Source organism: Barbus barbus, assembly GCF_936440315.1.
Source record: "Barbus barbus genome assembly, chromosome: 24".
NCBI lineage: Eukaryota > Metazoa > Chordata > Actinopteri > Cypriniformes > Cyprinidae > Barbus > Barbus barbus.
In genome coordinates this window covers 17,142,655-17,270,102 of record NC_136752.1, presented here as the reverse complement: position 1 = coordinate 17,270,102, position 127,448 = coordinate 17,142,655, and the positions used below count along the sequence as shown (strand labels likewise).

Below are 127,448 nucleotides of genomic sequence, written 5' to 3'. Positions count from 1 at the left end.
TACAGTGAATTCAACAAACCTGATTTTAACCAAGTAACAAGCCCGAGCCAGCTGTGAAATTTTCCATCGTCTGATCAAGTGGTCCTGAACATTTCACAATTTTTAAAGGAACTGTTGAACTGTTGAGAACCACTCGGCCAAAGAGGAAGCCACAGGTTACCGAAGAAAAGCAGTGTAGAGTGAACGCCATAGATCCGGGAGCCTCTTTCGACACCTGCTTGGAAAAAGAAACATTTAAAGCGAGATGATTCGCTTTTTAAAGGACATCTTTCCACACAGAAGAACTGCATATCTCTTTCTAAAAGCACGGTGCTTTTATAGAGAGTAAACGGATGGGGTCTCACTCAGGGCGGCGTGGAATGATGATCCTGCCGGTTGGACTCGTCAGAGAGGTTCTTACCAACGCGTGGGTTAGTTCACCCTAAACCTGCCTGCTAGACCGGTTATGAGTGAGCGAGCGAGCACACCTTTCCTTATGAGAAAACCCCACTTTTTGCTCACTTTTCGAGTTTACTCAAACGATTGAAATGACCAGTTTGACGATCTGTGTGTCTCCTTTTTACCTATTTACTTACAAATATTCTATAGGCCTATTATGAATTTAATGTATAGGTTAATGAGTAGTTAGTGATGAGTAGTTAGTAGTAGTAAATCATATATGCATTTCAGATTAGTTTAGGCTGTTTTCAACCAGGGTTTTTAACCAGAAGTCATTGGAGAAGAGATATAAACTCTAACTTACTAACTTGTCTTTCTTTCCATCTGTCCGTCTGCTTATCTATCTATCTATCTATCTATCTATCTATCTATCTATCTATCTATCTATCTATCTATCTATCTATCTATCTATCTATCTATCTATCTATCGTGTAGACGTAATGGTTTTTATACTGTTTTTTCTATCCCCTTACCCTAACCCTTCACTTAAATCTATCCCTCACACAAAACTTTCTGCTGTTTTAGATTGTCAAAAAAGATCATTCTGTATGATTTATAAGCTTATTTCCTCATGGGGACCAAATTTATTTCAATACTTTGTTTATATTTAAGATGCCGTTGTAAATTTGTGCTTAACTTCAGAGAACAGACTTCAGATTGTGAATCAGAAAATGATAAATTGCATATGACTCATTTATGCTTATTTATTTTGTTGAAACATTTTTATACAAGTCTAACAAGAATGGTTTTGAGCTAATTCTTCAAAATTCCCTCATATGCCACGGCCCTCCATCATATCTATTTTTTCTGAACGCGGAGGAATGCTAGCAGTTAGTTTAATTTAACTGTGGCCTCAAAGAACAGGTCTGCCGTGTAGACAACAGCCTCTGATTAGACTTTGCATGTTACAGGATGGCATCCTTACAAGTATATCCTGTAGAATGGCATTCATATCTTTTTTCATATCTCATATAGTCTTTTTGAATACAGAGTGAATCCTTTTCTAAAAAACAGTGACATCTTTAAACTCTTAAAGCTGAACATTAAGGCCATTGTTATTTTAAGCCTATTCGTGTGTCTCATAGGTAGAGTATTTTTATGCTCTCGTTGAATTTTTTTCTCTCTTATTCATAATATGATGAACTGCATTTGTCAAGCAAATTGCAATGTGGGCTTTCAAGTAAGGAATTAATGTTATGTTTTAAATGTAGTGTTTTATGTAAATTTATTTACAATATTATTTTTGTCTCTACCATGTAACATTCTTAAAATGAACAGTGTAGTCTAGGTGTACTCTTATTATAATATGCATATAAACTGACTTATTATGGCTTATTTTTTAACAGTGTACTTACTGTGTGTGTGTGTGTGTGTGTGTGTGTCTGTATATTATTTATTTATTTTTATTTCTATTTTTGTTCTTTAGGAAACAAAAATGTCTGTTTAAAAATAGAAATAAACCTTTTTGGAAACTTTATTTTTAAGACATTAATTGTGTTGTTATGAATTGAGTTATTTAACCCCTTAAACTGTGCTGTATATATATACAGTCATGGCCAAAAATATCGGCACCCTTGGTAAACATGATCATGAGGGATAAAAAGTACCCCATGTGTACAATGAAATATACTGCTGTATTTTTTATGTTGTGGGCCTATTTCTGCTGGAGGTCCTGGACATCTTGTTTAGCACATGGCATCATGGATTCTATCAAATACTAACAGATAAAAAATCAATAAGTGACTGGCTCTGTTAGAAATCTTATAATGGGCCATGTTTGGATCTTCCAACCGTATAATAATCCAAACACAAACCTCAAAAACAACACAAAAATGGGTCACTGAGCACAAAACCAAGCTTCTGCTGGCCATTCCAGTCCTCTGACCTGAACCCTGTAGAAAACGAGTGAGGTGAACTGAAGAGAAGAAGCACCGTCATGGAGCTGTGAATCTAAAGGATCTGAAGTGATTCTGGATAAAGGAATGGTCTCTGATCTCTTGTCAGGTGTTCTCTAACCTCATCAGGCATTATAGGAGAAAATTTAGAGCTGTTAAAATGGAGGTTTCAAAAAGTATTGAATAAAAGGGTCCCGTTAATTGTGGCCAATGTGTATTAGAGAAAAACATTTATTTCATAATGATATTTCCTCCCATTTTAAATTCTTATTATCCACTGAAAGGTTAGATTTTTGTGATTTTTTAAAATAAAAGATCAAAAGGATTAACAATGCAGTTTAATTTTCATAGCCTTCTTTGATCATATTTACCAAGGGTGCCAATATTTTTGGCCATGACTGTATATAATGCACATTGTAATTTGTAATATATATATATATAAAATGATGTGTGGGGATAGATAGATAGATAGATAGATAGATAGATAGATAGATAGATAGATAGATAGATAGATAGATAGATAGATAGATAGATAGATAGATAGATAGATAGATAGATAGATAGATAGATAGATAGATAGATAGATCATTACTCCAGTCACATGATCCTTCAGAAATCATTCTAATATTCTGATTTGCTGCTCAAAAAACATTTATTATTATTATTATAATTATTATTATATATAAAAAACAATTATACTGACTCCAAACTTTTGAATGGTTGAATGATTTCTGAAGGATCATGTGACACTGAAGACTGGAGTAATTATGCTGAAAATTTAGCTTTGATCACAGGAGTAAATTACATTTTAAATTTTACATTTTAAATATTCAAATAGAAAACAGTTATTTTAAATAGCAAAAATATTTCACAATATTACTGCGTTTGCTGTATTTTGGATTACACAAATGCAGGCTTGGTGAGCAGAAGAGAATTCTTAAAAAAAAGCATAAAAAATCTTACTGTTCAAAACTTTTAACTGGTAGTGTGTGTAATGTCCCCATGAAACATTGGAAACCCATTGTGTGGGAGGGGGGGGGGGCGTTTTTGTGACAAATGAGGACATAAATTTGTATAATGACACAGGTATGACACAGGTATTACAAGGTGAAGGTGACCTTTCAGGACATTGACCCATGTCGCCAGTTTTCAAAACGCTTATAAATCATACAGAGTGAGTTTTTTGGGGGGAAAGTTGAAATGCACAGTCTCCTGTGAGGGCTAAGTTTAGGTGTAGGGCAATAGCACATACAGTTTGTACAGTATAAAAACCATTACACATATGGGATGTCCCCACTTTTCACAAAAACAAACATGGGTGTGTGTGTGTGTGTGTGTGTGCATGTTTATGTGGTTTATGAGGACACACATTTGTATAATGACATGGGTATGACAGAGGTATTACAATATGAAGGTGGTTTATGAGGACACTGCCTATGTCCCCGTAATTCAAAAGGCTTAAAAAACATACTAAATGGTGTTTTTTTTTAAATATAAAAATGCACAAAGTCTCCTGTGAGGGCTAAGTTTAGGTGTAGGGTTGGTGTAGGGCAATAGCACACTCAGTTTGTTCAGTATAAAAACCATTACGCCTATGGAGAGTCCCCATAAACCACAAAAACCAACATATATGTGTGTGTGTGTGTGTGTGTGTGTGTGTGTGTGTGTGTGTGTGTGTGTGTATGTGTACACTTGCATGTGACTGAAGCTCACAGTGATGTCCATGTTTTGGCTAAACTTGCTTGTGCAGTAGAGCTAGTTCCGGTGGTAGCATCAGATCACATTTCTTTGTTTGTTTGTTTTTTGAGATGCACACAGAGAAACAGAAGTGTTTGCAGGTCAAGTATTTACCTACAATGTAGTGCGTAATGTGTGCTGCTTCAGTCTTCTATGAGATCAACCCATAATACATAATACAAATAATTCAATGAAGCATACAAAAGCATACAAGACAAACCCAGGTTGACCTGCTAATAGAATAGAAACTGGAATAACAGTCTACATTGTTTATTTCTAAAAATATGTAGTTATCTTGTGCTGCTAGCAACTTTAAAATATCAGAAAACTGGTAAAAACTGGTAAAAACTAATCGCAAATGACACAAATGCTGTATCTATGAAATCATCTTTAGGCCAGTAGAGAAATGGGAGGGAGATGAATGGAATGTTGTCTGTACTGAACTCAACAATAGCTCCTCTACATTCTTCTTCTGTAAGAGGCTCTGTGACATTTTTAGCCTCTGTGACATATCTGTAACAAAACAGCTCTTTTATGTGTAAGTAAAGGTCTGGATTGATACTGACATTGATACTGTTCTAACCCATATTTGTAGTTAGAAATTGCTGCGAATTAGAGCTTGTAGACGGAGGATGTGCAAAGAAAAATATATGCATTTGTAAGTGAATATGTAAGTGTCCCTTTCTTTGTTAATAAAGTTTTATTGTAATTTGACTGATTTTGAGGCGGAAAAAATACTGTATACTGTATATAAGAATATTTAACACCTTTTTCAATATACCACATTAATTTTTAATGTAACAATCAGTTCATAGTCATAATCATGAGTAAGGGTTCATGATTGTAAGCAGTGATAGTGTGTGTATTCACTGACTTCATGTGAACCTGTACAACGATCAGTGAGAAACAACTTACTGACTAACCCATAACTCATTGTGACAAGCTTATCACAGATCACAAACCCATGTTAGAGAGCCATTATTGACCTTTAGGACCTAAACACAGACTATAAACATCACACAGTATTGCTTATAATCACATTTATCTGGTTTAGTTATTTCTCTGTCTTTATGCTTACAGATCTTATAAAATCCCTCCTGTGACTGATGTCCGGTTCAAGAAGTAAAATGTTGGACATTATTTTGCCCTTTTGATCAGTGTGAACATAAGTTCATATCAAGATAGTCACTTAAAAGACTATATTTCCATGCTGTGCAGTGAGAATCTCACATCCCAAAACCTTTTAAGTATATATTATATTTCTCCATTGAAAATACATCTTTTATCAACTTGTAACAAACAAGTTTAGGGTTGCACTAACTGTCTGTGGGCCGAACTGGTCTGTTATTCTAGATCTTGAAGAAAGCTGCTATCAGGGGGCAGTGATGTAACTGTGAATGTGCCTTGAGTATAATTAGTCATCTTTTTGTTTTTGCATGCACTTTACCACTTGTGTGCCCTGATATGATCTGACAACAGCAAAATCAACATACACCTCTAAAGAGCATTTAAACAAATTATTTTCCCAGTGGTACTTGACTAATTTGTTTGGATGAGTGGTTGTTGATGAGGTTCAGAATGGAGAGTCTGGTGTATTCAGCTACCTTAGAGAATGATCTGGACTCATTCAACCTCTTTAGTTTACAACAGAACTAGACAACTGCACATGTACACAATGTATTACCATTCTGTATAATTTTGCTGAGTCATCGGCATGTTTTAACTCCATATAAGGAAATGGTTAAAATAGTCTGTCAGGTTTTTAAAATTTTATGGAAGAAAGAAAAAGTCATTGTTATGCTCAGAAAGCAGTTTCATTGTGAAATTTTAATGTGACATCAAATGTTATAACCAATGCATGGCAAATATTAAAATTAAAATTCAATTTTGTCTGAATAACACCACACTAAAAACTAAATTGACGTTATAAATGCTAAACATTTACACAATATTTTGATGTCTGCTAAAGGTTGTATTTAAATTGTTGTTTTTGAATATTAACTTTAAGTGGGTGTTAGATGAGGGGAAGGTTGTCAGGGTTGGGGATGAAGGGATGAGGCGAGGACTCAGTACTGTAGAGTAATGGGCTTTATTAATCAAAAATAAAACAAGCAACAAAAACTACCCGTGGGGGAAAAATATTGCTGGCAATGTGGCAGGCTTGGCAGGACAAGGAACAGGCAAGGTGTAGGACAGGAACAGGCAACATCCAACGACGAACTGGCACAAGACTGCAAACACAAGCAGAATAATGCTGCATTCCAGGCAGGTTTTTGAGCCCGTAAGTCACGACTTCAAACCACGACTCACGACTCACGACTTTGTAGCGTTCCAGGCGAGTCATGCCAAACTGTCTGAGCGCAAGGAATTGTAAACAAACCAGCATGGCGGACCGTACGGGGCTTATGCTCATTTACAATAATTTCTATCGCCAAAGGTGCTTCCTTGCTTATTTGAGGGAAACGGAGGAGGAAAAACGGCGCATAAGGCAAGAGAAGCGGTTATACCTTTTATTTGACGTTATTTGTATATTTGGAAATGCATCCGTAGGGGCTGCCATTGTTGTTTTACGGGCTATGTGAAGTCAGAGTGCGGAACTGGGAGTACATCGATCTAGTACGAGTTCACGGGTGGGAAGTCATGGGTTTGACTACCGTTCCAGTGCATTTCCACGGGTAGAAGGTTGGAAAAACACGGGTTACGCAGCATAAATAGGGAGCAGAGGAAGGTAACGAGATGAACACAGGTGGGGCAAATAAACCAATAATCAGGTAACAAGATGGGTGGGGTCAAGATAATTGACATGAGAGCACATGGCACACAGAAAAATAAGACAAAAGCCATAGGCTCACACAAAACAAAAACACAAGCACATGGCCAGCAAAACAAATCACCAGCCATGTGCAAAACAGGACACGAACAAACAGCTAATGAGAATACTCATAAGCCGTGTTCACACAAGACATGACAACATGTAAGCACGCAGCCAATGAAAAACACAAGCTGCGTACCACACAGCACAAGACAACATGAATATACGCAGCTGATAAAAACACGAACTGCATGCAACAACACAAAGCACAACACACGTGGACAGAAGAGCACGCGGCCAGGCGAAAGTATAAATCCCGCTTCACACAACGAGACAGAACATGGAGCGCGAGTGTTCAAACCCCGACACGAAACCGAAACTCAAGACATGAGTGCCGGGATCTGAACACCACGGTCCAACACGAAGCAAGGCACGCAGAGGAGAGAGTGCACGGCTCGAGCACACTCGAAGCCGCGTGCTCACATGAAAACAGGATATGACGGGAGTATCAGGGCCCTGTCACAAAACCATGAATAACACTAGACCGAAGTGACAGAACCCTGACAAAGGTAATCTAATAATCTAAAGTAATCTAAATGTAAAAATTCTCCCAACACAATATTCAAAGGTAAGATATTTCCTTCAGACATTTCCTTCTGCTGTAATTATGACAACGCTGCTGTTTTGTGTTATTAAAAGAAACTGGAAATGTTGATATATGAACTAAAAGAAAATCTTTTGTATGCCTTTCAGCATTTAAATTAGATTCAATACATTATTAACATATATATTTTTATATATAGTAATATATTAATCTAAATTATTTAAGTCATCCTCAGGCCCCCATAAAGTTTGTTGAGGCCCCCTAGTGGGTTGAAAACCATTGTAGGCCTACCATAACCATTTTGTATCACTAGTTTTTATGACAACTTCAACATACTTTTAATAAACAAAGCGCCATCTGGAAAATAGAGATATTTTAATGCCGCTCCAAATTATTGTTTGAAAGAGTGGCCCAATTTTATTGAATTTACCCAAAATGTAATTCTATAAATAAACCATAACTACGATTTTTATATTCAGATGGATATGGTCATATGTGCATTAGGCTAAGTAACCTGGTGCATTTGTCCACCCCACACACCAAACCTCAACATAATTTTTATCTTAGCATAGGCCTGGACAGGCTATCACTGCCATCAGTGTAAAAGGCTGTTTTAAAATAACAAACAGACCATTAAAAAAGCCCAAGGTGTTTGACATCAGTTCGGATCAGTAAACAAATAGCAGCCGAGATTTGTCCTTAGACAAGGCCGCACATGACCTGTCACACATGGCTCTCTTGGAGCTCTGACATGAATTATCTCGCCTTTAAAAATGGCTTTCCATATAAATTAGATTTGAGTTGTTGACTTCGCATGAACGCGAAGACTCTCCGCAAACGCCACCTTTTCTCGCATCCAACTCTCTGTAATGGACACTACTTCCTATATGCTTACCACATCATATTCGCCACAAGTGCAGTTCTGCTCTCAGGATCTGTAGTCATGGGAATCCTAAAAACGAAGCATCTCCGATTATTTCTCGGGTCTTTTTGACGTTCAAGAGGGATTCCCATCCAGAAACGGAACATACAATATTTTACAGTCTTCCCTCGGTGTAAACGTTCGTGTTTGCTCTGAGATACTGCGCCGTGTGTTATCCTTTCTACTACGAGCGATTCGTCTCGCGCTCTCTAGTCATTGCTGTGTTCGTACTGCTGGTTCCACGCTAGCGTTCAGTTCCAGCCTGTTTTTTACAGTCTATGGTTCCAGTTCGTGGCGAATTTCATCCCAGCCACACTAGCTAACAAGCTATTTGCCTTCAGCATCGCCACGTTACAAATGGTCCTGTTGACCAATGTGGTGATGACCACAGTTGCCACGTCCGCGTATTATACGCGACTTTGTGCTTCTTCTTTTTTTGTAAAGTTGCGGGAAAAAATCCCTGGTCGCGGTTTTTTGTGCTTATTTTAAAAAATATGGTTGCTTGTTAGGGAAATCTGCCAAGCAATTTCGTTAATCGCAGTTAATAGCCAACCAGTGCAATAATATAAGTGCCGTAGCGTAATTTGCCATATGTTCCGCCCCCTCATTGGAGAAAAATCACATTCAAAAACAGAACATGTACAGGGACGGATTATGACTCACCGGTGCCCTGGGCACGGACTGATTAAAGGCCCCCCTCAGTTGAAATAGCGCTCATTTTTTCTTAAATTCAAATAGTAATGGATTCTATTTATACCAAGTGAAAATAGCAGTATTTTAAGCGATATGCTATTTACACTAAGTGCAAATAGCTATAGATTATATTTACACTATGTTAAAATAGCAGGATTTTCTGCTATTTATACTACTTGTCGCAAAATATTGGCACTTCTGCACTTTCAGCGATGACTCATCTGGACGCCTCTTATTGGCCATTGTAGCTACTCATAAGCTCTACAGAATCATGTGTGATTGGTTATAATGCTGTAGAAAAACGCGGCTGTCTCTGGCTCCGTGCCAGCCAGCGAAATTGAGCGAATAATTTAGCAGCTGATGATGTGCCGCACTGAATGATGTAATCACACCGGTGTGGTCGTTTATTAAATATAAAAAAATATTATTCGGCTATTTTTTGTCTTTTGGAAGCTGCATTCAAAATCTGAGGGGGAAATCGCGGTCCGGGAGTAGCTGGGCCCCCCTCTGGTATTGGTGCGTTAATCCGTCCCTGAACATGGAGTGGAGTGGGATGACTTACTTTTAGCCTATTTTTTACAATGTTTTTGTAATGTATTAATTATCACGGGCTGTAATAAAAAACAAGTAGTCATATCCTAATACTAAGAGTAAATAGGCTACATTTGGTTCGAATAGCCTGGTATGGCAAGATGTCTTAAAATGTATTTCTTTTTTAACATTTAAATTTAGACCACATTATTAGATTACATTTTGAATACACATAAATGACAGCTTGATTTTTTTTTAATCTTTTTAATAATATTATATATTTTATTTTTTAATATATTTTTCACTAATATGTATGTGGCATTTTGTGTTTTTATGTAATTTATTTGATAGTTATGTATACATTGTTTTATTTTAAATGGAATAAAAACCTGTTTTTGACCTCAAAATAAAGCACTTTCCCTCTACATGGCTGTGGGGACGACGGACGAGCAGTTTTGTGGTGCTTGGAATTCTTTATAATTAATTAAAAACAAATATTGCCACATTGATGGCTCAAGAAGGTGTAATTGTTCAAATAACACATTGTTTCATTTTAAAATATATTTATATATTAAAAAAAATAGTAACCAAGTGTTTTTCAAGTGTAATATTTCTGTAAAGGCTAGGGACAGAAAAATTGACATTTCCATAGAATGTCCCCTATATATTTTAGGCTATAAATATGTTACAGCTCCCCTTTGAAGCTCTTGTGCTTTTCTCCTTTTCCATTTCTCCAATCCTATTAATAAATCATCAACAAAAAACAAAAACAAAAAAAATATTGGGCTTGTTTTTGAAGCTGTGGTTGCTTATTTGTCTCGCGAGAGTTGGCAACTGTGGTGAAGACGATTCAACTGTTCTTCGTTGTCAAACATCAAGTTGCACGAGACCCGCTAAGTGCCGAGAGGGACAGCAAGGTAGAGTCATTCTCTTTCCTTTTTTTCTCCTTTCATCCACACAGAATTAATGTTCAAAACGGAGAAATTAAGACATCAGAGAAGCCATAAGTCCAGAGACAAAAGGATAAACAATTTAAAAACCTGTTAAATATCTGCTTCAAATCATAGTGAAAAGTTTTTAACCACTGTGAATTGAGTAGGCTACCAAGTAGAACAGAGCTGAAACTGTGAAAATAGTCAAATTGAGTAGAAATTGCCAAAAAAGTACTTTTTGAAGTTTGAATAGCCTATATGCCTATGTGTATGCAATTTTATGTGGGATTATCACCAAAGGATCAATATGGTATCAACAGTCACAATCACAGGTCACACACAAATTGATCAAAAAACAAGAAAATGACAACAGCTGTATATGTAGCAATTTCTTTTTTCAGCCACTTGGTGGTGATCGAGACAATGAAACTGCAAATCCATTTAGCTGGTGAGACGAACTGTGGGTTGCACCAGCATATGTCTAAAAGCCAGTACTGCTTTACATAATAATAAACATGAAAACAAAGGGAAATGGAAGTGCTCATTATTATTTAGGATGTATGAGGTGCTATAATATCACCAAAAAATAAAATTCCAGTTGCATTTCCAAAAAAGTACCACAACAAAACTAAAGAATTTTAACCACTTTTTTTTTTTTTTTTTTTTGGCAGTAATAAGAAAAAAGTAATCAAATATTTTGTCAATCCAGTGTGTGTTAGCTAAAAGCAAACGATTGTACATACATTGGCTAAACTCTGCACCTATAGGTAACAGAATAAAGACTGCATAAGAGCAATTATTCAGTTTTATTTCTGGTTCTATTTTGCTCCCATGTACAATAAAGGCGGTATTAGTTTCTAAGTGAAGCAGACTTTGCATTTCATGTCTGAGTGAACTGTGAAGCTGTGACATCTGCTCAAAGAGAGTGTCATTTACACTTTACTGACTCCTAATGCACAGCTGCCTTCTCAAGAGAATGAGGTACAACGTAATATCTCACAGGCAGTGTCTTTATATGTAAAAATAAGAGTGAATAGATAATTCCACGTACAGTTTGATGAGAGTTCTGTAAGGATGCTGTCTCTAAACAACAATGGAAACTAACTCTGCCATCTGTTTTCAATATGAAGTTTTCATGATCATTTATTTAAACATGAACATAGCTTATAATGAATACCAACTAAGACTTAGATCTAAAGATATGTTTTATAAAAATATGTTTATTCTGAGGGTTTAATTCTGCTCTCAGAAACTGGATCATGCATTGTAAATGGACTACATGAGAGATGTTTGTTTAAATCATGGCGTTCCTGTTGTAAGAACTCCTCTGTAAAGGATGACCTAACAGGAGCTCCTTCTCTTGAACAAGACTGTCTAGCAGCTCCTGCTGCCGGTGGTTATGGTAAACCTTTAGGAAGGCGAGTACTGTTAGACCCAACCAGCATAACCAGGCTGACCACAGGCCAAACTGTGAAACAAATAACATATTTACATATTAATACCACACAGAGATTATGTTCTAGATGAAATATATACTGGAAAATCTCTGCTTGTGAATGTAGGTTTGTGGAGTGTAGGAATGTAGGAGTGTTTACCTGTGCAATGGCAAACTGGTCATAAAAGGAGTTGTTGTCAACACCAAGCTCTAAATCTGTGTCTTGTAGATCCTCACAGCTGCCAAATGAAATAAAGCCAATTTAAAGCAACCATTTTACCTTGAAATATCAAAATCATTGTGATGGAATGCAGACTTCTAATAAGATGAATGGCTTCTGTTATTTTTCCCACACTCTAAAAAAAATATGTAAAAATAGGGCACAATATACTGTATAATTTGAAGGAATTTTGAGTATTTTGAATTTCACACTTCATTGCATTGTGTTTTCGAGTTAACAGAAATGTCCGTAAAATTAATGGATAATATTGTGTGTAATGAGCTGTCAGTACTTTTTCTGTGATTTTACAGATTTCTTTTTTTACAGTGCAAATATCTGTTCTGGGAGTATATCGCTGCATTTGCAACGGGATAAATGGTAAGGGTCATTTTTTAGTTTTACAACTGGCCACTTAAAAAGGGCCTTTGAGGATTTTGAAGGGCACAACTGATAGACACTTTGCTAGGGGGCTCCAAATTTGCAGTACAAAAACCTACATACAGTTGCCTTAAAGCAAAAGTAAATTAAAAGTGACTAAATTTTGAAAAATTTACAATGGCGGAGAATAAATTTTAGAGCCAATTTGATTTGATTTTAATTTTTTTGTCAAATACATTAACGAATTGCATCATTACTATTATTAATGTCTTGATTATATTACTATAAGCATAAAAAATGTAACAAAAGCAATATGATATCATGCATGAGTGTTATTCAGTGCATGCGATGCAGTGCAGCACTCTTGTGTGATATTGCTTGATTCTAACTGATTTAAAATGGTTTAAAACAGTTTACCTGCTGGGCATGGCCCCATTTTCAGTGACAGCATCACACCATGCACTGAAGCCAACACTGGAGATGGTACCAGCCACAAACACCACAAATACAGCCAACAGGCACAGGAGCAGATTCAAGAAGGCATGGAAAAGAGAGCTGCAAGAGATGTAAAGACATAAAACAAACGTGTATGATAACATCATTTACTGATTGTGGTGCTTTAATATGCAATGAGGGGTTGCCTACTCGTCGTGGCCTTTGCAGAGGAAGAAAAAGGTCCGCCACGCTTGTACAGCGGACAGGATGAGAGACACGATGCCCACGAAAGTGATGAAGCGGCAGGATGACTCTGGTCCCCATTCCTCAACTATAAAGCGCTGTTTCCCCATCGTCATGTTCTCATTCTGCCACATTCCCTCAGTAAACAGCAGGCATTTCCCCTGGAAGTCATCGCTGTTTTCAGAGAGCGGCACAACGGCGATGAAACCGAAAAGAAATGCTAAAAAATAAAGGATGCACTGGCCAAAGAGAAAATTATCGACGGCCATCGTTCCGGCGACTGCATTTGGCTACTGCGCATGACGGGGAATGTTCAACTATGTCTGCATCATGTTATTGGACGACTACTAAAATGTCACCACTGCATGCACAGCATCTTTAAACATTTTGTACGTTTTGACTGCAATGATAGCATCGTTACGTAAATTGCTGAAAATATTTAAATAGCCTATTAACAAAATAAATTATATTTAGATATGAAAGAGTAAATATTGTACAAAAAAATCTCATTCTGTAAAAGAGAACTATAAAATATTCAGTTCAGTATAGTGGATGTCTTATTGAACATGTTTTTACATGAATGTAAAAAAAAAAAAAAATTCATAGACATTCAGGTAAAAAAATTAAACTAAAAATTACCTGTCGTCAGAGAGATTACATCATTCTCACGTTCTGCGATTTCATTTGATCGTTTTGCAAATCGTCCAAGTTTTCTACATAACTATTGCTGTATATGCCAAAAAAAAAATCTAAACAAAATTGTCCAGTACTGTCAAATTACAGAGTGAAAATAAATCTGTTTGAGGATTCTTGGTTCCTCTAAAGGTTTCTCCCTCACATCGAAACATCTTAGGGAGTTGTGCTTGAACCCATGTAGGCTATATGATTTGTCCAAGTACATGTTTTGGGTCGGTGGGGTTTATTTTACACATAATAAATACATATTTTATTACTTGTTATTGAAAGCATGGGGGGGGTGTTATTTGCTTGGGATTGGCCCAGATGGCTTGGAAGTGTTCTGTTAAATCCTTAGGATAAATGGATTAGGTGGAGGTCACAGTGAGTCTGGACACAATTCACTCTAAACCGGCTCCTCACCTCCTCTGTGGTCCCTTACCTGAAATATATATATTTTTAAAAAGGGTACATGACAGCATCTACAATCAAAGTCCATGGATTACCAGTCCATATGCGACTATTTGAGATCTGGGCAGGTAAGTTGTTTTGAGGGGGTGGGGGTTGTGGGAATACAACTGAGAATGGCATTAAAGTATAATAGTGCCTAGATTAACATCTAATGTACTTTTGTAACATCTAATGTTAAAAAAAAATGCTATTTATAATGTTTTTTTGTGTGTTTACATGGAATACACTTCACATTTGACAAGCTGACAATGCCTTGGTTAATTACACCCTAAATTCATACTCATACTCAATATGTATTAAAACAATAAATAACTTAAAAAAAATATGAGCCACAGTAAGGTATAAATATTTTAACAAAGTAGGCCTAACTGACTAAATAATTGACATTTCTATAATTACTGAACTAAAATAAGCTTGCACATTCAACTCAGAAATAATCCTTCAGTAAATATCATTATGAATGAATGAATGAATGATGCATTTATATAGCGCATTTATTGTGTATTGCCGTACACCCAAAGCGCTTTACAATCATGTCGGGGTCTCTTATATTAATAGCCTATCATTATAGGCTATTAATATAGTATAGTATAGCAACACAAATATACAAATATATACAGTATATATTAAATTGTCGTTTTCATACATTGTAAACTATCCATGCATTTATTTTGTTATATTTTCATCTTGATTTCAGTACCTGTGCTATTATGAAGCTAAGGCCGTCATCCAGGAGTGTAAAAATACCTAACCTAAGCTGCTTATGTGGCGCTCTTGGCGTTCTCTCCTAGTTCCCTTCCCTCCTCCCTGTGGAACATGTTCCCTGTCTTCTCTCATTTACCCCGTACGTTATATCACCCTAAAATAAAATGAGCTTTACATCTGGACATAAAAAAATGTACCGCTGAGGCGGTAAAAGCAACATTTCTCATCGACAATGGCAGTCTTAAAAGTGACATTTACGAAGACAAACAGAGACAAACTGGCCCAGGTTTTATGGGTCCTGAACTGGGTGTCTGTGATAACTGGAGTCACACTCTTCAGCCTGGGCCTGTTCTTAAAAGTGGAGATTGTGAAGAGACGGGAGCTGATGTCAAAAGAGATCGTGTCAGTGCCAAACATGCTTATCTGTGTTGGCTTGACTGCCTGTGCGATCAACTTCCTGGGGGGAAAGATCTGCTATGACTGTGTGGACACAACTAAGTTCCTGCGATGGAAGCTGCTGATGCTGCCTTACATCATATGTACCTTTTTCTTTACATTTTGTATCCTCTTGGGAGCCCTGATGTGCTATAGCATGCGTAACGATCTGGAGGAGTCACTGTTTTGGGGCTTGCGTGATGCCATGCGCTACTATAAGGATACGGACATGCCAGGCCGCTGTTACATCAAGCGCACAATGGACATGCTGCAGATGCAGTTTCAGTGCTGTGGCAACGGAGGCTATCGAGACTGGTTTCACATTCAGTGGATTAGCAACCGCTACCTGGATATGACCGATAGCGAAGTTGTGGAGTAAGTCAATTTCTACCCACAATGCACTTTAATATTACGTGGTTAAAGGCATTGTTCACCCAACAATGAAAACTGCGCCATCATTTACTCACATCATGTCATTCCAAACCTGTATGATGTTCTGTCTTCTGTGGAACACAAAAGAGGATATTCTGAAGAATGTTTCAGTTGTCCATACAGTGAAAGTCAGCCGAGTTCAACATTTGAGATATTTTTTACCGTGTTCCACTAGAAAGAAAGCCATACAAGTTTGGAACTGAATAAATGATGACATAGTATTTATTTTGGGTACACCGTAAATAATTTTGACACACTGCAACAAAAGATGGAAATTACTGCCTTAAAACCATTTTTTATTTGGTGAAAATACTGCTGTTCTAATAATTTTGGCCACCACTGTAGGTTTATTATTAATACTGCAGTAAGTTCTTTAACGCATTCTACTCTTCTTCAGGCGAATGTGGAGTAATGTGGAGGGAAAGTATCTGATCGACGGAGTGCCGTTTAGCTGCTGTGGCCTCCATTCTCCTCGGCCCTGCATCCAGCATCAAATCACTAACAACTCAGCACACTATAATTATGACTACCAGAAGGAGGAGCTGAACCTGAACCGAAGGGGCTGCAGACAGGCCCTGCTGGATCACTACACACAGATAATGCAGTCCATTGGCTTAATCGTTCTCATCATTTGGCTCTTTGAGGTATGATATTGAGCCTGTTTTCTATTTTAATATATTTTTAAATGTAATTTATTCCTGTGATGGCAAGGCCAATTTTTCAGCAGCCATTACTCCAGTCTTCAATGTCACATGATCCTTCAGAAATTTAATATGCAGATTTATTATTATTATCAATGATGAAAACAGTTTTGCTACTTAATATTTTTGTGGAAACTGTGATGCACTGCCATTCAAAAGTTTAGGGTTGTTTTTTATTCATATTTTTAATCAGCAAGGATGTATAAAATCTATTTATCAATCTATCTATTATAATATTTTTTTTTCGGTATGGATTGGTCTCACAGTTCCAGTCAAATTCAAGGGTTTGCAGATATCTGCTGACAAACAGATGCAATTTTAACTGGTTTAATTAAAATAATGTCAGTTGAAAGAGATTTGAACCTGCAACCTCAGTCTTAAAGCAAGAAACACCCATAGCCTCTTGTTCCTCTAGGTATCAGTGTTGACAGGAGTGCGTTATCTTCAGACAGCCATGGAGAATGTGCTGAGGTTAGGAGACCCTGACTCGGAGTCTGACGGCTGGCTTCTGGAGAACAGCTTTGCGGACACTGCACGTTATAACTTCAACATCATCAAGAACCTGGGAAAGTGCTACCAGGTAGATGACGATCCCAACATAGATGTACCAAGCACCAGCCAGCAAGCACAAGAGAACGTGCCTGTAAAGCAAATCCCTGTGGCCAGGTAGTACAAGAGACATTGGATATTGAGACTTACCCCGCCATTCAACAATGGCAGCCTTGGAGAGGCAGCTCAAGCTCTGCATTGCAGCCTTTGACTTTACTTGATGCACACAAAGAGGAATGGAAGTATGGACTGAAACAGTAAACATAATGTGAAGGAGCTCTTAGCTAAAAGGCACTCCATTGAAATGTAATCCTTGTGCCATACAAAAGAAAAAGATAATGAAATGTGAAATGCATTTTAAGATGCTGGGGAACAGGACTGATTTGTAACACCGGTTAACACTGCTGTAAAGAAAGATGGTAATGGAAGACAAGCTTCCCTGTGCCTCTACCCTGTAATGAAGATTATTTTGTCCATCCTAAAAATATCTTAATGATAAACACATTTCAAGTTAATCTGAAAAGGGTTCAATTATAGGCCTTTGTTTTATTACTAAGGAGCTATTACCATCCATAAAATGCCTTTTTCTCTTTCACTCACTTGTTTCATTGTAGGTCCATATTCAGTTTTCATACTAGTAAACCATATTGCTTTGGAGACTTGCAGTATCTGACAAGAATGAATTTGTACTTCATGGCTAATTTTTTTTTTCCAAATTTATTAATACTAACAGTGGCTTCTGAATGCATTATTGCATCACTACTGTTTTATATAAGCCTAAATTGTTTTACAATTTGTTAAACCTATTGTGTGTATTCTTTTAATTGTGACTTTATTTCTCACAATTGCTACTTTTTTCTTATATTTGGTGACTATTCAAGGCAAAATGTTTTGTCAGTTTTTATCAGGCATTTCTCATATGCAAAAATAAAGTCAGACATCTGAGAAATTAATTAAAATGCAGAGATTTTATTTGTTTTATGATTCAACTCTGATTTTTTACCACTTGATAAAAATGTTTTTGGCGACAAGAGGGGTCCTCCAAAAAGGCTGGTCACACGGGGCTGGGGCCTTATTGTGTTTTTGCCATTAGATTATATTTTTCTGCTGTATTTATCAGCATGTATTAAAACAACTAGGCTTATTTTTTATTATATTTCAGAAGTGAATAGCCTACATTTGAGAGGGAAAAAAAGATGTGACATTGATTCAAATCTACAGCGTTTAAAGTTTGTTCTTGTTATGTTTTGTAAGCCCTTCAAGGCAAGCCAAAGCATGCTTAACTTTTGTGCACAAGAAGTGCTCCAAACCAAATCCCCTGAACTAAAGAGATTGTTCTGCACTTATCTTGGAGTCCGTCACCGAGACACCCATCCGATTAACAGCGTCGTCTCCACCTTGGATTAAAAACGTCTTAGGTTACTTGTGTAACCCTAGTTCCTCGAGGGAACGAGACGCTGCGTCAACGACGCTTTGGGGAACGCCAATAGCGTAACCGGCTCTGAATACCAATCAAATCTGTCCAGAAATGGGAAGGGATGTCACGGGCGAGGTGACGTAATGACCAGCTGGTACAAAAGCACGTGCGGTGAAACCGGCATCAGCTTATAGAATGAAGCAAGCGCTGGCAGGGATGCCGGAAGTGTGGCTCCGTGACGCAGCGTCTCGTTCCCTCGAGGAACTAGGGTTACACAAGTAACCTAAGACGTTCCTCTTCAGGAACTCGAGCTGCGTCAACGACGCTTTGGGGAACGAGATACCAACGGCTCCAGACTTCCGCACCCCTGCCCTGTGTGTCCAAAAGAGGCGCACAGCTAGGGCAAGAGAACGGAAGAGACTGGAGTGGCTCACATGTCCAGGCCAAGGATCTGACTAAGGTCAGAGGCGTGGACCAACCCGCAGCGTTGCAGATGTCCTGAATAGGAACAACTGCGAGAAAGGCCTTGGAGGCCGCCACACTCCTAGTGGAATGAGCCCTGACTCCCATCGGCGAGGGGAGGTCAGAAGACTCATAAGCCATGTGAATGGCATCCACAATCCACCGACTGAGGGTCTGCTTGGAAGCAGGCAGACCCCTCTTAGAAGGACCGTAGCACACTAGCAACTGGTCCGTCCTTCTCCACATGGCAGCTCTGTGGACGTGCTCGCACCTGGTCAGGCTCCCGAAAGGGAGGAGGACTAAGCCTCAGTGCACCACGGAGGAAACATGTAACTAGGGGTTGTGCGCCCACTGTCAATCCAGCAAGAGGGGTGTGGTAAGCAGAAATTGCCGCCACATAGACCTTCAAGGTGGAGTGGGCTAACCCTGCGGAGAGTCGAGCCTGCAGGAACTCCAGCACTGTACCTACTGGGCAGTTAACTGGGTCGAGCTGGCGATCTCCGCACCATGAAGTGAAGAGTCTCCACTTCAGGGCATACAGTTTCCTCGTAGAGGGAGCTCTGGATTGGAGAATGGTCTCAACAACCTCGGTTGAGAGACCAGAGGCTATCAGCTGTGCCCCCTCAGGGGCCACACCCACAGCTTCTATAACTCCAGGCAGGGGTGCACAAGGGTGCCTCCTGCCTGTGAGAGGAGATCCCTCCTGACTGGAATCTCCCAGGGAGAGCCGTCAAGGAGGAAAATCAGGTCCGAGAACCATACTCGGCCCGGCCAGAACGGGGCTACCAATAGCTGCCGGTGTCCGTCCCGGCGCACTCTCTCCAGAACTCCGGGGAGCAGAGCAATCGGGGGAAAGGCATAAAGACGAAGCCTCGGCCACGTCTGTACCACAGCATCCAGCCCCTCGGAGCTGGATGACGTAGAGAGTACCAGAGGGGACATTGCGCTGCCCGAGTAGCGAAGAGGTCCACCTGGGCCTGGCCAAACACTCTCTAGATCTGCTTCCCCACCTCGGTGTGAAGCATTCCCGGATAACAGCCCCTGCCTCGACAGGGTGTCGGCTCCCCATGAGGTACTAACTCAGATGCTCAGAAGGGAGCGGCATGCTCAAGGTGACCCTCTAAGTTGAGGGGAGCAATGCTAGCTCTACCAAGGCAGATCTCTGGAGAGCGGAGCACTTAACTCTCTGCATGAGAGGGAGCTCAAGACACTCAGAAGGGAGCGGCATGCTCAAAGGTGACCCTCAAAGTTGAGGGGAGCAATGCCAGCTCGACCAACCAGGAGAGCTAGGCCTCATAGCCCACACAAGGATCTGGTGTGCCGCCTGTACAGGGGGCGCGAACCGCAGACCTCCTTGGTGGTTGCTATAAGAGACCACCGATGTGTTGTCGCTTGCGAACTAACACATGGCAACCTCTTAGGTCTAGGAGAAGTACTGAAATACGGCCAGCATCTCGAGCCTGTTGATGTGCCAGGCGAGATGATGACCCCTCCACCGACCGTGGGCAGGGTGGCCACTCATGACCGCTCCCCAACCGGTGAGGGATGCGTCCGTCGCTAGCATACGCGGCGACAAGGAGCTTCCAACACCAGGCCCTGGGACAAGAACCAAGGTTGTCTCCACATGTCCAAGGCACGTAGGCACCGCCGCGTGACCTTGATCATGCGAAGCGGGTTTCCCCTCGGGGAGAACCCCTTGGTCTTGAGTCACCACTGTAGGGGTCTCATGTACAGCAGGCCAAAAGGTATCCCGTTGGACGCAGCTGCCACCAGACCCAGCAGTATCTAAACCGCTTGACAGTGAGTGACTGGCCTTCTTTCACCCTCCTGACTTTCGTGAGGATTGACTCGATCCGAGCAGGAGACATACGTGCCTGCACCGTGGTCAAATCCCCACCACCCCCAGATAAGTGGTTCTCTGTAATGGAGAACGCACACTTTCCTTGGGGTTCAGTCTTAACCCCAACACTTTTAAGTGAGCGAGAACAACACCTCAATGTTGAGCCGCCCTCCGCTCTGATAGAGCAAGAATCAACCAAAGGCCGATGTAATTGAGTATGCGGGCGCCCCGTAGCTAACGTGGCGCCCACACACTCGTAAAAGTGTGGGGTGAGAGTGCTAGGCCGAAGGGAAGTACCCGATATTGGTAAGCTTTTGCCCCCAAAAGCAAACCTCAGGAACTTCCTGTGAGTGGGAAGGACGGAGACATGGAAGTATGCGTCTTTTAGATCTACGTGTCAAACCAGTCCTCGGACTTGATCTGAGATACTTACCTGCTATCAGACCAGTCCTCGGACTTGATCTGAGTACTTACCTGAGCATCTTGAACTTCAGTCTTGCAGACTGAGCGGTTCAATTGATGCAGATCTAAAAAAGGGACGCAAACCTCCATCCTCCTTGGAACTATGAAGTACCGGCTGTAGTACCCGGACTCTCTTCGGAAGGAAGACCCACCTCGATGGTATCTTTCCTTAAGAGAGTATCTACCTCTTGTTCCATTACCAGAGCCTGCTCGGGGCCCACAACGTGGAATTCACCCCATTGAATTGAGGCGGACGAGAATCAAACTGGATTCTGTAGCCTCTCTCTACAGTGCGCAGGACCCATCGAGACACATTTGGCAGTAGTATCCACGCTGCAAAATAGTCTACTAAGGGAACCAGTCTCTCGAGACTGGCCTCTGGTGTAACCCGGAGCGGCTAGTTCGGTGCCCTGAAGCGGAACCCCGGCAGGGAACGGCCGAACTAGCTGCTCCAGAGACCCCCGAAGGGGTGGCGAGCATCTCAGCTCCGCTACGATACCGGGCGGAAGAGACTGAGATATGCGCTCGCTGGAGACCGCTGCGCCCTGAAGCACCATAGGTGGCAGGGTTGGCAGAACGATCTCCTGAGGGCGCTGGGGGGAGTGACGATCGCCGTGCGATCGTCGCTCTACCGCAGCGGGGGCTACCCTCATAAGCCCTGATCCCACTCACATCAGGGCTTCTTGGCCGAAGACGTCTTCGCCTGCTTGGCTGGGAGGTCTTTGACCGCGCACCCTTCTTACCGCCCCAATCCGCTCCTGCGGGGGCACGCTTGCCTATACGAGGAGCCAGCACGCGGCAGGGGCTGCTCTCGCCCAGCAGCCCCATGAGCTAGAGAGCGGCGAGGGAGAAACCGCTGGAACTCCGCCACCTGCCTCCTGAACCAAAAAAGGCCAGGCGGCAAAGTGGGGCGTCCAGAAGGAAGGCCCTGTCACGATTGCTTACCATAAATCCGACAGGGTCCACCAAAGATGCCTCTCCGCCGCCACCAGGGCTGCCATAGATCGCCTTGACGGTCTCCCTGGCGGCGCGGAGAGACAAATCAACGGTTTTGCGGAGCACACCGATGTGCTCCGCATTAATCCCCCGCCCTCATCCAACTCCTTGAGCAGGTCAGCCTGGCATGCCACCATGATGTGCAAACATAAGCCAGACCGACCTGCTGACGCGTACCCTTTGCCTTCAGAGACGACGCAGCGTCAGGGGACAGATAGCTCGCAAGCGTCTGTTCCACCCGCGGCATCGCTCTGTAACCGCGCTCACTCGTCCCCATGACACTACCGAAATAACAGAATGAGGGGACGAAGAGGCGGGCCGAAATATTTTCCCTACAACCTCGACACCTCAGTGTGGAGGTCGGGGAAAAAAAAAAGGGCAGGCTCAGATGTGGAGGTGAGTCTGAAACCGCAGAGAACGCAGTATAACCCTCTCTGCGGTTCGACAAAACACTCCACAGGCTCCTCATATGGGACGACAGAGTGGGTGCAACATGCTCGACGCCTCCCATGTCAACCTCCTCGGAGGAAGACGCGAGAAGCGCCGATGCTGCTGCCCGAGGGGAAGAAACCGCCACGCGTGCTTCCGGACTCGGGGAGCGGTCGCGGGATCCGGCAGGTGCGGATGGAGAAAGAGCTCGCTCGTCTCCGATCCCTCTGCCAGATCCCGTTGCGAACCCCACGAACGCCGTCTCCGCTCCGCCTTAGCGGAAGCGGGTCAGTGCCGCGGGGAACGCTAGTGAAAGAGCCCTCTCCGGAGAAAAGAGCCTTTCGGGAGCGAAGCACACGCAGAGGAAAACCCTCGCAGTGCGGACAATCAGCCCCCTCGAGGGCTGCCTCCGCATGCCTCGCTCCCAAGCAAAGCACACACAGACTGTGTGTATCCTCCGTACACAAACAGCGTTTTGCACGGAGGAACACACAGCCCGTATTGCGCCTCACTCCTCTCCCCACTTCGCTTTGACATGTTTTACAAACAGACAGACAACGGTAAATAGGACTCACCAGTCACAGAGCGCTTCGCTGAATGACAAAAAGCTGATGCCGGTTTCACCGCACGTGCTTTTGTACCAGCTGGTCATTACGTCACCTCGCCCGTGACATCCCTTCCCATTTCTGGACAGATTTGATTGGTATTCAGAGCCGGTTACGCTATTGGCGTTCCCCAAAGCGTCGTTGACGCAGCTCGAGTTCCTGAAGAGGAACAAATAGACTCTACCAACTGCTAGAGTAGTAGTACGTATTGGCGACGTTGTCACGTGGTACATGTTACTTTTCTCAGCGCTGGTAAGGAAAAACAGGATTGACGCAGGATTGACCAAACACGTTCACATTTTATTCAAACTTTTTAAGATTTCAGTTTACATCACCTACAGCTTTTAATATTCATTACATTTTGCAAAATAATTATGTATATATCCTGCCAGTCATCTGATATGTAGCATAAGGACAACACAATAATTAGTAGTGTTATTATTATTATTATTATTATTCGTAAACACTATAACACAAAGCAAAAATAAATATTACGGAAATAAAGTATGCAAAATCAAAATATCCGTACAACGCACTGTTGTTTTTTTGTATGCCATACATATGTAAACTGCGTACCTCATCAAGAATGGCAGAGGGCGGGTGTTGCGTAATCTCCGTACGTACGGTTTGTTTTTGATGGAGACATCATGTGAACGGTTGGTTTAGTCGATTTAATTACTTTGTGTTTGCAGTGAAGGGTTTTGAAACATTCCTGTCTGTACTCGTTTAACAAGGACATCAGGCACTGACGTCGAATCAGAAATTTGTAAGTAGTTTGGCTTCCACCGTATATTTTGCTATATTTCTGCTTAAATCTCCGTGCATGTTTGTAGTAGCTAAAGCACATGAATTCGAACACTGTATTGAATTATTTAGCATTTCTGTTATGTTTGATGACAATGTCCCTGTGTGCTGGCGCAGTCTGTATGCGAAAGAAACCTTAAAGTATCACTGTCAACACCCTGTTCGTCAGCTTTATATCCCCAAATCCTTTATATCCCAATTCAAACGACGCCTTTTTTGTTTTGTTTAGCTGTTATTTCTGGCTGTGATGAGAATGACAGACTGATTATTACTCTTCGACAGTCATTACGTAACGTTCTGCATTCCAAGCAAGCTTTGCCATTTGGTTTTTGCAAACTATATAAAAATATCTCTTAGTATTTGTGATTTTTATAAGGAAAGGACCATGAACAAAGACATAACGGATACAAATAAACCAATCATTTGCAAATCGTTTTATTTGTTTACAGCTATGACCTGTCAAAAGTTCAAAGATCTGAATCATGCTTATGGATTAGCTCTTTATCAATGACAGTTATGTGTTTTCCATTGTGGGCTTTCATATACTACATTTAGTTATTAATAATAATTATGTCTTGTCCCTTATAAAGCTTATTGTATCACATTCGATAGGCTAGATACATTTCTAAGGCATTTCAATGATCAGCATGGTTATAGCTTTTCTGAAAAAGAAATGTTGTGCACAATATTCGACATGCCTTCTCCACACTGATTGATAGTTCACACATTTTTAGCAAGTAAAGGGCATTTTAGTATAATTCTTTTAACTAATATAGTTCAGGCTTTTGAGGAACATTTGTAAATCTCTCGATCATTGCATTGAATTCAATGTTTTATCCTCAAATAATAATATATAAATGTAGTTTATGTAAGCAGTCAGCATATGTTTACTGACATTACATGCTTATCAAAATTTGATCTTACTTTTTGGCCATATGAATATCATCTGCACCAAACCACTTTTTTTTTTTTGCAATAAAATTAATGAAATTTATGTTTTTGTTCTCAAGTGTGAGCTCCATATTCTCACTTTATCATACTGAATGAACCATAAAAGTCTGATGTATTAAAGATGATACAATATATATATATAACACATCTGCTTTCTTTTTTTTTCTTTTTTTTATAATTTGGTTTATATTTTGTTGAAAGGTTAAATACACTATTTTACATGTCAGGCTTTATATAATATAGCTATATTTGGTTCATGATAATAAATAAAATATGCACGTAAATGTTTTTCACCAGAGCATCATGAAGATCGGCATCTTCTCCCTCTTAGTCAGAGCAACTCTCCTTGCTGTGTCTGTTCTTGGGCAAACCACAGATGTTGACGAGCTTGCCAATAAGAATGCCGACTTTGCTACTCGGTTGTACAGCAAGATTGCTAGCTCAAATGATGATAATGTAGCCGTTTCAACCCTCGGCACCACCTTGGCCTTAGCCGCGTTAGCAGCTGGAGCTCGTGGGGCTACTCGCACGGAGCTCCTACAGGGTATAGTTGTGGCCTCCATGGAGAAAGATGGAGAGCCAGAACGGATTCAGACCCTACTCAAGGAGCTGAGGGAGACCACTGCTCAAATCCAGGCCACTGGCCTCTTCATGAAGCAGGACATCAAGGCAGATGACGGCTTCAGCAACCAGGTTAAGCAGTTTTATAATGCAGATGTTCAAAATGTGAATTTTGCCAATGGACAGCAGGCCAAAGAGAGCATCGATGAATACGTAAGAGGCCGAACAGGGGACAAGGTCAAAGATGTGGTGGAGAACGTAGATCCACAAAGCATGGCGATGTTAATCAGTGCGGCTTCTTTCACAGGTGAGGAGAAAAAAGTAAATAAAGTCATAATTAATATTAGTAGTAGTTGCTATTACTGTTATATATTACCATATTTTGTTTTCTAATATATGTTAATATCTTATATGTAAGGGATAATGTATACTATCCTGCTTGTTATATGGCTATTTACCAAATATATGAATATAAAGGTATAAAATATTGATCCGAGTTTAAATTTTACCTGTCCGCTAAGAAAAATAGTACATTACAATGTACAAAACAGTTAGTCTATCCACAAGATGAACATCTGACCACTAAATGCCACAATTGATCAATCAGAATCAGGTATTCCAGAGGGGCGTGTAATAAGTTTAAAAAAAAAAGTGAATGTGAAAAGATGATCTCTTGGTCTTTAACAGGTCAGTGGCTGCAACCCTTCAACGTTACCTTCACCCAAGAGGAGCGTTTCTATGTGAACAAGTATAAGATTGTGCAAGTGCCCATGATGCTCCGTTCAGGCAAATACTACTTGGCCTATGACCCCAAGTTAAAGGTTGGCATTCTGAAACTGCCCTGTGAGGAGGGCATTGCCATGCTTGTCCTCCTTCCAGATGAAGATGTGGACTACACCTACGTTGATGAATCCATGACTGGTCAAGTGTTTCGTGGATGGGTTGAAAAGCTGAAAAAGACGTGAGTCATGTAAACAGTCTCTCACATTTTCACAAATCAATGTGTGTGTGTGTGTTTTTTTTTTTTTTTTTAAATGGCTCAAATCTCCATCAAACTCATGCTGAGCAGCCGTGAGCAATCATATGACATACTTGAAACAGTTTGTAGTTACCCTGTAGAAACATGCCATTTCAAGACACATTTCTGTTGATATCGAAAGATCAGTTTTGTCTCTGTCCTCAGGAAGCTGGAGATTCAGTTGCCCAGATTTTCATTGAAGCGGTCCAACTCACTAAGTATGAGTCTGCCCAGCCTGGGCATTAAAGAGATCTTTGGGAGTACTGCAGATCTCTCTGGAATCAGCAGCGATGAAGGCCTGAAGCTGTCAGAGGTGTGTGATCTTTTCAACAATACAAGGAAACTGTCGAAGATTTTCATGTTAATGCATTTTTCATGTCTACCAGTTACATGCACCATGATTTTAACAAGTATTTTCATAACATTGATGTGTTTGTGTGTATATATTATACACTGTACATTGTTGTTTAAAAATTGGGGTTAGGCTATATGATTATTTTTTATTTTTATTTTTTTATGTTTTTGAAAGACGTTTCTATGGAAGCCCGTTTCCGCCAATGAATAAAAACTAAAACAAGGTAATTGCGACTTTTTATCTCACAATTCAGACTTTTTTTCTCGCAATTCTGAGATATAAACTCGCAATTCTGACTTTTTTTCTCGCAATTCTGAGATATAAACAATCGCAATTCTGACTTTTTTTCTCGCAATTCTGACTTTTTTTCTCGCAATTCTGAGATATAAACAATCGCAATTCTGACTTTTTTTCTCGCAATTCTGACTTTTTTTCCTCATAATTCTGACTTTTTTTCTCTCAATTGCGAGTTTATATCTCACAACTCTGACTTTCTCGCACCATTAAACCACTCTCCGTGTAAGGCTTTGCAGTGCTTTGTTCAATTTGCTATAGATGAACTATATATTGAACTAGATGAATGTTGCGTCTGAATATGATTTTTGAACAAACATAAAAATGACTCATTATTCTTTATTTCTGTGTTTTGCGCTCGCGGTTGGACAGTATACCATTACCGCCGGGCAGGGCGCGCACAGCTTTCAGACACAACATTCTTCATTTCTTTATAGTTCTGAGTTTGAGGCAGCTTCTATCGCGTTATTTTAATAACAGCTGTCAAGTAAAGAGTGCATTATTGTAACACTATTATTGATAGCTCATCGGCAGCTTTATTTCCAGAAATCCCTTTATGTGCTGGTACAGCAGAATCCGACTGTCCTTCAAGAGCATAATACTTCATTCATACTTCATTTATACTGCAAAGTTTAGCATCAACCCAAATACACACGGTTCAGCTATAAATCTGAATAAAAAACAACAACAACAGTGTTTTTGAGCAGGGTTGGAACTAAATTCTGCAGGGCTGTGGTCCTCAAGCAACTGAATTTTGCACCCCTGAATTAGATGGCATTTATCTGGAATATAGGCTTCCTGTGTTTGGACATTTTCATAAACGTTTTCCTGAATATGCTTCTAAGAATTTACACTAGTTTACAGCCAGAACTGCAACCAGAACGAAACCAACTTATATTATTATTGTCTATAGCAATGATAATTTAATCACAGAAGTATGTATATTATATAGGCCTGTAGCCTATATGAAGAGTTCAGATGCAAAAGCCTCTAAGTGCCATCTGAAATTTTCTTCTAAAATGAGCATTTTTCTCAGGTACAGGTTCTTTTCATTGTCATTAAAGTGAAATAACTGAACATAAACGAAAAATGCAAATTTTAGAAGAAAATTTCAGATGGCATTTAAGCTTTTGCATCTGAATTCTTCATATATAATTGACTAAATAATAATAATAATTAAAAAACTTATTTAAAAATAATGAATCCTTAATTTATTTATAATTTTCATCGGGGATGTCTTGCTTGGTCGATATCTTACAACATTAAATACAGGAGATAAGATAATTCTATAGCAAGAACATAGAGATGAAAGCGCGCTTTATGCGAGAGTGAAGGAAATCCACCTGCGTGCATTCATATATATCCACTCTCGTGTTACAATAATACACTCTTTACTTGACAGCTGTTATTAAAATAACGCGATAGAAGCTGCCTCAAACTCAGAACTATAAAGAAATGAAGAATGTTGTGTCTGAAAGCTGTGCGCGCCCTGCCCGGCGGTAATGGTATACTGTCCAACCGCGAGCGCAAAACACGGAAATAAAGAATAATGAGTCATTTTTATGTTTGTTCAAAAATCATATTCAGACGCAACATTCATCTAGTTCAATATATAGTTCATCTATAGCAAATTGAACAAAGCACTGCAAAGCCTTACACGGAGAGTGGTTTAGGAAAAAGTTTATATCTCAGAATTCTGAGAAAAAAAGTCAAAATTGCGAGTTTATATCTCAGAATTCGGAGAAAAAAAGTCAGAATTGCGAGTTTATATCTCAGAATTCGGAGAAAAAAAGTCAGAATTGCGAGTTTATATCTCAGAATTCGGAGAAAAAAAGTCAAAATTGCGAGTTTATATCTCAGAATTGCGAGTTTATATCTCAGAATTGCAAGTTTATATCTCAGAATTCGGAGAAAAAAAGTCAGAATTGCGAGTTTATATCTCAGAATTCAGAGAAAAAAAGTCAGAATTGCGAGTTTATATCTCAGAATTGCAAGAAACAAAGTCAGAATTGCGAGTTTATATCTCAGAATTCTGAGAAAAAAAGTCAGAATTGCGAGTTTATATCTCAGAATTGCAAGAAAAAAAGTCAGAATTGCGAGTTTACCTTGTTTTATTTTTTATTAATTGGCGGAAATGGGCTTCCATACGTTTCTTATTCTCACCAAGGCTGCATTAATTTAATCAATAAAAACAGTAATATTGCAAAATAATGTTACAAGTTATAAAAACAGTTACAGTATCTACTGGAATATTCTAAAATGTAATTTATTCCTGTGATGGCAAAGTTTAATTTTCAGCAGCCATTACATCAGTATTCAATGCCACACAATCCTTCAGAAATCATTCTAATATGCTGATTTCGTGCTCATGAATAAAATCTTCAAAAGAACATCATTTATTTGAAATCCCTTTTTTTATAACATTATAAATGTCCTCAACTGTCGCTTTTTATCAGTTCAATGCATCCTTGATTAATAAAAGCAATAATTTCTTTCAAAAATAAATCTTATGGACCAACAGCCAGAGTTATTAGATCACTAGTATTTTCACCAGCTAAAAATGGTTTTAAGTCAGTTATTTCTATCTTTTGCTGTTTCTTGAAGCAGCTTGGAGACATTGCCACAGTTCTTCTGGATTTATTCTGTCTCAGTTTGTTCTGTTTCTTCATGTCATTCCAGACAGACTGGATAATGATGAGATCAGATCTCTGTGTGGAGCACTGGCTGTTGTCAGACTCCTTGTGAAAACAAAGATCTCACTGGATTATTACAATTAATGGCAAAATGAATGTTTGGAAATGTAAACTGATATTTCCTACTGACACACTACAGCAAAAGATAGAATAACTGATTTAAAACCATTTTTCTGGTGATAATACTAGTGTTCTAATAAGTTTGGCCACCTGTGTGTGTGTGTCTATATATATATATATATGTATATATATATGCATGCATGCTGTGGTCCATAAGATTTGTTTTTGAAATAAATTATTTATTTTATTCATTAAGGATGCATACACACACTTTAACATTAATATATCATAATATATAATATATGTGTGTGTATGTATGTATGTATGTATGTATATATATATATATATATAAGTAAATGATGTAATAAATCAGCATGCATTGACCAATGTCTCTTGATTTCAGGTGGTACAGAAGGTCACTGTGGAGGTGGATGAGACTGGAGGGTCAGTGGCCGATGCCTCCAGCAATCTCTTTATAACCCCTCTTCCTCCCAGGCTCACTTTCAACCGACCCTTCATTTTTGTTGTCTACCATGAGGCCACACAATGCATCCTCTACATAGGACGTGTGGTTGACCCAACTAAGAACTAATTATGAATAGACAAATTACCAATGGTGTACTCGCAGTCTTATTCCTACTCATAGATTAACCTGTTGTTTTGCTGTAAAAAACAACTTAGAATTTAACATTTGTTTGTGTGATGTAACAAGTGTTTTTAATGTTTTAAAACAAAAGTATCAGTACAATACAATAACAGTACAATGTCTGATAAGAAAATAACTGTAAATGTATAGTGTTTTCTGAAATGGTTGATTAAGGAGATTTATTGATGGCGTGATGAAGTGTTAACCACACAGTATAATGTTACATATGACAAGTAACTTGTTTTTTTGTGCTTCTGGAGATTTGTCAGTATCAGCATAGTATTCTTATCAGCACTTTAACAGGCTGTTCAAATGCAACTCATTAAAGCACGTCATATTCAACATGAATTTTATTCATTGGGTACTAAGATGGTGGCGATAATCAATCAGGTGCTGGACATCACCAGGCACAATCTCATTAGTGGGATGGGATGGAGAGTTCCAAAACTCTTCAATCATAAAAATACATAGTGCTTCTTTTTCTCTTCGCCACTTCAAAAATATAAAACGGAGAATTTGCAAAACATGCTATAATACAAGAAACAAAATAATGAGGCAGTAAATTAAATACATTCAATTACTCCTCAACTCTCGTTTTCGTTTTATGACACATGGTGTGAGTTTTCGTGTGAAATAAGGCAGAGATGTATCGATGCAGACCTTAACTGATGCCCCAGCATATCTTAAGCCGTTTCTGGTATAGAAGAGAATGGACACATCAAAATGGAGGGACCCTGCTGCTGCAGAATGAAAAGTCTTGTAGAAAGGGGCTTTAAGTCAGAAGGCAAAGTGGTAATCACTCTCTCCCAGACTGCATTCCAAACGAATTCGACTTCCGCTGTCTGTCAGACACGAATAGAAAAACATCACAGAGGTCAAGATCAGTCTGGCTGAATCATTCCAGTTTATAATCATATAATGATTACACCCAAAATGTCCTGATTAATAAAAGGTTATAAGATTAAGATTAAACAGTACAGGATCACACTACGTACACAGAGAGCTTCCTAGACTGTGTGTCTTTATTCCCGTTACTCCGGTGATCCACAGAGCTGCTCGTGTTGCTGCGGATCAGGACGGGCATGGAGGATGATGCGGTGGGGGAGATTGATGAAGCAACATTAAAGTGGTGGGGTCGCAGGTTATCATCTGAAAAACAAACGAGTACAGGTAAACGACAGAAAGTTTGCGGCAAAGAGCACAAGTCATTATAATTCATGATGAAATTTCATTAGATACCATTTAATGGTAACATAGCACTCTTTCCCGATCCAGGGCAACTTCCTGAATCCTTCACTTTTCTAAAGAGAAAATAGTGTGTATAAATATGCTGTGTAACTGGTGATGGCAAATTCATGACAAAATCCAGACAGAACTCGGCTGGTGCAATCCACTGCAATAGCAGCATAAGAGCGATGAGATGATTATGTTACGTACAAGGATTTGTCTGGGTTTGTCATCTTAGGTGTCGTGGGATGACCGCTGAGGGAACGACTGCGAGCAAGTTTGGCCCTCCGCATCTCCTTACCTGCAAACATTATCAGTGTTGGGAAAATAAGCATCTTCCAATTCTCAAACCTTTAGAAGCTTTGTAAAAAAAAAATTGTTTTAATTAGGTTGGTAAAAAATTTTTTTTTTTGAAATAGGCCTGGTATTCACCAAGGCTGCATTTGATTAAAAATACAGTAACTGTTTTCTATTTTAATATATTTTAAAATGTAGTTTATTCCTGTGATGGCAAAGCTGAATTTTCAGCATCATTACTCCAGTCTTCAGTGTCACATGATTCTTCGGAAATCCTTCTAATATACTGATTTGCTGCTCGAGCATTTGCTGGTCTTCCTATTTATTCTTTGATAAATAGAAAGTAAAAAAAAAAAACTGCATTTATTTGTAATTTAAAAAATCTGTCAATTATGATCAATTTAATGCTTAATTGCTGTACTACTTTCTTTAAAAAGCAATTACTGACTACAAATTTTTGAATTGTAGTGTATATAGTAAAACAAATGTAATGTTTTTGTTATCCAGTTAACATTAATGTAATCAGGAAGCATGCTAACCAGCAGAAGAGGAGGATGTTGCTCCTGATGTAGATCCTGACATTCCTTTACTACCAGAGAGGCCTGACTTGCTGTCTCGTTCTGCATTACAAAAGCATTATAAACTAAACAAATAAACACCCACATACATTTGAGAAATGTACATATGTAAGCTAGTAAAACATCCAAAGTTAGAGAGAGGGAGCATGAATGAACGTCACTCACGTTTCTTCTCCGACTGTTTATCTCCAGCTAGTTTCGCCTCACTCTGCTGTCGTTCCAGCAGTTCCTATGTGTAACAAAACCACAAACACAACAGTAATGTTTAAAATTACATTTCTTAAATTTACACATAATGAAAATCCTATTGGTCTTTTCAGGCCCAAAAATGGCCAAATAAAATTGTTTTGGTGTAAAAAAAGAAAAAAAAAGCTTGCTACCATTATAAGTGTACTTGCTGTCTTCATAAACTGATTAAAAAGTGTAAATCGCTCACCATTTCAAGTAAAAGAGTCTCCTCCTTCTCCTTTTTCTGATCCAAAAGCTCTCTTTCATGCCTTTTATGATACTATAAATATAAAGAGTTATTTCATCACTAACCATGAAACAAAATCATCTCACAGTGTTCAGAAAAAGAAAAAATGCTGTATAAAAATGGTCAAATCAACTAAATGAAAAGGGTCAAAGTAACAGATCTTTAATACCGGCTCTGTTATGTCCATTTTGTCCAGCTCTAGAACTGTCTAAAAAAACATAAAACAGTTTAAGGATTTAATTACTTCTATTAATGACATTTTTCACATTTACTGTTTTAATAGGCAAAACAGTGGTTTAAGTTGATCATGAAAGCTGCTTGACGTAGAAGTAACTTCTCTGTAAGCTTTACTTCATACATGGAAGTAATTAGATAAAGTGACCACACTTTAATAAAGAGAGGCTCACCTTACGCAAAGTTACCACTACATCTTTGTCCTTCTCACGGCACAACAATTTCCGCACACAGAACTCCAGCTGCTGAAGTAGATGTTTGTCTGCTGGCTTGATGGTGGATCTCAGTTTGGGTAACATATAACAGAGCTTGTACCTGCCAGAATGTTTATTTTTGGTTGAATGAAAACAAACAAACAATAAGCAGTGATGTGTAAAAGCATTAGTCACGGCACAGTAAACAAGGACGCAATAACAGAAGTTAAAAAAAAAGTGAGCTATTCACCTGACATTGGCTACGGGGTCACTGACCAACTCAAGCGCTGGAATAAGGAAATGTTTGCAAAAATACGACTTGGAGAAGAGGTCTATTGTGATTTCACACAGGTCCAGATAGCGAAGCCTATTCCAGTAGCTTCTACCTTGAGCAAGGTCTTAAATTCAGAAGAGAGACGGTCCTGATTCACTGAATCCCATACACAAAAATGTAATATAAGCAGATCCTGCTTTTTTTACCTTGTTTTATTTTGTTGATTATCTCTTGCCGTTGTTCCTGTTTGCGGTTATAGCGCAAGAACACACATAACGTCCTGACAGCTTCCCGCTGGACTGGCAGAACATTCTAGAACAGCGTAAACGGAAGGACAGATTAAATATACAATTAAAATTGAGAGAATGTACAGGCAGGAGTGTGCGTGTAGAGGGTTTACATTGGTAGTGATGATGCTGAACATCCTCTGAAAGAAGCGGAAGTAGATCTGGTCTCCAGAGATGACACGGGGCAGACAGGAGTAGCACTGCAGGAGTTTCTCATGAACCCGCCAGTGCAGCGAGGAGGCCGCTTTCTGTTCTGCTGCTACCAAGGCAGGCACCAAGTCTGGTATATTCACCTGCTGTAAGGGTGAGAGTGAGACATACACTATTATTGCAACAGTTTGGGTCACTTTTTTTTTTTTGCAAATCAATTTTATTCAGCAAGGACACGTTAAATTGACCAAAAGTGACAGTAAAGTCTTTTACATTTGAACAAAAAATATTTGAAATGCTGTTCTTTTGAACTTTCTATTCATGAAAGAATCCAGAAAAAAATGTATCATGGTTTCCACAAAAATATTACACAGCACAACTATTTTCGACATTGATAAGAAAGTTTCATGAGCATCAAATCAGCATATTGCAATGAATTTTGAAGGATCATGTAACATTGAAGACTGGAGTAATGGCTGCTGAAATTTCAGCTTTGCCATCACAAGAATATGCTAAAATATATGTGACCCTAAACCACAAAACCTTAAGTCTTAAGTCGCTGGGGTATATTTGTAGCAATAGCCAAAAATTCATTGTATGGGTCAAAATTATTGATTTTTCTTTTATGCCAAAAAACATTAGGACATTAAGTGAGGATCATGTTCCATAAATGTCCTACTGTAAATATATCCCAACTTAATTTTTGATTAGTAATATGCATTGCTAAGAACTTCATTTGGACAAATTTAAAGGCGATTTTCTCAATATTTAGATTTTTTTTTGCACCCTCAGATTCCAGATTCACAAATAGTTGTATCTCGGCCTAATATTGTCCTATCCTAACAAACCATACATTAATGGAAAGCATATTTATTTAGCTTTCAGATGATGTGTAAATCTCAATTTCAGAAAATTGACCCTTATGACTGGTTTTGTGGTCCAGGGTCACATATTAAAATAGAACATTGTTATTTTCCAATGTAATACTATTTCGGTTTTTACCATATTTTTTCATCAAATAAATGCAGCATTGGTGAGCATAAAAGATTTCTTACAAAAACTTAAAAAATTCTTAACCAACCCAAAATTCTGAACATTAAGAGACTTCGATATATATTGAATATCATTTGATTCATTAGTAATTAGAAGTACTTAAAGCCTCATACTATCTGTGTTGTTTTATTAAGCTATGTTTGACAGTTATTGCCATTTTGCTAATAATTTTAATTAAAATATAAATAATTTTATTATAATTACATATTACTTAAAATATTTATGAAAATAATAATAAATTTAAGTAATATGTTAAGTAAATAGTAATTTTGTTTATTACTATTAGGACAATAATTATATTGCAGGTAAAACTAAAAGTTCAAAAGATCACAAAAAGTCACAAAAGAAAATTCTAACTATAAGCATTAAACAGTAAAGCAGGTACCTTGCTCTCAGGCCCTGCTCCCTCTCCTCTGGACGAGGCCAGCTCTAAAGTCTCTTGAAGATTGTTCAACAGAGCATCCAATACCTGCAGAGTCAAAAGCATTGCAAATCAACAAAGCCTTCTCATCATCAGATGTTTCAGAAACACATTTCTACCAACCCCAGGAAGGGATTCTAAAATTGGTTGGACAAGTTGGTGTGAGATCACTGACTATAATAGATAGTTTATAATGTTGGGTTTCCATCATCATTAATCATGAAAATCACTATGCCTGATGGCTTTGCACTATAGTGGATGCTAATGCAGTGTGTGACTAACACCGCTCAGATGATCATGACAGAATAAACAATACCACACTCTAGCCTTAGCTAGGGAGGTGCAATGCATTCATTCATCCTACACAGTTGCATGCAACCTCCGCAAAGACTCACACACTTGTGCACACAGCTTCATACACACACGTAGGCACGGTATGTCTGGCTCAATGAAGAATTTTTGGTAGTTTGGTGTTAAAGGTGATGCGTGTAGCGTTTTTAATGCTAAAACAGTTTTCAAATATAAAATCAAATTGTGATCTATTGTAAATGGGGGAGTTTTTGGAAAACCTGCCATTTTTTCCAATTCCATTTAAGTGATGCAAAAATTACACACTTTATCTTTAAGGTCTACAGGTACAGTAGTTCATTTTTGTTAATCTATTACAAAGACAGAACCAAATAATTTTATTTCTCTGCTTCACACACACTCCTGAAGGGAATTTCTTGCCTAAATAATGTGCATCCAAATACAAAAGTTACATAAGCTCCGTTGACTTTGCGAGGAGGGGGTTTTGAATGGTCAGACGTCTATTTGTTCAAGTGAACTCAGCGGTCAGTAGAGGTTCTGAGAAAGACCGAATCTTTCTGTGAAGAAAGTTGCCATGTCTCGCACAGCACAGTGTGGCAAGGAAATGACTGTGCTGACTGAAGCTGTCACAGACAGCTGAAAGCTCTTTTAATAAACAAACACACACACACACACACACACACACACACAAACCTTTGTTCAGGTCTCACCTCTAATGAGTCATCCTGCAGCAAAGTGATTAGCTCTTTGTGTATGTAATGCACATTTGGGCCCAGCAATTTGACCACCTAATGCAGAGGGATTAGAAAAGATGCTATTGTACATTCTGAACTGAGTCACTGCTACCTGTCAAAATGTGAGTCACATTGTGTACTATGACAAAAATATGTTTAAATGAGTTTCTGAGTTTGTACCTCATGGAAACCACCAGCTGCCGTCCTCCGTACTGAAATCTCAGGATCATGACAAAGACTTGAGAAGGTACGATATAATTCAGACAGAAAGTGGTTTGGATCGGCAAATAACACTATGGCCTGAAAATAAATACAGAGAAGAATATCTACAGACAAGACTCCAGACACACAGAAATATGCTTATAATAATTCAAGAAAGTCATCTTAAAATAAATATTTCAAATAAAAGCTGTTCTTTTGAACTTTCCATTAATCAAGAATCCTGAAAAAAATATCATGGGTTCCACAAAAATATTAAGCAGCACAACGGTTTTCAACACTGATAATAATAATAATTTTTTCCAAATCAAAATCAGCATATTAGAATGATTTCTGATGGATCATGTGACACTTAAGACTGGAATCATGGCTGCTTTGTCATCACAGGAATAAATAACATTTTCAAATACATTCAAATAGAAAGCAGATAAATTGTAATGATATTTTACAGTACTACTGTTTTTACTGTATTTTTGATGTAGTATGATGTCTACTATGGTAATGTAGTTCAGACAAAAATAAAATCTATAGTTTTTTATATATACAATATATTAAAAGAACTAGTAACGTGAAGCTCCAAAACAACATAATAGAAACACTACAAAGTATTATACAGTGGGGGGAAAAAATTATTTGTCCCCCTGCTGATTTTGTACATTTGCCCACTGACAAATTATCAGTCTATACTTTTCATGGTAGGTTTATTTGAACAGTGAGAGACAAAATAACAACAACAAAAAATCCAGAAAAACAGTTAAAAAAATTATAAATTGATTGGCATTTTAATGAGTGAAATAAGTATTTGACCCCTTCGCAAAACATGACTTGGTGGCAAAACCCTTGTTGGCAATCACAGAGGTCAGATGTTTCTTGAAGTTGGCCACCAGGTTTGCACACATCTCAGGAGGGATTTTGTCCCACTTCTCTTTGCAGAGCCTCTCCAAGTCATTAAGGTTTCGAGGCTGACGTTTGGCAACTCGAACCTTCAGCTCCCTCCACAGATCTTCTATGGGATTAAGGTTTGGAGACTGGCTAGGCCACTCCTCCTCCTCTTCCAAACACAGAGAGTTGAGTTGATGCCAAAGAGCTCGATTTTGGTCTCATCTGACCACAACACTTTCACCCAGTTCTCCTCTGAATCATTCAGATGTTCATTGGCAAACTTCAAACGGGCCTGTACATGTGTTTTCTTGAGCAGGGGGACCTTGCGGGACACTGTAGGATTTCAGTCCTTCACGGCGTAGTGTGTTACAAATTGTTTTCTTGGTGACTAGGGTCCCAGCTTCCTTGAGATCATTGACAAGATCCTCCCATGTAATTCTGGGCTGATTCCTCACCGTTCTCATGATCATTGAAACTCCACGAGATGAGATATTGCATGGAGCCCCAGTCCGAGGGAGATTGACAGTTATTTTGTGTTTCTTCCATTTGCGAATAATCGCACCAACTGTTGTCACCTTCTCACCAAGCTGCTTGGCGATGGACTTGAAGTCCATTCCAGCCTTGTGTAGGTCTACAATCTTGTCCCTGACATCCTTGGACAGCTCTTTGGTCTTGGCCATGGTGGAGAGTTTGGAATCTGATTGATCGATTGCTTCTGTGGACAGGTGTCTTTTATAAAGGTAACAAACTGAGATTAGGAGCACTCCCTTTAAGAGGTTTTTCTGGATTTTTTGTTGTTATTCTGTCTCTCACTGTTCAAATAAATCTACCATTAAAATTATAGACTGATCATTTCTTCGTCAGTGGGCAAACATACAAAATCATCAGGGGATCAAATATGTTTCCCCCACTGTATAAGTGGACCATTTAACTATGTTTCAGTTTGCTATATTTCAAGTGTTCCGAAATACAAGAGGAACAGAATAAAATTTAATTTGCACCAAAAAAAAAATTACTGAAAGAAGCCCATTGGAAGAAAACAACATCAGTGAATAACAACATATATGTTCCATTTCATCATGCTTTTGTGTCCCTCTTAAAAAGCGACTTAGACATAACTTTCAGCCACTTACATCTCAGACTTTTCGCAAACTTATTCTGAGTGACTGCAGCTATATATAACCACACTAACAACAAAGGACCACTTCAGACATTGATGATGGAGCAGACAGAGGTCTAATTTCCTCAAATGAGCTGTTGAGCTATTCTAGAAGACTTTGGCTCCACTGACAGACGTTAAAAATAGATAACAGTGTCGGAAAATATTGGTTGGCCAAAAGGCCTTCAAATCAAAATTATTCTGAAAAAAATCAACTTTCCAAACAAGCAATGCAAAACAAAAGCATTTATTAAGACTTACAATAAACTGCAAAGCAGTTTTGTTTAGACTTCAGACAGAAACACATATAGATGCAAGGCAGGGAAACTCACAGGAAAGTTGTAGGCACAGTTCCTGCGCACTAGGGCGTATTTGTTCTCCAGCTCCAAGGGGTAGGGCTGGCTCTCACAATGCCCATTTTCATGCTGCAAACCCAGACAGCACAACTTCTTATAAAACTCCAGAAACCAGAGGTGCTGCTCATCAGTAAAAGACTCTGTTCAAATAAGAGATACAAAAATCCATGACTCATGGACTGTAATCCTAAAACATTTCAGAAAGACGTAAAAAGGAAGCGGACAGTCACCTGAGAGCCCATGACAAAGCTTTCCATACTGGAAGGACAAGGAGGCCAGCACTGCCTCATCCCCTTTGAAGCATTTTTCACAGAATGCCTTCACCAAGGGAAATATGACACAAGACCTGTCATCTATGAAAAATGGTGAGAGAAAAGAGGGGAGGGTGAGAGGATGACAGAGAAGAGTGTAAGACAAGTGTCATCATCTTTTCACAAAGGAGCCACATGCCAGTATCTGAATCTGATGTCCCAGCATGCAAAATAAAGCACTTAAGATATGGAAATAAAAAGAAGCAGTGTCTGATGATATGAGCAGGTATGCAGCATGTGATTCAAACAGTACTCTGTGAAATAATAGGAAGTACAAATGTTTTCACACCTCTCTGTTTCTCTGTAATTTAACTGCATTTCAGATTGTCTGACATCCACAGCAGAAAAGCTGATATTAACATTGGTAATATCCCTTAAAGCAAGACACTACATAGATACCACCATACCTCCCCAGTTGATTAATAACAGTATACAAAGTTGATTAATAACAGTATACAAAGTTAAATGTGTATTTTGGATGTTTTCTTTCCATTAGGCTTAATGAAGAAAAGCAAAATAGCCTAAAATTTCAATTCAACCAGTGCATTAAAAAACAAACAATTTTACTTGTAGAATTACATTAAAAAATGAGCTTCATTTTTGTTAAAGATACTCAAACAAAGAATACCAACTACATATTTATCCACATATGAAGAGTATTTTTATTAAATTACTAATTAACGGTTGTCATTTCTGTTTTAATAAAACAACTAACATGAGAATCAAATTCATTCAATAAAAACACTGAGAGACTTACCACTGTCAAACATTTCTAAGAGGTTGATGATGGTGTCAAAAGCTGCCAGTCTCACAGTACTGGCTTCATCTTGGGCCAGCTCAACCAGTTCAGGGAGCACTTCAACCTTAGTGTGGTCCAGCCTGGGAACAAGCAAATATAGACAAACTTGTCTTATGATCCATATGATAAAGTACACATAAATGTTTAGTGGAGATGTTATTTCAAACAGAATATCCCAAAGTGCTTAAGTTTAAGCATCAGTCTGTCACTTTGTGAAAAACTTGCATCCCTTGGTTTAAATATATGGGAGAAAAACAATGTCTCACATTCAAAACAAGTGGCAAAAACAAATACTCATAAACTAAAACATGCATATAAAAACAAACACTATACATGTTATTTAAAATTGAAATGATACAATATACTCTGTTTTTCTATCTAATGTCTTTGAGCCAATGTCAGTACTCTTCCATATAGGATTAAGTCATTTAGATTTGGCAGCATTAGATATTCAAATAACAAAATGTTCTTTTTAACGAAAGCTCTCCTTCATATCTTTTTACCCAATTCCCCTGGTGATGTTCTCCAGCTGGCGGCACATGCAGGCGCGCACCTCGTACTCTACGTCCTGGCATAAGGACCTGATCAGTGGCAAAAGGTCTTTCTTCACTCTGCAGAGAGAAGCCATGGTAGACATTTTAAGTCAGCAAATAACCAACACATAGTGTATTTTAAAACTTTTCATCTTAAACGTGATTACTTTAAAAAGAAAATTAGGAATATCATATAATGCGTTCCTATCCTCTTAATTGATTGGTAAAGTGGCATTTCCACTGTAGAACTCACATTGATGACTCAAACTTGCCAACAACCTTTCCTAAGATACGACAGCTGGCCAGACGTGCCGGGACAGACTGGGAGAGCTGATGTTTCGATAATAGAGGACTCAGAATCTGTGCAAACAATCAATCAAAGCAAACTGAATTTTAATTCACACTAATATCTGATTTCTATGTTATATCCCATCATGGGTTTAAAAATGACAGACAGGAAAAATACTGCGGCTGTCATTACCTCTTGCCTGATAGTTTCCTTTGGTAAAGCATCAATTGCCGACAGCAACGTCTCCAACCAAGCATTGCTGACCACTATTAAAAATAAAGATATGGTATCTGATTGTGCCCTTGACATGCGGAAATATGCATATTTCACTACAATTCAAAAGCTTGGGCTCTGTAAAATTAAAAGCAATTTTAAGCAATGTTTTTGAAAGAAGCTTATCCAGGGTTGCATTTATTTGATCAACAGTAACTAGTATTGTGAAATATTATTACAATTTACAATAACCCTTTTATATTTTAAAATAACATTTTTCCTGTGAAGGCAAAGCTGAATTTTCAGCAGCCATAAATCTAGTCTTCAGTGTCGCATGATTCTTCAGAAATCATTTTGATATGCTAATTTGGTGCTCAAGAAACATTTCTTATTAATATAAAAACAGTTGTGTTGCTTTTTTGAAAACCATGGCATATTTCTTAAGGATTCTTTTATAAACAGAAATAAAATAACATTTATTTAAAATAGAAATCTTACAAAACATTATGTCTTTACTGTCACATTTAATCAATTGAATGCATCCTTACTGAATAAAGCCCCCCCAAAAGGACCACACTGACCCCATATTTTGCCCCCCAAAAAAGGACCGCACTGACCCCATATTTTTGCACAGTAGTGTTTGTTAAACTGCATTTCACTCACAAGACTGCAAATAATAAGGACTCATCAAATTTATTGTATATACTTTCTACAGGTGCTCTACAAGCTTTCTCAAAAAATGGTAACCTGTGTCCCTGTGGTCGAGATTTAGGAGAACTATCTGCAAGATTGAGTGGGTGTGTGTCTGGATGAGGACAATGTCATCTTGGAGAACGGTCAGGAAAGATCCTGCTGCGGCGAGCTGCATATCCGCCCCAGCTACATGGAGCACTTCCTGTTGGGTAGAAGAAGGAGCTCTGTATTATCATTCACAAACAGCACATACTGTACCAAGAAGTCATGGAAGGAATTTAACAACAAAAAGCAATAAATGAAATACTGTTTTGCCTACCCTGACTTTTGGCACCACCCTGCGAAAGGTCTCTGCTGGGTTCTGACGCACCAGGATTGGCAGGTTGATGATCACGCTGGCCCGTTGGACATCCTCACCAGAACTGAACGATATAGAAATATGGCTGGTGATATAAATAACATGGTTGAAGTTCTGCTGTATTTCAGACGTTTTCAGAAGTCTGACATTTATCTTATTTTATGTACTACATTCATGTACCACATTTATTTTAATTATGCAGTCTCCTGAAGACATGCACTTGTTCATTTATTAGATTCCACAGTCTTGATGCTCAATTGCTTGTATTCATAGTTGTCACGTGACATCACACACTTACAGAAACGCTCACCTAAAGGGCTAAACAAGGATTTCCTCTACTGACCACCAGTTATTTTTATGAGGTTTATGTTAAGTAGTAATATAGTAAGACAGGGATATTTAAAGGGCCAACTCAGTATAAACCTTATTGATGATGCATACTGTGTACAGGCAAGCACAGAATGCATCAGAATATAAAGGCAATGTGCTAAGTTTCACATGAAATGTTTTCCCATAGCAAAGCATTATAAAGAAAACACAACCGTTTAGCACACTGCGTTCATATTCAGAGCTCATCTGCTTGCCTGTATAAAGTACACATCATCAGTAAGGTGTATACTGAATTTGGCCTTTATATATCACTGTTTTATATGCACTTTAAGTGTTTTCATATTACATGTTATGCTGTTTTTAATTGAAATGATGCGGTGGGTGTTTTATATGTATTGCAAATGGCCAAAACTTGCATTTTGTTCACATATCTTTTATCCTTTTGAGAGATGATCTAAATATTTGTGGATTGGAAACAGATGGAAAATTGACAGGCTTGTGCTGCAGTTCTATGGGTGTTTTGCCCGCCAGGTCTTCGAGCCAGTCCGGTCCTTGTAATGACAGCCCTGTTTTAGCTTCTTTTATTCAACTGTATCCTTAAAAAAGGGCTACATTCACAAAAATGTTCTTAAGAAAATTCTTAATATATATTCTCATAAAAAAGTTTGTGAGAATGTTTCTGTGCAATTTTTGAAAAATTCCAAAGAAATTTTCTTCAGAATATATTTTTTCTTAGAAAGAATATTGAATGCTGCTGAAAATAATATTCTAATTATATAATTGAAAAATGAGGTCCCTATTTGACTCTTATGGGGTGGTTACTGAAATTCTAATTCAGCAAATAGTCAAGTCACGAATAATAATGACTAATGTTTTTTTGTTTGTTTGTTTTTTGCATTATTCAAATATGTAAATGTCCTTGTCCACATTAAGTTTTTGGAATGTTTTTGTTTTCAAAAATAGCAAACCTATAAGATATTTTCCCCATTAGAACAATAGGTAACTATGGTAACCGAGAACTGTTTTTATTCACAAGTGGGCGGAGACTCCTTGCTGACTGTATGAATAAGGAAATTAGAAAACATTGATTTACATTTAGGGAACATTTGATTTATAGGACAATGAACCAATCCTCGTCTTCAGATGCAAGGTCAATACTTGGATTAATTAAAACAACTTGTGTTGGCTTGTTTTCTTGTATGTATATTACGGTAGGTTTCTTTGTACTAGTTAACACTTGTTTCGCATTTGGTCAGGAAGCACTTCTTTCCTATTCTAGCAGATGATGCCCTAGTTGCATGCTTGCCATCTGTTGATCACAATGGTCTCTTATGTGAAGCCAAAGCACATAATGGTTTTGCTTTGTTTCACAGAACTAATCGTTGCCTGGGTTACGTACATATGTGTGGGGCGGAGCTATCAAAATAGGGGCAAGAGCCTTTTGGGGTAGGGGCGTGTTTGTTTTGGTGATTTCAAATATCAACATTGGCTACCAGAAATCGCTTACCCCACCTTTAATTGCCTTAAAAAAAAAGACAATAAATCAAACAAGCTATTTTATTCTACATGAGGCAGATCACTCTCACAGTGGCCACCAACTTGAGATCACATGACCAGCAGATTTTAAGAATTCAAATTGCACTAATAAACAAATGTTTACGCCAACACGTCAGTATAATGTCTGAGAACTATTGACTATAGGAAAAAAAGAGAGCACAACAGAATCATGACCTTTAATTACTACCTTTAATTTTCTTTTTAAAGATTTTAGCCATTTTATTTTGGATGAAATGTGCAAGTAGCCATAAATGTGAAGGAAACGCCTACATGCTCAGATTATTTATAGAACCATTGTGCTGTAGTTGTTTTTACCATTGAAGCAGAACCCTCTAAAGCTTAGTGCAGCTGAACCTCCTAGACGTTCTCTCTGAACACTCTTGTGTCTATCAGTCTCTCATGTGTGCTGTTGTTCTAAATAATGAACCATAAACAGGTATTCATTACTTTTTCAGGGATAGGTTGTCCTCCTGTGTCCTTTGTTGGCAGACGGTTATTTAATAACCAAGAAACAGCCTGACCTGCTGCCAAGTTTGTCTAAGAAGAGAGTAATGCAGTCATGCTTTGTGCACTTTTTGAATATGGTCAATAATGTGCTGCACCTCAGCAAAGCCTGTGTTTATACTCTAAATGACAGAGGGACCATGAAGAGAGAAGAGCAGCTGCCATCTATACGAAGACGAAAGACATAATCAGCTAACGACCAGGTGCTGAATGGTTTGGAAACGCAATCCCACTGCCGTGAGCCTCGAGTCTCTGTTTGCTCCGACCAGGTCCTAGCTGGAAAGTGGTCAGAAAGTAAAAAGAGCTACGCTCGCATTTGTAATTAGATTTCCCTGGTGAGTGAACGAAACACAATGGCCTCAGCCTATAAGAACATTTTATTGCATTTAGAAGTTGCTTTTTCATAGCTCAAGAGACCTCATGGAGATTTCAGATATGCTTCTTGTAAAATTAAGAGAAATAAAAAAGAAAAAAAGAAACAAATTAGATAATTGGTAACATACTAAATGGAGCTATAAAATTAAATGAACAGAGCAAAATTATGAAAGTGGGGAACACTGGCTTCGATCATTTGATTTAGGAAGAATCTAGTGAAGAATGATTGAGTTCTTAATGAAATCTATGATTGCTGATTGCAGACTTTGGCAAATCTGATTCTCTAGAGGAAACTAATGTGAGATTACATCTGTCTATTTCTCTGAAATAATCTGAAAACCAAAATGGAAAACAAGTCTCAGTTTTTTCTCCATTTATCTCATTGCTGTCTAGGAAAAACACAATCTTCTTTCCTATGGAAGGTTATATGACAAAATATGTTTAGAAAGGCTCATTTTGGAAACAATTTACCTTGTGTTTGGAATCTTTGAAAAGGGACCAGTAAAGCAATTCACATCAAACCCTGGCTGAGCTCAAGTGTCTCGAGTTTCTACACAAAGTTTGGAAAGAGAGAGAATCGGAGAAAGCAACATGCAGTGGCAAAAAGTGACACACTGTTTCAATTCTCCCCCTCCAAAAGAAATGAGTCGGCAGTTGATTGTTGAGCCAGCAGGACTGTAATGAAACCTAAACAAAGCCCACTTAGTAATTAGTTTACATTTGGCAGCCTCTCTAATCCTTCCAACCCCAACAGGGCCAATGATGATGCTGGGAAGAAAGTGAAGAGCACAGGCTGTTTGCAGTCTGTCTGTGAACAATCATTTCATTCCCTACAAATGACACTTTCTTCTATTATGCACATCCTTCATTCCATAATGCTCTTAAAGAAATATCAATGTTTTGAAGACTGACAAATTCATGTAAAAATCATCAAAAATGTTTTAATGAACGTCAATATAGATCATGTAATTACAGACATCTACCAGCAGGGGTACTGGGGCCATGCTAACCAAACACCTGGAGTGTACAGTACAATACCCTAACAGAGTCATTACAACAAACACGTCCTGACACAAACAACAAAGGGCATGTCTTACAGTAAAACCCTGCCGCCTCATCAGTATGACTCTCAGCAAGAGCAGTGACGCATTCAGTACTGTTCCTGACATCAGCACACCAGAATGGAAAAATCTCCCACTGAGCCTCATCTAAACTCGCAGTACCTAAAAGTTGGTAGCAGCAACTTCTCTGGCCAAGTCTTACTTTATCAGAGGCAGTGAGTGTTTACCTGCTACTCGAACTGACTGAAATGCACAGTTCCAGAGTAATCTCTTATTGCAGCATAGTGTATCATATTTGCAACGCCCATATTTTTGCAAGGCATGCAAAGCATTTGAAATGTAAAAAGCATTGTGTATTAGGCCGTCATGTAAACCTGAGAATTGGGTATTCTGAAGGGTTACTTGATATCAGTGTGGATTATTCAAGGCAAGCTTTATAATTGAGAAGAATTACAAAGTTGTCACAGACAACAAACAACTTGACAATGTTGATACACTGAAATATGATATTGGTTTATACAATTCAAAATGAATAGGTGTGCAAACTGTTAAAAATGTCTCACTAAGATGGCACCACGTTTGCGTAACCATAATCTATGAGGTGTCTGCACATCAGAAACACCTCCTCTTTTAATCATTTATCCATTTCTTAACAAGCACTATCTTTCCTGTCATCTTACAGATGCTCTGGCAGTCTGCTGTTTACGTGCCAAATGACAGCGAACAGGGAAAATTAAATTGTTCTCAGAACTAGTTTGCCACCCGAGGGAGTCGGCTGTGGACCGACTCTGGGACTTAATTAGCACAAGCAAGGTTTTATAGGTTAAAGATGGACAAAATCAGACCTTCAAAAAAGGGAAGTGTCTGAGTTTTGGGTCAAAAAGCAAAATAAGAAATAGTTTAGATATTTGGTCCAAGCATTTTCATCTCTGTATAGCATGGAAGTAAACAGCATGTAATCAGATAACAGGTCAACTGCTGATATGTTATTCTAGTAGCAAGAAATATATCATGGACTGGGGAACAAGAACTTAATAGAGAGAGCTGGACCATAGAAACTGACTCCATAAATGTCAAAAACAATGGTGTTCCAACTAGACTGATGATGTGAAAATATGTCTATATACTAACTGAGAATTCACACAGCAAAAAAAGTGAACGGCAAGGTTGTGGTTTGATTTTCAGGGAATGCAAGGACTGATAGAAATGTAGTCGCTTTGGATAAAAATGTCTGCCAAACAGATAAATGAAAATCTATTAATATGTATATACAGTATACACTCAAAAAGATTTATGTATTTGAATTGCATATAAATTTTCCATCCACAGTTTTAGCATCAATAAACTAATGCTATTAATGTGATGCATATTTGTTCAGTTATATACAGTATATGTTTATACATTTATCATCAATAATATATTCTAATTGTCTAGCCATATTTTATCCATGTAATTGTTCTCAAAAATATGTTGAAACAGATTTGTTGATTCTATTTCAATACAAGCATTTTAAAAACATGATTATTTAGATAAATTCAAATAAATGCAAAAAAATGTATTAATAAAACCATGCCATTATATTTTTTGAGTGCAGAAATTTTAACTGTTTCATTTACAGTATATATGACTGACAAATATGAATCACATTAGGTTTTCTTGTTTGTTAGTTAGAACGGCGTAATCTAAATGAATGAAAATCATATGCAATTCAAATACATAAATATTACATTCAGACCTATATTAGACCTCTAAACATGATAAACCACTGTTACGGATGCTGTGCGGAACAAGGAGCGCACGACGAGAATAGACAATAACACTTTCTTTTAATCAAGAATCCAGGAGCAGAATACATTCAAGGGAGTGCACACACATCAATAATAGAGACAATAACCGACGGTGAGACTAACAAAGACAGGAACTTATAAAGGGGCAGATAATTGGGAAGGACAGGTGTACACAATGACTAATTAAACTGAACTAGGACACAGGGGAAAACAGAAAACCCGACATGGAACAGTCACAAAAAACCCAACATGTAACATATCGCCCCCTCCCGGCAAGGCGTGGCCTCACGCCGTAACGTAACAACTGAGGAGGGCGGGTGGGGGATCTGGAGGAGGGTGTGGAACCGGAGGGTGGCAGGGAATAAACATAAGAGAGTCCAAACAATAAGTCCATGGGGGAGTGGAGGGTGGGAGGAGCCAAGGGGGAGCCAGGAACAGGAGGAGCCAGATGACGACCCAGGCCACAGTCCAGATGGTGGCCCACGGGGAGCCGACGGAGGGAGGAGCCATGGTGGAGGAGGGACCGCCGACTCCATGGGGCCGACCAACGGCGGCGGAGCAGGTGGTGGTGGAGCCCGAGGTGGAGACAGAGAGCCGAAGAGCCAGGGTGACGCCGAAGATCCGGAGGTCCAAGGCGGAGCAGATGTCTTCGGCGACCTCGGCGCAGGCGGAGATCCGGATGGCCGCGGCGGAGCCGGAGCGACAGAGGACATAGGTGGAGCAGGAGGGAAGGAGGAGCCCAACGGAGCCGGAGGGACGAAGGGACGGGGCGCAGCCCAAGGAGAGTAGTCCTGAGGTGCAGGTAGGGGGACGACTGACCAATGCGGAGCCGGAAGGACGAGGGAGCCCGGTGGAGCTGGTGGGTAGACGGGATCCGGTGGAGCCGAGGGAGCTTGAAGGCATGGTGGAGCCGCAGGGTCGCCGGACTGAGGCGGAGTCTGGGTCTCGGAGGCTGAGGGCGGAGACGAGGGATCCTCCAGACTCAACGCCAACAGAGCTGGAGGTCGGCAGACCCGCGGCGAACCCACGCCACAGATGGTGAGCTGAGGGTGAGCAGAGGGGCTGACGAACTCAGGCGATGAGGGTGTTGGAGTAGGAACCAGATCAATGAGAGGCGGTGGGAGAGGGAGGTCGGGTGGGATAATTTCCCAGAAGTTCAATACAGGAGCTGGCTTAGGGATGATCGTGTCAGAGTGGAAGTCAATGAGGTTACCCAGGTCCAATTCATGCTCACCCTCAGCGGTGGCGCCGTGGGCGGGGCGTTCCATCGCCCCCGCGATCTCCACAACTTTCTCCACCGTCGGATGCACTGCCGGCTCTCGCACCTGGTCAGACGTTTGGGGCTCGGGCTCCGGGACGATCGGCAGCTCTGTCGCTCCTGATGGCGATGGCTCAACGACCGCGGCAGGCTCTGGCTCTCCGTCTGCGGTGGGCTCGGGCAGCTCCGCGCTGCGGGGTGGTAGTGGACTGGGCGCTGGGTCCCGAGTGGGGCTGGTGTCATTCTCTGCGAGGTCCACGGTGAGATGCGATTTGCAAGACACCAGCACCCACTCGATAAAGGCGGCGAGGCTCTCTCGAGGACCGTCCCCGGACAACTGCCCACGTGTGGTGTTGTTCAGTCCAGCTTCGTAGAACGAGCAGAGGCAGTAGTCCGGGAAGTGTGTTAAGTTGGCCAGGAATAAAAAATCCTCTGTGTGGTCCTCGAGAGAGCGATCCCCCTGTTCCAACAGGAGGACGAGGACACCGGGATCCATAATAAAAAATAAAAAACTTGGCAAAAACCGGAAAAATAAAACGGGGGAAAAACGCCGCAAACTTGCTGTTTTGGTCGGTTATTATGTTACGGATGCTGTGCGGAACAAGGAGCGCACGACGAGAATAGACAATAACACTTTCTTTTAATCAAGAATCCAGGAGCAGAATACATTCAAGGGAGTGCACACACATCAATAATAGAGACAATAACCGACGGTGAGACTAACAAAGACAGGAACTTATAAAGGGGCAGATAATTGGGAAGGACAGGTGTACACAATGACTAATTAAACTGAACTAGGACACAGGGGAAAACAGAAAACCCGACATCGAACAGTCACAAAAAACCCAACATGTAACAACCACTTTTAAGATACAATTTTCCTGAAGTACCCTTTTGTATTGGTTTATGTTCTCTTAATGCTCATAAACAGGTATAAAAACAAAACAAACTATACTGTATAAATAAAATCTCGTCATTAAAAGTGTCCCCTCTATTATAACTTTTGTTCATTGTTCAGCTTGAAATGTTCTTAAAGTTTTTAAACTTGTCTAAAACTCGACTAAAACAAAGTTTAACCGAGGATATACTGATGTTCATTTGCTAACTATAAAGTGATGATACTGTAAAATTAGACAAACCCTAGATGTGCAGATTCTAGGTAAATCTGATAAAATTGTAACTCCGTCTTCTTAGTAATCAGCACCATATCTATTCAACTTTAATGATCAGATAACACTATATCACTGCTAAACCTGCATCAGAGCGACAGGAACATTGAAACTTTAGAGTGGTGACTCCCTGAAGTCCTACGAGATAAGCATGCAGTAAGCTAGCTCTACCTAGATATCAGTGAGTATTCAAAAGATCCATTATTCATAAGACTAGTACAGCAGCGATGACACCGCCTGCCCTGACCCACTGAGCTGGATGTTCTGTGCCAGTCAGCAAGCATTGAGAAGTTGTTGTGCGGTCAGCTTACCCTGGATACACATCTGGCTAAACAGTTGCAGCCAACAATGCTGGCGGGGGTAAACAGTTTCCAGAGTGTCAAGTGGAAAGAAAAAGTAATGAGCACAACTGATTTCAATCTGGAACCCATAGACTTGACTAATGATGCAAAGCATGGCATAGTTTTAACTAGAAACAAAACTGTCAACCCTAGAGGCCTTGGCCTCCTACCTGAAAATGAGATGATGCGGCTTAAGAGGTTTATGTTTGAATCTTGTTCAAGTGATATCTTTTTTAAGAGAAATAAAAATGGCACCTGTTTGTCAATAAATGTATAGTGGTAATATTATATTATGTAAACGATTTAAGTGGAAGAATCTATCCATCCAATCAACAACCAAGTCCCTCCCATGCATATTTTTTTGATAATATTGTAACTCTGATGTATGTCACAATATGGAAGAAATGATCTGACACTTCTACCATCGCATCACAGCTTTAAAGAATTCAGAAGTAGTCTTTTTTCAAGCTGATGAACGATAAAACATTGACAACCAATCAGAATGCACATGACTTTAAAGAACTCAAGCATTTAAGACGACATGCAGCTCGCGCTTATAATAAAAAGAAGGTTGTCGATAACTGGTATAGATGTATCGTTACAGTTTGTATTCCTGGTGTGAACTGGCTTTTAATCTAGCAAACTTGGACCTAACCATTTAAAAACTAACAAACCAAGCCCTAAAAAAAATTACAAAATAGATCAGTCATAGTGGCACTACCACAAATGGGTCATATTTTACCTGAGAAGGTAGACTGCTCGCTCTATGTCATTCAGATCTTCATCCACAGTGAGCTTGTCAATCTCTTCTGCAGTCTGCAAATGGTGGAAACAAGACAAACAGCTATGAAACCTGGCCTTGCTATCAGCACTTTACAAAAAACACAGAGCTCTAAAAAAGAAGGAAGCAAAAGTCATTAGCATAAAATGTTGAGCTTCTCCATAGCAAAGACGAAAATCTGCAAAAGTTGTGCATCTTAAATAAAGAACGGCCAGTAATTGGGCAAGATACCATTACAGATGACTCAGCCAAATATGTGAGGAGGCTGCAGGGAGGCAGGATGCGAGGCAAGAGGGACTGCGTGGGAAGAGATAGTGTGGGGGACGGGAGCCATGTGTGGGTGCCTAGTCTATTACTTTAGGGCTCTCAGAGCCACGATGCTTTTCTTTGGAACCTCCCCATTAAAAAAAAGATAAGGGACAGAAAACACCCGCCCCCTCTGTAGACGTTGCATTATTCCCGCGACCCGCATACGTGATGCTGAGAGATGAGAGAGTATCCTTGCTCAACTTCACTGCTGCCAGGTACATGATTGCAGAGACGCCCAACACGACGTTCACACAGCTCCATGCGAATGCAACCGCTTTACGTGAAGGAATTCGCGGTAGTGATAGGAATAACGTTCTGGTTTGAAGTGGAAATCCTCTATTCCGCAGTGTGAGGCGCGAAAACGAGGAGGCGAAGCGGTGATGCGGACAGCTGACAGAAACTGCGTCACTCAGCAGACTGAAGTGGGCAACCCCGGTCCTTCCATAAGGATGCTAGTACAGTAGTTACTACTTCAAATAAAGATAATAGAGTGTACGACGCGATAATGTAGAATAAACAGTCGTGGTGCGCGCAACAAAATAAGCGTGAATGTTTTCTGTTTTAGTCTTTCCCTGAAGAAATCAGCTGAGCGCCCAAAAGATTCCTCCGCTCTTAAGATAGCCTACAGCAAGCATTCAATCATTAAATGCCTCATTGTTACAGTTTTCGTTAAGCAGCTAAAGAGAACTATACAAAGCAAATATTTAGCAGAGAAGAAAATATTAAACATACCTTCAGGCTCCTGCGTATGGGTCTCTCGATGAAAGTAAGATCCTGCAGGTCATCTATCTCTCCAAACAAACTGGACTGGCTCGGCGTCATTTTCCTGACAAACATCTGTCCTAAGTGTCTTAGTCAATGTGTCAGACGCGGGTGTCAAAGTCCTGTCATTATTGTGGCTACTTTGACAGTGAATGACTGATGTGATGTCTTTGATGAAGAGAGGACAGTCCTCCCACGACAAACGCGTCCCACTGATTGCAAAGCTGGATCTATCACTAATTTATTTGCGTGGTGTTCAATTGTTTGTGCGGTTTCTACACGCGCTTTCAGCTGACGCGCGTGCGCTGACGGCACGTAGTAAGGGATTCCTGCGATAAAAGTGTTTCTTACTTTCCGAGAAAAAGATGGATTCGTTTTCCCACTGGAGCAGCTCGAGATGTCGAGTGCTTGTCGTCACCGCGTGCTGGTGGTCAAAAATGAAATCCTTCCCCCGCTAATGATAAGAACCATCCAGATATGGCTGTTGTCATATGAAGAAAATATCCCTGATATTCCTCAATGGAAGCGCGCAGTAAACTACATTTGCAGGTTAACCTGGTCACATACCTGTTCGCCTGCCTGCCTCGGTTGGCGTAAGCTCGCTAATAATACGACAACAAAGTTGAAAAAAATGGCCTGTCGAAAAAACTCCTCTCGAGAAAGCCGTGCATTTTGTCAAGTTTATGCTCACCTCAAGTAATCCTCTGTAAATCTAGCTCAAATGGCAACACGGATCGTTTCATAAAAGCTACGTCTTTTATATTGTGGATGTGCTAGCAAGCAGGAATATTCAAACCACGCAAACGCACTGCACCAACTAAACTGGTTTCCATGGAGACAGCATGCCACAGCAGCTCAGAGAGGCTGGAACGTTCGGTCGAAGTTCGTCATCGAAATGGACGCAGACGCATCTACGCATCTACTGAATGGTTTTGACTGTCGTGTTGTAATTAATTACGTTTACTTACGGCATACAATTCTAAATATGGCTAATTCCGGGTAAACATTCGGCTTGGAACAAACTGAAAGTGTGACATTTTGCTCGTTGTGTTTACTTGGAAACCAGTGCCACAGTAATTCAGGCTAACACATTTACACAACAATCAAGAATGAAAAAAAGTTACTTAATACCACATTTAAACTACTGAAGGGATGTAGGATTAGAGTTGCTTTTTAAGTGTATAGGGTCATAAATTTCATCTAACAGTAGGGGGGGACAGTAAACATAAAATCACTCAAGAGCTAATTTTGAAGGGGACACAAATAAGACAGCCAAAATTGTCAGTAGCCCCTCACTGCAGAACAAAGATCCAGGGGGCGGGGTTGGACCCACAACTAGGGGGTGGAGATGGTAGATTTAGGGGTGGGGATGGGTGGGTTTAGGGATCAGGGGGTGGAGAGGAGACGGGTAGGTTTAGGTATATGTAAGGTGGGAGGAGTTAGATCTAGATCCAGTCACACCCCCTGGATCTTGTGTTCTGCAGTGAGGACCATCTCCCTTACATTTACCTAAACCTACCCGTCTCCACCCCCTGATCCCTAAACGTACCAATCTCCACCCCATAGATGTGGATCCAACCCCGCCCCCTGGATTTTTGCTCTGCATTGAGGGGCTACTGCAATATTTGGCCGATATACAACTATTTGAAAATCTGGAATCTGAGGGTGCAAAAAAATCTAAATATTGAGAAAATCACCTTTAAAGTAGCCCAAATGAAGTATGAAGTTCTTAGTAATGCATATTACTAATCAAAAATTAAGTTTTGATATATTTACGGTAAGAAATTTGCAAAATATCTTCATGGAACATGATCTTTACTTAATATATGATTTTTGGCATAAAAGAAAAATTGATAATTTTGACCCATACAATGTATTGTTGGCTATTGCTACAAATATACCCTAGCGACTTAAGACTGGTTTTGTGGTCCAGGGTCACATATGAGTTCAGGCTCATCGCCATGTTAGTTATAGTGGGTGACAAGCTACGGAATTAAGCTTGGTAACCTTATAATCGCTCACAGAAAAATACATCGGATATCATAATTTTTTGTCATGACTAATTTATTAATGATCCAGCATCATCTGTATTAAATAGGAAGAATCATTTCACACAATGTATAAATATACAGAATAAAATAGCCTTGACAGCCTAAGTTACTTACAAATAATTACTGAACATCTTTACTCTCTCCCACCGATCGTGTGTGTATCGGTAAAGGTGGAAAGGAGGCAGTGGACCAAACCACTGTGAGGTAAGGGAGGGGGATTTAAAACATTTCTGAACTTAAAACGCTTTTTTGCGTTTATTTTGTTTACTTACACAATTATTTTAAGTATATGTCCATTATATTATTTACAATACACAGAGTCACTTGTAATTATATTTTTAGGGGGGTCAACCCTCTAATGGGGGGGGGGGGTCCTGTTCCCCTTGTCCCCCCGGGATTTACGCCTATGTAACTGCAGTACAAGTGTGGTAACTTGGCACTGTATTTTTAACCACACTAATATGAAATGCAAAATAATAGCCTACTACTTTGTTCCTTTTTGGCAAATGTTTACCTTTTCCATTTTATTTTTTTTAATCAACTGCAATTGTAGGCTACTGGAGTAACACTACAGTGGACTTCAAGTATGTTCTATTACTTGTACTGTAGCTACTGTACAGTATAATATACATACTATAGTTTTAATGTATTTATCTGAACTTGTATTGCACAGAACTATAAAATGTAGTGCCCTAAAATGCAGTTGCTCAACAATGAACTATATGTGCACTGCATAGTTAAATTATATGTCAACTGAGAACTTCAAGTACACTTCATTCAAATGTAGTTGTACTGCAATATATAACATCAGTTCTAAAATTTAAGTTTTAGTACAATTTGTATAGCACAACATCATATCACTGAACTAAACTGCATGTTTACCTGTTTAGATTAAAATAATGCAATTATATTGCAGTTAATTTTTGTAAAGGATGGACGTGTGCTGCAAGGCTCATTAGATTCAGTATTGTTTATGTATTGCTGTAAAACAGCATCAGTTGGGCTCTTCCAAGTTATGAAACACATGGCACAAGGACCAAGTGGTAAAGTGTCAGTCTTCAGAAGCCAAAATTAGTCAGTAAAATGTCTTACTGAATCATCATTAACTGATTTGTATAAGTCATGCAGGAGTCAGGTTATAAAACAGACTTATTTATAAGCACATGTGGCTACAAGCCTGTGTGAAGCAACTAAATGCTAGTCTGGCCTTCAGAGATCTTCAATGTCCTTGTTTATATCCCTCTTGGATAACAGGTCACATCAGGGCAGCTGGAAAGGTTTAGTCCTCTTACCACTGGGATCTCATAGAATCCATGTTTAGCCCCGTGACTAACATCACTGCTAGACTGACAACGGTCAGCTTTGGATCGGATTGCTGAAAATATCTGTATGCCACTCTGAATATATCAAAATGAATGACTTCACATATGTGTGAACTCTTCTCTAGTTAAGTAAGGTCCTCGCTGATAATCAGGATCGAATTCATCCAACATTACTATAACAGAAAAAAAAACATGGCTAACAAAATTTTACTGCATATTCTATACTGTTAAGTAAATGTGGAGGAGTAAGTCAAAGTAGGAAAACTTGTTTATTCTTAAATTATATGAGAGGCACTATAATGATTTGTGTTGTTAGGATTTTTTTAATGATCAGAATAACAAAATATAGCTGCAAGCAGCAATGATGGGGCCAAGCACATCAGTGGCAAAACAAGGAGCTGCAGAAATGAGCAATTGAAGTCATTTTAAGATTATTGTAGTCCAAATGGCTGAAAAATCCTTTAAAACTACTAGTAATATGATTGAATGACTTTTCACTTTTGACCAACAGGTGGCACCATCATCAAATCGATGTGCTGTGTTCTGTGTGAGGTGACAATGGCACACACAAAGTTTGGTGTCAATATGCCAAAGCATTGCAGAGATACAGCCTCATGTGTTATTTTGGCATCATGCCTCAAATTTTTTGTTTTGGTATGTGAAAAACAGCTAATCATAGCATGGAGCATCAGACCAACTGCAGAAATTAGTAACTGAAGCCATTTTAAGATTATTATAGTCCAAATGGCTGAAAAATCATTTAAAACTACTAGTAATATGATTGAATGACTTTTCACTTTTGACCAACAGGTGGCACTGTTATCAAATCGATTTGGTGTGTTCTGTGTGAGGTGACAATGACACACACAAAGTTTGGTGTCAATATGCCAAAGCATTGCAGAGATATGGCCACAAGTGTCATTTTGGTATCATGCCTCAAATTTGTTGTTGTGGTATGTGAAAAAGGTTTTGTCTATCAACACGAAATCCATAACTTTTTGTCAGCATGGTCTGAAGATGATATGATTCGATTTTGGTGAAAATCGGAGCTACGGTCTAGGAGGAGTTTGAAAAAGTAGGTTTTCAACATAAATCAAAATGGCGGACAGGAAGTTCGACTTACTATGACATAATTGGTATGTGTATTGTCAGCATGCCCCAAGGAATAATTTGAGACCAGTTTCATTACAATAGGCTAATGCAATCAAAGGTTACTAGCATTTTTGTAAATTTCATTATTAATAATTAATGAATGGTTTATTACTCTTGGCCAATAGGTGGCGCTATTACCAAACTGACGTGGCGTGGTCAGTGTGAGGTCACAATGTCACATACAAATTTTGGTGTGAATATGTCAAAGTTTTGCTGAGATACAGCCTTAGATGCAGTTTGGGATCTTTCCAGCAAATTTGTTGACGCGCTAAACGAAAACTGTTTTGTATATCAACACAAAATCCATAACATTTTGTCAGCATGGTCTGAAAATGATCCAAGTCAAATTTGGTGAAAATCGGACTAACGGTCTAGGAGGAGTTCGGAAAAGTAGGTTTTCAACATGAATCAAAACATGAACAGGAAGTTCATCCAATTATGGGAAAATTGGTATCAATGTTCTCGGCATGAACCAAGGAATCTATCAACATGAATTTTATTGCATTAGGCTAATGTAAGCAAAAGTTATTAGCATTTTAAAAAATTCATTATAACTTTTGACCACAAGGTGGTCCAAACTTTTTGAGTACCATCAGGGCATGGTGCCGAAGAAGCATACCGAGATTCGTAACGATATGTCAATGCGTTCGTAAAATATAGCATTTTACGACAAAATTCAACATGGCCGACGCCCAAAATGGCTGACATGGGAAAATTGGACATGGTTGGACTCGACATGATGCACAGAATCTAAAGAGATTTTTGGCCAAACCATTCACAAGTTATAAGCAAAAATATGCATTTTTCATATCTCCTGACCACTAGGTGGCACAGCGCCGAAACACTGCAGGTCATAAGGTTATAAGACACACCAAGTTTCGTCTCAATCCGTCAAACCCTTGCAGAGATATCGCCTCCCCCGTTAGTGTGGTATTCGAGAACACTTGGACGAATCAACTTAAATTCCATAACTTTTGCCATCATGCTCTGTAGATGATCTGAACCAATTTTGGTGAGAATCGGGACGAGCCGTCTAGGACGAGTTCGACAAAGTAGGTTTTACGAACAATTGAAGATAGCGAAAAAAACTAAACCTTACGATTTTTGAATTTTGGACTTCATTCGACTCGGCTTGAGCCAAGGATTCAGAGGGGAAAAAAATAATTTTCTGGCTTACGGTTCAAACGTTATTATCATTTCAAAATTGAATTTTTGGACAAGTGGTGGCGCTAGAGAGTTTGAGTTAGAGACACCAAATTTGCTGTGGTTACTATTGACACTATCTTCTATCATTGTGCCAAATTTTACAACTGTCCCGCAATCGGTTCTATGGGCTGCCATTCATGGCGGAAGAAGAAGCAGAATAATAATAAAGCTAACGATTTCAATAGGTGCCTTCGCACCCTTTGGTGCTTGGCCCCTAATAAAAATGTGAATCAAAATATCTTACAGGGAAAAATTTGTGTTTGACATATTTTAACCAGATGGGGGTGCCAATACTGACTGTATGCATTAGGGAGCAGTGGGAGTCTGTACAATTCATTTCATGCATTGAAGCTTAAATTGTAACATTTATTTCAGCCTGAGTGGAAAAAAACAAGCTGATGGTATATGTGAATGACTATTTTGAATTAAATAATTTATTACTGAAATAAAAGAATCGATAAATAATACACAATTTTGCCCATAACACAGTAATCAATGTGATAATTTGGTCTATGAGAGGAATAAAAGATTTGATGTTCTGAATGTGTTAACCTTAATGCATGTTAAAGGATAACACTTTGGATAATGGATAGAGACAGTAATCAAACCAAAAGCACTGGTGTACATAGAATGCCACCAAACTGCATGTTTGGATCAAATGTTGATTAGAAATCAGGTTATTATTAACATACCTAGAATCTACCTTCAGATTTAATTATTACTTTCACTATTTTGAAGGTCCAGACCTTCATTGCCACACTGCTATAGATGAAAACACATGAATCATTTTATAGGGCTAGAGTTATGAATATCCATCTGAGATGTTTACAGTGTCACAGAGAGGTTCATAGCACATGTCAGCATTCAGAGACAGCTGTCTTGAAAATTGGGTCACCCAAGCATTAGACCACGTAACGATATGTACTTATGTAAATAATGCATGGTATAGTACGGAAAAGTGGGAAGAAAGCCTGATTGGTCATTATAGGACACAAAATAAAGTTTTACACTCTCAGAAAAACAGTACAAGAAAAACAGTACAAAAGCTGTCACTGGGGTAGTACCCTTTCAAAAGGTACTAATATTTATATACAGTACCTTATGCACCCTTTATTTGGTAAATTCATGGAAATTCAGGGTTAAATGTTGTTTTTCTACTTTCAGGGAAAAAGTGATTTTCTCAGTTTCAAAACAGATCTCCTGCTCTTCTCTTGACCCGTATGCAAGGAAGATCATGTCACATCGAAGCCAGACATGCTCTAATGAATAACATGCAAGCCAGGCAAATATATTTATAAGGCAATTGGTTTGGTTGCGCCATGACATGAAATCAAGACCTCTCAGAGACTCTTCATAAAGCACGTAGCAGCAACTGCTGTACAGATAAAGGAGAAGATCCACATGTACCACATTCAACATATAATTATTGATATCCTGCAGAAAGGTAGGTGGACTTCTCAATGATAGCAGTGATGAATTATAGTGATAATGTTGTTAGGACTTGTAAGGGAACTTGAGTACAGTTTAAAAACAGAATTTGTAATGTTTACTGATAAATGGCAAAAAAAAAAAAAAAGGAAAATAACCTGATATTTTAATTAACTGTCCTTTAATTATATTATTATATGTTTTTTTATTAATTTATTCTCTTTTCAGTTTGTGTGATTGATTAGAACTATGTTATTTGAATGTTCGGCAGTTTTCAAATTTCTGAGCATTTTACTATCACAGGTGCAAAATGGCAGCAGCCAGTGTGACAATGACTGCTTCAGTGACAACAAAAGATGACCCGGAGGACTTCAGTGCTTATACGCACTTGTCTGAAGAACAGCTGCTACAGTTAGCTATTGAACGAAGTCTGGCTGATACAAATTTAACTCCATGGCAGAATCGACAAGTGCATGCCCAAACTACACAACGACAGCCATGCAACCCTAACTCGGCAAACCCTCCCAGGTGATTTTTTTTAGTGCTGTCATGTACGACTACACTCCAAAAAAATAAAGGTTCCAACATGGGGTTTTCGCAATGATGCTCCTGGAGGGCCAACATCCTGCAGAGTTTAAGTCAAACCTGCTCAAACACACTTGCCTAGAAGTTTCTAGTGAGTCTTGAGACCTTGATTAGCTGGTTCATGTGTGTTCAGTCAGGGTTGGAGCTAAACACTACAGGACAGTGGCCCTCCAGGAAAAGGTTTGGACACCCCTGCCACAGAAGAATCATTTGGGGTTCCACAAAGAAACTATAAAAAACTTTTGTGAAAAGGGAAGATTCCATGGAGTTCTTCATGGAGCCACAGATGCCAAGAATCTTTGTTTTTAACAGTGCACCTGCTTCAAGTATACAATCAATTATGTTTACAAATCACAATTATTATGTCTCTTGCAAATATATAAAAACCGTTGTTGCTGTCTTCCTTTCAGTGAGAATAGGTGTGCAAAAATTGACAGAAATGTTCACAATCATATCTTCTGTAAAGACCAAGACAAGGTGATTGCCTGGACAAGGCACAATGGACACCTGCGGGTCACAGTAGAGACTGTGAAGTGAGTGGCAAGACAAACTTCATTTAATTTGTGTGTGTGTGTGTACGTGCGTGTTTTTGTGACAAATGAGGACATAAATTTGCATAATGACACAGGTATTACAAGGTGAAGGTGACCTTTCAGGACATTGACCCATGTCCCCACTTTTCAAAATGCTTATAAATCATACAGAGTGAAGGGTTTTTTTTGGGAAAGTTGAAATGCACAGTCTCCTGTGAGGGCTAAGTTTAGGTGTAGGGCAATAGCACATACAGTTTGTACAGTATAAAAACCATTACACATATGGGATGTTCCCACTTTTCACAAAAACAAACATGTGTGTGTGTGTGTGTGTGTGTGTGTGTGTGTGTGTGTGAGTGTGTGTGTGTGTGTGTGTGTGTGCATGTTTATGTGGTTTATGAGGACTCAAATTTGTATAATGACATGGGTATGACAGAGGAATTACAATATGAAGGTGGTTTATGAGGACACTGCCTATGTCCCCGTAATTCAAAAGGCTTAGAAACATACTAAATGGTGTTTTTTTGAAAATCTGAAAATGCACAAAGTCTCCTGTGAGGGCTAAGTTTAGGTGTAGGGTTGGTGTAGGGCAATAGCACACACAGTTTGTTCAGTATAAAAACCATTACGCCTATGGAGAGTCCCCATAAACCACAAAAATCAACATGTGTGTGTGTGTGCTGTTTTTCTGAATATCCCTCCACTTTCCAAATGTTCCAAACACCTTTCCTTCCTGAATGGAATTAATGTTTTAGAACAAATTATTTGAAAGAAGGAGTTAATGATTCTTAACTCACCAAATGTAACTTAAAGAAATAGTCACTGAAAAAAATAAGTCAAGAATTACTGTACATTGTGAACAAAAAGAAGCACAAAATCATGCTTATTAGGCTCATCCACTGAGATAACTGCCCTTAAGATTCTTGTTCTTAAAATTTGTTTGCATATTTGTTCTTCCAGTGATTTAGACCCCTTTCTCTCAGCCATTTGGAGAGGCGATGCAAAAGCTCTACGAGACATCGTTCATTTCAAATCTAAAAATCTTGATGAACCCAATAAAGAAGGCTGGTTACCGCTTCATGAGTCTGCATACTATGGGCATGTGGAGTGCCTTAAGATTTTGCTAAAAGGTGATGAATGAATCAATTTTTTATGATGTCCAGTCCAGAATCACATTCTCAGAAATCACAGTTGTATCCAATCTCTCCCACAGCCAAACCAGATACAATCAACAAAGGAACAAACAAAAGTCAGACACCGCTCATGCTGGCTGTGAGTCGCAAACATGTTTCTGGTGCCGAGCACCTCTTGGAGGAAGGAGCTGATCCTAACCTTGCAAACAACCAGTGGGAGACACCACTGTACAAAGGTAAACATTTTAGCATGATATCTCTCAACAACTAATGACCAGGAAGAGGTCTGAATAATCACTCTTGATCTTTACAGCATGTGAGAAAGGTAATGAAGAGATGGTGGAGCTTCTTTTGAGATTTGGAGCTTCACCAACCAAAGCCTGTGTTCAAGGTGGGACTCCGCTACATGAAGCAGTGAGGAACAAAAATGTAGAGATCTGTAAGATGCTGATACATGCAGGGGCAAAGGTGTGGGCCAGAAATGTTTATGGCATTGACGCTCTGTTTACGGCTGCTCAGTGTAATGCTGCTGATGTGATTAACTATCTAATTTATAAAGGTAAGAATTTTTTATTACTTTTTTGGATGTAAAACAGAAATAAAAAAGTATTAATTACTCAGTTTTATCCTAAAATATTTAACCTAGTGATCTATTCTTTAGGAGGTGATGTAAATACCCAGGCAAATGATGATGCAACCGCATTGTTTGAGGCCTCTAAGAATGGTCATGTTGAAGCTGTTGAGACACTCTTGTCAAAACGAGCTGATGTTAACAAAGCCAACAAAACTGGATTTCTTCCTATTCATATTGCAGCAAAGAATGGACATGATCGGTTAGTAGGCCTACTACACTTCATTTCATATTTATATTTATTACATGGCTCTTTGGGATATTTAACCCTTGTGCATCAATTAAAAAAAGTTACACTTAGGTCCATAGTGGACAAAAATGTCCATGTAAAAAAAAAAACGGTCATAAAAATTGGAAGCTTGGGAGCACAGACTTAAGTTTGGTTTCATTTTAAAGAAGACCCAGGGCAGATTATTGTTGAAGTAAAAACAAGTTTATAAAGTGAAACAAAAAAAAAAGTTATACAGGTTTAAGTATTTCATATTTAATATTTTATTTTATGAATATTTTATATATGAAATCATATTAAATCATATTTATATATCCAAATTTGAGGTTGATATCTAAAAGAATTAGCTTTCAGTAAAATTTTGTTTGGGCACAGTACCAAATTTTCCCCATTAGATGCCAGCAAAACTCTGCTGGTGCACACAGTGCTTGGATTTGTGATTTGCAGTAGAGTTTCTCTCTCAATTTTTACAAGAACACACATGTACACACGCACACAATTTTTTTATGACACACATACAAACCACAGTCTGACATCTATACCAACACACCCACACGATTATAGCTGCATTATTTTCCAATTGGCTCTATAATATGCAGAAGCAGAAAACAGGAATAAAGTGAGTATTTGCTTTATAGACCCTTTATAGATCAAAGCTGAAAAAATGGCACCATCTGGTAAAAAATAGTAAAAAATTTAATTTTGAAGCCTTGCCAACAGAATGAAAGCCTATTAACAAAAATTGCATCATTTTACAGTTGAACGGCACTACGATTAAAAATAGCAGTTTTAATGGGTTTCAATGGGGACATTTTTGTCCAAATGGTGCTGTGTGTTTCACTTTTTTGTACCTAGAGTAAAATAGATTTATTAATGGAAATGAGGGTGGAATATTAGAATTCCAATAAAAATACACACGTGAGCCAAAATTTATGCAGTTAGCAAAATTATTAAAAAAAAAAAAACCTAAAAAACTAAAATGGACAAAAATGTCCATAAGGGTGCACAAAGGGACTTATCAACCATGAATCAAATCATACAGCTATAAGGTAAAGCTCAAATTTACAAACTTTTATTTGAAACATAAGTATTTAAAAAGGAGCTAAGACTGTGCAAGTGCAAGTCTGTGTACTTAATGGTTTTAATGAGGGAAAGAACTACAGTCCCATAAAGCATGGCAAATGACATTCAAATTAAAAACAATGGAAAAGTAGAAGATGATTTTATATACAGAAACAATATTTTCCTTTTATTGAAAAATATGCATGTATATTCAAGTATTTTGAAAGCATACAGAGATTTGCAGTGTTTCATGGGAATTATCTGGAGTGAAATTTTTCTTTTGACTGACTTCGCTCACTGCAATTCTCTGATTGGTGGAGCTTTCTTTGCAGTATCATGGGTAATGTAGTTTTCCACTATTCAAATGTTAAACGTGTTTATTTAAAAAAAAAAAAAAAGCTGAAATTTTGTGAACTGATGGCTCCAACAAACATATGACGTTTTGCACATTGTAATGGAGTAGTTATTTATTTTTATTTTTTTAGCAGAAGCTCTATGAAAGCCTATAGGTTAAATTATAAAATAATGTCAGATATAGCCATACAGCCAAGTAACAAGTGGAAAGTGACAGCCAGCCAGTCATTATCACAAAATTAACCCCTAACAGTACATTTGTGTCACACTTGCCTACGGAACTGCGCAAGGAACGAGGAGTAAATACAAGTCACAGTCTTTTAATCTTTCCAACACAGGATACACAGGGCTGACAGGAACACAAGTAGCACAATGGACGATAGAGACCCGACAAACACTAACTGAAGGGACTGGGGCTTTTAAAGACAGGACAATCAGGGAGGAAGACGAGACACACCTGGAATCAAATTAACAATCAACATGAGGGAGAAACTAGGTCATCCAAAGGGGAAGGGTGGGCGGGAGCTAAGGAGAGGCTCAGGAGGAGCACGGACACCTGGAAGGGGGCCGGCAAACAGAGTCCAGGGAGGCGACGAAGGAGGAAGGAAACAGGAGGGATCCAGAGCAGGAGGAGCCTGGTAGAACTCAGGCCACAGCCATAACGGTGGCCCACAGTGGAGCCGACGGAGGGAGGAGCCATGGAGAAGGAATGGCCGCCGACTCCCGGGGGCCGACCAATGGTGGCGGAGCGGGTGGAGGAGGAGCCCGAGGTGGAGACGGAGAGCAAGGGCGACGGGGAGGAGGATCCGGGAGGTCCTAGGCGGAGCAGATGGTGCCGGCGACCGACGCAAAGACATGGATCCGGGAGGCCACGGTGGAGCCGGAGTGACAGAGGAGAGAGGAGGAGCCGAGGGGATGAAGGAGCCTGACCGAGCCGGAGGGACGAGGCGAAGCCGGAGGAGTGGAGTCCAGAGGTGCAGGATGGTTGACGCCAGACCAAGGCGGAGCCGGAGGGACGAGGGAGCCCGGTGGAACTAGTGGACTGCCGGGCCATGGTGGAGAGGAGGGAGCTAGGAGCCAAGGTGGAGCTGACGGGTCAACGGGCTGAGGTGGAGTCCGGGCCTCGGAGGCTGGAGGCAGAGTCAAGGGAAACTCCGACCACGGTAACGCTGGAGGATGGTAGTCCCGCCGAGCTCACACCGCATAGATGGTGGGCTGAGGGCGAGCAGGGGGGCTGCCAGATGACAGCATTGGAGAAGGCAGGAGCGGGTGGGAGGGTGGTAATTGGAGAGCCTCCAGACTTCCAGGGCTGACCTCAGGAATGAGAACCGACACTGGAGTACGCTTTCAAGGAGCAGGTACTGGAGGGCATTCTGGAGGAGTGGGCACAGGAGGGCACTCTGGAGGAGCAAAGCTGACTGGGATCAGCGGGGACAAAGGAGACTCTGGAGGCGATGGAAAGCTGGACTTGGGATCTGTGGCCCTCCCTGGGCCAAACTCGGGAAATGGAGCCCTTTCTCCCTCACTGTGGCACAATCTACACACCATTCTCAGCTCACCCTCAGCTGCGGTGCAGGGGGCGGAGCTCCTCTTTGTGCTCACACCGTCCGTTTCTTCCTCAAGGTCGGCGCGTTTGCTGGCTCGCACACCTTAACTGACATCATTTGCAGCTCCGGCTCCGCGGCGATCCTCAGCTTTGTCGCTTCGTGTGGCGATAGCTCATTGGTCGCGGCAGGCTCTTGTCCTCCTTCAGCGGTGGGCTCAGGCATGCACTCCACGCAGCGGGGAGATGGTGGGCTGGGCACTGGGTTGGGAGTGGCACTGGCGACATTCTCCTTGGAACAGGCGGGGAACAGAGATCCGTTTCTCGCCAGTGTCCACTCCACAAAGGCGGCAAAATTCGCTTGAGAGCCATCCTCGGACAACGGCGCTCTGCACGTGATGTTCAAACTGACATCATAGAAAGCACAGACCGAGTCGTCCGGGTAGGTGGTGAGGCTTGCGAGGACCAGAAACAGTCTGGTGTGGCCCTCGAGTGATCTCTCCCCCTGCCCCAGCAGGAGGAGGAGGTATTCCGGGTGAAGAAGGGGATCCATGGAAACACAATGGAAAGAAAAACACTGAGAGAAAAACGGGAAACAAAATGGAGGGTACAAACACGGAGGTAACTGTATTTGGTCGGGTCTTCTGTCACACTTGCCTATGGAGCTGAGTAAGGAACGAGGAATAAATACAAGTCACAGTCTTTTAATCTTTCCAACACGGGATACACAGGGCTGACAGGAACACAGGTAGCACAATGGACGATAGAGACCCGACAAACACTAACTGAAGGGACTGGGGCTTTTAAAGACAGGACAATCAGGGAGGAAGACGAGACACACCTGGAATCAAATTAACAATCAAGAAACTGGGTCACAGGGAACACATGGGGAGCAAAACACACACAAAACAGTCCAGAATCCTGACAATATGTGTCTTAGTAAGGAATGTAGTTTTTTTTTTAATTCAAGTATTGATTCAAATATAAATATGACTTTCTCATCTTCCTCAGCATTGTTGCCATGCTAATCCCCAGAACTAACACGGTCAAAGTGAGACACTCCGGCATCAGTCCTCTTCATTTGGCTGCAGAACGTAACAGAGATGATGTTCTAGAAACATTAATTGAGGCAGGATATGATGTCAATGCAAAGCTGTCAGATGATTGGTCAAAAATGTATGAAGATCGTCGCAGCACGGCTCTGTACTCAGCTGTGGTAAACAGAAACACTGAGGCAGCCGATATGCTGTTAGAAGCAGGTGCTGATCCGAACCTGGATATCTTCAACCCCCTGCTGGTGGCTGTAAGGAAAGCAAGTCTGGAAATGGTGACCTTACTGGTGAAGCACGGTGCTAATGTCAATGCCCTGTTGCCAACTCATCCTACCAGCTTCCCTGCAGTATTGGTTTTCTGTATGAGGTACATGGCGATGATGAAGTACCTGCTGGACAATGGCTGTGATGCACTATCATGTTTTAACTGTCAATATGGCAGTAATCCACATCCCCCCATTAATCCAAGACGAAATGGACAAGAAACATTGTATTTTTTAAATGATGAACCATCAGAATGCTGTGTAGAGGTATAGATTTTGTTTTCCGGTCAAAATGTATTGAATAAAACTGTCTGTAAGCTTTATATAATTATCTATATAGCCTAGTATTATTTTTTAATATATTAAAAAATAGACATTTGAATTAAATAATTTTGTATTTGTTTATTTACAGTTTTGTGAGATCATGTCTACTCCTTTAGTCAGCGGCTGGGTGGGACCCATCATAGACACATTACTTGATTATGTGGGTCATGTTAAACTCTGTTCTCAAATAACTGAACTTCTAGACAGCAAGAAAGATTGGGCTCATATTAAAGAAAGATCAGGTAAGAATATTCTTTATAATCTCTTAATTTGCAGAATTTTGTCTGATTATTGACATCTGATAACTGAATTCATTTTTACAAATTAATGGAGCTAAACTGAAACCCAAACACTCTCTATTTCAGTTCTTCCTTGCACACTGATGCATCTGTGCAGACTCAAGATTCGTCAACGACTGGGCATCCACAGACTATGGCAAATCAGTGCTCTTCCTCTACCAGGAAGACTGCTCAAGTTTTTAAGTTATGAACGAGAATCATTTTAAGATATCCTGTGATGAACAGCATGCCATTCTTAACTGTTTACAGAACACGCTGCTTTTAATTCTTTTAGACATAGTGTAATAAATATTAGATTTAAAAGCGTGAGATCTGAAAATCATTTAGCATAATTTGTTTCTGTTCGTGTGGGTAATTATTCTCAATACATGTAAATAAAATAATATTCAAATGTATATAGTATACATAGAATATACAATATCAGAACTAGCACACAAGTAACGGCACCATGTGAAATGAAGGCTTTCAGTTTAGCAATATGTAATTTTATTTACAAAGGTGCATAACTAAATTAACTTGCACACTAAAGGTCTTTCCACACTGAGCGCGAGGCGAAAAAGCGAGGCGAATCACCCGCGAATGTTCAACCCGCCTTCTGCTAATTCACGCCTGCACGCTAGGGGGCGCCGACCAACAATGAATTTTTTTCTTCATGTATGTATCTCGTGTGGTTTACATCATCCGCTGCTCAATATACAGCATTCTATTAAGATAGCTTGCGTTTCTTCATCTAAAACATAAAAAATCCATAATGCTTACAAGAATACATCTGAAATAATTAGAGGTGCAATTAACATCAAGCTACATTGAAAATGTATGTAACTATTAACTTTTTGCTCAAAACCCACTTTAAATCATCGAGTGCTTGTAATAACTTCTGAGTGTGATCTAAAATGGATTTTGATTCTATAATAGGCAGTCATGCACTCTTTGTATGTTTTATAATGGCCTAATCGATACCTGCTTGTCATGTGTCATAAACATCCTTTGTTAAAAAAACAAATACCATGAGCTGCATAAAACACACAGAAAATCTATCTTCATAATTATAGGTCTATTTGCTTTCATATTTAATGTGTAGAAAAATGTTACTCTTTTTTTATATACGGAAGGGCAAGAGATATGATTGACAGGTCTAAATAACAAACTCTGACTCATAAACACTCCTGCTCGTGGAAGATAATGATGCTCTTCAGATCACATAATTCAGTGGAGAATTAATATGTTATTCTGTATAAAGAACATGTGAGAATAGTCTGTTCTTAAATACCAACAATAACAAGAACTTGGCTTCCCCTTCATAGGTCACTTCAATGCTGCGGTGACGTCACCACATTGGTGTGACAAATATCTGAATCCCAGTACCATCCCGCCAATTCTATTGGCCAAATAGCGCTTTGCACCGCCTTATGCATGAGTAAGCATAGTATACCTGCGTGCCGCACGCTATTTCACTCAGATTTCAGTCCTTCAGGAAAGCAAATTTTCTGTGCCCTAGAAAGCATCCCGTGTTCTCAGTGATATTTTTCTCGAGCAGTGATTAAATCCTCTTCGCGGACGCGATGATTCATCTGAGATGTAAGGAGCCGTGTAGCAGGTCTATCACGGCGGGGGACACCCATGATAGGTGAGTTGTGTGCCTGGGCTTGCATCACGCGCAGGAGGCGCTTAGCGGCCTGTCGACATGTCCCCACTGTGGCGGCCTCCTTCGGCTGCGGGCTATATGACGACAACGTTTTGTCCACCGCGGCCTTGGAGTCTGAGGACTTTCTGGCTGACTAATGCGGATCTCTCCCTCCTGGCAGACAGGAGAGACGCAGCTCCCCGTCCTACAGGGAGCTGTTGGACGTGGTCACTCGCACGATGGATAAGCTGGAGCTGGATTGAAAGGTGCCAGGGCCAGTCCCAATCTAAGCTGGACGACTGGTGGAAGAACTCGGTCACGAGAATCGCATCGAACCTCGTCAGGAAATCATACTCGGCTGCAGGTCAGGCGCTGGCAGCACGCTCGCGCTTGTCGTCCTCACACCGCCAACGGGGCGCCCCATGAGAAGAGCAATCACCTATGGCACCCCCTCATAAGGATTGGGGTCCTAGGGCTTATCCACCGGCCTGCCAGCGCCAGCGGAAAAGATTAGACCTGAGCTCGACGGCGAAAACCTCTCGTCCTCAGCCCCCCAGCAGCAGTTTCTGACCTCCCTGCGGTTCGTCGGGGACTGTGCCCTCCACTAGAGAGCGCTGTTGGACCACTAAAGCATATCCAACCCTCTCACTGCAGTCCCCAGGCTCAAACATTGACTGCCTCGAGCAGCATTGGAGCGAGCCACCACTCCGAGCGCCCCCTCAGACAATCCGCACGCTTCAGCCTTCAGGGTTCGAGGTACGCCCCAAGGGTTTGGCAAGGACGGCCTGTTTATGACGGCCCATAAAGCTGCCGCTTCGTTGCTAGCAGCGGGGCCCGATATGCATCCTGTTGGAGTGAATCCTGCCGTAAAAACACTCTTCAGGGCCCTATACAGCGAAACACAGCGACCCTAACACATGCATCTCCCATTCTTACGGACACCACAAGTTTTCCGTGCTCGGAAATCCTAATGCATGTGGAGACATCGCAGCCGCAGACGGAGGTCTTGAGGCCATTAAAGGATTTTCAAGCCGCATGGGAACGCTTGCCCGACATTTCACAATGGGTATTACGCACAATTCGTTACGGATACACCAAATAGCCCGCCTCTTTCAAAAGAAAGTTCAAAAGAAACTGCAGTGCTGCGACAAGAGGTGTCATCTCTGCTGAGGAAAGGGGCTATAGAAGTACACCCCTCTCAGACGGAGTCAGGTTTTTACAGCCGATATTTTGTTGTACCCAAAAAAGATGGCGGCTTACGACCAATATTGGATCTACGCTGTTTGAATCTTGCACTCAGAACGAGCAAATTCAAGAAGTTGATGACAAAATCTATTCTGTCTCAAATTCAGCCAAATGACTGGTTTGTCACGATCGATCTGAAGGATGCATACTTTCATATTCAGATCATCAAGAGACACAGGAAGTTCCTCAGATTTGTGTGCTAAATTACCTGGACGATTGGCTGGTATTAGTGCAATCACAGACTCAAGCACGCTCTCACCGAGACCTCATGCTAGATCATCTAAGCAGTCTGGGCTTATGCACGAATCTCCAAAAGAGTGTTTTGATCCCTTGCCAACGGATAATCTTTTTGGGGATAGATCTGGATTCTCGCGCGATGAGGGCACGATTGTCTCCCCCACGCGTTCAGTCATTGAATGAATGAATGATGCATTTATATGCAGGTCGTACAGTGACAGTGAGTTTGTGCCTCAGACTTTTGGGTCTAATGGCGGCAGCCATTCTATTTCACCTTCGTGCATGGACTTCGCACCAGGATTGGTGAAAGTTTTGCTGTGACTAAGGCCTGATTATGTTCCTAAAGTCGCTTTGAATCCTTTTCGCTTCCAGCAGGTGGTGTTGGAAGCTCTCTCCCCCACGGAGGCAAGGTCAGAGAAGCTAAGCCTTTATCCTGTGAGGGCGCTGAAGATCTATGTTGATTATACAGCCCAATGGCATACAACCAGCTGTCCGTCAGTATTGTGAGTAAAAATAGGGGTTGTGTTGTCACAAAGCAACGCATGTCCCATTGGCTGGTTGAGGCTATATCCTTAGCCTATGAGGCGCGTGGACTCGCTTCGCATTTAATAATCGGAGCTCATTCCACGAGGGCGGTGGCTTCATCACAAGCCTTCCTTAGTGAATCTTCTACGGATCATATATGTGCTGCGCAGGATAGTCCTCACCGAGCACTTTCGTCAGATTCTACAGCCTGGATGTGAGGACGGCCGCTGGCTCCCGGGTTCTTTCCGCTTGAGCAGATGCTTTCCTCGGATCCCAGCTATCTCAGGTACATCAGGTGTGATGGTATAGCGTTCCCATATGGTGACGTTACCGCAGCATTGAAGTGACCAATGAAGGGGAACATCTTGGTTACGTATGTAACCACGGTTCCCCGAACAGGGAATGAGATGTTGCGGTTCAGGCCGTTCCATACCTTTGATAGTGTTTTCCTAGTTATGAAATCTGAGTGAAATAGCGTGCAGCACGCAGGTATACGCATGCGTAAGGCGGTGCCAAGCGCTATTTGGCCAATAGGATTGGCGGGATGGTACAGGGCTTTAGACATTCGTCACATCAAGGGGTGTCCCCATACAGTGACATCACCGCAGCATCTCGTTCCCTATTCGGGGAACTGTAGTTACATACGTAACCGAGATGATTCACTCTTCTCTCTTGCGGAAAAAGTCCTCTACTTCGGTATTTTCACACGCGTGCTCGACCTTTTGGGTAACAGCAGTTGCTCTGGCCACGCGATTTAATGCTCAAATCTTATTGGACAGCCCATGTTTTCACTTTGCGAAACTGAAAAGATTTGTCGGACTGGACAAAAAAAAAACATTCACATTTTCGGTGTGCGAATGTTCGCGGTCTATGAATCAGAATCAGAATCAGAATGAGCTTTATTGGCCAAGTATGTTTACACATACACAGAATTTGTTGTAGTGACAGAAGCTCCACGGTGCAACAGAAAGGCAGCAACAGGACAGGACACAGATAATAAAAGAATAATATACAAATAATATACAAATATCCAAATAGGATAAAACAGCAAAAACACAATATATAATATAGACACCTATGTATGTACAGGTCAAGTATGTGCAATTTAGAAATGAGAAAAAAAAAAAAAAATAAGTGAGTGTGGTGAATGGATAATATATTATAGTTGTGTGTTCCACATTTATTTTTGAGTGTTCATGAGATGGATTGCCTGAGGGAAGAATCTGTTTCTGTATCTGGTCATTCTGGGGCTCAGAGCTCTGTAACGTCGACCAGACGGTAACAATTCAAAGAGGGAGTGTGCTGGATGTGAGAGGTCCAGAGTGATTTTATCAGCCCTTTTGCTCACTCTGGATAAGTAAAGCTCTTGGAGAGTGGGGAGGGTTGTACCAATGATTCGCTCAGCAGTCCGGACTACCCTCCGTAGTCTTCTGAGGTCAGATTTGGTAGCTGAGCTGAACCAGACAGTTATTGAAGTGCAGAGGATGCATTCAATGATGGCGGAGTAGAACTGTTTCAGTAAGTCCTGTGGCATGTTGAACTTCCTCAGCTGGCGAAGAAAGTACAACCTCTGCTAGGCCTTTCTGACAATGAAGTCTATGTGAGTATCCCACTTCAGGTCCTGGGAGATGGTGGTGCCCAGCAATCTGAATGACTCCACTGCAGTCAGAGTGCTGTTCATGATGGTGAGTGGGGGGAGAGCAGGGGGGTTTCTCCTGAAGTCCACAATCATCTCCACAGTTTTGAGCGTGTTAAGCTCCAGGTTGTTAAGACTGCACCAGACAGCCAGCTCCTTAACCTCCTGTCTGTAAGCAGACTCGTCACCGTCCTGGATGAGGCCGATCAGTGTGGTGTCGTCTGCAAACTTCAGGAGCTTGACAGAGGGGTCTTTAGATGTGCAGTCGTTGGGGTAGAGGGAGAAGAGCAGTGGGGAGAGTACGCAGCCCTGAGGAGCTCCAGTGCTGATGGTACGAGTGCTGGATGTGAATTTACCAAGCTTTACTAACTGCTGTCTGTCTGTCAGGAAGCTGTTGATCCACTGACAGACGGAGGTGGGGACGGAGAGCTGGGTTAGTTTATTCTGAAGGGTTTCCGTGATGATGGTGTTAAAAGCGGAGCTGAAGTCCACAAACAGGATCCTCACATAAGTCTCTGGTCTGTCCAGATGCTTCAGGATGAAGTGCAGTCCCATATTGACAGCATCATCCACAGACCTGTTTGCTCTGTAGGCAAACTGCAGGGGGTCCAGTAAGGGACCAGTGATGTCCTTCAGATAAGCCAAAACCAGTCTTTCAAATGATTTCATGGCTACAGACGTTAGAGCCACAGGTCTGTAGTCATTAAGTCCAGTAATTTTGGGTTTCTTTGGGACGGGGATGATGGTGGAGTGTTTGAAGCATGAGTGGACTTCACACAGCTCCAGTGATCTGCTGAAGATCTGTGTGAAGATGGGGGCCAGATGATCAGCACAGGTTTTTAGGCAGGCTGGTGACACACCGTCTGGGCCTGGTGCTTTCCTTCTTTTGTTCTTCCTGAAGACCTGGCACATATCTTCTTCACTGATTTGAATTGTAGGTGTGGGGGAGAGGAGGGTTGCTGGAGGTGTTAATGGTTGTGTGGAGAGGTGTTCAGCGCGGGTGTGGGGTGTTTTTTCAAACCTGCAGTAGAACTCATTCAGATCGTCTGCTAGTTGTTGATTCTTCACAGTGCTGGGGGTGGTGACTTGTAACTGGTGATATCCTTCATTCCTTTCCACACTGAAGCAGGATCACTGGAAGATAATTTTTTCCTGAGCTTGTCAGAATAATTCCTCTTTGCCACTCTGATCTCCTTTTCCAGTGTGTATTTGGCCTGTTTGTACAAGACTTTATCCCCTTTTCTGTAAGCATCTTCTTTGGCCTGACGGAGTTTTTCAGTGAACTATGGTTTGTCATTGTTGTAGATTAGATGAGTCCTGTTAGGAATGCACATATCCTCACAGAAGCTGATATAAGATGTTACAGTCTCTGTGAGCTCGTCCAGATCGGTGGCAGCGGCTTCAAAAACAGTCCAATCAGTGAGAGAGAAACAGGCTTGTAGATCCCACTCTGTTTCATTAATCCATCTTTTAACAGATCTTAATACAGGCTTTGCAGACTTAAGTTTCTGCCTGTAGGTCGGAATAAGATGAACCAAACAGTGATCAGAGAGTCCTAAAGCTGCTCATGGAACCGAGTGATATGCGTCCTTTATTGTTGTGTAACAGTGATCCAGTATATTACTGTCTCTGGTGGGACATGTGATGTGCTGTCTGTATTTTGGCAGTTCACGGGAGGGATTTGCTTTACTAAAGTCCCCGAGAATGATTAAAACAGAGTCCGGGTGTTGTTGCTCACTCTCTGTGATCAAATCAGCGAGTTTCTGTAAAGCTGTGCTCATGTGCGCTTGCAGTGGAAAGTGGACACTCACGAGAATGAACGAGCAGAACTCCTGCAGCGACGGCTTGCAGTTAATGAAGAGCGTTTCTAGATCTGTACACCACCTCTCATTGATGTAAAAGCACGTCCCGCCGCCGCGCGATTTCCCCGTTCATTCCGCGACCTGATCTGCTCTGATCAGCTGATAATTAGGCAGATGAATCGCGCTGTCTGGTATGTCGCCATTTAGCCCGGTTTCCGTGAAACAAAGAGCAGCAGATTTAGAAAAATCCTTGTTTGTTCGGGAGAGCAGAAGGAGTTCATCTGTTTTGTTGGGTAGAGTGCGGAGATTTGCCAGATGGATGCTAGGCAACAGCATTCGAAATCCGCGCTGACGAAGCTTCACGAGTGCAACGGCTCCGCCAACTACAATGTCCAGCAAAACGTCCGAAAAATCTAAATCCGGTAAAAGATTTTGTGGTGTGTTCTGCCGAATGTTCAGCACGTCATCCCTGGTAAAACTGATCGTATTTGAAAAACAAACAAAAACAGTACAAACACTGGTCTATGTGGATGCATCCATAAGAAGCTGTTGTTTTATTCCAGCGCGTCATCCGTCCGAAATTCGTTTCGCTTTTTCGCGCTCAGAGTGGAAAGGCCTTAAGTCACTATGCATTAAACATCTAATGTGATTTGTTATTCTGCTATATTATCATGAAGACAAACTGTACTGTACTTGTAAATTAGTTCACAGTGATTTTAACTGAGTAGAATTAGAGCTTAGAAATTGTAATGAAGATGTCCTCTACACATTGTACAGTAGTTCATGTAAATTAGCTTTGTAAATTAGTTAATAGTGATGTAACATTTAAGATTCTAAGCAGAATTTAAGCTTATAAATTTGTGTAACTGCTGTAGTATTACTCTAAATTTGTGGTGTTTTCTTTTTTCTTGAGTCTCTGTGATCTTGCGGTGAAATAAAACTCTTGCATCTCCACAGTTTTATTCAAGTTTGTTGAACTAGTCTTGCAGTATGACAGAGGAGTTTGAGCTGGTCATCAGAATCACAGTTTTTATAAACAACAGGGTAAAGTGAACCAGCTGCAGTAAAACATCAGGTCAATTCACACTGCGCCGACAGAAGCAGACCAATGTGTCCCTTCTCAGACATCCAAGACCCAACACCAGGACACCATACATTTACACCAGGACACCTCTAATATCATTCTGTCACAGATCGGCCAGGCTTACTCGCTTCCCAATCACAGTGCACACCCTCACCTGATTTCTGATTGAACACACTTGCACCATGAGCACCCTCATCAAGACTGTTTTAAAAGCACACACCTCACTTCACTCCAGTGTCCGGTCTCATTTGTTCATATGAAGAGGACTCTCTATGCTACTCAAGCTGTACTTTGATGTATTTACCTCCTGCGAGTACTTACCTCCTGTGCTTCTCTCCAGCGTGTGTCTACTCCCAAGTCTCTGTTGTGTCTCCCTCAATCGAGGTGTGTGCTGTCCTCCATTTCTCTGTTGTTACCACAATCTCCTGTAAGGAAAAGACTCCGATCACTTTCTTCACCAGTATTGTGAAACCTCTGCATTGAGCACTCTACTCACCTGCCATTTACCCATTACCTCTATTGCTGTTAATAAATTCCACCTGGATTATTCTACTATTATGTGTCTCATTCCACAACACATTCTGAACATAAATCATTACATTCTCATGCTACTAACTGATGCGCATAAAGCTAACTGCGGTTTAGATCAATTATATAATTGGCCAATAAGCCTGACACATGTAATCACAAACTTGCTACCATTCTTGCTCTGAACTTTTAATCCTGTCCTTTTTAAATAAATATAGTTAAAGGGATAGTTCACCCAAAAATGAAAATTCTGTCATTACTTATCCTCATGTTGTTCCAAACCTGTAAGACCTTCATTCATCTTCAGAACACAAATTCTGACCCTGCATAGACAGCATTGCAACTGAAAAGTTTAAGGCCCAGAAAAGTAGTAAGGACATTGTTAAAATAGTCCATGTGACATCAGTGGTTCAGCTGAATTTATAAAGCTACAAGAATACTTTTTATGCACAAAAAAAAAAACTACTTTATTCAAATACTTCTCTTCCATTTCAGCCTTCAACACGTGTTCACAAGAGTCCCACGATGCATTGCTACTTTTCTGGGCCTTGAAAGTGTCAGTTGCGTTGCTGTCTATGTAGAAGGGTCAGAAAGCTCTCGGATTTCAACAAAAATATCTTAATTTGTGTTCCAAAGATGAACGAAGGTCTGACATGTTTGGAAGGACTTGAGGGTGAGTAATTAATGACAGAATTTTAACCAAAAATTAACCAAATACTGGCCATTTAAATAAATAATTTTAAACATGTAATTAAAACCGCTAGTGCTAAACAAACACAATTGTTTACAAATGTCAAGCAGAATCAAGATTTTTTTTTTTATAGTCAGAACATTAGAATGCCACTGGTGTCTGTACAAATGCTAAGGGTGCCTTCTTTCTGACCCGAAGACCTTATAATGAAACAAGGTCACACAAATGCAAAAGTGCAAATCTGCAGACTAACCTAGTGGGTTACGCAACCCTCTTTGCTTATTTGATAGCCTTTGTCAAATTATTCATCCATTATACGCAATGACAACTAAAAGGGGCTCACAGTTACATCAACCCAAACAAAATATGAAATGTTTATAACCTTGATATGGCCACTTGACCTTAACTTAACAGCTTCACCTATAAATAAGGAATAAGGTATTCACACAATGCTATTCTATGTTCTGTTTGTCTCGTAGCCTTGACACACCTGTAACCTGACACAACAAAAACAGCCTAACAATTTAACCCAGTTAGGCACTAACCGCTTCACTTAACAAAGCCAATGTATGAAGGGAAGTCCAACTATTATTTACTCATACATACTACACACTTAAATTATTTTTTAATTATGTTCATAAATCCACTTGAAAAAATCATCAGTATTGGGTATTTTCAGCTAATATATTTCTGGGAGCACAATTCACTGCACTAGAGCCCAAATATTTTTTTATGGAATAGACACCAGGGGCCTGTTTGATAAAAGAAGTTTACCAAATAAGCCAGGCTTATTTCAGTTAGTCTAACTTATTTTGAACCAAATCAACTGACAATAAGTCAGGCTAACTGAAACAAACCTGGCTTATTTGGTAAACAACTTTTATCAAACAGGCCCCAGGTCTGCAACCCCCCAAGAACAGCAATAGCTAAGAGGTTGATCTTGGCATACGGCATATCACGTGTACTCAGAATGCACTCTAAACAGTCGGGTGTGGGGTGACAGTTAAAGGCCTCTCTTTGCAGAGAGCTAAACAGGTCCCAGTGCAAGCAAGTGTCAAGTGTGCCACCAGACATTGGGATAAAAAATACAACCTTTTCTGTTTGGAAATCTGACACACAGTTAAGGAAGGGAAAAAGAAAAGTAAAACATTTTGAAGTGGTAAGTAGCTTGTTTTTGATGTTTTTTCTGGCATTTGTAAGTGTGTTTTGGATGCAGTTGCAGTACATTGATGTATTAATATGGCAAAAATGTCGAGAGATGGATCATAATTTTTGGTAATGAGTCACTCTTTGGTTTAATTAAAATGATTTTTTTTTTAAATGCACATTTACCTGCTATTTAAAAAGTTTTAATTGTACTATTTATTTTATATGCTATAAATACTAGGGATCATTCACCCAAAAATTTAAATTCTGTCATTCACTCACCCTCATGTCGTTCCAAACCAGTATGACTTTAAAAAATATATATTTTGAGAAATGTCTTGCATGTCTTTTTGTTTGTTTGGGTTTTATTTTTCTGTCCATATCACTGGTTGCCAACATTCTTTAAAATATCTTATTTTATGGTGCAATTATTCTTGTCTAAAACAACATTAATTAATGTCAACTATCAAAAATAATATATCTGTACTGTGTCTATTTATTATGTATATATAAATACTCACATACATGTATACATTTCAGAAAAATGTTATGTTTATATATTAAATATATTTTTATATAATATAAATTACATGAACATAAATATACATATCGGCATGTAAATATTTTCAAAATATATACTTTTTGTAAAATATATACAAAAACATTCAATCAAAAATATGTCAGATGGTAAAATCATTAAATAATTGAATTGTCTGTCTTAATCAAACAAGCTAATGAAATTTCCAATAACAGTTTTCTGGGATAAGCATGCAAGCAAACAGATGTTAGTCCAGTAGTTTAATTAAGTAATGAATGTTTTGATTGTCTCAGGATCCATCATGGCAGCCGCCCGTGTGTCCATGCCGGGTGCCACAGACACCAACCTGGAATTTGCTGACTACAGTCTCTATAGCAACCTGTCTGATGATGAGCTCATGCAGCTGGCAATCGAGCGAAGCATCACTGATGTCCAGCACTCTGGGTCAGACACCGATAACTCAAAGACCCCCGTTGCTCTAAACAGGCCAGAAGGCCCATGTCGGCCAACAAATCGTCTCCAACAGCAGCCAGAACCAACCGCGTGTCCTGCCAATCCACCCAGGTACAGTTTGATGTGCTTAATTCAAACTGAAATGAAGTGCCGTCATAAATCAAACTCTCACTGTGAGTATAAAAATAACCAGTGCTTAGTACATCATACTCACACTGACCTTTACTAAGTGCATAACATGTTTATTTTCAAACTTAAATAGCAAGCTGTTTTTTTTACTTTTAAATAGATATTTATATTATATTATTTATGCAATACAGGAAATTAGCAAGACTGCATGTACAACCTATCAAAACATATTACACATCAATGTATTGCCACATAAAATGTCCAGTCATGTAAGCTGTTTTTTTTCTTTTAAATAGATATTTATATTATATTATTTATGCAATACAGGAAATTAGCAAGACTGCATGTAAAACCTATCAAAACATATTACACATCAATGTATTGCCACATAAAATGTCCAGTCATGTTTTGATGATTCAACTCACAAGGAGGGTGGCAATATCAATTACAGATGCCTACTGCAACTTCTCTGATGACTGACACAACTGCCTCACACCTGTTCCTCTTCATTCAAAGGCCAGCATTAGAAGGAGGAGCAAGCATAGAAGTTCACATGCCACCATGCATAAAAATAGAGACGCTATCCTTTGCTGTGCCCCAGTCCACTTTTTTAAATTTTCCCTGTAATCTGACTTTAAAAGTAATCTTCCAGTGTTAGATTTTTGTTTAATTGCAAAGATAATACATAGGTAATTTAACTTGAAAATACTGTAGGTAAAAATCCCCTTTCAGTGCTAGTCCAGTGATTGTGCAATAGCTAGAGATCTAATGCAACATTAATTTAACTCATGTCAACTCAATTCTTTTTTTGGCCAAAGAGAAACAATAAATCCACGGGATGTGAGTTCAATAAGTCACTTTGTGACTGGTTATGGCAAGCGAATGGTGGTGTACCGAAAATACGATGGAAGTATGCAAGTCGTCCCTGAGCCTGACGAGTGAGTGATCGCACAATTACATGACAATGTGTGCTCATTAGTAAGCATATATGTAAGAAAAGTATGGTTCTTTGTGTGTTTATAATAAATATAATATAATAAAAATATAAAGGATTAATAAAATATTTTAAGTTTCTAGAGCAATACATAAGTAAATATGTTTTATGTGTGGTATGACCATATAAAACATATATGACCATACTGTTTCAGTTTAATTATACAGTGCAGTAATCCAATTGCACAAAAACATACACTACCATTTCAAAGCTTGGGGTCAGTAAGATTTTTTAATGTCTTTGAAAGACATTTCATGCTCACTAAGGCTGCATTCATCTATAGAAAAATACAGTAAAACAGTAATATTGTCAAATATTATTACAATTTAAAAGGACTGTTTATGTTTTAAAATGTGATTTATTCCTGTGATGGCATTGCCCCAGTCTTCAGTGTCACATGATCCTTCAGAAATCATTCTAATATACTGACGTGCTTCTCAAGAAACATTTCTTATCAATGTTGAAAACAGTTGTGATGCTTAAGACCTCAATCTTTTGAATGGTAATGTTATATGTTTTAGTATTTATGTAAGAGGGGTAATGAACATCTCAACTGCAACAAAATACATAAAAGTGAAAGTGAAAGTTTCTTCTTTAGGGAGACTCAACCAATTGTTAAGGCCATTTCAGAAGGAGATGTGGGATCAGTGAGACTGATTGTTAAGCAACCTGACTGCAACCTTCTTAAACCAAATAAAGACGGATGGATTCCTTTGCACGAGGCGGCACATTATGGACAAGATCAATGTATTAAAATTATCCTGAGAGGTAGTGTGCACTCATTTGACAATTACTTCACTGAAATTTATTTAGCCGAGATCCAACAGATTGTTCTGGCTTTGATCATGAGTACTATTCTCATAGCTCAACCTGGGATGATTAACCAGCGCACTTTTAAAGAGCAGACTGCTTTAATGATAGCTGTGACCGGGGAGCATCTTGCATGTGTGGAGTGTCTTTTGGGGAAAGGAGCTGATCCTGATATTGCCAATAAGGAGAGAGAGACTCCTCTTTACAAAGGTAATATCGTATTAGTAAGTATTCAATTATCTATCTATCTATCTATCTATCTATCTATCTATCTATCTATCTATCTATCTATCTATCTATCTATCTATCTATCTATCTATCTGTCTGTCTGTCTGTCTGTCTGTCTGTCTGCCTGTCTGTCTGTCTGTCTGTCTGTATACACTCTTACGATGAAGAACCTTTTTGTCTAAATGGTTCTTTGTGGAACCAAAAATGGTTATTCTATGGCATCACTTGAAGAACCTTTTGAAGCACCTCTATCTTTAAGAGGGTATGTATCTATCACCTGATTTTTTTCTATCTATATGGCCTATATAAGCCTTACACCCCCCCCCCCCCCCCCCCCCAAATAAAAACATTTGGTTAGTGAAATGGTTAGTGAACTTTACATTCAGATTCAAATGTTTGAAGTTCAAAATCCTGGATTACCAGTCTTGAGCCAGATCATTTTATTAAAAAACATCAATTCTTAAAAAATATTTTTTTGTTCTGCTCTTTATTTTATATGGCCTTCAGTGGTATGATGGAAAATTTTATCATTTCTATACATATCTGTAGCTTGTGAGAAGGAGAACCCAGCGATGGTTGCCATGTTACTGAATTACGGCGCCTCTGTGAATAAGAGCTGTATTCAAGGCTGGACCGCTCTCCATGAGAGTGTGTGCAGGAACAATGTGGAAATCTGTGAGATACTGATGAAAGCTGGAGCCAAAGTCAGCATCCCCAACATGTACGGAATCAGTCCTATCTTTGTGGCTGCCCAAAGTGGAAAAGTGGATGCACTTCGCATGCTTTTAAAAAATGGTAACATCATTTTTGTTTCTCTTCCATTGTTGCTTAGTGATGAAATGCATCTGACATGTAATGCATCTCACCTCATGCAGGTGCAGATCTCAACAGCCAGGCTGCAGATGGAGCCACAGCGCTGTATGAGGCCTGTAAAAATGGTCATGAGAACATTGTAGAGTTTCTTCTTTCTCAAAAAGCAGATGCCAACAAGCCAGGCAAAACAGGACTGTTGCCAATCCATATTGCTGCCCAGCGTGGCAATGATAGGTATTAATTCAGAATTCACTTAACAAGGAATTTGTATGAATTAATGAATTTGCTTTGGGGGGAATTTTCTCAGGCCACAGTTTATTTATATGTGAAGGCCATTGGTTGTTAAGAGTTTAGCTTTAGTACATCTCATAATCTTGCATTAATTTTCAGCAAAGACCTCCTCACTTTCGGGTGTATCTGCAAAAATGTCAGGGCAACTAAGTAAGTCTCAATGGGTGCTTTAGAGCAGTGCTGTGGCAAGAGGGTGTTAATCCTGTAACCTGTAATATTAACTCAAGTTAACTCAAGTAGGAGCAAATGGTTTTATTTGCCAAATAAAATAATTTCAGATAAGTGCTCTTTCTTCTGACATACGTTATAACTCTTCTAGTTTATTGTGTGTAGGGTCTTTTTCTCACCTAACAGTAAAGCTAATCATCCCATAGCATAATCCTTGATAGCATGACATGTTTAGGGATGGGAATCGTAAAGAATTTGTTGATCCTGGCTTCCGGTTCCATTTAACTATTTCAATTTCTTAACAGTTCCATTAAAATTAATTTCAGTATTTTTAAGCAATAAATATTTATTACCAATTATTGCATTAGGTGTGTTTAACTGTTAAAAAACTGATTTATTACATTTACTAGAGGGAATAAGAATGCATATTTTGTTTCTGATTCAAGAACAAGAAACGACTATAAAAATAGGAATTGGACTACACTACGTTGTATGTCTTTGATTCACTATAGAAAGATTGAGATCGTACTAATTATTTGTTCGGAAAGCAAACTACTCTATTCGCGCTGTTTATTCCGTTTCGAATTGTAGATTCAGTAGAGGTGTTTTTTTGTAAGTTTAACTTTAGCACTGCATTTTTTTAGAATGCGGTGTCATGCGCAAGACGCTGAAAAAACATGAGCGCAATGGTCAAACACGTTTACATAGAAAAACAAGGGAAATGCAGTGAAGTGAAATCACTGGCCCCTAACAAACTCATTCTCTTCCCTACTTTTTTTTTTACACAAAAAGTGTTGGTTCCCAACCCTAGAACTGTTCCTCCATAATTTTGTTTTTGCTAATCACTACATGCTTTTCAAAGGTTTATATGTAGTATTAGTCTTCTTATGGAATATTTTTTCCATCTCATACTGGTCATTTCACCCTAATAGAGTCAAATTCTAACCTGACATTCAAGAGTATTTTAGTGTACACTAGCAAGATAACTCTCACGAACACAAATGGTCTCATTTTCAGTATCATATCCATGCTGATCCCAGCCACAAGCAAGGCCAGAGTGAGACGTACAGGTATCAGCCCCCTCCATTTAGCAGCAGAGCGTAACAGAAACGAAATTCTTGAAGAACTAATCGAGGCCGGCTTTGATGTCAATGCCATGTTGTCTGAGGATCGTTCTATGATGTATGAAGATCGGCGCAGCACAGCTCTATACTTTGCTGTCATGAACAACAATATCAATGCTACCACCATGCTTCTGAGGGCTGGTGCTAATCCAAACCTGGACACGTTCAACCTGCTCCTGGTGGCTCTGAGGCAGGGTTGCATCCAGACAGTGACTTTGCTGGTGGAACATGGTGCTGATGTCAATGCCTACATCCCAACCCATCCAACTACCTTTCCAGCAAGTGTTATGTTCTGCATGAAGTATCTGACCTTACTGAAGTATCTAATGGATAATGGCTGTGATGCCTTGTCATGTTTTAATTGCTTTTATGGCAGCAATCCTCATCCACCTATAAAGGCTAGGCATAATTCGAGATATGATTCAGATGAAGTTGTAGAAAAGACTTGTGTTCAGGTGAGTGGCCTGAAGCCAATTCTACATATAGTGTAATATTTTTTTCTGAACTGCATATTGTGTATATTGCCACATTCTACACTACTTTTTACTAGTTCTGTGAGGTGATCTCCACCGAAAACTACTCCCGCTGGGCAGGACCGATTATAGACGTGCTGCTTGACTATGTTGGGCATGTGAAACTCTGTGCACGACTCATTGAACATCTGGACAGTTACCACGAGTGGCAGTGCATCAAAGAGAAAGCGAGTATGCGCACCCATATCTTTTGCTTAAATTATTTATATATGCAAATGATTTCAGTCACCTGTGTATTCATTTGCTGGTTCTGATTGCAGTGCCTCCACGCCCACTCATGCAGCTCTGCAGACTGAAAATCCGCAAACTGCTCGGAATTAAGAGGCTGAAGAAAATTCCCAGGCTTCCAGTTCCTCCAAGGCTGATCAAATTCCTAAATCATCAAGAACGAGAGCAACACTTTTAAGCCTGCTTTTGAATGTTGACTCTTAGTAAGCACAGAGAGAACAATGCCATTAGAAAATCATATTCATCTGTTTGCAGAACTTGCACTGAGCTACAATTATGGAATACATGCTTTTGTTCTGAATGAGTATTTGCACATATGTACTGCTTAAAAGTTTAATAAAATGTTTATATTTAATTATCAGGCATAAACAGAATTTAGGGAACATGTATTGGATAGATTAAGTAGGTACATGCTTTGTCTGTTTATGTATGCTTATTTAAAAAAACATTATAATAATAAAAGCTAAAAATGACACAGGGTGACAGAAAACATTAACTGTTATTTTTTGCAATGCAGTAGAAATGTATTAAAAGTACTAAGATTAGTATTCTTAATGCTTATGTGTATAGTTTTGTATTTTTACTTTTACTTATTTTCTTAGTCGGGTGTAAATTTTCTACTAGTATTTTGATGGTTTGTTTAATTGGAACGCAAACCAGTACTCAAAGATTACAAACTATAAACTATAAATTCTGATCTATATCATTTTTAATCGGAATGAATTTCCCTGATTCAGTCAGTGCTTTATAAGTTACCGTGACAATGCTCATGTTTGAACAATGTCCAACAAATTACTTATCAGTATCAATCTACCAATAAAGTGTTAACTATTAACTATTTCAGTTTCATTTATTCTGCCTTTTTGGGCAAAATGTGGGTTTGGATATCTAGTATTGCTGATCTTGTGATTCACGTATGTTGCCTGTTGAAGAAATTAATTTTGGTTGATTTTACATAATTTTCTATATGCTCATGAAATATAGTGGAGTGTTTCTTTCTAGTTTCTTACCATGAGTGGAAAAGTACAGCTGCGAGCTTGTAACCTTGAGTGTCTAGATTGTGGATATAAGGTGGAGGAGTACCCTCCCCGGGTTGTCGCACTCTGCAGCAACCCGTGTGTCTGTATGACTGTTGACCTTCTTTGCAAAGAATAAACCTTTTTAAAGACTACTGAGTGAGTTTGTCTCTTACATGGTGAGAGTTATTTTTAATTTGCCACGACAATTTGGTGTCAGAAGTGGGATTCCTTGGATGTGCCTTCTGGACCTGAGAGCGGATGGTGACTGATCATCCTGGACTGTAGAAGTCACAGCCCTACCCCAAACAGATCAAGCGACAAGGGACCGACTGCCGGGGCCCAGAGAGGGACACCACTGGAATCATCAAACGAACCCAGGTGGCAACGGAACTCTCTGGTAAGAGATAAATCAGTCATTTAAAGAATTGGGGTTTTTGAAATTAGAATTGGAATTAAGAAAAGGGGGATAAACCATATTGGTGGGTCTAGCTCTGTGGAAGTCCGTAATCAAGAAGTCTCTAAGAAAGATTGAGACTACGTGGATAGCACAGTTAAGAGGTTTTCTAAAAGAAATTGAAACTGGGCAACGAGGCGTGATCGGCAAGAAATTGAGGTCACGCGCAACACAGTTTTTTTTTTTTTTGCAACATATTTCTAAGAGGGGAAATTGAAATTGAAATCTGTTGGAGACGTCTAACAGATTATAGGCGCCAAAAAGAAGCCCACAGAGGAGAAACAGCCAATATGGGGAAGTCCCAGAGCAAGCTCGCTAAATATGATACACCGGTATTTTGTCAAATGAGAAAATTATATGGCCAGAAATTCAAGCAAGATATGGGGAAATGAATTAAGTATCATGATTTTCCAAAAGAGGGAACACTAGGTGTCAGAAGATTGAAGGTAGTAAAGGAATCAGTTGAGGAGGGAAGCAAAAAGCAGAAAGGGTGTTGGGTGAAACGTGAGCAGACGGTGAATTGTTGGATGGGGGAAGCAGATAAGAGGGAAAGGTGCGATGCAAAAAGAATTAGCATGTAGAGCTGTTAAGAAATAGGAAAATGAAAAATATGAAGAAAAAGTAACTGCATCACATAGACCTACTAACCGCTCTGATGTTTCTGTCTCTAAACATGCACCACCGCCATCATCACTATCCCGTGGCTGAGCTGCAAGCCCTGAAAATGGACCCTGACCTCGACTGCTCTCCACCAAAGAGTACAACAGCACCGCAAGCAGAAGAAGAAATAGAGGAAGACCCTGAAATGATTCCTGAAACCCCCACAAAGAAGCTGAAGAGGAGAGAATGCTGATGGCTCCCCCGACAAACAAAAGAAAAACTAGACAAACGGTGAAAGAAGAAAATGTAAGTATAACACCTCAGATGATTGAAGTTTCAGGACCTGATGGGCCAATGATGGTTTTCAGACCATGGACTCTGAATGATATGAAAGAAGCGATGGCTCATTTGCCGAGTCCGGAAGAAGCGGGTGACAGATTTTCCACAGAAATGGTCACGTTCTGCAAAGAATTCAGCCCCACAGTGCACAAGCTGAGGCGGCTGCTAGAAAGTGAAACTGGGGGCTTCAAGCTGGCACAAAGTAAGTGGAAGGCTGCAAAGGGAGGACTGCCGGAGAGAACACAGCGAATGGGAACACCGACACAACTTGGAATACCGCACAGCTGTTGATGAGCTGGCTGAAGGTATAAAAACATCATTTGCAACACGTGTGGACACATCAAAGATTGGCAATTGCTGCCAGAACAGAGAAGAGTCTGTTCAAGATTATTATCATCGACTCTATGAGATATTTAACAAACACAGCGGATTAACAGAACCAGCCGACTGAGGAAATCAGCCTGAGACATGGGAGTGTCATTTACAGAGCTGGTTTTTGAATGGACTGAGACCTGAGAAACCAGCTACATTGAATGGAAAAACGGACGAATGTCTGCCATGTTGGCACATGCTTTGCACGCAGAAGAACTGCAGGTGGCAAAGAAAGAAAGAGTTAAAGCAAAGACTGACAAAGATTTACAGCTGGCCTTAGTGCAAGCTGTATCGAGGCCGGGGGGCTCTTCTGTGCAGTGAAATCAGCAGAAAGGAGGGGGAAGAGGAAAAAGACAAGGTGGAAGAAACTTTGAAAAACGGGGTTGTTGGATCTGTGACATTGATGATCACGAGGTGAGAAAATGCACCAAATGCAGACTGTGCAAGAAGAATGGTCATTGGGCCAAGGACTGTCCAGAGAACCAGCGAGATCAAGAAACAGACTGAGAGGAGGAAGATGGAGAGCAGACGGGAGGGGTCCAGGGCAAGTGGCTGGCACCAGAAAAAAAGGGAAGTGACAAATTCTTTAACCACACATACACTGATGTACATACTGCTCTCTGCGATAAAGAAAAAGCTTGCGTTTCTTTGTGTAATTCTGATTTGAATGATGAAAATTCTGATAAATGTTTAATGATGTACGAAAGTGAAGCATTTAAGAAAATGCTTAAATACCCTATGCTGGTTGAGGGGGTAATGATTGAGTTTTTAGCCGATTCTGGGGCTTCAAGGTCATCTATACGACCATGTGACTTGCCATGTCAACTGTCATTATCAGACAAAACAAATGAGTCAACTTCTGCATCAGGGCATACGATTCTTGAAAGATTTACAGTGCCTCTGAATTGTGAAACAGAGGAGGGTAGAGTGCTGAACCATGCATTCATTTATGCACCAAAATGTCACATGTCGTAATGGAACGGGAAAACCAGTATGAAAAAGACTGGTTTGGGGGAGAAGAAGATATTTTGGACAGAAAATATGTGTGCTGTTTCAGTCAGCCTGACATTTCAACAGCTTCCTTTTTTCCTAATGCCAGAGTCTGAGCCTCACTTATCACTCTCCAAGGCCAAAGAGCAGACATGGGCTGAGATGGGGGGGTTTGTGAAGAACGGTGTTGATGCTATAGACTGGTGTGAGATAAGCGCTGGTGTGAAACACAGCGATAGTCTAGGAGCATTTATGTCAGCGTGCAAGCATGAAATTGAGCTAGAGATGAGCCCACGTGTGTGGCAGACACTGTGACCCTCCTTAAGCATCTGGTTCGGGAGGGCCACAAGGTCAGCTTGTCCAAATTACAGTTTATAAACAAGAAGTTACATTTCTGGGTCATGTCATAACACCAAACAGCAAAGCCCTGTCTGACAAAAGAGTTCAAGTCACCTTCAAGGCATTAAAGATGTACCAAAACCAATCACAAAGAAGCAAATGCTGTCATTTTTGGGAATGTGTTCATATTGTTGAACATTTATTTCAAATTATGCAATTCTTGAGCAGCCTCTAAGAGCCCTAACAATAGGAAAGGGGTTGAAGTTGACTGACAAAATTGATTGGAATGAGGGGGCAGAAGAGGCATTTGCAAATATGAAAATGCAGCTGTCTCAGGCGCCAACTTTGGGCCTACCGGTACCAACTAAGCCTTTTGTTCAGATGGTGGATGAGAAAAATGGGTTTATGACTTCTGTGTTGTAGATCCGGTAGTAGCAGGCCTGCCACACTGTCTGAGGGCGGTGACTGCTGCTGAACAGGCCATGATGGCGTCTAGAGAATTTGTAGGTTACTCTGACCTGGTATTAAACGTGCCACACGCTGTGTCTATGATCCTGCAAGAACAAAAAACATTGCATTTATCGATGGCTCGTTGGTTACGATACCACACTATCTTGCTTGATATGCCGAATATCACTGTTAGAAGATGCACAACCTTGAATGCTGCTACTCTCCTTCTGATGCTGGGGGATGGGGAGGAGCACCATTGTTGTCTAACTGCGCTAGAACAAGTGTGTACACGGCATCCAGATCTTTCTCATGTACCACTTGAAAACTGTGAAAATGTCCTCTTTGTGGATGGCTCAGCTTACAAAGATCCACAAACAGGCCAGAATAATGTTGGTTATGCAGTAACAACTGAATTTGCAGCATTGCCAGCAAATTACTCAGTACAAGCAGCAGAGTTTGTGGCGTTAACAGAAGCGTTTAAACTTATGGCAGGAAAATGCGTCACAATTTACACCGATTCAAGTTACTCATTTGGTGTTAAGCACGATTTTGGAGCACTGTGGAAACACAGAAAATTTTTAAAGTCAGATGGGCGCCCAATATTGAATGCTCTCTTGGTGGCAGCTTTGCTAGAGGCCATTCTGCTGCCAGACAAAATAGATATCTGTAAATGTGTCGCACATTCCAATAACAAAGATTTTGTATCCACAGGAAACGCCAGAGCAGACGCAGCAGCAAAGGCCGCAGCGGCTAAGCAGACAAAAGAAATGGAGTTTACTTTGTTATCTGACACTAACCTTGACGTTTATGCTTCCTTACAGAGTATGCAGGCCTTTGCCTCCGGAGCAGAAAAAATCAGGGGAAACAGTGTGGCTCTAAAATGACTGATGGTGTATGGATGAGCGGTGATGGCAAGCCTTGTTTACCTCGACACTTCTTTGCCAATTATGCTAAGTCGATACATGGGAAAGACCATGCATCGAAAGGGGGAATGATGAAAATGATGAAAGAACTGTGGTTTACAAAGGGGTTCACAACTTTTGCTGAAAAATTTTGTAAGAGATTTCTGATCTGTAATACCCATAATGGCAAGGGTAAACCTGAGCCATTTGAAATTCTCTATGGTAAACCACCATTTATGGGAATAGACAGGGGTAAACAACAGCTGCCATCAACAGAATTGTGTAAGCATGATATGTTGAGTTACTGCAAAGAAAAATTAGCAATTCTCTGTTGTCTAATGTCTGGGTGCAGGTGAAAGCTGCCCAAGGGAAAGTTGCTGAAACTCCCTTGTATGACATGGTACGAGATCTGAGTAGAAAGAGTTGGATGGCGAAAAGGTGGCTGGGACCGTTCCAGGTGCTTCTGACTACCCACACGGCTGTGAAGGTAGCTGAGAGGGCAACGTGGATTCACGCCAGCCACTGCAGAAGAGTTCCATCTGCACCTCAGGAGGAGGAACGGATAGAGTAAAAGATCTGAGGCACATGTCAACAAATGCCAGGATCCTGTATAAACACCGAATGCATTTATGATTGCAAGCAAATGGATCTGTGGTGAAAATAAAGCTTAGTAAAAATTAGGAATTGCGATCGAGACTTAAAATGATTAGATGAATCTGGTATGGTATTTATTTGTCTCTATTTTTGTATACCACTATTGAGTATTGAACTCGAAAAGGTCTTATTGTATTATATTGAAAATAATAGTTTTACAAAACAGGTGTGCATGCAAGGTTCGTATTTGGTATGTGAGAAGTGACTGAGGGACTGGCCCATGTCAGAAGTGCAGTAGCAGTGTTTACTCATTTAGCCCAGCTTCCAGATAGTGAATATGTACTTGTTTTGCAATCAATTAATTTGCATTTCAGACGAAATTAGTCTGTAAAATGATGGGTAAATCGTGTTGTTTTCACATTCCAGACTACTGTTCAACACTGTGTTACCGATTGTGGGGGCAGGATTATTGCTACTGTTATGTTTACCATGCATTTTTCAGTTCATATCCAGCTCAGTACAGAGACAGGTGAAGTCTAGCGTGCCACATCAGATGATTAAAAGGACGGCTTATTCTGATGATATGTTTTTTAATCTGGAGAGAGAGAAATCGGGTGATGAAGACACGACTAGTAGTGGAAGCTACAGTGAGATGTGTTAAACTAATTAAAAAGATAATACCCTGTATTTGAGTCATGGGGCTTGATTAGTGTTTAGCCCATCTATGTCTATACTGTTTGGCTTGCTGAAATTAGGATTTATCCCCACAAAAAAAGCCTAAGCGTGTTTTTCTGACTTCTTTCATGAATTTAAGAGAGTGATCATTTATGTGAAAATCAGAGATGAAGAGTATAAATGTGATGTAATAACTTAAATTTGCTTTATTGTTATTTTGAGTGTACATATAGCATAGTAAGCATAGTAAGACATATAGCATAATAAGAGTTGTAGATTTAGAAATGAATTTGAATGTGTGAGATTTCCAGTTCATTAGCAGTTGTAGGGAAATAATAATAAGAATAACGAATTACATTTAATGTGGTAAGAAACACCAGTTTGCAATATCAAGCAGCAAAAGATGCTGTTTTGTACAGCTAATAATATCTGGAAACGGATGAGACTGGAAGTCAGACACATTAAATCGGCAAATGGCCGCACCCGCTCTTACAGAAAAGTTGTAAATAAATATATGCCTTTTACCAAAAAAATACATTTACATAATGCTGTCAGCGATAATGCTGTCAGTAATAGTAAGACAGAAACTGTCTGTATGCCCTTGAAGTGGGTGTTGATCCCAACCTGCACTTTTTCAGGTCAGTTCTGGAGGCAGCCAGAACAAGGCACCTTCCAGATGGCCAGACTGCTTGTTGAGAGCAGAACTGATGGCATTGCCCAGATTCCCAGTATATCTGTTCCTTTCCCAGCCAATACTATGCTCTGCTTGAAGTGCCTCCCCTTGAAGTTTCTCGTGGACTATGGTTGAAATGCCAATTCTGGCAAGGTGCACCTCCACTCCTGTCCTCTTTCAACGATTTTCAAAGCTTCAATAAAGAGCAAGCATCCATTGAGGTATGTGAACTGTGTAGTGTGAATCTTTTTGTACCAGTTAATGGACTTCCCAATACTGTACCAGTCAGCATTCTGCCCTTTTATAAAAACTTGCATTTATGTATTTGTTTAAATCATTGGATGTCCTACTTACCTGCGAGTGTTTGGGGCGTGGCTACTGTAGCAGGCTGAACCAGCGGTATTTACCCAGAGAGGAAAAATACATTTTATATTATAAAAGTGCAAGACAAAATTTGAAGACTTGCCAAATAACACAGAGACAGACAACGGTGTAAAATAAGGATAAACACAAGCAGTTTTTTTATTTTACAAGATTCCATTTGATGGAATGTTAGGGTTTCAATCGATATATGACGAACTTGCGTTCTTCTCGACAGCAGGTAAGCTAAACTTAAAGTTAAAAGTATTCTTAATGTGTTATTTAAAGTAGCCTACTTTTAACTTTTTGAGACACACCTTCACTTCTATATACCCGTAAGAGCTGTACAGTGTGTGATGTTTGAATGGGAGAGGCGTAATGCGCAAATGAAAACATGCTTTATTGTAGTTTCGCTAGGTGGCACTAGTAGCACAGAAACCCTATGCTACATAATTCTTAATGGATTATTAGGTGATACATTTGTGTTACAACACAAAATAATGTTACAACGGCAACTCTGTCTGTCAGAAAAGGCCACTCTAAATAGTTATCTTTCAAGATCTTCCAGATTAGACTCAAAAGCTCACGTGATGTTGGCCTTAATCTAAGAGCTGGCGGATGTGGTGGCTAGAATTTCTTGGGGGGAGTAATAAATACACATCGCTGAGGAGGAAAGGGCCTGTGGTGTTCTCACCAGCAGGGGGCAGGACGGAAAAACACACTCTGTGGGACTTTTCCTGTGTTTGTTGCTTTGGCTCACGTTTTCTTCATCAGGCAATGCCTGAAGGAAAAAAAGTGGTTTATTTTTATCTGTTTGTTCCTTCTTTTGAATCTGATCTTGTATTACAGTAAGTTACCATAATGAATAAATTCCTACATAAAATTAAATCATTCAGTTTAAATCCCACATGATCAGGCTTAATAATTATGTCTAGTTTAATAATATACTTAGGCCTATTCAGGTTTCAGAGTCATAAATATTTTTGCGGAATCAGAAATAGATTACAGAACGCAATTTCCTCTGTTTTAACATTTGTTTGTCCTACTGGCCCCACTTTTTGGCTCGTGCAATTATTTGATGTCTTTATAAAATAAACCACAGGGTGGCAATGCAACTCCATATCTAATAAATTGAGGATACTAGAGGTTGCAGATAAAGCACAGTTGGTGTTGATTATTCATATAGAGTGGAAATACACCTTTTTGTTTTGCTCAATATCAAAACAAAACATAAAAATAAAAGACAAATCATGACAATAATGACACTGATTTATGAGAAAAATCTTCAGAATATTAGTTTTGTATTATACACTTATACTTTAGTATCATTTTTTAAATATATAAGATGAATGAATATGAATATATAGTGTAACAGTACTAATTATTTGTATATTAATAAATGAAAATGTCAGTAAAATTTAGAGGAAAATTAGTAACACAAAGCACATGATTTCGTCATTGATTTGGAAGAGTTTTCTCTGTTTTTTGCTTTCCTTGTCTCCCCTTCTCAGAGGCCAGGAACCTGCCATCACTCTATCCCACAACTGTCCACTGTCCTTAAAATTTGTGAGATGGGCCAAACCACAATATTCGGTCTTGCGCTTCTTTTAATTACATTTTTTTTTTTTTAATCTCCATCAGTTTTGCATTGCGGAATTTATGTGGATGAATGGCCTTAGAAAGGTCAACACTGAACATTGATTACACACCTCGCTGTCAGAAAGGCCTAGGGGGAGAGGGGAAAGTGGCCATTTGTTTTGTGCAAACTCTTGAGTGTCTAGAAATCTTCAAAAAGTGCTGGCAGAAAAGGCTGGAGCATTGTCGGCTCTCCATCATACTCTGGCACCGGTTGACACTACAGAGCCGTTTAAGAGCTGACTGCTCCCCAGACCTCCAAAACTGCAGAGTGTGACTCTGCGGTTTTATTAAACGTATTGCTATTCAAATTAAAGCTACACCTCTTTAAACATATATTTTCACAGGGCTGCACTGCAGAACATTTCAGATGTCAAACTTTAATACAACGGTTAAATAAGCAAGAAGTTAATATTGAGTATTTTACATTTTAGTCAATATTGCTTTTTTTTTTGCTTCACCAATGAAGATAAATCTAAACTAAGCCACAGCAGATGTATTCCTGAGCAACACACATAATTATGTTTTCATTCCTGAATCAATGCTTTGAATGAGTGATTCAGTGACTCACTTGTTTAGTTCTTAAATGAATCAGTGTTAATGAACCAATCAGTTAAGTAAACGATTGCATAACTCACTCTTTTGTTTCACTCCTAAATGAAACCATGTTTTTAAACGAATCGTTTGAATGAATGATTTAATGACTCGCTTGTTTAGATTGGAAATGAATCTGTTATTAAACAAATCAGTAAAGTAAATGGTCGCTCATACCAAGGATGATAACTATAAAAATAACGATAAAGATCTAAAAATCATTTGCAATATTAAACAATAGCAGTGTTATCTTTATAGTTATCGTTCTTGGTAATCTGTTATTAAACAAATCCGAAAAAAACAAATCGCAAAAATAAAGGGCTGCTTGACTTTTCGTTCCTGAACGAATCAGTGTTTTTGAATGAATTGTTTGTGTATTTTTACATAGAAAAACAATGCAAAAACAGCGTGATGTATTCTGCATCAACATCTTCTTATAGTGCTCTTGGACTGCTGTTTGTTCAAACAAATTCAAAGAATAGAACTAACTGTAATGCATAATGTAATGTTTCATATACAGTATCAGGCTGGATTAAGCCTGAACTGAAGCCAATAACTGCTAGTAACTGTGTCCTTTCTCACTTTCGAACCAAGTCTGAAAACATCTCTACAAGGAACAGCCTGTACAACAGAGAGGTGCATTTTTCGCAAATGTTGTTGTTGTTGTTGTTGATTCTGAGGCTTGGACCAATGAGATGCAAATGGGTGCAGCCACATTAGCGGTGGTGCATTGGTTTTGTTTATAGGGGACAGCAGAAGGATTATCCCCTCCAGTCCATTTCATTTGATCCATATGGCCCAAAAGGCCTTAGCTTCAGCTGTGCCACAGCTTGGGAGCCACGGTTGAGTTTGTTATTGTCCCAACTCAAGCTGAATGCAGTGCTACAAATCCTGACAATATAATATGCACAGTAAGAGCTCTGGCTTTCTCTCTCGACAATGACACAGACAGAAAAGCAAAGCTTCTTTAGTGTTCGGTATACTTATTTAACCTTCATATGCAAATATAAGTTTAAGTTTAAATTGATCTATCATTTACATGTGATGTCTCGGCGGAATCATCGATTACAGGGCTGTCATGATGAAGTCATATATCTATAGATTTGTGTCATCATCTAAAAGTGGACCTCTCTCTCTCTCCTCCCATGAGCAGGAGCTGAGCAGAGCGATTTACAGGCTGTCGGGTTGGCTTTGTTCCCATGTAAGTCAAGTCTCGGTGGAGAAGAGACGCATCAGTGCTCCAAATGGCCCCAGCCGTCTCATGGCATTATCTTCAAATGGCACGTCTGATGGAGAAGTTAGAGAACAGCTCTCCTAGCTTCTCTCATTTAGATATGCCTCCCTTATTAACATGTAATGCACCTTGGTTTTCCTGTATATCTTTGTGTTAACCAAAATGTAACATTTGTGGATTTGTGGTTGTTTATGGGTTTGTGCCATGTGATGTCCTCTGAAGCAATCTTCAAATGGATTCATAGGGTTCTGGGTGCCTTCTCATTGATAAAACATCAACAATGCGTTAATACTGGGTCACCTATTTTAGAGGGAGATTATGAGGACGTTTTGAAAGCTTTCGAGCAGAAGAGGTGAGAGAACCAACTCCTTATTCTGCCAGCGGCCAGTGTGTTGCTGCCTGGAGGGAAACGAGCTCTGCACATGAAAGCTTGTTGATAATTTCATGAATGCCTGCACTGAAACACACACACACACACTTTTTTATGTAGTCACTTGTATATGGTCACAGTTATAAATGTATATAAGTGTCTATTCAGTATATATATATATATATATATTATATACAGGATATATAAATATATACCTTTATTTGATAAAAAATTCTGTAAAACAAATGATATTTAAAATAATTTTCTATTGTAATATATAAAGTATTTTATTCCCGAGATACCAAAGCCTACTTCAGTCTTCAGTCACATGATCCTTCAGAAATCACCTGAACAATGATATCTTAAAATATCTGAATGATTGAATTATCTACGTAAACTTTGACTGACTACTTATAAAACACTTCTGAAAAATCAGCGTTAAAACTTTTGCTGATAAAATGTTTTTTTTAAAACAAAACAACATCAACTTCATTAGTTTGTGATTTTCAGTGCTTTAAATATATTTCAGAGAATTGTAATGTATAATGAGAATGCTGGGTCTGAATAATAAGAAGCCATGGACAGATAAGTTTGACTGACGTGAAGCCTCACTGGTGCCTGACTAATTGACAGTGTAAATATTGTAAAGCATTAACTTTTTCATGTGATAGTGACTGAATGACAGTCTGCTCGGCCTTCAGGTTCTCCAAGCAATTTATCATCCTTATCCACACTGGGGTAATTTATCTAGCTGAACAGAGAAAATATGTTTACACTGTGGTTCTTATAGGAAAGACATCTTGATATTCCACTTTTCTAAATTACTTGTCAAGCAAGGTATGTCAGCAGATGGAGGTGAAATGACATTTTCTCCCCACAATTTCTCCCAATTTAACTCTTTCACAATGCTCCTATACTTGTCTGATATGAACATTTTACTGTCACTGCTAACCATTTTTTTTTAAATGAAAAGATATATTATACGTTTATTAAAAGAAAATGCAACAGAATGGGAGTAATCTAATACTAGTCTTGAGTCCTTGTTGTTGTTGCTGCTAGGTACGATATTTTTAGTACAACAATTATATAGAGATAATTATATCTCAGATAGCAATTAATGGAATATAATTATCCACCACATACAACCGCAAAACCTTCCAAGGCTGACAGATATCAGGTGTCAACAGTGTAATGAAATCATTATTAACAGATTTATAAACTTATACTATGTTTAAATATTATAGTCTATCATAGACCATATTTTCTGACTAGAAAGCTGCATATGTACAGCTTTCACAGCTGTACACTAATCTAGCCATGAAATTATTCTGCAACTTTAAATGACCAAAGATTTTTGCACATAAAAAGGCACCAGATGATTCAGTAGTACAATTTTATTTAAAACTAAAAAAAGTCAGTAAGTTGCAATTAAATTAGTTCAATGCACAATATATAATAGTTTTACATTTTGGTATGTGATGCGTACATTGTGCAACAACCTCTGATTACTCAAATATACATTAATGGCTTGTTCCAGACAAACAATAACACTTATTCTGTTCTGACGACACATCGACTTATACTTATCCCTATGAACATTTTCTCTTACTCTGTACACACAACAGACTGTCAAGAAGGCAAATATTGATATGTACATTCATGCAATACAATTCTGAGTACCTTATACAGTATATTATGTACAGTATAATACACATATATCTTCAATTCATATATCTTGTTGAATGGGTGAATGACTGTACAGTAGATTGTGAGAATGTTTTATAGAATATGAAGAGGGATATTTGTTCACAAGCTTGTATGTTATGTAAACATCATTGCTCAGTTGTATATGGTTGTATATTATGATTCATAGTTCAGTGTTACTATGCATGAACAGTGCATCACTGTTTTCTACAACAAGCTCCTGTCTATAAAAAAGGGGGGTGGGGGGGGGGGGGGTCTAGACACTTTCCATATACAGTTCCAATGAAAAATAAACAAAACGATAGAGAGGATCTGGTTAAAGGGATAGTTCACCTAAAATTTTAATTTTAATTCTGTCATCATTTACTCATCTGTAAGTAGTTCCGAACCTGTATAAATTTCTTTGTTCTGCCGAACACAAAGGAATATATTTTGAAGGAAGTTTGTAATCAGGCTGTTTTGGGCACCATTGACTTCCATAGTAGGAAAAATAAAATACTATGGAAGTCAATGGTGCCCCAGAACTGCTCTGTTTCCCACATTCTTTAGAATATCTTCCTTTGTGTTCAGCAGAACAAAGACATTCATACAGGTTTGGAACTACTTGAGGGTGAGTAAATGATGACAGAATTTTCATTTTCGGGTCACCTATCCCTTTAAGAGTGATACAAGCTAAATTTAGGGTTAAGCTCGTTTGATGAATCACCTTGATATCTTCGTAAAAGCTTGTAACATCCTAGTTTTTATGAGTTGCCAAAAAAGGTCAAGAGTCTTGATGTGAATCTAGAATGATTTGCAAACATTCCAAAGAGATGGAGCACAAATGTTGACGTGAATCATTAATCAAATCACTGTTTTCTGTTATATTAGCCACACTGATTTGAGAAAATGACCGACTAAATGTAAAATCTATATATTTTCCACTGTATTAAGTTTTTTAAAAAACAAAACAAACCCTATGGAATACATTTTAATTTATTTAAACTTCAAAATGTAATTTTATGTAACCATTTTATTTCATTTCCCTTTTGTAATATATATCTAATTGGGCCAAAATTATGGACCACTTTCATGAACAAATCTTGACTAATTGGGAAGGGTTTCAACTGAAAGGGTATGGGTGACTACTGAAAGGTAAACTGATATTGGACATCCATCATATTGTGTACGTTTCATATATTTCATATTTATTGGAAGATAATGGATATTTAATTGTGAACACTTGTTTTGAAATGTCTTTTGTCTAGAGCCAACTTAAAAACATTATGGCAACGATTTACCCTTTTAGAGCACTATTTCCTAAAGAGTGCTGTCCTATAATGGAACTCGCACCTATTATGATTTTTAAAAATCGCAACTACTCAATCAATTATTCATCTCAAAATAAATATTTCATACTGTACGTAATGTTGTCTACGCATCCAAACATTGCTTTGACATTCACAAAACCTAACAATTTTAGTTTGTGGTGCATTGTATTTTTAGACAAAATAGTACAGATTTTAATATCAGCTATTTAGCAGCCATAACATGAAGTTATTCATCAATCCATCCCCTAAAACTAATCCATCATGCCTGTTGTTTTTTTCTCAATGTATTTATAATTAATCTCTTTCACATGTGGGCTACACCATCAGACAAATTTGAATACAGATGTATAGAACGATCAGAATACAATCTGCTAACTATTAGCAATGCTAACGCTAGCCTTGCGTTTTTTGTATTATAAACATGCACCTCAAGAACGCAATCCTTTCCAATTGCATAGTAACACAAACCACAATAAATTTCTTGGTGTTTAAGGAAAACATTTCTTATTTTCCATTGTATATTTTGGTACACAAAATACAGGATCATCCGATCCCATTTGTTGATTGTATCAAAACAATGGGGCCAATGCAGTCATTTAACCATTAAACACTCACACAATCTACACGAGGTGAGAGAACCCTTAATGTTTAATGAGAACACTGCAAAGACAGAGTTAACGACAAGAGAAGACAGGAATTTTAAAACATCATTGCATTCAACAGAAAGTGCATGCGTTTATTTAGTTGTTGGTGTTGTATATTGTCCTCAAAGGGGCCCCGGGGGGCCGCCAGGTTGAGTCTCGTGATACTCGTGCAGCTGCCAGCATCGCTAAGAATTTCTACATCTCCTCAAAACCTGCTTATACTTGCCTATACACGTCAGTCATTACGTATTCTTTAAACATCATTTTAGATCCCAAGAAGGGCAGCCGTGAGGTTTACCATTCCTAAATTCATAATTTACCTTGCATCCATCTCATAAACCCAAACAGAGATGGAAGTGCTGTAGGGTACAGAATGTTCAGCTGTAGCACGGCCACTATACTCCAGTGTTATTGGTTTCCACTACCTGCTGTTTACAGCGTGAGCTCATGGCATACTCCCCTCGGCTTGTGCCGTTCTCTTCTTTCCGAAGGGGTTTCCTGGAAAAGAGAACAAAAAGATTAAACTTCAAACGACTATTTTTGCTCAGACTGAGGATGCTATTGATCGGGTTGTAGAGGCTTGAGCTTAGTGCAAAGAAATACAATGTATCAAAGGCAAACAGAAAAACTAGGAAAGGAAAACACAAAGAGTACTTATAGCAGGTGCAGGTTAAATTTGAATTACGTTTTTTTTTTTTTTCTGCGTACCATATTTGATCTATTTTACAATCAGTGTTTCAGGAAGCCCCAGTGCACACTTTTAGATCCTCCTTGAGACACTAACAAGGTCTGGGTTGATAAACAGCATCAAAAGGTCATCAAAGTGAGTTATTCCGCAGTTTAAATGACTTCCCGCAAGCTGTAATGGCTGCTGGACTTAAAAAGCTGTGGTATGCGCTCTGGCCTGTCCGTTCTTTATTACGATTTGAAATATGCAACCTGCCTGCAGCCAATTGCCTTCATAAATGCATTAAAATCCAGAGCTGCCCAAACAGCGGAGCACGCAGATCCAATCTGTTGATATTTTGTTAAATCATGTCAGTCACATATTGACTTAATGGTAGAGAGGGCCTGAGGTAAGAGCTGAGAGATGGATGCTGGGGATGCACATTCTGTAAGATGCCAAAATGAATATCAGAAAAGGTTTGAATTAGTTGGGGCATATTTAATTCAGCTTTTGCAAAGTAAGGCTGTACAGAAAGGGGCTATAGACAATGTTCAATAAGCTAATGGAGTAGCCTGATGCCAAACTACCACGTCACTGCTAAAACGATACGTTCGTACAATAGGGCTCAGCGACTGGTTTATGGATGTAAAAATGCCATTCAGAATCTCCAGAGTGAAATTGATTTTTAACAATACCTGATAAATATTTTAAGACAGCCTTAATATAACTCGAAGGTTAAGTGCTGAAGCATGCCTCTGTAGAAACCATTAGCCTGCTTCCTTTTTTAGTAAATCCGAATTAAGTGAAATCCACTAAGAGGACAGTTACCATGGAAATGACACTAAATTCACAAACTAGTGAAATTTCTATCAAACTGATAACTAGAGGATTGCTCAACAGCACAGCAATATAATATAAAACTACAATATATACACTACCATTCAAAAGTTTGGGTGACCCCAAATGTTTTGAACCGTTTTCACATAGATTTAACAAAATACTAAGTGTACAAAGTAATATAATCATCAAATTTACACAATTTTGTAATGTTCTATTGGAAGACATTGACTGCAGCTGAAATCAAATACTTTAAGAGTACATATACAGTATTCAAAGACCCTTTTATTTATTTGAGTTTTGTTAAACAGATACCATTTAACCACAAGGAACAACTTTAGAACACTCACACTTGCAAATAAGTGACTCACAATTTTTATTTCCCACCATTACTTTTTTTTTTTTTTTTTGGATCTTTTTGCTTTGTTTTAAATGCTGCAGTTATTCAACTCAGAGCTGTCTGGGTCAAGGCTTAGAATTGTATGGAGAAAAAAAAATGTGAATTTGACTTAAAAAAAAGAATAAAAAGTGTGCAGTCACTGAGTTCTACAGTAAACACACCAGAAGCTTGAACAATAACAGTAAATACCAGAACGAGAGATTCCACATCACATTAATGATTAGGTCAGGAAAAGTATAAATGGTCATGAGAAAGAAAACAACCTGACCTTTACAGAGCCCATCTCTACTGTCTGCAGCACTCTGGGGTCTGTCTGGAGGACAAGTCTAATTTCATAAACAGAGCTTGAGCTCATTAAAATTGACCCGTTTCTTCCAGAGAAATACACGAGATAGCAACTAGTTGAATGAAGGGTGCTTTTTCAGAAATGATAAGATAAAGAGCATTTGTTTTAGCTAACCCATATGAAATGTCATTAGTGTGTGGAGCTGAGCTACAGCTTCAACATCCGTCATTTAAGCATGGTAAAATGTTCATTTTTGAACCTCGTTAATATTTATCAAAGAATTCTAAAAAAATATTAAGAATCACAACTGTTTTCTACATTTATAATAATGTTACTTGAGCTCCAAATCAACATATTAGAATGATTTCTGAAGGATCATGTGACACTAAAGACTGGAGCAATGACTACTGAAAACAGTTTTTGAATTGAATAATTGTTCACAATATTACTGTATGTACTGTATTTTTGATCAAATAAATGCAGCCTTACTAACAAACAAACAAATCTTGCCAATCTCTAACCATTTATCTAATGGCAGTATAGAACCGTTTCAAAGGATAGCTCATAGTGAACATGGTCCAAATTTGTTGACTTTCATAGTATGGGGAAAAACAGTTGAAACATTCTTCAAAATATCTTCTTTTGTGTTCTGCAGAAGAAAAGGTCATATTGTCTGGAATGACAGGAGGGTGAGTAAATAACAGGATATTTCATTTTTGTGTTTATATCACTCTAAATTATCATTACTTTCTCTGCTGTTTGATTAGACAGCATATTATGATGAACATAGACCTTATTCCTGCTCTTCAGCTTCTAAAGAAGACCTTGAGCAACAAATACAGCTATACCTTCAACTGAATTCCTTGTCGAGATTGATTAAATGTTCAGAAGTAGCCAGTGCTCATCTGTTGTGATAAACACAGTCTCTGTCTCTTGGGCAGGACTGATGAGACAATCCCATAGCTCTGCAGGGGCCATCTGTCACAAGATGCCCCAGGCTGCAGGGCTTTCCTATAAAGACATCCTCTTGCTTTGCATGATTTACACATGGGAAAAATCATGCCTCATCTGATTTTTGAGGGGTGGAGTGGGGAAGGAGGAGGATAGCAAGAAAAAAATGTGAAGGAAACAAGGTCTTGCCATCCTCCTTCCTTTCAGAAGTCAACACACAGGAAGAGATAAAATAGTTACATTATCCTTGACATAACATTAAATAGAACATAATTACTTAACTAAACACAAAGTTTATAGAAGCATATTATAAATAAAAGAAGAGCTGTAGAGCTGTACTTTAGAGCAGGGTCATTTAAGGACTGGTCTTTGTCTATTTGACACGCTTGAAGGCTAGACAAATGAAGAACAATTTGATGCAAATGGAAAACGCCGACTCCATAATGAATAGTCAGATTCAAGGCCATTTGGATTGATCACATCATCCCTGTTTCTCAATTCACGTACATCCTGTCTGGAAGTCCACTGCATAAAACTACCGTTTATGCTTTTTCAGCTAAACAGTAATTTTCCACTGAGAGCTTGTTTCTGTACCCCCTCCAACCTGCTAAAGGCTCATGGACTCCGGCAGTCGTGCGGATGTCCCTCGAGTCGTGTTGCTCTACTGCACCGTGTGCAGATGCCCTAACAGTCGCCCAGTTTCTCTGTGGACCGCTCAGCTTATGTAACGTGCCAGGACGGGAAGCCAAAAACTCCTTTATCTTTCCCCTGAATCAGCACTGAGCCTGCTCGCTTGCACACTCTCTCTCGCTCGGTTTCTGCTCTCTTTACTACCTTTTCTCACTGATGGACAGCAACACCTGAGAGGTCCTCGTGGCCATTCCCCAGACATTTCAGCACACTGTTCGGTTGCCTGGGTCATACATAACCTCTCCTCTGAGATAGACACAAATCCTGTGGGAAAATGTGGGCCAAAAATGTCTCTTGGACTAAAATAAATGCTGATCAAGAAGGATAAGTTTTGAAGCATAGCTGAAGTTAGAAAAACAAGCGATAACTTGTAAGAGTCATTATCTTCCTGTGTAGATGCCTAAAAACTATTTATACTGTAGTGACAGAGTTTTTATTTATTTTTTTAATTATGATGATTTTGAATGTGTTAAAGTTTGGTTTTAGAGACATGCTATTACAGCGTGAAACTATTCATTTCTTTATTGATTGTCCCTTTAAAATTCAAAGCTGAATGGAATCTACATAAACAGTCATGCACTCATATAGCACTCAAGGTTTCTTGTTTGGTAAACAAAGAGGTGGATCCTCAGTGGTTCAGTTTGTCTTTTCTTATTGAAAAGAAGCCTGGAATATCACTGCAAAACCTAAAAAAAGCCGCATCCTCACCTCCAAATGTGGGCCTGGGCCCTTAATAATACATGATGTGTAGTGCACACATGGCAGACAGCTACACAAAACATTACAGGTAAAGGTAAATATTTTATAACCTGGCTCTTTGGAACAGGCACCAGAATGTATTAATTTCCTCTGAAAATAAACAGAGTGGGCTGAGATTGTTTCCATAGGACTGTAGGTTCAACGGATAAGGTAATTGATGCTGTACAACTATTATGCATTATGTCCCCATCAAATCTTAATAAATTTGATAGAATATTTCATTATTTTTTTCCCCCAAGATGTCATTAATCATAATACTCAATGTTTTATCACAGTATCACATTTAAACACACGTAGAAGTGAAAAAAAATAATCATCTTCTAACATGAAAACAGCTAATTTTATTAAACAACATTATCCCATGTTTCCCCCCAATATCTCATCAAAATCTTTCTAATAAAGCATATTTTCTTGGGAATATTTATCAATTTATTTTGTAATATCCCTTTAAAATGTGTAAAACTTTGGTTTGTGATATTAGTTGATTTGTGTCTTCAAAATTTAAAAGGTACTCAACAAGATATACACAAGATATTTTATTTAACATTAAGCTGATTGTCAATCCCTTTATTTCTATCCTGTTAGGCATCTTGTAAAGTTTCTTGTCATTTATTGTAAAGTTTAAGTGCCTGAGCTTAACCGGAGTATATTTTTGAAAACCTGGTGTACTCTTTTAGAAATCACAACACGGGCATCATTTATTTTTAAAAAATTAAAGAGTTCAAAAGGTAGTGAATAACATAAGTTGTCTAATAGTAGTGCTGTCTACAATGTTTATCAAGCACTCAAGCACCAGTGCAACACATACACTCACAAATTAATCAATAAAAGATGTTTACCAAGGTGTATTTTTGTCCCTGTGGAAAAACAAACAAAAAAAAAAAAAAGAAAAAAAAGAATATATATATAGAAAAAACTGACAGTACCCAATTTTGCAAATATTTCAGAGACAATTTTAGCCTTTTTAGCCTCAGTGTCTCAGAGCACTTTAAACACAAACCTAAATCTAATTAGCATTTTAAATGTGAATGAAGTTCACCCAAAAAGTTATTTTAGGGTGTGTTGACTGTAACTATGCATGACAGCATTTAACAGTGCTGCATGTTCAGCAGCGCTAAGAGGGTGGGGGAAAAAGACGAACTGAAGTTATGTTTGCCCATCTTTTCCTGAGGACTCTGAATGTTTTTGTTTAGATTCTTCGTTATCATAATTACACTACCGTTCAATGACCAGGATATAATTTGTTTACAGCGGTCAAAAAACTCAAAGCTCCGCATTTCTCTCCTCTAAGATCTATTCTTCACTATATGCACTGAGCAACTTTTCAACAAAACAGTTTTAGCTCTCCCCTCCAGTGCCTCTAATTCCATTAAACTCATTACAATAAGTGAGCCACACCAGGCTTCAGCATGCAGAAGCCATAAAGCAATGATTGGGGTAATAATCCGAGCCTTCACTGGGACATTTTAGCGACTGTTTGAAGAAGCACCATTTGCGGTGCATCGGTCATTGGGCATAGCTAAATGATGTGTTCACATGCATATAAAGGAAGGCATTAAACATGTCTCTCTCTTCATTTTGGCAGACTGGGCAAGCTCATTAGTGGGGAAATAGCTGCCAGCTGGGTTTTCCTTTGGGAGTTGGCTTCCTTATACCAAGTTCTCACGCAAAAAAAGAGGCAATGTGTAACAAACGAATTCACCAAGTGAAATGATTCCAAAACAGAGCTCATAACAAGTCCCTGTTTAATAGCCAGGAGGGGATGTTCCACAGCTTTCATAAATAAAAGATTAATTTCCAGAAGACTGGAATGTTTTAACATTAACAGATTGGATCCACCTCCACTAGTTTCACTGGAAAATCTGAATAGTTTCAATTTAATGAGTAGCTTCGGGATGACACGAACCAGGCCAAATATAGTCAACTGATGCTTATCACATGGACTCTGTTTTTTGGGGGGTGAGGCAATCAGTTCTGGTCCTGCAAGCCAATTTGTCAATAAAGCATTCCAGTCATGCTAAAATATACAGCTATGATGCAGATATAACAACCGTGATGCAAATCACCTTTCACAAAACTATGATTAATGAAACTACGTCCTTAATGATTTAATTACACTGTTACCATTTATCATAAGCAATAAGGTTGTGCATAAAAGGTTGTGCATCTATGGTCACAGTTGCAGGTCATTTCAGTGTGCTGACTCTTCATTTGTGAATTTTACAAAAAATATTGCAGAAACTTATTGCATAATTTCCTCCTCCCTTTTGTCATTGGAATACCCTGGTTATCATTTGCCTGAGACTCCTATGGGCCAGAAATGACCTGCAAGCCATGCAACAAGCCATTAGATGTTTTATAGATAAAACCTGATGATACCTCCTATGTTGAACCACCAAATTAGGAGTGTTGTGGTTAAAGATTGAAATGCTTGAGGATGGTTGGACACCAGCTGATGATACCAGCAAGAATGAGGCATCTAATAATATATCATTATCCTAAGCCAAGTGTGAATTCACTTTTGCAAATAATTTATCTTTTGTATATTTCACAATCAGCACCCAAAAACTAGAAAGGTTTAAACAAATATGAGGAGGAGGAGAACACCTGCAGTGATAAATCCTCATGATAAATAGACAAAAGTTCCAGGGACAAGCTGTACCATCACAAGTAAAAATGGCATCTCAGTGGCTCTCTTTTGAATAAAATTCTTCTCTTAATGGCCAGTCTTGCTTTATATGGGATTTTATTACACGGTCAGGTTTTCACATAATGGTATGCAGCCAAAAATGTTTGAGCTAACGCTATAGCTCAAAAAAGCTACTGCAGAAAGTGATATAGTGATCGCATATATTAAAGGTCAATGCTTGTTCCTTAAATAAAAAAATGCTTACTGACTCCAACCTGGCAGCTGAAAGCTTTTATTATTACCTAGAATAGAAAAATAAAAATAAATATGATACAGTAAAATGCAAAATAGCAATACATCTGCTAAATCTATGAATTGCCATAGTTTAGCCCTGGATGTGTCCGGGAGCCTCCTTCCTTTTTGGCTGTGTGAGTGATTTGGACTGTCTGAGGCCATTTTCCTGTCTGCAGCTGATTTGACAGGCCTCTCAGTTGTTCCCTTGACAGCATGTCACTGGTACCAAACCAAAGGAGCAGCTTAAGGCTGACACACCGCACTATGCTTATGCCTGCTACTGCTCCATTAGTGCAAAACACATTTTCCTAATGTAGGAAGGCGATAGCCTCATGTCATCTCAACTAAAATAATAATATTAACAATTCATGTTTCAGACAAGAAGTGGAGATATCATCTTTTTGCCTTGTTATCTTGTTAAATTAAGGAAGCATGAAGCTGACACAGATAAAATGTTAAAGGAATTTTCTCTGTTTACCTGTAGGCTTGTATGGTGCTTTAAAAAACCTAAAGGTATAGTTCACTCCGAAAGGAAAATTTATTCATTTTAAATTTATTTTATTTAAATATATTTTTATATTTTATTTAAATATAAATTTATTTCATTTATTTATAATCATTTACTCACCCTCATGTCGTTCCAAACCTGTATGATTTTTTTTCATCTCTTGAACATAAAAGATCATAAAAACATTTTTTAATTCTCTAGTTGAAACTTTCTTCAAATTATTTTCTCTTGTTCTACACAAGAAAGAACTGCATAACAGAGGCAATGACCAAACATACCTCTAATGCCCAAAATGCTGTGCATTTAATATTACATGGCCAAAATTATATATAATGTGTAATAAATTAAACAAATTACACAATTCTCACATTTTACTAACTTCTGTTTTTGCTTTTTTAGATGTGGCTTTGAAAATGAAGACAAGTAAAATCCACCAATACAAGAGACAGAATGAAATGCAGAAATAAATACATTTGGGATAAAATATCTCAAACTATTGAGATTACCTCTTGATGGCCTTGTAGCAAATGATGGCAGTCAGGAGGAGGAAGACCACAGATGCACAACTTACTGTCCCCAGTACTAAGATCTCCATCTCTCTCCTCCATGGCGTTATGGGGGATACAGTGGAGGGAGCCACTGGAAGAGAGACAAAGTATTAAAAGCAAGCATAAAACAATAAATGAAGAAAGAGGATATGCAGAATAGGGATGTGCAAAACTGCATCAACTAGTGGGTCATAAGGAAGCCCTGAAACAGCTAGACGAAGAGCAACAGAATGCAGGGTTCTCATTTTATTTGACATTTTACATGCCATCTAAAGAAAAATCACAATGCTCATGGCAAAAACAAAACCTCAACACAAAACAGTGAGATGGCCAAAGACACCGGTGTACATCGACCAACATTTATGAAGTATTTCTGGAGCTCAGTTATACAGCAAGATCACAGGCGTTATAAAATTTGTTATAAAAGTGGTGCTTTGAAGCCTGAAGCAAAAGTAAATTTAAAGATACAAATTCACAGCACATTTGACAGTTAGAAAAGACAGCTTCACTAGTTAATTAGTCAGTTGTACAGAACTGTACTTCTACCATTATCACTCTCATACTGGTCTCTTATACCAATACAGTCTGATTGCCCAATCACAAGGCTGCAGCATTCGGCTCTACTCCATTTATCATTCCATATCCGAGAGGCGCTTTATTTGGACCATTACACAGCCGTCTCATCCAGAAACATATTAGTGCTTCAGGCTGCTATACCTTTCCCACCATTTTAAAGTTTGGATGAGTTTTCTCTGGTTGGGAATTGATAGTGGCACCCTGCTTTAGTGAGCAGTTTTAATGGTACTTATAAAAATGCACAGGAGAAGGCTAATTAACAAGTTCATTGCCCTCATGAGCACACGGGGCTACTGCCTCTTCTCTCATACTCTCCCTTCCTCTAGATCTTCGTTTCTCGCTTTCCATTATCACATATCACTATCTCTCTCGTTCTGTTTGCTTTTCTAAATACCTTTGAGAATTGAGCCTCAGAATCAAATGTATCTGTTCTGAAACTCTGGCTGTTGACAGTCAATACATTTATTAATAACTGTGAGTCTCAAATTAGCTTACAACAGCAGCTCAAATACTGTCTGTATCAGAGTATGTGAGCGGCAACAATTTCCCCTAACAATTTAATAATCACTCCCCTCCAGCTCCGCTCCGGGTTCACCATTTCCCGCTCCTGCTCCACTCCTCGCTCAGCTGATCAGAAACACCGCTCCGCAGCAAAAGTATTTCAGTATGTTTGAAATATCACAGTTCTGATCTTAATGTATATTAAAAGAAATAAATAAAATAACAGGAGCGTTTCGAAGTGGCTTACTGGAATGTAGTGTGCAAACTTTTTTCCTACCACATGAGCTAATAACATGTCAGCATTAAAAGGTATAATTGCTGCTTTTTGCAGTGCAAATTGTTTGTATTGAAAATAACAGTATGTTTTCGTCAGTTACTTTACCTACGGATCGCTGCATTTCTTACAGATTTCTGCTCATTCGAAATCGGATACAAATGAAGTAGCACTGTAAGATTACATTTGTCTGAACGCATTATTGAGAGAGCGATTGCTCGTGAATAAGTGTTGTACCTGTTTAAATAATCCTTTCACCTGAACATATTCAGTATCTATAAGGAACAAATTCCTTGAGAATTATAACTTCCCGCTCATGTCCATTGCCGTTATCATAACCATTCACATTCTTTCTGATTTGACTCATCCTTCTATCAAGCTAGCTAAATATGTTTAACATGTGAATTCTTGCTAAATATGCAGTTAAATTACGGGCCGTTGGCATGAATTGTACTCGTGATGGAGCGGTGGTGGAGCACTCTTGGAGCGAATGAAAACCACAACGCTTCGACTTTGAAAAAATCCGCCCTCCATTCAAAATCACACCGCTCCGCTCACATACACTGTATAATAGTGACTGAAAAGGGGAAGCTGGTGCCAGAAACCATTCTGGAATCATTCCACACATTTTCTTCTCCGAAATTATGTCAAAGGCCAGGAGGTCAAAAACAGCTCAGTCTAGCAAGAATGACGCAAATAAAACTAGAATGCATGTTAAATTCACAACCTGTTCCTGTGCATGTTACACTGCATTAAATCTTTTACAAATATGTGTGAACATTTGGGGGCAGTAAGAATTTATGTTTTTGAAATAACTTTTCTATGCTTAACCAAGCCTGCATTTGTTTGATAAAAAATATACAGTAATATTGTTAAATATTGTTACAATGTAAAATAACTTAATATTTTTTTTAATGTAAGCTTAAATACAAGTTAAATTTTTAGCAGCCATTACTCCAGTGGTCAGTGTCAAAGGGATTTCCTTCAGAATTCATTCTAATATACTGATTTGGTGGTAATTTTCAAGGTTGAAAAGCATTGCGCTACTCAGTATTTTTGTGGAAACCATGATCAATCTTTAAAAAATGGAAAATTCATAACATCTGTTTGAAATATAATTTTTCTGTAACAATGGAAGTCGTTGCTGTCACCTTTGATTAATTTAATGGGATTAATTGATTAATTTGATTAATTAATTTAAACAGAAAAAAAAATCTTACTGACCTCAAACTTTTAAGCAGTTGTATTATTATTATATCATTATAATAGTATATGTGTGAACTCATTAAACTCATATATTCTTACCCATTGCATCAAAATCAGCTGGTAATCATAGATACGCTGAATCGAACATTAAACTTGATGTGGTAAATCATAGTTAAGGAAGTAAGTGAAAACGTGGGTCAGTTTTGAGAAAGCTTCACCATTCTTACCAGCTGAGCACTGGCTCCAGCACAAGGATCAGCATTGTTTCAATGGAATAGTGCAGTGGTACACTGTGACACTGTTACAGAGAAGAAATACTACAAACATCGCTCTCTGTTATTTCTCATTCTCACAAACCTCCCATTAATTAAAGGGAGTGCGGTATTAGCCAGGTGCTTCAGAGTATAAATCACTAAATAATTGGGTCGAGACCAATGCATCAGCAACTTCATATGGGCTTCTCTCTTACTGTTTATCATCCTGACCGATGCACCCAAGCCTCACTATTTAGAACGGACAGAAGTAACGCAAACACATAACTGTAGAAATAATTCAGAGCAGAAAGTAACTCTTGTATTGATTACCAAGTCAGATTCTTTACTGATGAAATACAACACACCCAGAAATCAAAATACATTATAGAGAAGGCAGAAAGCTTCAGGGCAAGTGAAGAGGTCTAGACAAAGATGATTTCAGTGACCTTATGTAATTGTCAAAGTAGACTTGTTCATTAAACATCTACAAGAGGAAACACATTTGAAGTCTATCAAAAAAGTTCAAAGTTGTCCTAAGACAAGAACGCATTTTGGATGTAGGTTTTAGGACAACTTTGATTAAAGGTTTTGATCCACTTCAAATGTTGACTAGTGTATACTGGTTGATTACACATCTTTAATACTTACATTAAGACACCATACAGCAAGTACATTTCCCAGTGGTTTTATTTCCTCTTATTTCTTCTTATTTCTTATTTTCCTCTTATTAGGGGAAGTCGTGGCCTAATGGTTAGAGAGTCGGACTCGTAATCGAAAGGTTGCGGGTTCGAGTCCCCGGCCGGCAGGGATTGTAGGTGGGGGGAGTGAATGTACAGCGCTCTCTCCACCCTCAATACCACGACTGAGGTGCCCTTGAGCAAGGCACCGAACCCCCAATTGCTCCCCGGGCGCCGCAGCATGGCTGCCCACTGCTCCGGGTGTGTGTTCACGGTGTGTGTGTGTGTGTGTGTGCATTTGTTCACTACTCACTGCTGTGTGTGTGCACTTGGATGGGTTAAACGCAGAGCACCAATTTCGAGTATGGGTCACCATACTTGACAATACGTCACGACTTTACTTTACTTTACTTTTTTTCTACACAATATTTGTCTGCTTGTATAGGCTTCTGTGTGTCTTCTGCATATGCGCTCTCTCTGATAACTTAGAGCAAAGAGCGAAATGACTAATATTTGATAATGAGTGTACTGTCTGCCTGGAAGAAAGGTCTGTCCTCAGAAGACTCCTTAGTCCAGGGGTGCAAACTCGTCAGGAGTGAAAAAGGTGACTAATATATATAGGGAGTGGAAAAGCCTACAAGCTATAAGTCTCTGCAGCCATATAGATAAAATTGCAGATACAATTAACTTTTATTACTGTCATTTATAATGTCTAAATATAATTTGATAAAAAAATATTATCAAATTCTTATATTATAATTCTTAAAAATATAAACAAATAAAAACTTACAGTTACAGTGGTAAAATATTATGCACTGATACAGTGCACAGTAAAAATACAGTAAAAGTGATATGTAATATTAAAAAGTATATGAAGTACAAGTTGCAGTAAAGTGAATAATATAAAAAGCGAGTACAACATCACAATAACATAAGTGATATAATAGATTTATAATAGCACAAATTATATGTATAATACCATAATAAATAAATAAATGAATAATAGATGAATGATACTAACTAAACTGATCTAGACAATGACATCTCTGAATTCAATAATGAAATGCCTTTACTGAAAATTGAGTGTTTAATCTTATTTTTATACATTACTGACACTCTATCCTCCAATTTGATACTTTTGAGTGCTTTGACACAATCTGTATTGATAAAAGCGCTATATAAATAAAGGTGACTTGACTTGACTTAATAGCAAGTAGAATATGTAATATCAAGGGTGGAATAATACAGAATAGACAATAATGAAGAATAAATTAATAGTAAATTATAAAGTAAATTAAATAATCGTGAAAAGTATTTTTGTAATAATTATTAAACAAAGACAACTAATGACAAGCCAAAAATTTGGGTCATGAATTCCAAATTGTGTTTAATTAATGAGCTCCTTGAGTATTATATATATATATAGATTTTATATTTTATAATGGGTTTTTTCAATTAATGACTAAAATAATGTAAACAACTTGACGGTGCTGGACATTTTGCTCTACAATGCAAATTATACACACCCATGCAGAAAACACCCATTTTGAAACGGTCGTTTATTTTTTAATATATGTCACTACATAGGAATGTTTGAGGTGTGAGTGTGTGAAGTAGGGCTGGGCGATATGTCAAAAATATCTTATCATAATCGCCATAAAATATATCGCAATATCCGATAATATCGTCTACCCAAGCCCCACCTCCACCACGCACCGCCCCGGCCGAGACAACATTGCCGACATGCACCATAAACACACGTTCAGTTTGGTCTTAATTATCGCCACATTAAAGTTTCGGTTTTACTTTTTCTTAGTTTGTGTTTAAACTAACAGAAAACATTAGCTTTACTGTTATGTTGGTGTTGCTAATAATTTCCATTCTGTTCTTATCAAATTTGTGTTTGAAATGAATTTCGTTTTGTGAGGAGAACTGTTGAGTTAAAATAATAGAACCCAATTTTAAGTTGGACATTCTGGCGGTGATTGTAAGAATGATAAATGCATGTTGATGTCATTAATAAATGTCTCATTCATTCATTCATTTAATATCTTGAATAAAATATGCCTATTTTCCGATGTTTCTCTTTCTTTTTGGCATTATCGCCTGTGTAGACATTTCATGATGGTAAGTTTAATTTCGAAATATAACAATTGTTGCGTTGTTTTTAAACTTGTAGTCAAGCTATAACGTAGGCTATTTGATATTTATCATGTACTCCGAATGCTTGCATGTTGAGCCGAAAAACAGGCAAATAAAATATAAACCGAGGTTACAAAAGTGATTCAGTCAAGATCAGTGAGGGACTTTCTTTTCTTTTGTTCTTTGATTAACATTAATGACTGGCGGCAGCGGCTGCTGTCAATGCATTGATCCAATACATCCTTGTATTCTCTCTCAGCTCTTCACATTCACTTAAGACGTAACCTATTGTATTTATGGGATATTTTGTTATAATTCTGTTTGTATTTGTCCATTCAAATGTGTAAGAATGCGAGAAAGAGAGCCGAGTCCAGTGTTCGCGTATAAGAGGCGACTTTTGTGCGTGCGCTTTGTGTGTGCAACACGGAAAACAGCGCGCGAGTGCAGAAGCCAGTTCTATTTAGTCTTCTTGCAGTTGAATCTTTTGAAATCACAATAAATGCGCATACAGGAATAGAGAAGCAGAATCTAAATTTAATTTTATAACAAGTAATTCGGTTCCTGACCTTCCATCTGATCTGATTTCAAAAATTGGAACAGCTTTTCGATTCCCAACCCTCCTACTAAATTATTTAATTCTTGCATGTAAAAAGACCTGTATGGTGACTAAGGGGTCATGTCATTTATTTATTTTTGCAATTTACTAGGTTTATCATTTGTCCTTTTTTTTTTTTCTCGATAAAATCGATAATCGTCTTTTATCTGACTGTTGACATCGACATCGCGATACTTACAAGACATCGTCGATATACGATAATATCGTCATATCGCCCAGCCCTAAGTGTGCAGTTTACGTTGTACAACAAAATGTCAAAGTATAGTTATGTTTAACACAGACCAGAATATGACATACTCTCACCCAAAAAACTTTATATTAATCAGAATTAATAGAAATCATATCAGCCTATCAGATGCAGAATAGGACGGGTCCATTCCTTTGCCAACAGGGGAAAAAACGCTACAGGTGATGTGACACAGATGACTCGCAGATAAGACGACAACATACTATTTTTTTTTTTTTACAGATCTACACGATTCACGTGAATAACCTATTTCAAGGTGAAAACGGCTAATTTCGCCGAAAGGTGACAAGTTTGCACCCCTGTTAGTCTCAGATGGCCCAACACACGCTATGTGTTTACCGAGAAATGACGGCAGCCCCAAAGAGATGGCCTCCAGTGGCATAGAGCGTCTAGCTTGAGCGAACTGAGTAATTGGGACCCTTGTGCATCTGTAGGGAATGTATGGAGCACGCAATGGGAAAAGGGACACTGTGATCCAAAAGGAGGTGCTTAGACTCTTAAAAGGATGAAAATGCTGTCATTATTTACTCATCCATGTGTTTATACAAAAGATACTTGTCTCTGTACATTTTTGTTCATACAATGAAAGTCAATCGGACCATTATATTGAAAAAAACAAGACTGGAACAACACAAGAATGAGTTTTCATTTCTGGGTAACTATCGCTTTAATCTTTAAGAAGATGCTTGCAAATGCATCCCTTATGCTACAAAATTAAGTCAATCCATGTTTTAAAGTAAAAACAATCAAACAATGAAATCACTGGGCAAAATGTGCATCAGCTCATTAAGTTTCACCAGAAAAGGCTTATAACATCCCACATTAAAAGCATGGATGTAAAATTTTAATGCGAGTACCTGTAACTTGTACACAATGTGAACAGCATTGTCTCCTGTCTATGATAAAAGAGCGGCAGACAGATATCAGAGGTTCGGTCTCATGAAGGCAGAGTGAACCAGGCCTATTAGATTAGGCTATTTTTGTACCTGCTCTCCTGTTTAATGGAGTTACATGGCTCTGGATTGCCTGGGCAAAACTGATTTTAAAATAAGATGACTGACAGGCTGCCAGATATAAAAACAAACAATAACTCCATTTGAGTCGAGCGCTGCACATTTTTTTGGTAGACTGCCACAGAAAGAGCAAAGTCAGGGACTTTTAAGTAATTTACGAGAATTTTCAACTCCAGACTAATTCTTACTGCTCAGTTAGAGTACGGGCTCATCATTTTTTTTATTCACTCTCTCCTCGGTTGCAGTACCATCTGCTGATTTCTTCATACTTGAATGTTATCAGATATTACACAAGCAAGAAGTGGCTGCCACTGGTTTTGATTTCACAGATATTTAGATGCCTTTTTTCTCGATAATCGATAATCATCTTTTACCTGACTGTTGACATCGACATCACGATACTTACAAGACATCGTCGCAATACGATAATATCGTCATATCGCCCAGCCCTAAGTGTGCAGTTTACGTTTAACACAGACCAGAGTATGACATGCTCTCCCCCAAAAAGCTTTCTATTAATCAGAATTAATAGAAATCATTATTACAACATCAAGAACAATAATAGACAATGAGTTTGTCATGATATTGCAGCTTCACTCACTAAGGAGTTCTTGTGTTTCTCATTTCTAGGCTATTTACATTATACAGTTTTTGTGTAAATGCACATACAGAGTACATGATACTGATATTTAGTACACAGTACACAGATATTTAGATGCCTTAGGCATGTTGAGACCTTCATTCTCAAGACCGGGATCACCTAGGATTTAACTGAAAGCCCCCACTTTATATCCTTTGTCGCCTGAGCCACAGACCTCTTGCGTTTGATCGCAAGTGCAGGTAGAGAGGGCCTCCGCTCTCCTTCTACAATGGGAAAGCCTGCAGGCAGAGGGAGGGAGCAATCGTGGGCCTCCATCCCTGTGGGTGGCTCATCCACACTCATGACAAAGTGCACCCGAGCAAAGGTCAGTGCAGAGCCTGCAGGCAACTGCTGCTTCCCCCATCCTACCTAGTTAGTCATACTACAGGAAAAACATCACTTCATCATCCAATGACGATGAGTGGTGAAATGAAAAAAATGAAAAGGGAGTATAAAGATGATTCAAAAGCTGTGGGGGTGTGGAAAGCGAGATGAGACGGTGAGGGTGATCGATGAAGGCGACTCTCCAAAGTCTCTGGCACACATCCTAAAGCCCTCTTTAATTAAAGCTAGGAGCCTGGTGCAGGTGCAGGGCCAGACCTGCGAGCACATCCTGTCCGTTCGGTTGAAGGGATGTGATGGAGCCAGACCGTGACTCCTGACATTCCACCACAACTCCTGACATTTGCCAGCAGCATTGGGCTGGATGCTCAAGAGGAAGAACACGAGCTAGAAAAAAAATATTACATGACTTCAGCAGTGTCTTCTGTTCATGTATCTACACATGTACATAATCACTATGTACATAATGCTTTTATCAACAATTTATTTGATTTTATTTGTATTTTCAAAACATATCAAAGATACTTTTCTTACTCAGGATAGTCATTGACTGACAATTTTTAAGTTACAGTAAACATTGTTACATCATTTGCTTGCTAAATGTTCCAGGCAGCTCATGCTACACCACTGAAATCTAGTCCCGCCCAGATAGGAGTGTCTGTGGATATTTTTGATGAATATATTTTTGACACCTTTGATGAATACTGTAAGCTAATTTTCTCGTTGTGCAGCCTTGTGCACTTTCATTATGAATTTAGACCTTTTGCCAAGTTTCTGAGTGAAATAACAGTTGGTCGTTCGACTGCCTGCTGGCATCCCATCCAACATAAAAAGCTAATTAAATCAATAAGGAGAGCCCAATCCCGGAAACTGCTCAGAAAGGCCACTGTAGTAGTAGGTCACGATTCTCGCCTAAATTAATTCCTTCCCTTAATTATATACAAACATTATAAATATATGTACCGCCCACATTCAAACAACAGACCAACCTGCTTTATAATAGTAACTACAGAGATCCCAATCCCATCTGAATCAAACATTTTATGAAATAATTTTAATATAATTCAGAAAACGGATTCCATTAGATCAGTACTTAGTGATTAGGGCTCCGACAGCTTCTGGTTCTCTTTAACAATATTTCGGTTTAATTATTGATATACTTTTCTACAGTTTAAAGTCACAATGAAATGTAAGCAGCTATAGATCTTCCATTTGAAATGAAAAAGAAAATCAAATGGGCAGGGACTTGGTTCTATCCATCAGTTGTTGATTATTTTGACCGCTGCACTCACAAATAGAGGCAGATCAGAAGACAAGCTAGCAACTGATTGTAAGAAAGGGGCGTAGTTTAAGCAGAATAAATTATTAGAAATATCCGCCATACATCATGATACAAGTTTGTCATTTGCAGCCCCGTCTCATGAAAATGCATATAAATAGCACGCCAAAATAAAAACAAAAACTCGTGGTATTGATACGAAAAAATGGACTTTGGCATATAAATGACAAGCATGTGTTTGGCATGCATATAATACGCAATTTTCGCGTGCATATGATATGAAATTTTTCGGCGTGCACATGATACGCATCTATCTACCCCACAACCCTAACCCTACCCATCGTTTAGCATATACACGCCAAAGTCCATTTTTGCATCGGGTAGTCATTTGACAGGAAGATCAAGTTATGACATTTTGATTTATAATTACAAAGTATGCATAGATTAACCATTCACAGGTATTTAGAATATTTCATATGAGTGATTATAACAACCAAAAAGTTTGGTATATGAGTTTGTAAAGTATGCCAGACCAGAAATACAATCAATCTTCAAACATATGGTATCCTAAAGTAGGCGTATTCACACAGGTGGCAAAACAACTCAGCAAAGACATGACACAATGTATAAAGTACACAACATTAAATCTTGATTCTAATCAGGGCAATTTATTTTATCTCCAGAGATATGTGCCCATCCCAGATAGCATTGTTTATAGCGACCAGCATGTTACTCCTAACTGGCACTTTACTTACTATCTTTATACTGTAGATGTTACCTTCGTCTTTTCATCATATTAACAGAAGTGCTGAGTCCACACCTGTATTCATAAAGTGTACTGTATCATGAGTTAGTTGGCAACAAAAAACCTAAAAGGTGAAGAAATCCCTATAGTAATGATTTATTTTACATTTTCAAATACAGATAAAGGACCACTACAAATAAAACTTTCAAAACTAAATGCAAAGTGCTGGATCATGAGAATCGTGATCAGCCTCTAGTATGTAATTAACTTAAACTGGAGAGTATTAATCAGCAGTGCAAAAAAAAAAAGCTTTATGGCCTCCCTTCCAATTTGAGACTATTCGAGGGTCTTGAACTTATTTGCAGCTTAGAGTACCGTTGTGTGCACAGAGCAACTGCGTGGCTTTCTGCCAGTGATTGTCAATCTGCTAATGCTCCTCGATTACCAATGTCCTCTCAAATAAGACAAACTGGATCATGGGGAATCAATCCATGCAACATTAGCAGATAGGCTCGACAACACATTGGACAGAGGGGAAGGTGAATGCACGAGTGTGTAAGTATAGGTGAATGCACGAGTGTGTAAGTATAGGTGAATGGCCCCTGATTCATCAGATTCTGTACTTTATGCCAGGTGAATTTCTCAATTTCACAGTCAGTGAAAATATCAGTGGGTGTTACACCCCTCATCCTTCTGCGCTATGGTCCAGTCATCAGACAGTGGACAAGATCTTGTGAGTATGAGGAAAGGTAGCTTTAAATTTCCTCCAGTGTTTGGAAATATATTTGAACAACAATAGAATGAAACATCTGATACCTAAAATGAAAACAAAAAGTGTAAAATGAGCCAGGTTCACCAGCTTCTTTAAGCCACACTTAGAAATACTAAAATGCATAAAGTAAGTGGCTTTATTCGGAAGTATATTTGTCAAAAATGAAGGCCAAAAGTCGGTAACAGTGTATAAACACACCTCACCCAATTCACTGACAAATAAAACAAAACAAGACACTATAATAGTTCATTGTGAGTGACCATGTTAGCATTGCATGGTTATTATCATATAAGTGTCCTGATCTTCAACTGTGGGATCCTCGATCATCCACCTATTTTCATACATTGTTATATAATGTAGCACTTCATAGAAGCAGAGCCCCTGACTGCCTTCTCACTGTGCAGGACAATTTTACACTTCTGACACAGCAATTTTCCCTATAGCAAGCTATCCTACTTGCACATATTTGAATAATTCAGAAGTGTGATAAGAGAGAAAATGTTCTGCAATTGGTCACAGTCTACAAGCAAAAACATTGCCTGGTATCTCAGAAATGTGCCGTCACCTGCCGTGGTTTCACCTGATGGGAAGATATGGAAATATTTATTTGTGCTTTATTTGTGTCACAATGCGTTTTTGATTTGGCTACACTTAATTACTTCCTAAGACGCTGAAACGCTTAATTACTGCTGACATGCTTTGAATTAGCATAAACAGGCAGATATAGCATAAACAGACAGCCCTCTGGACAGGGAGACATTAGCTTTGCTTTTTCTCTCCTTTACTTTGATTGTCAGGAGGGGGAGTCAAGCCGACAGGCCCGGAGGGAGAACGCCTGACAAGAGGAGAGAAGTACTTGGCATTTCAAAGCTCTCTGTGTTATCCTGTTGTTTTTAGCCAGCAACTATCTGCCTAGATTAAGGAATAACATCATGTTCCACAAAACAACTAGATCAGTGAAGTGTATGTAATTGTTTATGGGTAGAGTAGCTTTATTAGTGATTAAAAAACAGTTAAAACAAACCTTTAATCTGAAGATATATACTAGATACATCATAAAAGGATCTAAAGATACAAAACCAAGAAAAGCTAAATTAAGATTATTTTCATGTTATTTCAAATAACCACTAAATGGCAGATATAAAAATACATATTTTATATTTTTCATCTAATTTTAAATAATGTTATTTGGATTACCTTTAAGTGTGTGTGTGTGTGTGTTATATCATGACAGGGGTAATGTAAAAATATAGAATAAAATTCCACTTTCCTTCTTGCGACCACTACTGCCACTGCAAACAACATTTTGACTGACACATAGGTTAGCACCATAAAAATAATATCAAATTCTTCGCACCTTAAGGGAAAAGCCTGCGAATATGGGCTCTCGGTGCTTTTAGATTACTAATTTGTCACAATGGCAATCCGAGTGTCTCTGAACACCTCTGTGAGGTTAACAAAGTTAGCCATGTGTTTCTGACTGCCACGCATGCCCTTTTTTGGGCTTAAAAGAGTGTGTTCTTTTCCAAGAACCCAGGAGCAATTCCATCTAATCTACTTCCCCTCATCTACATCCTCAGCAGTTCTGCTAAAAATAGATTCAGACTAATCTCGAGATAAAATGTGTACACTTCTGTAATATTCTGGGTTCAATCAGTACTATGTGGTTTATAATGAAGACAATACAATAGAAAGCAATACAGCGTGCCATTATCCATTGTGGACAATAATTGGCCTGGACGAGATGGATAAGAGGATGTGTATTAATAAGCTGCTTAAAAAATATCTTATTGCTGTATTGGTATGAATCTCCTTGAAATGTCAGTAACTACTTTATGAATCTGTTTATCTAGCAGGATTCTCCTGATATTTAGCCAAAGTCAAACTTGCGTTTTAATCCTACTACTAGGTTTAGGGCGGTAGCGCTTCTTTTTGCAGTTTTGCCCTCTGAATCCACAACTAATACATTCCTCAGTTTAAACCTTTTATCGCTGCTTCAATAACGACAGGTGTCCTCATTAAACACAACTTCCTCATGAATAATTTTAATAAGCTAATGTTAAAGCCATTTCACCCCTAAAGGCAAAGCCTGTCACAAGCCTTCAATTGGTTACTTATCAAAAACCGCCTTTTACAGTTAAATCCTCAGCGCACATGCGGTTGTTAAAAGCTATGTTGCATTTCGCCCTCAAAACATTTCATGTCACAGTATGAAAACATAATATTAAAGCCTCTCAGGCTGTTCATGCAAACTATTGATTTTGTTTGCTTCATATCTGAAGATGAAGCAAGCATGTATGCATGAGGCAGGTATTGATGCAAGGCACATACTAATGTATTTGTCAAATTCTTACAAATGTTTTTCCCAAGAGCTTGCCGTTGTTGTGAGTGTACATTACTCGGCTTAAAGCAGAAGACTAAAACTCCAGAGGCAGATTGATTTCACAACCCTTTCATTGCTGAGGCCTCATTGATCTGGCTTTCCTCAGCGCCTGACAGGGACCCCTGATGACAAATCTAAAATTTCCACCTCCTGTAATGAAGGGGATTGAGCTTTGTGTCAATTGCGAACAGCAACATAGTTTCCGGTCATGTCCATTTCTCAGAACAGGAGGTGTCAGGAAATGAAAATTGTTTCAGCAAGAAGGGCAATATATTAAACTGCTTATAAGATACCTTCAAAACGACAGATTAAATGAACTCGCCTGTCTTTCTGGCAAAGCGTGCAGCCACAGCCAATTCATTCATTTTGGGGGATTGAACTCACTGCAGATTCTGATAACATGACACTGAGATAAAATCACACTTGTTAGAGGAAATCCTAGATTGTAAGATTTATGTTTGATGCACAGAAAGGTACATGAACAGCTGATGCAGAGGTGATGCAGAGAAATGCTTTTGAGCTTACAAACTGTGTTCGATTTAAAACATTTGCAGAGGTTAACATTTGCCAATGTTATGAACCAACTGCTATTCATAGTTTTCATGCGACGTCACAGCCTTATGGGAATGCCCACCTGGAAGGCAAAACAAGGCTTTCTTCTGCTGCCAGCCAGTTTGTACAAAGTGCTAATGTACTAAGACAGTGATATTAAATAGCATACGTGTTACTAATGATGCCCGCTATTTACAGGCAAGCAGATGCACTGAGAATACAAATGCAACATGCCAAATTCAAAATAGAAAACCATTTAAAGAAAATTATTAATGTGGCATTGATATTGGAGGACCAAACTTAAAATACACTTTATTAATAAAACATGTACAGATGGACCCAGAATATCAACCAACACACAAAGTTTCATGTTCAGTGTTTTCCCTTAGAAAACTATTATAGAAAGAAAATGCTTAACATGCATGTTGTATTCATATTCTGGACTCATCTGCTTGCCTGTATATAGTAGGCCTTATAAATTAATTTTATACTGAATATCACTTTATACTTTTAATATCACTGTCTTAAGGTGTGGCCCCATTAGCGAATCTAGGCAAAATAACCATTGGGTCCATTGTCAATAACGTAGCAATGTACAGACCTCTACTCACACAATATCAAACCAAGCAGCTTTGTTTATACAATGGCCAAATCAGTCAGAACCGAAATATAAACGTTTACAATACGTTTCAATACAAACATTCTTTCAACAGAAGAAAGTCAGTCATACAGGTTTTGAATGACATGAGGGTGAGTAAATGAGAACAGAAGTTTGATTCTCTTTTAAGCCAAGTGTTTTAGAATGTACTGCTGTTTTGGTGATTGAAATACCATCGTAGGTAATGTATAGGGATATCAAGTGCCTAAAACTTGCAGTTTGTTCATATACCTTTGTTTTTCTTCTTCTGAGAGGTGGTCTAAATATCTGTAGCTTGAAACAGATGGAAAATTGACAGGCCTGTGCTGCAGTTCTATGGATGTTCAGTCCTTTGGTTGTTGTGCCAGTCATGTGACTGAAAAATATGAAGTAAGACTGCAGAGACATTAGCGGGTAGCACTACTCACCAGTTGGAGCCAGAAGCCGTGGGGGTGGTGGTGGAGGAGGGGGTGGAGGGGGTAACGGTGGGTAGGGCCTACACTGGCATGGCAACTGGCAGCTCCCTTCCAGCGGTGCCACTGTGGTTCGGGAGCATGATTTCTGGAGCTCCCCTCTCGCAAACTAGGGAGAAGAACGGAGCACAACTTAGATTCAGTTTTTGTCACTTTCATCATCATGCCATGCGTAGCACAGCAAAAACTGCAATAGTAAAATTAGATTTTTTGCAATAGCCCTTAGAATTTACAATGAAGAGAACATCATAACACAAGCACTCTCTCGTATTTTCTCTTCGCATGCTGGCGAATGGGAGCTCCCTCCCACTAAAGTGGAGACTGAAGGGTGTGTGGAGGCTGAGGTCTCTCTGAGAGAGCACCCACCCACACTGCAGAGCCTCGGACCCCCAGAAGAGTGGGAGTAACTAGGGGTGAACCCTGACACTGCCACCCCCTAATAGGCCATCTAGGAAACACTTCTCCTAGTCTTGTGAGCGCTGTTGCCACAGGGGACAGTAGTAAAGCACCAAAAGCCATGTCTCCAGAACTGAACACTGTTCAGTATCTATGACTTTAGCTGGTGCTGGAACCAAGAGGAGGGGATGCTCTTTAAATAAAATGTAGTGCATACTAGTGCACTAGACTAGTAGTAAATACTACTATTGTAGAAATACTAGATGTGTAATGTCAAAATATTACACACAAATATCCATGGATATTTTACTTTAAGTGTATTAAAGTGAAATCTAAACATACTGATTAAACTAAAAATTATATAAATGTCATTTATGATTTAATAGTTGCCAATTGTATGACAGCGTAAAGGTATACAAATCCATAAGTAGATATCTAAATAATTAGATGTATTCATAAATTTCAGCGCAGTAGAGAATCACACAGTGACCGCTATGCACGTGCGCATCCGCGACGCTCAGTTATTGGACCTGACAACGAATTATTATAAACGACTGAACTGCTCAGTCCAACTTACCTGAAATAACGGAAGAAACAGTGAGAGAAAACAGTGGCTTAACAAAAACGGCAAAAAACCCAAACTGAGCGGCAATAAATTTCGGATAAACATTCCTCTTCTTTCTCTTCACAGTCCACCTGGCGAGGACCCGAGTCTGAGGTGCATAAAAGTCATTTATTATCCGCGTCTCAAGGCTTACCAACGATGTTTTCCCCGAGTTTGAGCAGACACGGTCTCTGAAACATTCTCGTCCAATTAAAACAACAATAATTGGTGACATGGAAGGGTTTGAACCGACATAGGAAGGACGCTAGCGCTGCTTCTGAGGAAAGTTGTTGATCCTCCGCGCGCTGCTGTGGCGCGTGCCGTATCCACCGCACAAGAGTTCCAAAGCAAAGTTCTCTCCGCGCGCGATTCCGTGTGAGCCGAGCGCTGCCGCTGAATCAGGATTCATTTCTGGCCAGGCATGATAAGAAGATGTCAGTTTAGTTCCTGACACTCAAAACGCAACGGAGAACCCACGCTGACTCGGTTAATCGCTCGAACGCCGGTGCTCAAGTAGGTCCCAAAACTGTAGACTGGGGATTAACCTCTTCATTACTTGTACAGCACCACCTGACGTGAAAGCGTCCAGTGAGAGACGCGCGCAAAGATAACGCACTATTATTAATGTGCTATCCATTTACATTAGCGACGTAGTCACACGTTTTATATCGCTTCCGGATTGAGATAAAGCGATGTATTTAACGAGCACCCTTGGGGTTATGTTTGGTTAGGTCACGGCGTCAGACAGTGAGCTTGTATTCGGGGCGAGTTGGATGTACTCTGCAGAGTAGACAGACACATGAGGCAGTGAGGGAGAAAGCCAAGGGGGAGGGGGGTAGTTTGCCATCCACAGCTTTTGTTTAGGTGGCAGAATTTGAATTTTAGCTTGTGTGGTAAATTAAAGGACGTTTTCTGTGGATGTATTACCATCCACATGGGATTTGATTAACAGCAGGAAAATATATTTTTAATTAAGATACTTCAATAAATGATCCAAATGCGTAGTTAGTCTAATTCTGAAATAAGACATGGAATGCCAAAATAAAGCAATTGTAACTGGCAGTAAAAGTGCTAAAGTACTGGAGCAAAGTGCAGTAAAATCTCAAACAGGAAGTGCAGGTGCCAGTCTATAAACACTTCTAGTTCAGTTAGGCTTGTGTCTGAATGATGATTGTTGGTCGATGGAACAAAAACGTGGGTATTTTATAATTAATGTATGACAAAACATAACTAACTACAGTTTAGTCTGGTTTAAAGCTGTGTGCTCAATGATATTACATATTCAAAGTTTTTGTGTTTGAATCTAGATCAGTGGAGGCATTAGGCTACAACATAGGCCTACTGTTCAAACACGTCTGTTTGTTTGTATTTACATTTATATTTAGTCATTTAGCAGACGCTTTTATCCAAAGCGACTTACAAATGATTACAATAGAAACAATCAAAACCAACAAAAGAGCAATAATATGCAAATGCTATGACAGGTCTCTGTTAATATTTATATTTTCATTAATGTATATTTTCTGGTAATTTAAAACTACAGAAACAAGACTGTTGCTCAGGGTGTATTTTGTACCTGGATGCCAATCATATATATGCATGTATAAATTATTTTTATTATTAAACCATAAGTTTATGGACAGTACTGTACATTATAGACAGTGCAGTATTTTATATAGGACAGTATTGAACAGTCAGTGTGTCTATGCTTTGTAGGCTTTTTCATTCATGAAAAATTAAATATGCAATCAACCCTGCTTAAGATCCATATACCTAGTAAGGATTTAAATAGAACCAGAAAGGCATGACGAATGTTGGTTATATATAGACACATTATCAGCAAGATCTTTTTTGTAATCTGAAATATGATTTAAGTTTAATTCCTTCTCCCACCTCTTCCTTTACCCAACTGCAGTGTGTGATGACAGCTTACACTTTTGCACTAATACCCCCTCCTTCTTCAGATTTAATTAGACTGAGAAGCCCTCTGATGTGATCATCCTGAACGAGGTTGCTCCACTAAATCACCAAAGCAATAAATTCCACCCAGAATAAATTGAATCTTAATTTATAGGTCTTGTTTTATGGACTGAGTCAGAGTCTGCCAGCACCTCAGACACCATGTATCCAATGTGTTGTGTCTGTTTAATTACAGCGATCATTCATTGGCTCTTAAATATGAA

The 127,448-nt window shown here is 39.2% G+C and overlaps 6 protein-coding genes across 8 annotated transcripts; 3 read left to right on the top strand and 3 right to left on the bottom strand.

Annotated features, from left to right (window-relative positions):
• Positions 1–11,230: 11,230 nt before the first annotated feature.
• Positions 11,231–13,563, bottom strand: tmem179aa (transmembrane protein 179a-A). Its single transcript, XM_079375604.1, has 4 exons — positions 13,243–13,563; positions 13,015–13,152; positions 12,160–12,238; positions 11,231–12,032 (listed from the first exon to the last, which is right to left on the bottom strand). The coding sequence occupies exons 1-4, from the start codon at positions 13,542–13,544 to the stop codon at positions 11,859–11,861; spliced, it is 693 nt and encodes a 230-aa protein (XP_079231730.1). The 5' UTR covers positions 13,545–13,563; the 3' UTR covers positions 11,231–11,858.
• A 752-nt stretch (positions 13,564–14,315) lies between these two features.
• Positions 14,316–18,214, top strand: prph2lb (peripherin 2-like b). Of its 2 annotated transcripts, none has more exons than XM_079375898.1 (4): positions 14,316–14,489; positions 15,119–15,936; positions 16,391–16,637; positions 17,143–18,198. In XM_079375898.1, exons 2-4 carry the CDS (start codon positions 15,359–15,361, stop codon positions 17,362–17,364), a joined length of 1,047 nt encoding a protein of 348 aa, XP_079232024.1. In that variant the 5' UTR covers positions 14,316–14,489; positions 15,119–15,358; the 3' UTR covers positions 17,365–18,198. The 2 variants fall into 2 exon arrangements, with proteins under 2 accessions (XP_079232024.1, XP_079232023.1); XM_079375897.1 differs by having other exon boundaries at positions 14,332–14,489; positions 17,110–18,214.
• A 5,383-nt stretch (positions 18,215–23,597) lies between these two features.
• Positions 23,598–31,422, top strand: serpina10a (serpin peptidase inhibitor, clade A (alpha-1 antiproteinase, antitrypsin), member 10a). 2 transcript variants are annotated; one of them, XM_079375896.1, is made up of 6 exons: positions 23,598–23,706; positions 24,147–24,220; positions 25,507–26,077; positions 26,458–26,731; positions 26,954–27,101; positions 30,594–31,422. In XM_079375896.1, exons 3-6 carry the CDS (start codon positions 25,513–25,515, stop codon positions 30,780–30,782), a joined length of 1,176 nt encoding a protein of 391 aa, XP_079232022.1. In that variant the 5' UTR covers positions 23,598–23,706; positions 24,147–24,220; positions 25,507–25,512; the 3' UTR covers positions 30,783–31,422. The 2 variants fall into 2 exon arrangements, with proteins under 2 accessions (XP_079232022.1, XP_079232021.1); XM_079375895.1 differs by having other exon boundaries at positions 23,681–24,070.
• ppp4r4 (protein phosphatase 4, regulatory subunit 4) lies at positions 30,888–53,957 on the bottom strand. The gene is made up of 25 exons (XM_079375894.1): positions 53,086–53,957; positions 52,006–52,079; positions 42,843–42,945; positions 42,578–42,725; positions 41,810–41,883; positions 41,582–41,688; positions 41,299–41,406; positions 40,754–40,875; positions 39,916–40,038; positions 39,662–39,825; positions 37,250–37,369; positions 37,046–37,123; positions 35,991–36,074; positions 34,516–34,698; positions 34,322–34,427; positions 34,092–34,239; positions 33,821–33,962; positions 33,583–33,621; positions 33,375–33,446; positions 33,104–33,167; positions 32,900–32,980; positions 32,274–32,364; positions 32,076–32,137; positions 31,832–31,985; positions 30,888–31,678 (listed from the first exon to the last, which is right to left on the bottom strand). The coding sequence occupies exons 1-25, from the start codon at positions 53,188–53,190 to the stop codon at positions 31,633–31,635; spliced, it is 2,598 nt and encodes an 865-aa protein (XP_079232020.1). The 5' UTR covers positions 53,191–53,957; the 3' UTR covers positions 30,888–31,632.
• Positions 53,958–60,584: 6,627 nt separating this feature from the next.
• Positions 60,585–86,279, top strand: LOC306844233 (uncharacterized protein; the record flags this gene model as incomplete). Its single annotated transcript, XM_079376204.1, has 23 exons — positions 60,585–60,802; positions 61,270–61,392; positions 62,353–62,522; positions 62,606–62,761; positions 62,839–63,084; positions 63,187–63,358; positions 67,356–67,926; positions 68,072–68,225; positions 68,349–68,482; positions 70,561–70,675; positions 70,790–70,972; positions 71,735–71,798; positions 72,084–72,199; positions 79,632–79,902; positions 80,739–80,858; positions 81,513–81,682; positions 81,779–81,934; positions 82,502–82,747; positions 82,828–82,999; positions 83,156–83,206; positions 84,242–84,803; positions 84,899–85,052; positions 85,142–86,279. The coding sequence occupies 23 exons, from the start codon at positions 60,585–60,587 to the stop codon at positions 85,285–85,287; spliced, it is 4,470 nt and encodes a 1,489-aa protein (XP_079232330.1). The 3' UTR covers positions 85,288–86,279.
• An 11,811-nt stretch (positions 86,280–98,090) lies between these two features.
• Positions 98,091–126,074, bottom strand: LOC306843848 (proline-rich membrane anchor 1-like). Its single transcript, XM_079375539.1, has 4 exons — positions 125,239–126,074; positions 124,221–124,374; positions 108,895–109,027; positions 98,091–100,865 (listed from the first exon to the last, which is right to left on the bottom strand). The coding sequence occupies exons 1-4, from the start codon at positions 125,329–125,331 to the stop codon at positions 100,763–100,765; spliced, it is 483 nt and encodes a 160-aa protein (XP_079231665.1). The 5' UTR covers positions 125,332–126,074; the 3' UTR covers positions 98,091–100,762.
• Between the last annotated feature and the right edge of the window lie 1,374 nt (positions 126,075–127,448).

Coding starts and splice junctions, on each gene's coding strand:
- serpina10a (XM_079375896.1), top strand. CDS start 25,513: ATGAAGATCGGCATCTTCTCCCTCTTAGTCAGAGCAACTCTCCTTGCT. Junction 26,078..26,457: donor CAGTGCGGCTTCTTTCACAG/GTGAGGAGAAAA, acceptor GGTCTTTAACAG/GTCAGTGGCTGCAACCCTTC. Junction 26,732..26,953: donor GTTGAAAAGCTGAAAAAGAC/GTGAGTCATGTA, acceptor CTCTGTCCTCAG/GAAGCTGGAGATTCAGTTGC.
- tmem179aa (XM_079375604.1), bottom strand. CDS start 13,544: ATGGCCGTCGATAATTTTCTCTTTGGCCAGTGCATCCTTTATTTTTTA. Junction 13,153..13,242: donor CTCTGCAAAGGCCACGACGA/GTAGGCAACCCC, acceptor CATCTCTTGCAG/CTCTCTTTTCCATGCCTTCT. Junction 12,239..13,014: donor AATGGGGCCATGCCCAGCAG/GTAAACTGTTTT, acceptor TTCATTTGGCAG/CTGTGAGGATCTACAAGACA.
- ppp4r4 (XM_079375894.1), bottom strand. CDS start 53,190: ATGTTTGTCAGGAAAATGACGCCGAGCCAGTCCAGTTTGTTTGGAGAG. Junction 33,963..34,091: donor GACCCCGTAGCCAATGTCAG/GTGAATAGCTCA, acceptor ACATTCTGGCAG/GTACAAGCTCTGTTATATGT. Junction 32,365..32,899: donor AACATCCTCCTCTTCTGCTG/GTTAGCATGCTT, acceptor TAATGTTTGCAG/GTAAGGAGATGCGGAGGGCC.
- LOC306843848 (XM_079375539.1), bottom strand. CDS start 125,331: ATGTTTATCCGAAATTTATTGCCGCTCAGTTTGGGTTTTTTGCCGTTT. Junction 124,375..125,238: donor TGTTTCTTCCGTTATTTCAG/GTAAGTTGGACT, acceptor TCTTCTCCCTAG/TTTGCGAGAGGGGAGCTCCA. Junction 100,866..108,894: donor TGCTACAAGGCCATCAAGAG/GTAATCTCAATA, acceptor TCTCTTTTCCAG/GAAACCCCTTCGGAAAGAAG.
- prph2lb (XM_079375897.1), top strand. CDS start 15,359: ATGGCAGTCTTAAAAGTGACATTTACGAAGACAAACAGAGACAAACTG. Junction 15,937..16,390: donor ACCGATAGCGAAGTTGTGGA/GTAAGTCAATTT, acceptor ACTCTTCTTCAG/GCGAATGTGGAGTAATGTGG. Junction 16,638..17,109: donor TCATCATTTGGCTCTTTGAG/GTATGATATTGA, acceptor TTGTTCCTCTAG/GTATCAGTGTTGACAGGAGT.